We start from the raw sequence: 144,179 nt of genomic DNA on the forward strand, positions 1-144,179 counted from the left end.
GGTTGTTGAAGATTATTGATATAACTGAAGAAGGATGATAACTATCTTTATAACATTATTTTGTCATTGATGTCAAGAGATTGATTATCTGATTCAGTATGATGTTGCCATATCTTGAGAAGATTGATTAGAAGAGAATTAAGATGTCGGTAAAAGACACAAAAAGAATATGATGAATAAGGGGAGAAATAAGTTATTCAATGGGAAACTATTACCGAGTTAGACAATGATGAGATCATTATGTTTAGATTGTTTTGATATTCTACATATGTTGTTGATTGTAAGGTTAATATTATACCATGTCACCGAGCAAAGAACCTAGTCGGTAAACCCTAAGGAACCTAGTCGGTAAACCCTAAGGTTATCGATATCGGTTAATGAAGGTGAAATGTCTACCGATTAAAGTTTAGTAGTTACCGAGTTGCAACCGAGTTATGATAGTGCGCATTGGATGGATAAAAGCATTATTTAATGAAGGACAATGATTAGTTGGAGATGTATAAATGATTGGTATGCCATGCATGAAGTTTGTTAAGGATCTATGGAAAAGGAAAATCGACAGGAAGATCTACAACACAGATTGAACTGCAATAACCTTGTGCAAGTTCCAAGAAAGGAATGCAAGTCCTGAGGTAAGGTAAAACATTTTCAGATCGAAAGGATACATTGAACCTAGTCAAGTTTGAAGATCCGATGGCTAAGATTGATCATGGGAAATGTGATCAAGGAGATTCAGCGGTTAGCAATTGTTTATAAATAAGGAATTGTTGATAAACAATGTATGTGGGCAAGTGTATGCACAGGGATGCTACATAGTGATTACCGAGCACAGATGCTTGAAGACCTATTTGAATAATAGAGTAGAAAGCCCAGCAGAGGGACAGATAAGTCCTATGACTAGATTGTTTTGAGCAAATAAGAATCTGCTTTAGCATTTTAGATGTGAAGTTGCAGATAGATTTTTATTATTGTTATTTTGTAAGTGACATAAAATCTCTTAACCGAGTGGACTTAACAGTCTTATATGTAAACCCTCTAGCAAGGTAACATTCTAGTTGAGTGTTTGAAATCCTTTAACAAGGTCACTTCTAACAAAGTGATGATCCTAGCAAATGTGAGGGAAATCCCTTAACCGGGTTACATCTAGCAATGTGTTTGTAATCTTTAACGGGATTTGCTTTTAACCTAGCATACTCTAGAAGAGTATATTTCTTAGTGGGTCTGAAATCCCACAGTGGTTTTTCCCTATTTGGGTTTCCATGTTAAATCTAGTGTTATGAGTGTTATGATGATTATATGCTTATGAGTTTGCATGTTTAGAAGTTTTGGTTATATTGTTGAAGTATAAATTACCGAGGTTGAATCTGTTGTTTTTATGGAAGATTAAGTTTGTATGATTCACCCCCCCCATCTCATCTTGTTAGCTATTGGCATCTGTACTTACATTAAGTATCAGAACTATCAATTGGTATCAAAGCTTTGGACTCCGGAAGAATAAGTTTAAAGGTACTTGAGGCAAAGATCCGAAGATGTATAAAAGGGATGCACCGAAGCTGAACAAGTCAAGTTTCTCCACATGGCAGAAAAGGATGAAGCTACATTTATCAGGAATTAGAGAATATGCAACATATTATCTGGAGAATGATTATATTGCACCAAGCACCAACCCTATGACCTTGGAAGAGATAAAGGCAAAGCAAGAACATATTCAAGCTATGATTGAAATAACATCAGCACTAACTGACTCAGAGTTTAATGATCTAGAAGGTTGTAATGATGCAAAAGCAATGTGGACTAAGCTCATATCTATGTATGGAGGTGATGAACATGTTCAAACAACAAAAGTAGATTGTCTAAGAGGACAACTTGAATCCATGAGGATGAATGAAGGTGAGAACATAACCCAATACAGTACAAGACTAAAAGAGATTGTCAATCAAATTAAAGGAGCAGGTGGAACTATTGAAAAAAAGGATATAACAAGTAAGTCGTTGAGAACCCTTCTACCAGCCTATGCTATTTGAGTATCTGCAATCAATGAATTGAGGTCTGTACCTAATATGCCAGTTTCTTTAGATGCTACTATTGGTAAGCTACATGCATTTGAGTTAAGTAATTTTGATAACAGTGGGTCTTCAGTAAATAAACTTGAATCTGCATTCAGTTGTTTTCATATTAATGAATTTGATGATTACAATGATAGAATGAGTAAGTACTCTGAAGGGAATCACAGTGGAGCAAGTGAAAGATTTCGTAAGAACATGGAAGAAGTGCACAAACTGTATGAGGAAATCAAGAAACAAGAAGAGTTTGAAGCATTATTAGCCAGAAGATTACCGAGAGGAAAAGGTAAGTATAAAGGGAAGCTACCTTTAAAATGTTTCAATTGTGATAAGATAGGACATATGGCTTCTAACTGCCCTAACAAAGAATCTAGTGAAAAGAGAGAATACCGAGATAAAAGGCAGAAAGACAACCAATACAGAGGACACCGAGACTTCAGGAGGAGAGATAGAAAGACATGTCTAGTAGCTGATGAGGAATCCAACGATGACAAATCTAATGAAACTAATACTGAAGAAGTTGTTTATGTGGCTATTAAGGATGGATCTGATGAAGAAAGGTACAAAGAAAAAGCTCTAATATCTCACATAAATAATAATGATTCTTGGATCATAGATAGTGGATGGTCACATCATGTGACAGGTGATAAACACAAGTTTGTTAAATTAGAAGACTATGATGGAGGCTATGTAAGATTTGGTAATGATGCACCATGTCCGGTGAAAGGTAAAGGATCTATAACACTTCTTGACAATGCTAAATGTGATGATGTATACTGGGTTGAAGGATTGAAATACAATTTGTTGAGTGTAGCACAACTAAACAATACAGGATACCGAATAGAATTTCAGAAAGGAATTGTCAAAGTTTATGACAAGCATGGAAAGTTAGCTGCTACCGGGACACAAACAAAAGGTAATACATTTCATCTTGACTCAACTCGGAACAAGTGTCTTTATGCAAAGATAGATGATACCTGGTTATGGCATAAAAGGTTTTGTCATGTAAATTTTGATAATCTGATCACAATAAGTAAGAAGCACCGAGTAAGAGGTCTACCGAGTCTTGAAAAACCTAAGAATGCTATGTGTCGAGGATGCTAGATGGGTAAGATGACAAGATCAAGCTTTACAAGTAAGTCCTACACTTCTAAAGGAATTTTAGATCTAGTACACACTGATCTTTGTGGTCTTATGAAAGTTCAAAGTTATTATGGTGATAAATATTTCATATTATTTGTGGATGATTACTCAAGGATGATGTCAATCATGTTTTTAAAAGAAAAATCAAAAGCTTTTCAAATGTTTAAATGGTACAAGGCAAGAGTTGAAAATGAAACAGGAAGACAACTGAAATGCCTTAGATCTGATAGAGGAGGAGATTTCACTTCTGATGAATTTAACATATACTGCAATGATCATGGTATAAAGAGGCAAGTGTTTGCACCGAGAACACCTCAGCAAAATGGGATAGCCGAGAGAAGAAATAGATCAATTGTGGATTGTGCTAGAACCCCGATGATAGAAAAGAGGGTACCTCAAACATTTTGGAGAGAAGCAATCAACACTGTAGTTTACACCCTAAACCGAGTTCAATTGAAGAAAGGAACTATGAAGACACCTTATGAGATCTGGTATGACAAGAAACCTAATGTAAGTTATTTTAAAATCTTTGGAAGTAGATGCTATGTTCACAAAGATGACAAAAATGGAAAGTTTGATCAGAAAAGTGAAGAAGGAACATTTCTTAGTTATTCTTCTTGAAGTAAAGCATTTAAATGTTTGATCAAATCATCTAACAAAATAGTAGAAAGTGCAAATGTGAAAATTGATGAATTTGCATAAAGAAATGATGAAGAAAATTCCAAAGAACCAGAAGATTATGAAGAATTTGTTTATGTTCAATCGAGAAGTCCTACCGAGAATGCTGCTGAAGAAAATGAAGATAATGTCCAGTTACCGAGTGATGAAGAAGATCACACAAAACCTACCGAGCCTATATTAGCCAAATATGTCACAAGACATCATGCATCAAGTCAAATTATAGGAGATAAGGATGATCCAGTGATGACAAGGAACAAACTGAGACAAAACACATGTCTAATATCTGAATTTAAACCAAGAATAGTGAAAGAGGCATTTAACAGTGAAGATTGGGTAAATGCCATGATAGAAGAGATTGATCAAATCAAGAAGAATGACACATGGACACTGATCCCAAGACCTAAGGACAAAAATGTAATCGGTACTAAGTGGATTTTCAGAAACAAGCTAAATGAGAAAGGTGAAGTCATTCGCAACAAAAGCAAGATTAGTTTGCAAAGGTTATGCTCAAGAAGAAGGAATAGATTATGGTGAGACTTTTGCACATGTGGCTAGACTTGAGGGAGTAAGAACATTGTTGGCATATGCTGCTTTCAAAAATTTCAAGGTATATCAAATGGATGTTAAATATGCATTTTTGAATGGTATACTAGAAGAAGAAGTTTACATTGAACAACCTGAAGGATTTGTTGAAGACAAGAGTAAAGATCAGGTATGCAAACTGAACAAAGCTTTATATGGTCTAAAACAAGCACCTAGAGCATGGTATGAAAGACTGCACTCTTACTTAATCAAGATTGGTTTTATAAGGACAAGTGAAAACAACAACATGTGCATGAAGAAAGATGAGGACAATGGAATACTGATCTTAGCCATATTTGTTGATGACATTATATTTTGTGGAAATGATTCTCTATGCAAGAATTTTGGTAATGAAATGTGCAAAGAATTTTAGATGTCACTAATTGGTGAGATAAATATTTTATAGGTTTACTGATATTGCAAATGAAAGATGAGATTTTCATTACTGAATCCAAATACATAAAGGAAATCTTGAAGAAATTTGGAATGGAGGATTCTAAACCAGTAAGTACTCCTATGACCACTAACTGTAAATTATCAAAGAATGATGAATATGCATCTGTTGATGAGACACTTTACCGATCTATGATTGGAAAATTGCAATATGTTGTGCATAGTAGACCGGATATAGCGCATGCAATAGGTATTGTAGCAAGATTCTCTGTAGATCCCAAGGAAACACATATGACAACAATCAAGAGAATTTTCAGATACCTGAGAGGCACTGAAGATTATGGCTTAATATATGAAAAGAGGATAATTTTGATTTAAAAGTTTATACTGATGCTGATTGGGCAAGCAACATTGATGACAGGAAAAGCACAAGTGGTGGAGCTTTCTTTTTAGGAGAAAGACTAGTGAGTTGGCTTAGCAAGAAACAAGGATGTATCTCATAGTCAACAACATAAGCTGAATATGTTGCTGTAGCATTGAATTGTACCAATATAGCATGGATCAAACAACTGTTGGAAGGTATAAATGAGAAAGTTACCGAGCTAGTAACTATATTCTGTGATAATACTAGTGCCATTAACATTTCAAAGAATCCAGTAATGCACTCTAAGACAAAGCATATATCTATAAAGTATCATTATCTTAGAGAAGAAGTTAAAGATAAGAAAGTTGTGTTGGAATATATCAGTTCAAAGGAGAAATTAGCAGATATCTTCACAAAGCCATTGACAAGGGACACTTTCGAGTATCTCAGAAGCAAGTTAGGGGTCCTACCCCTATCTTCTACTCACTGACCGAGTTCAGTGAAAGCATCAATTCAATGTATCTACAGAATATCATGTGTGGATTGATGCTGATTTACACACTTTAGGAGGTCACCTAAAGTTGTGCAAGAAAAAGTGAATAGAGTTAAGTTACTCTGACCGAGACTGAGATGTTACACAGCAAGGCAAATCACTTCACAAAGGAAGAAATCATGATTTAGTTCTTTTACTTTTTAGCATTGTTGTCAAAGGGGGAGAAGACTAAATGGTTGACTGCATGGTAAAGCCCTGAATGATGGAAATAACATAAGACTAATGACAGGGGGAGTGGATTGAAAAATGGAGAAGACTAAATGCAAGTCAACAACTCAGAAGCCTAATGAAAAAGGGAGAAGACTTCAGAAGATTTTAACAGCTCAAGGATAACAGGAGAAGTCTAACAGTAATCTGAATCCGAATCAATTTGAATATCTTGTTGGTATTACCATTTAATTGTTGGTTTTGCCATCAATGCCAAAGGGGGAGATTGTTGACATTACAATAAGAAAGATTGTTGGCATTTCAATATCAGGAGATTGTTGATATTCAGTAAGGATATTGAGAAGGTTGTTGAAGATTATTGAAATAACTAAAGAAGGACGATAACTATCTTTATAACATTATTTTGTCATTGATGTCAAGAGATTGATTATCTGATTCAATATGATGTTGCCATATTTTGAGAAGATTGATTAGAAGAGAATTAAGATGTTGGTAAGAGACACAGAAAGAACGTAATGAATAAGGGGAGAAATAAGTTATTCAATGGGCAACTATTATTGAGTTAGACAATGACGAGATCATGATGTTTAGATTGTTTTGATATTCTACATATGTTGTTGATTGTAAGGTTAATACTATACTATGTCACCGAGCAAAGAACCTAGTCGGTAAACCCTAAGGAACCTAGTTAGTAAACCCTAAGGTTATCGATATCGGTTAATGAAGGCGAAATGTCTACCGAGTAAAGTTTAGTATTTACCGAGTTGCAACCGAGTTATGATAGAGTGCATTGGATGGATAAAAGCATTATTTAATGAAGGACAATGATTAGCTGGAGATGTATAAAAGATTGGTATGTCGTGCATGAAGTTTGTTAAGGATCTATAGCAAAGGAAAATCGACAGGAAGATCTACAGCGCAGATTGAACTGCAATAACCTTGTGCAAGTTCCAAGAAAGGAATGCAAGTCCCGAGGTAAGGTAAAATGTTTTCAGATCGAAAGGATACATTGAACCTAGTCAAGTTTGAAGATCCGATGGCTAAGATTGATCATGGGAAATGTGATCAAGGAGATTCAGCGGTTAGCAATTGTTTATAAATAAGGAATTGTTGATAAACAATGTATGTGGGCAAGTGTATGCACAGGGATGCTACATAATGATTACCGAGCACAGATGCTTGAAGACCTATTTGAATAATAGAGTAGAAAGCCCAGCAGAGGGACAGATAAGTCCTATGACTAGATTGTTTTGAGCAAATAAGAATCTGCTTTAGCATTTTAGATGTGAAGTTGCAGATAGATTTTTAATACTGTTATTTTGTAAGTGACATAAAATCTCTTAACCGGGTGGACTTAACAGTCTTATATATAAACCCTCTAGCAAGGTAACATTCTAGTTGAGTGTTTGAAATCCTTTAACAAGGTCACTTCTAACAAAGTGAAGATCCTAGCAAATATGAGGGAAATCCCTTAACCAGGTCACATCTACCAATGTGTTTGTAATCTTTAATAGGATTTGCTTTTAACCGAGCATACTCTAGAAGAGTATATTTCTTAGTGGGTTTGAAATCCCACAACGGTTTTTCCCTATTTGGGTTTCCATGTTAAATCTGGTGTTATGAGTGTTATGATGATTATATGCTTATGAGTTTGCATGTTTAGCAGTTTTGGTTATATTGTTGAAGTATAAGTTACCGAGGTTGAATCTGTTATTTTTATGAAAGATTAAGTTTGTATGATTCACCCCCCCTCTCATCTTGTTAGCTATTGGCATCTGTACTTACATTAAGTATCAGAACTATCACAAAATTCACAAAGGATGAACATGACAGTCCGATATCCAACCAAACATGATTACAATCATCACAAGAACAATCATTTCATAATATATACAAGAAGGCATATTTGAAGCCAAAAAGAACAATCATCATGGAGCTATAGTGTCGTTAGACTTTACAACATATGGATAAAAGAAGATTTTCTAGAAGGAGTCATTGGTAAACAAGAGACAATCTTCAAGTAATAGAGCAGAGATACCAGTGAATGACATTACATTCCAAAAAACATAGTTATGACAGTGAAGTATAGTTTATCAAGGAAATCCACCATAGCGACAAAAGACACCTTAGTAATAGTCATCAACAACTATCAAGGAGGGTAATGATTTCTTGTGATGGTCAATCACAACTATCATGATGGTACTACAATTTCAAGACCACTGTCAAAACACAAAGAGATTAGTGCAAGATGAAGCTAAGAATTCAGATGAATAAGTCACTAGCCATAGAAATGATTCAAGTAGTAGGGACAATCATGACTAAATAGGAGTAAGATCTGGTGTTTTAGTAAGTCTCTTTTGAGAACCCTTTAGGGTTAATTGCAACCAATAGAAGGAAATTGAATAGGTCCTCTAAGAACAATCACATGAAGGTTGCGGTCCTCAAAAGGGAAGAGAAAGATGCTTTTCTCATCAAAACCTTTAAGTCAGAAGGCATACATGTCTTTTTGACAGTCCTACTGTGCATCAATAACAGTCTTCATGAAGAGATTCAAACACAAAGGACAATATAGAAAACATCAGATAATAGTAGTCATTGTGATTTCAAAAGTAATGGCAGCCAATATCTTCCAAAATCATAAGAACCAATTGGAGGTCGTGAGGAGTAATAAAATAGTTAAAGGCATGATAACATATAATATTCATTTTGCAGTCATAAATCTATCCAAATACTTTGTTTTCAAAGTCCAAAAACAATCATAACAACTCAAAAGACAGTTGTCCAGTCACAGAAGAAGCAAGGAGTTATGAAGGTGACCTTACCATGAATCTTCCAGTAAAATCTTCAACAAATCTCTGTAAATAATCAATGGTGGCTCGATCTTTAAACCCTAACCTTACTCACGACGACACTTGCTAGACAGAAGATGCAAATGAAATAAAGAGTAAAATGTTTTCATCTATGCACTTTTGTTTTAGGGTTTCCCAACCCTAAGAACTCAATAGAAGTAGAAGGCTTTTTTCCTTTATTTCATAAAAGCTTTTTCCATATTTTATGTCGTGGCCCTTAAAGTACTTTTTTTGTGTGTTTTATAAACACTTAAAAGGAAAAAGGGTCACTTAAGTTTTGTTAGGTTTTTTTTTAAAATCCTCTTGTTTGTGCAAACTTGTAAAACTTTATCAAAGATGATCATATAGATCATTTTTATAAATGTTATTCTTCAATGCAAGAGGAGATACGTCGAGTCCTTGAAGACTAAGTCAAATTAGAGACTTAGTTATCTTTGGAGTTAATGCATACATCATGGAGTCGTGTCAACACACGTGGGAGTGAATTTAGGTGATTTGGCTACCTAATTGTGACTTTAACCTCAGTCAGAGAGTCCTAAGGGTTTATCTTTCAGTTAAGGGGTATTTTGAAACTCTTAACTCCTTGATTCTTCCAGTTCTACCCCTATTTTTTAGGGATTTTCAGTTGTATTCGCCCAAGGACTTTACATTAATTTTGACTTCTCTTTTTTGTAGTTTGAGAGGAGTTCACTTTCAACTAGGTCTTGATTTTGAGGAGAGGCTTAGAGTTGTGACAACACATCATTGTTGGAGCCAAAATTTGAATTTGAATTTTGGGAAGCTTTTGTATAAGTGACTGTTGGCCACTCATTTTTTCTCTAGTTTTGGAGTTTGTACTCGTGTAGCAGTAGTTATTCATGCTCATTTAATTTATTTCTTATGAGTTTTCCAGATTTGTAATGTAGATACCTCCTATTGATCAATAAAGAAGTTCATTTCCTTCTCATATCTGTGTTGTTCAAGCATCGTGTATGAGTTCTTAGAGTGAATTTTTGTGATTTTTATAGAATCCTTCTTTTCATCTTATTTCCCCAGTCTTGTGATCATATGTAACATGTTATAGTGTAGGTCAGTGAATGTGTTATTATATTTAATGTTTGAAGCTGTGAAATACCATTGTTTTCCTCCTGCAAACATATAAAAGTTTAGACCTTTCATATGAATCATTTTTGCAAGCATGCATATTTGAGTTATGAGAATACAAGGCTTCATTATCTGAGTATTTTGTGAGGTTTGTAAGCATTTACAAGTCATTTTTAGTCATTGGTGGATCACCTTTTTTGCAGTAGTTTCATTTTATGCATATCCTTCTTCCCTTTTCTTTAGAAATTCAATTTAGTTTTAGGTGATCAAATAGGATGCCGACCTATAATCCAAAGGTCTTCTCTCGTAATAGGATACCCACAGCCTGAGAGTAGTCCAATGTGTCACGAGATTGCAGGAAATTCAAGCTTGCATCGGGTACAAATCCCCCTAACAACACTTCTTAGTTTGCATGTTAATGGTGTTGGCAGTTATTGCTCCTACTATAGAGTTCCAGAGTCTATTCATCATATCTTTTTTGAGTGCATGTTTGCTGAAGAAATATGGAATATCTTTGGAGTCAATATTGGCAATAATATGGGTATCTTAGATGTAGTAATTGGTCATATCCAAGGCTTAAGGAAATTTGCTAACTTTTTTTGGTCTATTCTTTCTAGTAAAGTATTATAACTTATTTGGAAATATGTTATGGTGACTTGTTTAATGATAGACACAAGAAATTTACTAAGTCTCTAAGGAGACTCATCTTTTATGATGTCAATGTGTAGGTGACCGTGGCCATGAGGATTGCATGCAGGAAATTTGAAAGACTATTGCAAGATGGTGTTGTGATGATGTTCACTACAAAGATCTCTCATGGATTTACATGGGGTAGATCCTCCAGTGAAAGGTCTCCCTTAGAAATTGGTTTGGAAAAATTTATTAGAGGGATCAATAAGGAGAATGACAGAGGCCTACAAAATTAGTAGCAGAATGTACCATAACAGAAAGGGTCATTTAAACTTATTTGGACCCCATTTTGTGGGGAAAAGTCTTGAGATGGTCTAATGGAGAGCAGGGGTGGACAACATGGGTGAGCAATATGGGAGACTTTAGCTCCCTAACAACATATGTTATTTTTTATTAAAGCACTCTTATATTGTAATTATATTTGATTAACACATGACAATAACTAAACAGTGCATGTTTTTTGTATTGTAATTTGACTACTTGTATTGGTGGTTGTTGTTAATTTTTTGGGGGGGTTGATAATATTTTTTGGCTACTTGATGTAGAGCAAAAAAGGGGTATTCATGAAGGTCATATCTTTTGTATTGCAAATCCTTTATATTTAATAGAAAAAAATATTAATGGTAAATAGAAGATGACCAATTAGCCATTAATGTGATGGTTAATTAATGATAATTAGGAAGAGTATTTTTAGTGTCTACAATTCCCATAAGTTGTCTAAGGGTTTGGTGAATGTTGTGGTTGTTGTGGATATGGTATCATGTCTTCAAAGTCATAATAGTCAAAGTTTGGTGGATGTTTTGCCCCACTTTGGATTAGTTGCAACAAGAAATTGTCTTTGTCTATGTATGTCCCTCCATAAAATCTATATTTTATGATTTTTTTGGAAAACTCTTATAACCTTGGTGAATATTCAAGTTGCGCACTATAAGAGTTTTATACATGTTTGAGACTTTAAGAGATACGGGTTGATATGTGATTTCATCTATGCTAGACATTCTCATCGTGTAATTGTTTGAATCCATTAAATTCTTGGTTTGGTACCTTGTAAGTCACATGTAAAGGTGAACCTACTTAGGTTTGTTTTAATGGGTGAGATATAGGTTACAAAGGTTGGTTTTTGGAGGCTTAAAATTGTGATGTTGGAATGATGGATGTTTGTGTCTAAGATATGACATTTTTAATGAGGGATATTTGTGTCTAAGGGATGACATTTTTTTTTCTCAAGTTTTTGAGTTTTGTGCTTAAGATGATAAAGGATGGTGTGGACTTAGATAATTAGAAGTGATGGTTTTGGAATTTTGGACTGAGTTGATTTTTTGGATTTTTTTTTGTTATGGAAGACCAAGGAGATGATGATGGACTAAAATAAAAATCACTTCTAGTAAATCGAGATCCTTTGTGATTAAGGATGATACAAGATTTTATCCTTTCTTACTTAGGATAAGCAAGTTCCTAAGCAATCTATAATTTAGGATTTGCCAAAGTCCTAAACTAATTTAAATACAAGTTTGACAAGGGCTTACTTAAGACACTACTTGAGATAGAAAAGTTCTCAAACAATATGCAAGCTAGAGATGGAGGATTAAAAGATCAATATTTGACTTTTAAAAAAGTTTGGTTTTTGTTTTTGGATAGTGGTTTTGATATTTTTTTACTATGGTTGAAGATGGAGGTGTAAGTTGAGTGATCAAATATGGATAGCAATTTTTAGAATTATTATGAGTCCTAAATCTAAAATATAAGTAAGATGGTTATGTTTATGATTGGAAAGATTATGGAGGTTTCAAAATTTTGAAGTTTGTCTATGAAGGTTTGTGAATGTCTAACCTAAGTCCAAATCCAATAAGGATGGTGAAAAAACAAAGAAATGGATATGAGGATGTCCAAAAGGATGTATGGTTATTGAAAGTGATTAAGTTGAAGAAATGTGATTATTTTGGATGTTTTAATGGATTTCCAAGGTCTATTTAAGGTCATCTATGCCAAATTTTGGTCAATGAGGTAAATAATGTGTTAATTTGAGGAGTTTGATTGTTTATTTTTTGTGCAAGAGTATAAGCACCAAAACAAACTATGAAATGATTGACAGGTATAGGTTATAGCTGAAAAAATGATTGCATTGATAGATGCAAGAATATATTTATAGAGTGAAATCATTACTAGATAGAAGTACTAGAGAATAGAGTGCAAGCACCAAAGTAATAAATGCATTTATTGATAAGGAAAAAGTGCTAAACTTATAAGTTTGATTGTCTTCGTGATTGAGAAAGAAATTTTGGCATAAAATACAAAAAAGCTATAGATTAATTTTTTAGGGTTGAAGATTGAATGACTTTTACTGGTTTGTCACATGGAAACATGCCAAACACATGAGCATATTCCACAAATTATTAAAGTGGGTCTATTGACCAATGATGAACCATAGTAGAAATTATTCTACTAATACTATCTACTTGTGAATTGATATTAGGGTTAGTCATGTATACACCCTATTCCTTACTAAAGGTGGCCAAATGCTTTACCTTGGTTGATCTATCTCACCACATGGAAGAAAAAATGTGTAACTTCAGGAGATGATACACACCCCTTGCACCACACTAGAAAATGGCTAAAGGTCTTAGAAATTTATTCATAAGGCTCTCTAGTGGAAATATGTAAACACTAGCTTGTCTACAACCATGGGCCAAGAGAAATTCACTCAAACTAGTTTTTCACCTTGTGTCTTGAATCATCAGGCATCCCATAGATTTTCTAAACATGGTGTGACTAGACAAGGTTAAAAATTTCATTCTTTCCCCTTTATATGCCCTATCAAAAAGTGTGGTTAAGGTTGTCCCTTGTGGTAATGAAATCCTTGAGCTAGTCTCCTAATGGGGAAGGAAATATTATTTATTTTTTAACACCCAATATCACATGAAGTGCTAGGGGAGAGCATACACACAAATAACACTCCTTGAGATATAATATTCAATAGAAAAAAAGAGAATTTGAATATTTTGATTCCCAAGATTGTACTAGGTGCAAGTGGAAAGTATATGCTAATACAAACTCTAAAGACATTTGAAGCGAAAAATGGTTAATTACCCTTTAATTACTTTAGTAATTTAGTGGAAAAATTAAAACTTTGACATTTAGAGATATCATTAATAGTCTTCGATAGGTAATAATAACTACACCACTCAGTTAGGGAACATGTTAGATAGAGGGTTAACCGAAGAAATAATTTTCAAAAATCACAAAACAAAAATAACAAAGGTATTGAAACACAAAGCACACTTGCAGAAAATCACACAAGTGCCAAAGCATAAAAAAAAGTGTTGAAAAGATTTTATTCTTACATCCAAAATGTAAGCATGAAACTAGAGCACAAGAATCAATGTTCATAAAAATAAAAAAAGCATTAAATATATTTTTACAAAATAGATAAAACACATAAAAAAAATGGTTAGAATCGAGTACAAAGATAGAAAATATAAATAGAATGAAAAAAATGCAAAAAAAAATGATGAAAATAATAAAGGAAGCAAAAGTGCAAATTATTGGAGTAAACACACTAAAAAGTACAAGTGTGGTTTCACAAGCATGAGTGCCAATTGAAGTTGGGTAGTAGGACCTAGAAAAAAATTTAATTTTGCTACAAAATAGAGTTAACAAAACCAGACAATGAAATAGGTAAAATAAACATAGTAAAGAATCATAGGGTTAGAAACCTACCGAAAACTAGTTAAAAGGATAAAAAACCATAGAACGAAGAAGTACCATTGGATCTAGGTTGGAAGGGTTGAAGTATGGCAAATACATCAAACCTAGAGTTAAAGCATCAAATGCAAAAGTGTTATTGAATAGGCCGTAAGCATTGTTCCTAAAGTGTAAGCATTGTTACATGGGGTATAAGTAACTTCCAGAGGCCTAAAATTCAAAATAACAAAAGCTCAAAGCCAATTGGTAGAAAATACCTGGACATGGGTTTACCAATGTGCCAAAATGAAGGTAAGAAAATGGTTAAATACAAGAACACAAAGATAAAGAAATTAAAACTTATTCCTATTATCACTCTTACTCAAGTCTAGTCGAGCTTTAAGTAAAATCACCCAATTCTACTTTATATGCTCTTCAATACCTATGGTTGATGGTGATGCTTGTGGAAATTTGGATTTCTCTAGCATAAAACCAATATAATTTTGGCAAAAAAATATTTTTTAATGGTGAATTCAACATCGTAAGTTTAGCTCAATGTATTGGTTGATGAATGAAGGGGAAGGGTCCAATTATAATTTTTTGATGGCAAGAACTGAAGGTTAAGATGGATTGTCGAATGAGGTCTAGAATTGAAGGAGAAGATGGAGTATTAGCCTTATTACAAGTGTCACAAGGTTGATGCTTGAGAATGTGACACATGGCATGGAGAAAAGGGCTAGGTATTCTTGCACATGTGTGAGCACATGTTAGGAAGAACATGAGGTTGACAAGTGGAGAGATTTTGATAAATAGAAGATGAGAGACTTCGAATATGACATGTGGATGGAAGAGAAAAGTGTAGGGTGACTACACATGTGTGGGAGGATCTCACACATGTGTGAGTATCGAAGAGGGTTAGGGACACTTATCACGTGATGGAAAGTTTGAGAATTTGGAAAAAAAAATAATTGAAGAAAATATTAATGGTGATTAAGGGAGATCAATTAATTAATCAAGTTTAAAATAATTAATGAGTTGGGCCTAGATAGTTACTAAAATTAAACTAATGAACCTTTAGAGGAAGGAGAAATATAAACTTAATTAACTACATAGATGGATAATAATTATTTGAATAATAAATTATTTAATTAATTATAGGAAATAGGAGATAGTAAATTTATTAGAAACAATATTTTAAATATTTACTAAATTAATTATGTAGTAAGAGATCGATTTTGGGGTTTATAGAAGTATTACAAAAATACATTAACACCCCTTCACATAATTCTAATTCTCTCTACTAGGGCTAGTCATAAACCTACTCAATACTCCCATTACTTAGTCAATATCTGGCTTAGTGCGAATCATTCCATACCTTAAACTTCCCACAACACTATCAAATGACATGTTGGCAAATTCCACAAAATCATCCTCAGTTTTGGAACATATATCAGAATTAAGCTTAGTTCCAATAGGAAAAGAAATTCTAACTAGCTTATAGTCCCACATATTAAACCTACACAAAGTAGTATCAACATGCATACTTTGAGATAAACAAAGATTTTTGTTACCTTAGTCCCTCTTAATTAGCATTCACAATATGTACCTTTCTATCCCTATATATTTAATCTCAAATGCGCCTAAAAGTTGATATTTTAACTCCCTAGTCATACCCTCGTTACTAAAAAACACATCATTCACATACAAGACAATATGGAGGAATACTTTACAAAGTTAGTCTTCATGGCTTCCAACTAGAAGTAGTTGGTGTAGGTGTTGGGAATGGTGAGGTATATTGTGTCTTCACAATATAGCTTTTATTGAGATTAATCACCTAAACATCGAATTCGTCAACATGCATAAATTTTTTAGAGGCTAGAGTAGCTTTTAGGTCTAGGAATGGGATGATTTCATTCTTTGGGGCTAGGATGCCTTCCATAAAATGAAGCACTTTGAGAAGGAGTTAGACAATATGAAGATGATGATGTTGGGTATGGATAATGAGAAGAATAAAACAAATGAAAAACTTTCTTCCCTAGAGAAATAATTAAAAGTTATAAATGGATATTTGGAGAAAATTGTTTAGGTGAGTCAATGTACCTTGAGGAATAGTGCTACAAGGATCAAGATTTTAGCTAAGAATTTGAAAGATCTCCAAGAGGGTTAGATCAAGCAGGATATGGATGTTACAATTAGACCTAGCATGAAGACAAGGGAGATCAAGAAGAATTCATTTGAAGTAGAAAATGGCTCTCTTCGAGTTCATGAAGCTCTAGTGGCACTTTTAGAAGCGACTAATACCTTAAACCACCATATTGATAACTCTATTGCTAAGTCTAATCACATTCCAAAGCACATTAGATTACAAATTTTATCATCAAAATTACTTTGTACTTTTTATATTGTTATAAGATGTTTCAGTGATTCATTTTGTTTATATGTTTTTTTTATTGATTCAAGTTTGAATATTCTTTATTTAATAATGACTAACAAAATATTTTTATTTATTTATTTTCTCAAATATGTTTTCTAATGATTTTTAAAAAATATTTTGATAAATAGATAACTCAATTTAATAAAAAATTAACCTAGAATGAGAGAAACGAAACTTATTTAATCTAATTGCTTGAACAAATTAAACTAATTTTATGTAAACCAATTAAATATATATTTTAGATTAATTGAACTAAACTAGATTAGAACTTTTTAAATCCAATGAAATAAAGCTTTCTTTCTTTTTTTCAATTTTGAAAAACAAGTCAACTACAACTTTAAATTCAATAGTCTAAAATAAACAACTAACATATTGATCACATGTAATTAATTTCAAATTATTTTTTAACTAATGATTGAAATTGATCAATTATTTGAATTAGTTATTGGAAATGACCGATTAAATGTAGTTGGACCTTAACTTTCTATAAATACATGAAATTTTGATAGACTTTTTAGAGATTATAGGAATATTATATTTTTAAACAATACAAATTTTCAATTCTTAATCTTTTTCATCAATAGAAAATAAATATTTTTATTTACACGAATTAAGTTTCTTTAGATCTTCAAAACACAAATAAGAAGATTTTTTTTTCTAACTTAAAGTTTTCTATTGAAATTCGCTTATAAATGAATCTAATTTTCATTCATGTAGATTTCTCTTGGAGTCTAAATATTTCTACAAATTGTTTGAATTTAATTTCTTTAGAAGCTTTTACTTTATGATATATATAAAATTGAAACAAATAGAAGATCTAAACAATAACAAGCTACTAATGAGCACACAAAATTATTACTTCTATTCTAACTTTTATATACTATCAATTTTAAGATTAATAAATGAATTCATACTAAAAAAATTATTTTCCTAGTGATGTCGAGAGATATCTACAATGACATCAAAATGTTCGTAAACAAAAATCCATTTTTGAAACAATTTGACATGCAAATGACAAGTAAATAAATGAAATATGCCATGTTTCAGCTTTTTTGCATGTAGGACTTTAATGGATTTGTATTCTTGATGTTTAGTATTGTAGAAGAACATTTATTTTACACATGATTCTCTTCTATTATAATATATCTTTAGCATATTCTACATATATTTTTTAAATATAGGTATACTATTTTACCAAAACAAATAAAGCTAAATCGAAATAAAAAAAATAAATTTTGCCTCTAGACATAATAAATGAATTCATACTAAAAAAAATATTTTCCTAGTTATGTCGAGAGGCATTTACAATGACATCAAAATGTTCATAAATAAAAATTCATTTTTGAAACAATTTGACATGCAAAAGACAGGTAAATGCATGAAATATGCCATGTTTCAACTTTTGTGGAGGTGTTATTTTATTACTCCAAATAAAATAGAACCCTCGCCACTTGTCTCCAGCTAGATTCATAGTTTTTTGCATGTAGGACTTTAATGGATTTGTATTCTTGATGTTTAGTATTTTAGAAGAACATTTATTTTACACATGATTCTCTTGTATTACAAGATATCTTTGGCATATTTTACATATATTTTTTAAATATAGGTATACTAGTTTATCAAAACAAATAAAGCTAAATCGAAATAAAAATAATAAGTTCTAGTCGACATTAGAAATCTAGTTCTCTTTTTAGTTTGCTCCTCCTTTTATGACCATTTAATAGTGGGTCCATCTAGGGCAAGGGTATGCTTTAGAAAAAAAGAATATTGAAGTCGAGACAAAGATAATACCAGTTTGATAAGAGTTGGTTTGAAAATTTCATCTTGATGTTTTCACATATTTAAAAAACCGGACCTTTCAAATGACATAGTTGGATGCTTTGTCAGCAAACCATAACTAAGATGATGGACACAAAAATAAATTTTAAATAATGAGTTTTTTAATTTCAGTGAAAGTTGTTGCTTTTAAAAATAAGGAAGTCGTTATCATGAATCTAGGTTCAATGTGTAACCAAATAAGGAATTTGTAACTAAAAGAAAAAAACAAGTTTTAGGACCAAAATAAAATTGAATAGTTAAAAAAAACTAATTACGAGAGGAAACATTTGAGAGGTTCTAAATTGTCAACAAGTAGATATCATTTTTTCTAATCTTGTTGACTCATTATTAGATTTCCGTTGAACTTGACATGTTCATTCTTGAATGCTTACAATTTTAGGTCTTCTCTAATGAAGACTACTTCTACATTTGCATTAGTAATAAACCAACAATTTTAGGTCTTCTCTAATGAAGACTACTTCTACATTTGCATAAGTAATAAACCAACCAATTTGTAAACTATTAAATATTAGTCTAATAATACCTTAAAAATTAAAAATTGTGACAAATTGATGCCCAACACCTTCAATATTATTTTTCCATCTTTAAAACAAAGATAAATATCATATTTAATTATTTTAATCCACTTTAATACCATTATTAATTAATATATATTAATCTTAGACATGTGAGTTAGTTGTTTATGGACTTGCTTCAAATTATCAAATTATTTGATTTATATATTTTTATGTGGCTTACTTTCCCTTACAAAGGTAAAAGTCTAGGTATTTGAGGTATAAATTATAAATTAGATGATTGTGTTTATCTACTAGAGGTAATATTGGACCGCTTTAGGAAATGCTAATTTGAATATTTTGACCCACGTTAGATTCTGCATTTACATTTTTTTTTACAGTTTAAGACAATTTCAGATGTGTTTGCCAAGCCGAAAAAAATCTGATCCACACTGCATCTTATTTTCCATGTGTTTTAGGAGTTCTTCAAGTACATATTTTTTGGTAACACATTTCTTTGATAACGTTCAATTTGCTTTATTTTCATGCTGTGGGTTTGAATGAATTTTGTCATGGGTAGCTTTAATTTTTTAATGCTGCCGTTGTTGATTGCTCTTGTCATTAGCCATGTTCAGGCGGAGGCCGAGTCTGCTCAAATCGAGTTGTCAATTGCAGTTGTTAAAACTGATTTAGAGCGTTTGAGGTCAAGGGTCTCTCAACTTGGTATATTTCGCTGCCTCTTTTTATTTTTTCTATTGGTTTGTTAAATCTCTGGCGAGGATATACACCATATTTAGGGCAGTCGAGGGTTAAGATTTTAGAAACCGAATGAAAAATAGATCGCATTGTACTTAAATATAAAAAAATAAAGAACTAAAATGAGCGGTTCAGATCAAATAAAATTATATATGGAAATATATTGATAAATAATGATGCAGGAGGAGATTTAAATGAATAGATTGTTGCTTTGAATTCTAAAAGTAGCAGAGGGAGTCTAATTACTGAGGCGTTTTGTCCTTTTGGGCTCATCCATATTCAAAATTTGTGACAACACCTCGTAACATATTTGCAAGGTTGTGTGTTTTCTTGTGGTAAGAGGAATTTGAATCCTACCCATGTAAGTGTTGTCCTGTTAATATTACACTAAATCCTTTGGTTTGTCATTTCTCAACAATCATATTGAAAAGCAAAAAATTAGATTTTGTGGAATGTTGTAATTTCGCCGAAATGAAACATAATGTCCCACTGGAGGAGCTTTTGCATAGCTAGCTTTTTCTTTGATTTTTATGTTATGACTGTTAAATTTTTTCTCTGATCAACTCATGTAGAATTCCACCTACTAAAGTCTTGAACACATCGGAGTTTATTGTTCAAATTATCAATTTTTTTCAGTTATTTTTATTTCCAATTATCCTGTCCTTGCAGGGTTCCAAAGGCAATCGACCTGTTAGGTGCCACTGTCGTCTACCATAATACATTTAATGCTTTCAGCATTCAACCCCTGACTATTGTCTTTACACGCAGGATCCTTGTAATTGTGCTTCTCTAGAAACTTGCAAATAAATGGAGTGTTGAACTCAACATATGCTGGTACGAAAATTATTGAAACTGGTCAACAAGCTTATATTCATGAACCGTTTGATGGAAAGTTTAATGGGGTTGAGAACTTGTTATTCACGAGGGTCTTGGCCAGCCGAGTGGGTGCATTTATAGTTATATGAGTGAATTGAATTTTGAATGTTCCTAGGAAGGAGAAAATAAAACAAAATTGAGAGTGCAACGTTGACACAGTTTATGGGGCAATTTTTACTTCACAAGAGGAGTGTCAGTATTCTGTGTTACTGTTATGCATATTCCCAGGTCTGTTTTTGAGTTTTCATTCATTTTGATTCTTCTGTGTTTGTTTGACGTTATGGTTGGTGTTTTGCATTGGCATATCAAACTTGGCTAGCTCAGTAAGTGCATCTATAGTCATCTGAATAAATTGAATATTGATTGTTCTTGGGAAGGAGAAAATATAACAAGGTTGAGATTGCAATGGAGTTAAAAAAGAGTTGGTGCGGTTTTACGTATAATTTATATTATCAAAAGAGGAACTGTTGGTATTCTATGTCACTATTATGTCTATTTCCTGGTCCATTTTTGGCCTTCAATCATGGTAATTGTTGAGTCTTTGTTTGATGTTCTGGTTGGTTATTTGCATTAGTATATCAATCAAATGAAGTTTTCTCTTACTCTTGATTCATTTGTATGGCAGAACTGATCCTAAAGGATAAAACCAATGATTTAAACATCAAAAGAAACTTGGTTACTCAAAGAGAGAAAGAAATTGAAGAACAGTCACAGACTGTAATTTCAGTACAAAATCTGATAGAGGTTTTGCAGGTGAGATTGAAAATCTAAATTTTGCCAGTTAAGGATCAGATTTAGGGTGCATAAAACTTTGTCTTAAGTTTTGTTGACATCACATCATATTAGTGATTCTTGGTTGATATGCAGTTTCTTTGGTACCTTAAAGTTCAATATTTCGTACCTGAAGTTTTGAGCTGTAATATTTTGCTATTTTTCTTGATCCACCTTGCATTTATGTAGGAACGACACCATTTATTCATGTCATTTTGTGACAAAACTCTGACAACTGTTTGTGCCTTTCTAACTTCATAGTATTGGGAATGGTTTCTTGTTTCACAAATATTGTAGAAATTTTGAGCTATTTAATTTTGATTACTTTGGGAAAATCCATACAAAGAACCAAGATGCTTATTTCATGCATCTTACATACACTAAGTGTAACACCTACTACTATGCATTCAATATTTTTACTTGTCAGTTTGCTATAGCCTATAGCAAGTCATATTTTTACTACTTACAGTCTTTCATGTCACAAGCCAATTGCGTGGATGATCACACTTTGAAAATTGGCATCCCTTAGCATCTTTTTAATAATTTTGTAGAAGTGATCTTTTGTAACCTTCTGATCAGAAATATGAAGAAAAGAAAATCAAATTATTAGCTGGATGCAAATCACAATATTCACCTTTATGAATCTCTGAATCTATGTTGAACTTCCATTCTAATGCAATACCTTATAATTGGAAAGAGTCATATATTCTAACAATCAGTTGTTCGGTTCTGTTTTCAAGAATTTCTTATGGCTGTCAATCTCTATTGTGAGATAAGTGGTTGAATTTGATGGAGACGAAGCGACAAATTCAAATATGTCACTCACAAATGGGACTAACATATAAAAGAAATTCCTCAAAAATAATTAATTAGAATTGGCTCCGTCACATTCAGGGTTACCAATTGCAATGTATGACGTAGCTATTTAATGGATGATAACATCTTGGTGATTTTAATCCCATGATGTAATGTCCCCCCTTTTGGGGTTTACTTAATTTGGTCCCAAGGCAACAATTCCAACTTAAAATGAGAATTGTAATCTATTAATAAATATTAAATATATTTCTATCAAAACTAAAGATATTTTATTAAAATATTTAACTTAAAATCCTAAGACTAGTTCGTAAGATAGAACTTATCTTGATAGATTTCCCTGATTTGACAATGGTTTTATGCTGATAATCTTCTTCAATCCTTTAATGAAGAGGGTTGATTGTTGTTACCGATTTGACTATAGAAGTCTGCAACAATGGTGGTGCTATTCCTGATGCAAATCCTTTTAACTTGCAACCTCTTATGCCACTGGCAAATAATGCTCAAGAGAACCGATCTGCTAAGATTACCAGTAGAAGACCAAAACCACAATCGATGCTTCCATGGAATGAATTTGTTCCTTATCAAATATCTCGTGAGATTGAATGGATGCAACCCTTGCTTGGGAAAGGACACATCCTTGTCTTAATCGCAGCTTGCAAGATAATATTTATTATTGTCTTTTAGAACAAATCACACCCCTTACTTCAAATCCGATCATGCTGTTAATTTTAAGCAATCAGATGTAAATCTTAAATAATCAGGTTATAACATAACAGTAACAGCAATAAAAACACAAAGCAAGACACACCAATACCTTGGGAAAACCTCCCTCTTGGAGGTGAAAAACCTAGCCACAAAGTACAATGTGTATTATCTCAAATGTAGGAAATTACAAGGCAAGTGTGCTTATCTCAGATTGATGTTCAACCGGCAAGATAGCAGATCTGAATTCCTCTTTATATGATAATGGAGATTGCAGCCCTTATCATCAGCATCAAATTCGCTCAATGCAAGTCTTCATTAGCTTCGCAAGATCTTGATAGCATCACCTAACAGCCAGCCTTCACACAATGGATGAGGAGCAAGTTCGCACAAGAGAGAGAGAGAGATCGCCAAATGTTGGAGAGCAGATTACATGTGTTGACAGCCTTAAGAATGATTTGCCTTGTATGTGAATTGATTCATTATGCTGTGCAAATGACTTGCTTATATACTTGACTTGTGGTGTCAAGTCTCGAGTCGGCCTGCCTTGTTAATTTAATAATAATATTATGTAGATCATCCAAATAGGTCGACCTATTAAGACGTTATTGCTTGATTGCCTTTACCACACGCTACGTGAGTTTGGGCCCAGCCCAATTACATAATCGCTCAAAATACATATTGGGCCTACCCTATCTACAAGTTACATTCAATATAGGACCACAAGTTACATCACCCAATTAGGGTTAGACCAAATTACCAGTTACATTTATAAGGCTTGTCCTATCCACACGTTACATTATATATAGGTCTTGCCCAAGCAAGACATAATTACAAGTTACATGTATTTGGGCCCAGCCCTAAGTTCGATTTACATAATAGATAATACATGTGTATTTTAATTTGTCATTGACAACATTAAAATACAATAGATAGGTATCCGAGCTAGCTACTATTTCAATACTCCCCCTAAGCTAGGGAGGATATCTGCCACTTGTCATGATCCATTCATGACTTTCATCTTGCATTGCCACAAGAATGAATGTATAAGCTTCATAGAGTATACTTGCAATAAAACACATAAATATCATGAACTCATTTCATGATTTCCATCTTGCATTGCCCACAGAGGATGGATCCACCTTGCATTGCCTGCAGAGGGTGGAAGAGGTCTTACACTTCAGCCTTCTCCCAGAGAAAAATAAAATGTCACCTTGCATTGCCCGTAGCGGGTGGAAGAGGTTTTACACCTCAGCCTTCTACCAAAGAAGAATACAATGTCACCTTGCATTGCTCGCAGAAGGTGACCCCACCTTGCATTGCCCGCAGAGGGTGGGAGATGCAAACTAAATTGCATCACTAAGATTGAGACTCCCTCTCAATCAATACTGTGTTCTCCACAATTCCAAGCTTCTCTTTGAAGTACTCAAACTTCACTCGAGCTAGAGGCTTAGTGAGAACATCTGAAACCTGTTCAACAGTGCTCATATATTTCAGCTGGATGGCACCTCTTTGTGCCATATCACAAACATAGTGATAATGAGTTTCCACGTGTTTTGACCTGCCATGAAACATAGGATTATCAGACATTTAATACAACTCTCATTATCATAATAAATAACAGTGGATTCCCAATGTTGTCCAAACAACCCAGCAAGAAGCTTGTGAAGCCAAACTGCTTCTCTAGTTGCCACACTTGAAGCAATGTATTCAGCTTTTGGAGTACTCAATGCAACTGAGGACTGTTTCCTATTGGCCTGAGAGATCATAGTGGAACCCAAGCTGAAACAGATTCCTGAAGTGCTTTTCCTGTAAGTAACACTTCCGGTCCAATCAAAATCAGAGTAGCCTTCCAAATTGATTAGTGAGTTGATTGGATACTTCAGTCCATAGCCAACTGTTCCATGCAAGTATCTTAGGATGTGCTTGGTTGCCACCAGGTGAACATGCTTTGGCTGGTTCATGAATTGGCTAAGTGCACTCACTACATAGCACAGGATCCAATCAACTACTTGTACTTTGAAGGATCTGCAAAATTAGAGTTAGCTGCAGAAATACTCAACTTCTTCAAGTTAGTTTCCATAGGAGTAGACATAAGTTTACAATCCATCATACCAAATCTTTTCAATATATCAATAGTATATTTTCCTTGACTTACAATAATTTCATTAGGTCTTTGCCACACTTCTAACCCTAGAAAGTAATGCATTAGACCTAGATTCTTCATTTCAAATTCAATAGCTAATTCTTTCTTACACCCAATGATGAGACTATCTTCACCAATTTGAAATAAATCATCCACATATAAAACCAGAATTAACATTTCACCATTAAATACTTTAAAGTAAATGTTAGGATCAACATCATTCTTATAAAACCCTAAACTGAGTAAGTACTTATCAATTCTTTCATACCAATCCCTAGGAGTTTGCTTGAGACCGTAGAGAGCTTTCTTCAGTTTGCACACATGAGTTTATCTATTATGAATCTCATAACCTTCAGGTTGTTCAATATAGACAACATTAAGAAAACAGTCTTTATATCTAACTTCCAGCCTGCAGCATTAGCTATAATGGTTCTAATATTAGTATATCTAGTAGCAAGAGCAAATGTTTCCTTCTAACTACATCTAGCTTCATATTTTCAAAAACTTCCATATGGAACTCTCTTTTGATTCTTAATATAAAATTGTGGTAATCAAGTCTCATGAAGATTGCATAAACTAAGAATCAATCAAGGAAGGCAACTATAAATCAAAGATGAGAAATGTCAATCTTTTCCCTACTTCACTTTTATGAAATGGACCTATAGTACAATCATTATGATCAAGGCATACCATCAAGTGAAGAAACCAAGCTCCCTCTTAAGCTTGAAGGCATGGTAATTCAAGAAACTCTTGAAGAGAAAATATCCCAATAGAATGAATTAACATGTAAAGTAACTTATCTAGACTTCCACCATTGACAACATATGCCAAGACTGCTGAAAAGGATATTGCCAGTCTATGAACAACTTCAACCATATTGTAAAGCTACACAACATTCTAAAATTGTTTTCCATAGTTGAATAACAGAGAGTTAGTTTATTTAGAAAACTAAGGCAAACGCATGACTTCAAAAAACATTTTACAAAATCCATAAGTAAGGTATATAAGCCTAATTGTCTTTCCAGCCAATGCGTAAAATCAGATATGAGTATCGACCGCTCAAAAGGATAAACATTGTAGTTGAGCACAAGCGTATGATCGAAAGCCAACTTCAATAAGTTAGATACCTCTTTCATCTTAGGTTTCATCATCAAGCGTATGATTGAAAGCCAACTTCAATAAGTTAGATACCTCATTCATCTTAGGTTTCATCATCAAGAGAATACTTACTTCAAAGAATGTAATAGGCAATATGCTTAAATCGAAGAGATAGTGTCGCAATGAATATTATGTAAGGATGATGAAAGCCATGACAGAAAATGCATTAGAGCTAAAGGCAATCCTCTACACAAGAGGAGCAGAGCAATATTATAATCAAAACATAACAAAGAACATGAGAGCCTATTATGAAGAGCTGAAGAGAACCAAGTGTTACACAGTCATAGCCCTACATGACAACCTTATCCAAACATAAAACAGAACAAAAAATGAAGTCCTTACAATGTTAAGAGATTTGATGCAAATCGAGAGACACACCATAAGAGTATATAATTCTAGAGCAACAAGACTATTGAGCATTTCAAGACTTAGATAGAATACAGTGCATCAGAACTATGCAACAAGTATCATAAGGGTTCAGATCATAATATGAAGATAGTAAGGTCAACATTGGGCATAGATACTAAGCAGGATGTCTATCACACCAATGACTGAGGTTCCATGTTTCTGAATCTCCTATAATTTTATTCATCTTCCTATTTGTACTTGCTGTTATATCCATCACAATACTCCTAGATTTATATCTGAATACACATACTGAAGTCTTAAGTGCCAAGGATGTATTTAGATCAATGCATCAATTCGGATCACCACATCAAATAGGTTGAGAGCTAAACATACTTAAAATAGAGAGTAGGGCATAACTATCTTCAATAGTTCAAACTGGATTAGAACAAATTCTTAACACAAGAACAAGGCTTGAACTAGTGTGATTGTTCCAAACCTTAGGAAGAAAGTTAGGCAATACTAAGATCTGAAAAACAAGTGCACAAACTGACATATGAAAGCACCCTCAGATGAAGTAGTTAACAAGAGAGAGAACCTTGTGCACTAGATAAGACACTAATAACAATAAGGTAATCAGATGCAAATCTCCAACTAGGTGGGCCCTATAATTGAGAATAGAGGAATGAGAGCACCTGAAATCTTATTCTTGTTATCGTTCCATCGATGCCTTTAATTTGTCAAGCAGACATTGCTGTTGAACTTTTTGATTCACGATAGACTTCTTGAATTGCTTTAGCTCATCCAAATCCGAAGGCTCAGTCAGATCCTTATCTTTCACAAATTGTAACGGACCTTCCATGGTGTAAAATTTAGTGCACCTTCAAGTTTGTCCTCGACTTTGAGACCTATAACCATCTTGCAAAACTAACAACAAACTGAAAGTGAAGGACAACTAATAATCTGATTATTTAGAATGAACCTAAAGCTTTGATACCATGTTAATTTTAAGCAATCAGATGTTAATCTTAAATAATCAGGTTATGACATAACAGTAACAGCAATAAAAACACAAAACAAGACACACCAATACCCTGGGAAAACCTCTCTCGTGGAGGTGAAAAACCTAGCCACAAAGTACAATGTGTATTATCTCAAATGTAGGAAATTACAAGGCAAGTGTGCTTATCTCAGATTGATGTTCAACCAACAAGATAGCAGATCTGAATTCCCCTTTATATGATAATGGAGATTGCAGCCCTTATCATCAACATCAAATTCGCTCAATGCAAGTCTTCATTAGCTTTGCAAGATCTTGATAGCATCACCTAACAGCTAGCCTTCACACAATGGATGAGGAGCAAGTTCACACAAGAGAGAGAGAGAGAGATCGCCAAATGTTCGAGAGTAGATTACATGTGTTGACAGCCTTAAGAATGATTTGCCTTGTATGTGAATTGATTCATTATGCTGTGCAAATGACTTGCTTATATACTTGACTTGTGGTGTCAAGTCTCAAGTCGGCCTGCCTTGTTAATTTAATAATAATATTATGTAGATCATCCAAATAGGTCTTGACCTATTAAGACGTTATTGCTTGATTGCCTTTACCACACGCTACATGAGTTTGGGCCTAGCCCAATTACATAATCGCTCAAAATACATATTGGGCCTACCCTATCTACAAGTTACATTCAATATAGGACCACAAGTTACATCGCCCAATTAGGGTCAGACCAAATTACCAGTTACATTTATAAGGCTTGTCCTATCCACAAGTTACATTATATATAGGTCTTGCCCATGTAAAGTTATATCCAATTGCAATAAAAGAACTTATTATATATGTGAGAATATTATATGATTATATTGTCTAATATTCTTATTGTTTCGTTTGCAGGCTGAAGGAGAGAGATCATTTATGTTTTCTATGTCTTCTCCAAATGATTCATGTCGGGCTTTATATGTTTAGAGGATCGGTCAATAGATGTCTTGACCGGTCATGTCATTTAGACATGAATGATCAAGGCACCTATTGATCGGTGCCTTTTCATATTGCACATCCCGATCTATGTTACGTTTGGTAACTAACATTAATACTTAAACACTCGGTTGAAGCGGTGTTTAGTTATGATGCTTTGTTAATGGCCCGAAAATGTTTATGAACTAAACTCGATAACAATAGCATTACATATGCTATCGGGTTAATACCCCGATAGCATATTAATGCCGATCCATAAATGAATCGACATTAATATGCTATCGGGTTACTAGCCCGATAGCATTAGATCGACGCTTAACTATGTTAAGCAAGTCGTCGATCTAATCCATCTTTATCCAATGTCAATATCACAATCATGATCAATGTTATATCGGATAAACATATTCAGTTCGGAAAACATAAATCAGATAATCTAATGCATAGATGAATAACCAAAACAAAACAACGGAGAATAACAGGTTAGGAGAGTCTTATCTTGCAGAAGCTACTAATGCATTAACACTCCCTCTTAGCTTTGGAAGATAGATAAAGTAACTTGCATCACATTTCTTTTTCGTAATGTCAGTCTCCAAGAGCATATATCATCTATACATCTGATATGAAGTACCATCAGAACATAAGATACAAATATAAAACATTACTCTAAGTATGTGACATAGAGTATCACCTAACCATGTGTTATAAAAGATTTATTATTTCATTATGACAAGATATCACCTGAACACGTGATATCAGTATTGCCTAAACACGCAATACTAAGGATAAACATATGAGGATGGTTAAATTCTCATCTTATCCAGGTTGTGATATGTGCACAAACATTTTATACAAAGTTTTATCACAACACCATCATGGCACATCCATGACATACGAGAGATCCAACATGATAACTGGTTAGAGAATCATAAGATCGTCACCTTATGATGTCTGCATACAAGTGTTCATAATCTGAGAGATCGTCACCTCTTATATATGAACATAGGGGGTGAAACCTAGAATGTCCCAACATGACAAAAGAAGTTTACACATTAAACATCTTATTTACAAAGCAGATTACCTTTCTATCATACCTAAACCTTTTCTGAAGTGATCAACCTTCACTCTGGAAAGTGGTTTGGTCAGAATATCTGCAGTCTGATCTCCTGTGCTAACATATTCCAATTTGATCACATTTTTTGTCTACCATGTCTCACACATAATGATATGGAATCTCAATATGCTTGGATCTGTCATGAAATGCTGGATTTATAGAAAGCTTTATGCAGCTCTATTTATCACAATGGATGACAGTGGGTTTCATGGGTTCACCAAATAGTCCCATAAGCAACTTCCTAAGCCATACTGCCTCTCGAGCAGCCATGGAAGCTGCAATGTACTCGGCCTCGGTGGAACTCTGAGCTACAGAAGACTGTTTTCTGCTGATCCAAGATATCATGGCTGATCCTAAACTGAAGCAACACCCTGAAGTGCTTTTCCTGTCAGTCACACTCCCAGCCCAATCTGAGTCTGTAAATCCGTGTAGGTCTAGATCGACTTTCTCATATTTGAGACCAAGGTTTAGAGTACCTTGTAAGTATCTCATAATGTGTTTCACTGCAATCAAGTGAATTTCCTTAGGCTCACACATAAATTGACTTAAGGCATTGACAGCATAACAAATATCTGGCCTTGTATTCACCAGATACATCAGGGACCCAATCATCTGTCTGTAGAGTGTAGGATCAATGGATTGTAACTCTGCTGCTGCTTCCTTAAGTTTATGTAAATTTGTTTCCATGGGAGAGGTCATAGGTCTGCAGTTATGCATTCCGAATCTCTTCAAAATGTCCAAGGGATACTTTCCTTGGTTTAGTATAATGTTTTCAAAATTTTGCCATATTTCCAAACCTAGGAAGTAATGGAGGAGTCCCAAGTCCTTCATATCAAATTCTTTAGATAAATCTTTCTTACATTGATATATGAGGTGATTTTCTCCTGTGATTAGTAAGTCATCAACATATAGAATCAATATTAACATATCACCTTTATTTTGTTTGTAGTAGAGATTTGGATCTGCATCATTTTTAGAGAAGCCTAGTTTAGAGAGATAGGTGTCTATTCTTTCATACCAGGCCCTGGGAGCTTGTTTAAGCCCATAGAGAGCTTTCTTGAGTCTGCACACATGAGACTCTGCACCCTGAATTTCAAATCCTTCAGGTTGCTCTAGGTAGACTTCTTCTGAGATCTCACCATTAAGAAATGCTGTCTTAACATCCATCTGGTGCACCTTCCACCCTTTTGTTGCTGCAATGGCTAGTACTATTCTTACTGAGGTATATCTGGCTACAGGTGCAAAGGTTTCTTCATAATCTATTCCTTCCCTTTGAGAGAACCCTCTAGCTACAAATCTGGCTTTGTGCTTTTCAATATTGCCATCTACAACATGTTTGATTTTAAAAAGCCATTTAGATGAAACAACAGATTTCTTAGTAGGCCTAGGAACGATCTCCCAAACATCATTCTTCATAATGGACTGATACTCTTCAGACATGGCATCCTTCCATACTTGATGTTTAAGTGCATCTGATACATTGTTTGGTTCAGCTTTAGAGAGACCATTCATAAGAGCAACATAGCTAGTGAATTTATTAGGTCTTTTGCTTTCCCTTAAGGTTCCTGAAGGAGCAACAAACTTTTGAGCTTCGGCTATAGTCTTGGTGGCCCATAGAGGTCTTTTCTTGAGGTTTTCTCTAGGTGGGTTTGGAGTTTCACTTATGGTTTGCTCAAGATTCTCCCTCTGAAGCTCAGGAGTAGGGTCTTCTTCTATGTTAGGAGTGGGGATATAGATTTCAGGCTCTATTGTACTTAGGGCTCTTTTGAAGGCTAAGTCTTCTTCAAAGATTACACCCCTACTAAGTTCAATATTTCTCTGACCATGTATATATATTCTATAGGCTTTGGATGTTTTACTATATCCTACAAGTATTCCCCTTTTTCCAGAAGGTTCTAGTTTTAGTCTTTTCTCTTTAGGTACATGTATATAGACAGGACACCCAAATATCCTAAGGTGGCTGATATCTGGCTTTAGTTTGGTAAATACTTCCTCAGGAGTTTTATCTTCAAGATGTGAGTGAGGACATCTGTTTTGTATATACACAATAGTGTTAGTTGCTTCTACCCAAAGATTGATATTTAGATTCTGATGAAGAATCATGGCTTTGGCAGCTTCTACAATTGTCCTATTTTTCCTCTCAGCTACCCCATTTTGTTGAGGATTATAAGGTATCGTTAGCTCCCTCTTAATCCCCGAGTTTTTACAAAAATCTCTAAATAATTTTGATGTGTATTCCCCCCCATTATCAATCCTTAGGATTTTAATTTTATTTCCTGAGTAGTTCTCTGTCAGTGATTTAAACTCTTTAAACCTACTAAGGATCTCTTTTGATTCTTTACACTTCAGAAAGTAGATCCAAGTTTTCCTAGAGTAGTCATCAACAAATATTACATAATACAAACATCCTCCTAGAGAGGGAACGGACATGGGTCCACATACATCAGAATGAACTAACTCTAAAACTTTGCTTGTTTTCCTAGTACTATTATGGAAGGCACCCTTGATATTTTTACCTAGGGCACATCCCTTGCATGCCTCTGAATGATATTGCTGCAACTTAGGTAAACCTGTGACAAGATTTCCCATAGATGACAAAGCTCTATAATTCAGGTGGCCTAGTCTTCTATGCCAGACATCATTTGCATTTGTTGCTTCATGAATTAGGGCTAGGTTGGGCTTTGTGCACAACTCATACAAATAGCCTTGTCTTTGACCAATGACTTTAGCTTTCTTGATGGAAGAATTTCTTGGCGAAGCCAACACCTTGTTCTCCATGAAGGTTACTCTGTATCCGTTATCTTCTAGGGTTGATATGGAGGCTAGATTTCTCTTGATGCTAGGAACATATAGTACTCCTTCGAGTTGCAATGATATGCCTGTCTTCAGTTTGATGGTGCAGGAACCAATTCCTCTAACTGGATGTGAGGAATCATCTCCGATGGTTACTTCCTCTTCATTATCCTCTGTCATGGAGTCTAGCACTTCTCTAAACCCTGTAATGTGTCTGGATGAACCACTGTCGATCACCCAGGAGTTAGACTTATTTGATGCATGGCTTGTAAGTGCTGAGTAGAGGACATAGTTCTGGGAGTCATCTTCTCTTTTAGATTTTCCTGCTTTGGCAAATGTGGCTTGTTTGGCTTTCTCTGGACATTTTGCAACAAAGTGCCCGAACTTATCGCACCTATAGCATTGAGTATGTGATAGGTCTCTCTTTGAAGTGTTCTTGCCTTGATGACCCTTCCTCTTCCTAAATTGCTTCTTCTTGGTTGTCTTATTTGTGTTAGTATTTAGGACTTGAAGGTCTTCATCTATGTTCTTTTGTTTTATTCCCATCTTGTTCAATCTTGATTCTTCTTGGAGACAATCGTCCCTTAATCTTTTACACTTAGGATACTTGGACCTTGCACTGATGCCTTGGACGAATGTACTCCATCCACTAGGCAACCCATCTAGAGCAATGAGTGTTAACTCTTTGCTTTGGATCTCGTAATTCAGAGTTGCTAGTTCATCTCTTAGAATTGATATCTGCATAAAGTAGGCGTTGATTGTCTCCCCCTTGTTCATGGTGATATGATTTATTTCTCGTTTTAATGGCAGAGTTCGACTTGCGTTTGATATCTCAAATGTGCTTTCAAGTGCTTTGAACATTTTATAGGCTGTTTGATGTTTTCTTATGATGGGCATTATGTTGTTTCTCACCCCATCAACTATTATTTTGATGGCCTTTTCATTTCCTTCAATCCATGCGGTTTTGTCAGGTTCATTTTTAGGTTGATCATTTTTAGTTTGAACAAATGAATCCACTTTGTTCTCCTTTAAGATCATTTGGATTTTGAACTTCCAGGCTGAAAAATCATCGCCACCTCCGAGTTTGTCTTCAAATCTGATAGCGCTAGCCATTGGAGAAATGTGATGTAGTATATAACCTTGTTCTTAAATTATTCACAAAATTGAATAGCCTCAAGTTCGATCAACTTGGCTCTGATACCATGTAAAGTTATATTCAATCACAATAAAAGAACTTATTATATATGTGAGAATATTGTATGATTATATTGTCTAATATTCTTATTGTTTCGTTTGCAGGCTGAAGGAGAGAGATCATTTATGTTTTCTATGTCTTCTCCAAATGATTCATGTCGGGCTTTATATGTTTAGAGGACTGGTCAATAGATGTCTTGACCGGTCATGTCATTTAGACATGACTGATCAAGGCACCTATTGATCGGTGCCTTTTCATATTGCAAATCCCGATCTATGTTACATTTGGTAACTATCATCAATACTTAAACACTCGGTTGAAGCAGTGTTTAGTTATGATGCTTTGTTAATGGCCCGAAAATGTTTATGAACTAAACTCGATAACAATAGCATTACATATGCTATCGGGTTAATACCCCGATAGCATATTAATGCCGATCCATAAATGAATCGACATTAATATGCTATCGGGTTACTAGCCTGATAGCATTAGATTGACACTTAACTATGTTAAGCAAGTCGTCGATCTAATCCATCTTTATCCAATGTCAATATCACAATCATGATCAATGTTATAATCTGATAAACATATTCAGTTCGGAAAACAGAAATCAGATAATCTAATAGCAAAGATGAATAACCAAAACAGAACAATGGAGAATGACAGGTTAGGAGAGTCTTATCTTGCAGATGCTACTAATGCATTAACAGCCCAAGCAAGACATAATTACAAGTTACATGTATTTGGGCCCAGCCCTAAGTTCGATTTACATAACAGATAATACATGTGTATTTTAATTTGTCATTGACAACATTAAAATACAATAGATAGGTATCCGAGCTAGCTACTATTTCAACACATACCTCTTCATAAATGAATCTCTTTTTTGTTAATGTTTGTGCCTTTCTATGATTGCTGTTTGTATTATTGTTTTGCCTAATGAATCGTGGCATTGAAGATAATGAGTCTCTGCCACTTTTTAATGAATCACAATTTGATGGTTGAATCACTTACTCGCACCATTTCCCTAATGAATCATTCCTTAGAATCTGACTTAATCATTCATGCCAAGGCACCTTCATATCGCTCGATCTTTCACATCTGTAATCTGATCATATTTTGTGATCAAGTCGCTGCTTTAGCATATGTATAGACTTTACAATATCAGCATTGTTCTTTAGCCTTAATCACTTGACTTGATAAGAAGTCAAAAGTGTTATCAAGAAAGTCTTTTCTAAACTTCTAAGCCCTTCGTGCCTTCATATTAAGCGCCTTGTTGTAATGTCTCCTTTGTTAAATTTGCTGCTTCATATGTACGTTCACTTTCATGTTGTGAATTGCTTCTCTTACTTGCTGACCAAAGTGTATCCCTTTTACTGTAGTATACTTCGATGCCTTCCTTTAATGTATCAACTCCTCCTTATACTTTAAACTAAGTTACCGGTACGTCTAGGTTTCCCCCCAAATCCGGACACGATTCGTCTTGGATTCGGGTTCGGATATGATTCGTCTAGGTTGACTTTCACGGAAGGAAAATGGGTTATTTAAACCCTAAAACAAAAACAGAAGACGTGCACGAGCAGACAAAAAACGCATTTCGGATTTGTCTTCGGCAACGCTTGTCTTCGTTTGTCTTCGGCTCATGACAACGGCTCACAGCTCACGACAACGGCTCACCGCTCACGGCTCATGGCTCACGAGAACGCTCAGGCAACAGCTCACGGCAATGCTCAGGCGACGGCAGTAGTTTCTTCATTTGTCCGAGTTGAACAAAAATGTTTTAGACAATGTAGTTTGTGCGAATGAATAACCATGACGGAATCCATGGATGCTGTCGCAAACCTTCATCGTTAATAATGGAATATATAAAATAGATTTTTAAAAAGTATTATACATTATCTTAATATATTGTCCCGTAACCTATATATTAGTAGTTATATAATTAGATTACAAATTTAAAATAATATAAATTTTATAAGATATATTTAATATTAATTTATAATTAATATGTTTAATTTTTAATAATGAAATATATAAAATAGTTTATTTTAAAATTATTATACATTATATTAGTATATTGTTCGTAAAACTATATCTTAATAGTTATATAATAAAATTATAAGTTTAAAATAATATTAAATTTATAAAGTATATATTTAATATATGTAATTTTTAATATATATAAATATTTTTTTAATTTAGAATTAATATATTTAAATTTTAATATACATATTTATGATTTTTATATGTTTTTTATACTAACGTACCCAAAACGTACCCAGCTCCCTCAAATTTTTTTGCCGTACCTGCGTACCGTACCCATGTACCCGATTCCGATTCGGTAATTTTGACTTTAAATGGTGGAAGGGTTGCTTTCTAAAGACGCATCTTATATCCTTCCACCATCATGTCTCCTCATGATATGTAATCACACTTTTCACTAATTAATGTATATTTATATGAAGTGCTGCTAATATGAATTCTAACTATTGTCTTGCTTGAACACTTCATTACTTAGGATCACTATTCGATAAATAATCAAGATTAATAGGTCACTGATTATAAGCATTACTAATCTGTTGATTAGAAATGTTAATTTAATATAACTTCTGAAGCAAATCGCTGAGGCTGAGAATTTAATATCTCCACTTCCCTTGATCGCATTTTTCTTAGCAATCACTGTCTTGCTTTCACGGTTATTAACTAATGAATTGTTTATGGTCTAGTGTTGACTTTCTTATATTATTTTTTACCTTCATGGTTTGATGCATACTACCAAGAACAAGGATGTTACTGTCTATAACTTAATAACAGTTCTGATCTGATCTGATCCATCGTCCTTGCCTTGGATGCTTTTGATTCCTTTCCTTTATATCTCACCATGTGAGGGAGAGGTCACACCTCTTCATCATGTATGCCCTTTGGCAAGAGAACACCCTTTTACCATTAGCACCCCCTCAAAGAGTACAACTCTTCGTTATTTCTGCCCTTTGAAAGGGACAACCTTTCACAATCAGATCTGCACTTCTTATTTAAATCAGATCTGCACTTCTGATTCCCTAATTATCCCCCTTCAAATGAGTTCTCTTTTCCCTTTTATACCTCATATTTGGGGGAGTCACAACTTATCATTTCATGCTTTTTGATCATTCATTAACTCTAATCAAATTTTAATTATATTTAATTATACTTTTATATTTTAATTTAATTTTAGTTTTAATTCTTTTGTATTTTAATTTTATTATTATTTATTACTAAATTATATTTCAAATTGGGGACATTACACATGATTAATCTGAATTATCTAAAGGATTTGGGAACTTAAATATTCGGTCCTTGTTCTATATTCAATCAAGAAAGAAATTTGGGTTTATGTATGTCCTTGGGAAGGAAACCATTTTTGGTATTTAAATTCTTCGTAGTTTTAAACTGGTTAAGCCATATAAATATATTTGCATTTTTTTTTGTCTGCTGACAAATAAATGATTACCAAAATAAAAATCATATAGATCTCAAAATACATGACATATAAGTTTACTCCTTTTATTTGATTCTTGTTGATTTTTATGTTGTGTCTTTTTTCTTTTGAGAAAGAAGAGTTTTTAACCTTTATTTCTGCTTCTTGTAGGAAAAGGAATCAGGAAACACAGTTACACTACTAGCAAAGGCTTATGCTCGAATTAGAGAATTGGAGACACAGGTTAGAATATCCTTGTTATTTTTTTGAATTCTAAAGAAAAATTTTCAGCTATCATAAATTGATGTTATACATGATTTCTATAATGCAAATTGAATTAGTCAGTTTAATTGTAGAAAAATATGTCAAAATATATTTGATCTCAGACAAAAGCAATATTTCTTATGTCATACATGACGTTATACATGATTTCTATAATGCAAATTGAATTAGTCAGTTTAAATGTAGAAAAATATGTCAAAATATATTTGATCTCAGACAAAAGCAATATTAAATTGATTTCTATAATGTTATACATGATTTCTATAATGCAAATTGAATTAGTGAGTTTAATTGTAGAAAAATATGTCAAAATATATTTGATCTCAGACAAAAGCAATATTTCTTATGTCATACATGATGTTATACATGATTTCTATAATGCAAATTGAATTAGTCAGTTTAAATGTAGAAAAATATGTCAAAATATATTTGATCTCAGACAAAAGCAATATTAAATTGATTTCTATAATGTTATACATGATTTCTATAATGCAAATTGAATTAGTTAGTTTAATTGTAGAAAAATATGTCAAAATATATTTGATCTCAGACAAAAGCAATATTTCTTATGAATTTATCAGGTGGAAGGACTCAAGGAATCTATAAGAAAGCAAAAGCAAGAACAAATTTACTTAAAGTTGCAAGCAGATAAAGCTGAAAAGAAAGCAAAAGACCAAGCATCCAAAAATGAAAAGGTTAGAATTTGATTCAATGTTTGATGCTTTGGAGGCAACATGCAATTTAGTATTTTGTAATGTCCCCTACTAGGAGGATGCCAATTCCTGTAACTTAATAATAGTTGTGATCTGTTCTGATCGATGATCATGTCACTGGATGCTTTTGACTCCTTTGCTTTATATCTCTCAATGTGAGGGAGAGGTCACACCTCTTCATCATGGATGCCCTTTGGCAATAGACACACCCTTTCACCATCAGCACCCTTTGGAAGAGTGCAACTCTTCATTACTTCTACACTTTGAAAGGGACACGAACTTTCACAATCAGATCTGCACTTCCTATTTAAATCAGATTTGCACTTCTGATTCCCAAATTATCCCCTTCTCAAAATGAGGTTCTCTTCTCCCTTTTATATCCCATGTTTGAGGGAGTCACAACTTTTCCTTCCATGTATTTTGACCATTCATTAAACTTAATTAAAATTTAATTATATTATTTTATATTTTAATTTAAATATTATTTTTATTCTTTTCTATTTTAATATTATTATTATTTATTATTAAATTCTATTCCAAAGTGGGGACATTAGAGTCTGCCCCACTCAAGATTGCTTGTCCTCAAGCAATAATCATGGAATGTTCAAAATGATTCCCAATATGAAATGGCTTTCGAAACACTCATAAATAAACATGCTGCTACTTTTTTTGCAAAAACCCTAGTTCTTGCCCTAAATCACCATTTTATGTAAAACTACAAATGGAACAAGATGCATACCTGATTGAGATCCTGCAATAAGTTAGGAAATCATTGAAATGTATATAAACCATAATATAAATCTTCTAAAAAGGATATTAAACATAAATTCTCTATACCTAGGATCAAGAACATTAACTTAACCGTAGTTATATCAAATTCCTTGTCAGAACTCAACCATAAGAGAGTGGGAGTAAGGAGGAACGATAAGGTGTCCAAAATATCCTCTATCCTAGGCCCAAGAGCGGAGTAAAAGCCAGAGTCCTCTTGGCCTCATGGGACCTCCGGTCAAACTACCATGAGGTGGTCTACCTAGTGAGGTATCCTATCACCGTTCTTCTTCATCACTTCCATCCTTATCCTTTTCTCGTGATTGAAATTCCCTCAATAATCAACCATGATGGAGTTTGGAAAGATACAATAGGGTGTCCCGAATGTCCTTCCCCTCTAAGTCCAAGAGCGGTGGACTCCTTCCCCTCTAAGGGATATAATTAAAATTTAATTAAGTTAATGAATTGTTAAATATGGATCTAAAATTATCAAAGATGCCATGAACTTACACGAGGGTTGATTATGATATTAGCTTCATCAAAACATTGCTAACTCAATTTTTCAAGGAACTGTAGAATCACATGGTTATCTTGCCTCAAATTAAAGAAATGCTTGAGATTGATTTCAACATTCTTGCAACTGCAGGTATTCTGGATTGATCAGATCAGGCCATGATAATGGAATTGTATAAAATAATAAAATTGAGTATGAATCTACTTGAAGAAGGAACAATTGTGGACATTACATTGAATGTGGACAATTTAATCAATAAGATAATAGGAAATTTTTATAATGATGATCGAACGTTCTGTTCCATTGATGTTCTAAAAGGTCATATGATAAAATAGATGAATCAAGACTAAATCAACTGGTAGCTTTGACAAAGCATTGCTAGATGAATTAATTATGAACAATTTTTTTTAAAGATTTGGAGAAGCAAATAGAGAAGAAAATTATCTAGGCTAATCAAATTGCCAACACATATACTACCCATCACTTTTATTTCAATAACATAGAGAGAGTTAACTTGATTAATGAGACTTCTACGCTCTTAATCCTAGAGTATATATAGGGTTGTGAGTAGTTAGCTTGTGACTAGCTTAACTCCTAATTAAGTCATGTTATCATTATTATATTGCTATTTAGTTATTTAGGTCATCCTAGTGCCTATATAGTCATAGCTAAGTCGGCTTGGGTGATATCTTAGCCATAATTAGGGTATATATAGGAAGTAGCGAGTCTTATTTCATCATCAGATTGCGAATTGTGTTCTTATTGGATATATTTAGAGGTTTGTCCCTTTGAAGTGGCTTGTTATTCTTATTAGCTATTATAAAGTATTTGCAGCACATTTCATATTATCTCCTCCATTTGTGCTTGTTATTTTCATAACAAGTTAATAGAGCATGATCTTAGCATTGTGAAGGCAAGTCATTTTCATCAATTTTGGTGGTCATTCTGGAAATTACATATCTTTCAAATTTGGGCGATCTTGTTTTTCTGATTTTGGAATATATTTTAAGAACATATTGAAGCATCTTCAGTCCAAATTTTAGAGGAATTGGAGCAGAATTGGGCGATTTATTGCAAAATTATGGTTTCTACCCAGATTTTTTGTGAAGCTTATATCTCCCAGGTCGAATTTCATGCTAATTTTTAAAGGATTTTTCAAGAATTTATTGAAGAGTATACACTTACTGCAAGAATTTCAGAGAAATTGGAGTAGAAACAGGCAGTTTATTGCAAAATTAGGGTTTTCAGCAAATCCACTCTCAAGGTTGCAAATCTGCTCATTGCCTGGAGATTTTTCTAGATAAGTGTTATTTTGACCCTACTAAGTTATGGTCAAAATTTCAGATAATTTAGATTTCATTTATATGATGTATTACAAAATCATTCCACCATGACAAGATCTTCAACTAGAGGCAAAAAAAACACCATCACATTTGGGAAATCTATAGACAAGGATGCTGTAGAAATTGAGGATTTTAACCCTAATGAGGAAGGAGTGAATTTCATCAATGAAGAAGGAGATGGTTGAAGGAGTTTCATCAATGAAGAAGGAGATGAATGAAGGAATTTCATTGGTGAGGATGGAGATGAAGAATGAAAAAATTGAATTTTCAAGAAAGTTGGAAAGGATTTTTGAAGGGATGAAGTGTAAGGGAAAAGATTCACCCAAGAAGGTGGGAGATAATGCTTTTATTGGACATGAATTTTGGGGGACTGATTCATATTTCAAGAATTCTTAGCAACTTTTGTGGCAATTCATTCCCAAGTTGGATATGTGAAAGTTTGATGGCATGAATCCAACCGATTGACTTTGCCAAATGGACCAATTATTTGAACTTCATCATGTACCAAGTGAACAAAAGGTTGCTATGGCATCCTTATACTTGGAACCAAACCAATTTGTTTGGTATTGTTGGTTATGTGATGAGAAGAGAAAGATGGGTTGTGTGGTCACATGGTCAATTTTCCAAGAAGAACTTGCTACCCATTATGGGGATAATTTTATGGATAGCTACTTTTGCCAACTCACTAGATTAAAGCAAACAAGTATGGTCTAGGACTATGCTCACCAATTTTGAGCCCTTAGTCTAAGAGTAGAGAATGTTACAAAAGAAAATTTGATGGAATTATTTCTAGGAGGTTTAAAGGACCACATCAAATATGAGGTATGCTTGTTCCAACCACATTCTATGTCACATGCAATGTTTATTGCAAGACAAATTGAGAAGTTTTTGGCCTTTGTAAACATGAAAGATAAGAGCTCTCCTACATAGTCATTGCTTCAACCCACTAGGCTGACTCTGCAACAAATTGAGGAGAAGAGAGCAAAAGTGTTATATTTCAATTGTGATGGAAAATAGAGTTGAGGACATAAATGTACTAAAAAGAAATTGTTTTATATTGAGGGTCTGAGTGAGGAAGAAGAGGAGGAACCACTATTAGATGGTGATGGGGATTCAGATGAGGAATTGCATAGTTCACAACCCATCATTTTTTGTCATGTGCTCTCAAGTTTTAGTACCCCACAAACACTCAAGATAGTGGGTTTCTTAAAGATGCAAAGAGAAACATTGTTGATTTATTCAGGTAGTATTGATGATATCATCAACAAAAATTTGGCCACTCATCTAAACTGTTTTATACATCCAGCTTCAAAGTTTCAAGTCTTGATTGTAGATGGTGGTACTGTTAGTTGTTTGGGAAAATGCCATAGCATTAAATTATTCATTGGAGATCATCATTTTGATTGCCCAATCTATGCTATGTCCATGGGTGCAACATATATTGTTTTGGGAGTACAATGGTTTACTACCTTGGGAACAATTGAGATGAACTTTTAGGAACTATTCATAAGATTTGAATAAGAAGGAAGGACAGTGGAGCTAAGAGGGTTGTACGCAAAGTCTCCACAAACAGTAAGTTCTCATCAAATGCAAAAGTTGCTTAAAAAAGGAGCTGATGGATTTGTGCCCAATTGTTTCATTAGAAGCCTATCAATCAAATGCTCTTACTCATCCAGATTGACAAGTGATTATAGATAGGATCATGCCATACAAATAGTGCTAGGAAGCCGACCACCCGATATCAGGCCTTATAGGTATCCATATATACCAAAAATTGAGATTTAAGAGATCATTCAAGAGATGTTTTAAGTAGGAAGTATCAAGCATAGCTAAAGTGCTTACTCCTCGCCAGTGGTAATGGTGTGTGAGAAGGATGAAACATGGCACATGTGCCCAAACTATAGAGTGCTTGACATGTACACAATTAAATTCAAGTTTCCTATTCCTATCGTTGATGATTTATTAGATGAATTGAATGGACCTAATTTTTTGACAAAGTTAGATCTTAGATTAGGTTATCACTGTTGAAAATGGATAGCTAAGTTCGGATTATATTTTAATGATGCCTAGTGGCAATTAAAATATTAATCATATTGTAATAAGGTTAAGCGATTACATGTCTAATAGGGCTAGGCCCAAAATGAAACGTGGTATAACTTGCAATTTATGTAGGCCCCAAATTGGGCGTCAAAAAGTGCAAACTTCAAATATGTAAAATGGCGGCAATTTTGTTAAAGCCGACTTGGGGAAAACTTGAACATGAATTTTGTACATAAACAAGATTCATTTCACACTTCAAACATAATTTATCTTCATCAAGCAAACATACCATAAACTGTTAGCCTTATGTGAATTTAGTCAGTGAACTTGGAAGGATAGAAAGCGATCTAAGTCTTCATACTGCTGCAAGTCTATCTGATCATTGAGCGAATCCATTGGGCAGCTTGCTGGGCAAAGTGGTGTCCTATACTTCAGTGATCTCCTTCTCCAAGTGATGTCGATATTCTGCTCTCTCTAAAGATATACTACACCTGTATATACTTGGTTTGAATCTGCCCTAGATTGGCACTACAATCAGATAAGTAATCTGATATATACTGTTCTTGTAATCTGCTTATAAATAAAGGATCTGATCTGAATCTTTGGTGCTGGGTTTTTCCTCCAAGAGGGAGGTTTTCCCAGGGTATTTGTGTCTTGTGTCTTGTGCTTTATTGTTATTACTGCTTATTCTCAGTCTGATTATAATTTAATTAATTAAATTAACATCTGATTGCTTACATTTATCAATCACCAAATTTGAATTAAGGAAGAAGATATTCCCAAGGCAGCACGCAGGATATACGAGGGTCATTATGAATTTTTGATGATGCCTTTTGGTCTTACTAACGCACCATCTACTTTTTAAAGTTTGATGAACTCCATCTTCAAGACATTTTTGAGGGAGTTATTAACAGTGTTCTTTGATGATATATTAATTAATTGCAAGTCATGGGAGGAACAGTTACGTCATGTTGGTATAGCGCTACAAGTTGTCCAAGATCACTAACTCTATGCTAAGCCTTTCAAGTGTTCTTTTCGTCTCAAAGAGGTGGAGTACTTGGGTCATATAGTTTCACATGGAGGAGTAAAAGTGGATCCTAACAAACTTTGAGCTATTGTGGAATGACTTGTTCCCAAAAGTATTAAGAAATTGAGGGCTTTCTTGGGGCTGACTGGATACCATAGAATATTTGTGAAGAACTATGATCGTATAGAAACACCACTCACAACTCTATTGAAGAAGGATTCTTTTCAACGAAATGAGTTAGCTAATGCAACATTTTATAGATTGAACAAGGTTATGTGCACTACTCCAATTCTTGTTACTCTAGACTTCCCCAAGGATTTTATTGTAGAATGTGATGCTTCAGGGAATGGTATTGGAGTAGTTCTCATGTAGAGCCATCAATTAGAGTTTAAGAATCAACTCAAACCTATTTTTGAGAAGGAATGCTAGCTATTCTTCATGCAATAAAACAATGGAGGCCATATCCAATGGGAAGACACTTCAAAGTAAAGACAAACCATCATAGCCTAAAATATTGTTTGGAATAGAGATAATCTTCTGAAGAGCAACAAAAATCGGCCACTAAGATGTTGGTGTATGACTTTGAAATTGTATACAAACAAGGAAAGGAAAATAGCTTGGTAGATGCATTATCTAGGAAGGATAAAGATGATGAAGCTTTATTGTGTGCCATTTCAATATTACAAGCAAAATTGGGTAGTAGAAGCTAAAGTAGAGTGGAAAAATGATGTTGCTAGAAATAATCTCATTCAACAATTACAAAGGGATCCGTGTAGTTCAAATAAGTTTTGTTAGAAGGGAGATGCTTTGTGGTGTAAAGAGCGATTATACCTTTGCAGGAATTCCACTTTGAGACAAAAGATTCTCATAGAACTTCATGAGTCTCCAATAGGTGGTCATTCAAGATTTTTGAAGACATATCGTTGAGTCAAGTAAGATTTCTAAGAAGGACCAAAAGTGGATGTTAAAAAAATTGTGGCTAAATGTTTGGTTTGTCAAAGAAATGAAGGAGAGTCAGTTAAGACACTGGGTCTCTTGCAGCCCTTAGTTATTTCTAGCCAATGTTGGAAGAGGTCTCCATGGACTTCATCACAGGTCTTCCAAGATCTAAAGGTAAGAATGTCATCATGGCAGTGGTGGTTTGCTTCACTAAATATGCCCATTTCATTGCATTATCACATCCTTTTACATTGAGTATGGTGGCAAAAGCATTTTTGGAGAATATTCAAAAGCTACATGCTACACCAAAGGTTATTGTTAGTGACCATGAACCTATCTTTACTAGTAACTTTTGGACAGATTTATTTTCATGTTTGGAGCTTAGTTGGCTCATAGTTCTTCATACCATTCTCTATTTGATGGGAAAACAGTGGTTGATAACAAGTGTTTGGAAGGGTATCTATGTTGTTTCACTTCAGATAAGCAGTTTCAACGTGTAGATTGGCTACCACTAGCAAAATGGTGCAAAATGTATTCTTTTATGACACTATATGGATATCACCCTCCTTCCATTACATCATCATTGAGGTTGTTGATGTGTTTTTAATGCACTTCGAACACAAAATAAAATACTAAGTATTCTATCCTCTCTTGAACAAGGAAACCTTATATGCTAAACAATGTGATCAAATAAGATAACCTCAAGGTTTCTTTAGTCAGGTTTTGATAATGCACATGGATAGACTCAGTTGAAATGATGTGATATGCTAGTATCACAAAGGACTTCTATGAATCACAACTAAAACTTGCAAACTAACTTCTTTCAAATTGAAACAAAGATCGAAAGGGAAAGGGTTTAGAGAAACTATGCTAATCTTAAGGACAATGATGATGATGGGTGATGCTTTGATAGTCAAACTCCTTTAAACCAAATGGTGATGCTTTGATGTTGTGACCTATTCACACATCACCCCATTCCAAATGGGAACCCCCTACATTTTTGTCCATTTGGTCTTTTGGTTGTGCATTTTTGGGTAGTCTAACAGCAATTTCCTCAATCTCCTCAGGTCCCCAAGTGTTTTGGTAAATTTTGGCTAAGTCTAGAAGCAAGTATTGTCTATTTTAGGGTTTCCATCCTACAAACATAGAAAAGAAGTCAGTAACCTTGGGCATAGTGAAAATTTGGCTAAGTAATCTTAAAATTGTTGATTTTAGGCAATCAGATGTTAATCTAGTTACTTGAATTATAATCAGACTAAAAATAAGCAGAAATAATAATAAAAGCACACAACACAAGACAAAAGTACCCTGGGAAAACCTCCCTCTTGGAGGAAAAACCCAGCATCAAAGATTCAGATCACTTCCTTATTTATAAGCAGATTACATAAATCAGATTACTTATCTGATTGAGTGCCAATCTAGGGCAGACTGAACCTAGAATATGCAGCTGTAGTATGTCTTCAGATAGAGCAGAATGTCGACACCACTTGAAGAGGGAGATCACTGAAGTATAGCGCACCACCTTGCCCAGCAAGTTGTCCAATGGATTTGCTCTCTAAAATGCCAGATTCGCTGCCTGTTCTTGCATAAGGCTGATTGCACTTAATAAGGATTTGGTTGTGTAGAATGAATCTTGTCTATATACAAGATTCATGCTCAAGTTTTCCCAAGTCGGCTTTTGCCAAATTCCCTTTATTTTACATATTTAACTTGCACTTTTGGCGCCCAAATTTGGGGCCTACATAACTTGCAAGTTGAGCCACGTTTCCTTTTAGGGCCTGTTGGTGTCTGTTTTATCATCTACCAAACATTAGGATAGGATACCCGAAGGTATTCTATCCTCTCCTGAAAAATCACTACTGATTCCAAGGTCTATATGTGCGAACAAGCGACTTTAGTGGAATAGCTTCTTGGGTAGCGTATGCTGAAATTTCAAGGGGGACTTACGTTTGACAAGTATCTTGAACTGTTGGACTTAGATGGATTGAGCAATTTAGGTTCTTCTTTTTCTTTATGGGAATTTTCTGGGATTTAGACTTTCAAAAGAAAGGGAAAAAGAGATAGGGTTTAGGAAGGCTAATCTAATCCTACAAATTCTGGAGATGGCATCAATTGGGTGTTCTCGAGAAACCAAACCTTGCTTCGCCACACTAGGGACAACTACACAAGGCCGGTGCAATCTTCAATGGGTTGTGCTTATGATCGAGATGTTGGGATGCATAGGGGATGGGCTCAAACTAACTTTGCACGGTAGAATGGAAATCATCCATTTTACCAAAAGTATGAGCTACACCATTGATTGACACTTATCAAATCCTTCATTCAAATTAACAACAATGAAAGAAAATCTAAACTAATTCTAACTAAGTGTTGAGGCAATTGAAACCATGCAAATCATTCAAATAATAGAGATTACAAAGCAATGCACATGCAATATATTATCTGGAAATGACCTTAAGCAACAATACATCAAAAACCTCACACTCTCCAAATGAGAGGAGGTAGCCTTATATAGTTTTCAAGAATAAATGAACGGCCGAGATCAAACAGTGATCAAGGGCCCAGATTGAAAGCTATAAACCCTAATTAGGGTTTCCCAAAACTAACTACCCTCGACCAATTACATTTGGGACACTTGTCCTTCTTGCTAAATATGAACCATCAATGAAAATAGAAGGTTGTTGCATTGTGAAGTGTGCCCTTCTAGAAGCTTCTGGATAAGTCATGTTCATCAAACCTGGAGATGCTCACTTGGATTGATCTGATTGGTTGGAAAATGACGAGGCGCCACCTCAACGTGTTGGATGTCTTCCTTGAATTCTCCAATTTGTGTCAAGAAATTGTCTAAGTATCGAAATTTGATTCCTTCTTGTCACCATTTGATTCTGCTTGGGAGCTTGTCTTTTTAATTCCTTCAGGAGATGAAATCCTTCAAGAAGTTGGAAGTTTATCTAACTTTTCCATATTTTCACCAAGTCTGAGAATTTTTCTCATACTTAGCCAAATTTTGGCCCTCTCTATACTCGGACGAACCTTGCTCGTGGTCCGGTCTTCAATTCTGAATTTGGCTTGAAACTCCATTTGTGTTTTCTGTGACGATCCTGCCTTCAGCTGCCAATTTATGTTGCGTGGGAGGAGGGTAAAAGCTTTGGATAACCCCTTGCAAATATGAAATGATAGGATCAAGTTGTTCAGACATTTGATGTGATCATGCCCTCCATCTCAATACCTTGACATTTGGAGAAGAATTTCTCCATGCCTTCTCATCATAATTGAGGAAATTGGAATTTTCTCTGTGAAACATTTCCCATAGCCAAATTTTGGCTATCTTCATGCCCGGATGAACCTTGCCTGTGAACTTATCCTCAATCTTTTGTTTGGCTTGAAACTCCAACTGCGATCTCTATGATGATCCTGCTTCTATTTCCTCTTGCGACTTGTAAAACCAAAGGAAAATAAGTTAGAAATCTATCTAGGATTAAAGAAAATCGAGGCTGCGAACGGCTAAGTGTTTGGAAAATTTCACTTCATTTTCATACTTAGCCATGAGAATGGGATTTTCACATGTAAATTCTCCAACCTTCAAGACAACTGTGATCACAATCCAACACCAAGTGTTATAACTCCAAAAATTTCTTATACTTAGCCAAAAAATGATTTTCCTCCCTTTTAGAAATTCGAACAAATTTACTAAAAATCATTTCTCAAACTCTGGAAATACTCAGAAAATACATAAATCTGCATCATGAATTTAATTTCACCTTCAAAAATACTCAAAAATTCAGGAGAGATTCAATAATTTGTCCTTATACTGGTTGTCTTTCTCCAAAAATCTGTGAAACTTTTGTCAAAAAAGTTTATCCATCGTCCAGCAATATCCAAAACTTTCTCCAGATGAACTCCAAACTGAAAGTATTTTACTATGCTCTCCTTAATATTTTTGAACTTCTTGGTGTAGAAATGAAGTTTACAACGAAGTATTTGTAAATAAAGTTAAATCCTCAATCAGAAACCCTTAAAATCTTCCAAATCATGTTTCCAATTTTAACTTCATTCTTTTGGAAAGTGTTGTCATGTTTCCAAATTCAAAGAAAATATCTTCCAAAAGTTTTCAATTTGGCTATAAGTTCTAAATATTTATTAATCTTCCAATATTCTCTTTAAAAAAAACTTTCCATTTTGGATTTAAGTTCAAAATCCTTATCAATCTTCCAATATTCTCCTTTTGAAAACTTTCTATTTTGAATTTAAGTTCGAAATCTTGAAGGATTTTCATGACATCACTTTGTATTTTTGTTGATTCTGTTTGACTTTTATGTGTAGGCGGACTTTTGGAGGCTTACCTTCATCTTCCTCAAACTTGGGCGGACTTTCCTTACCTCTCCAAGGCATGGCGGAGTTTGAGAAGGCTCTTCAACATCATACTTAGCATCTACTTCCTTGGGCGGAGTTTTGAAGGGTCCCTTCAACAATGAGGGCGGACTTTGAGCAAAGCTCAATCAAGGCAAATTTTTAGCTAAGGCATAGGGCGGACTTTGGAACACACCCCCTAGGCGGACTTCTAAGACATCTCCAACATGGGCGGACTTCTGGACCTTTGCATCATTTTGCTGTAGGGCGGAGTTTTGATGGGTCTCCAACATAGGGCGGACTTTGGACTTCACCCCTTGGGCACCCCACACACATGGCGGACTTTAGAGTGTTGGCCATCATGGCCTCTTCCAAAACATGGCGGACTTTGGAGGGTTGGCCACCAACATGGTAGGATAGGGTGGAGTTTCAAGGGCATTCACTCTGCAGCACCTTGGGCGGAGTTTTGGATGACCAGCACCATGGGCGGAGTTTTGGTGAGTCCCCTTAGGCATGGCGGACTTTGGTGGCACCTCCTACATGGCTCTCTAACCTTTGGCGGACTTTAGACTTGGCTCCATCAAGGCGAAATTTTGGCTAAGGCATGGGGCGGACTTTAGACATTGCTCCTTCATGGCCTCCCAAGGCATGGCGGACTTTGGACAAGGCTCCTTCATGGTCTCCCAAGGCATGGCGGACTTTGGACAAGGCTCCTTCATGGCGAATTTTTTTGGCTAAGGCATGGGGTAGACTTTGAAGGCCTCTCCTCATGGCTCTCTTTACCCTTGGCGGACTTTGGAGGTCTCTCCTACATGGCCTTGAAGACCTTGGGCAGACTTTAGCCTTTGCTCCTTCATGGCCTCCATCAAGGTGTAAATTTAACTAAGGCATGGGGCGGACTTTGAAGGTCCCTCCTCATGTCTCTCCTAAGGCATGGCGGACTTTGAAGTTAGCTCCCACACGACCTCTCTTCTTGGGTGGACTTTGGACAAGGCTTCTCCATCACTTGGCATGCTTGGGCGGACTTTAAAGAGTGCTCCCACATTGGGTGGACTTTGAGGCGCTCTCCACATGCTTGGGCAGACTTTGAAGAGTGCTCCCACATGCTTGGGCGGACTTTGAGGCGCTCTCCACATGCTTGGGCGGACTTTGAAGAGTGCTCCCAGATGACCTCCCAACCCATGGCAGACTTTGAAGGTCTCTCAAGAGGGCGGACTATATATGAAATATAACATTTAAGTATAAGTGGTATTTACTTTAAGTTATATTTCATATATATTGTCAGGATGTTTGAGAGTGGTTTCGGGCCTCTAGGACTAATAATGCAAAATCTAGTTTTTGGAGGATTCTCCAATTTTCCAGACTTAGTCAAATTTCAGGATCAGGATGACATTCCAAACTTAGCCAAATTTCTTAGAAAAAATTCAAAATTTCACAGCTTAATCAAATTTAACCGGATTAACTTGAAATTTGAAATCCATGCCTAGGTGGATCATCTGAGGCATCACACCCCCTAAGATCTAGGGATTTGGCTTTTTAGGTCAAAACTTGGAATTTTTGAGTTCCGGTCTGTTGTGACGTTTTCACACATCGCCCCATTGCAAATGGGGACCCTTGCTTTTTTGCTTTTTAGGGTTTGTCTTTTTAGGTTTTTTAGGGTTTTGTCAGTTAGCCTTTGCATTTTGAGTGTCGCCGAGGGGATCACATGGATAGCAGGTCTGGCTTGAGTGATGTCTTGATCCTGAAATGTGGCTAAGTCTGGAATGTCCTGAAATTTGGCTAAGTCTGGAATGTCCTGATCCTGAAATTTGGCTAAGTCTGGAATGTCCTGATCCTGAATTTGACTGTCTGGAAACTGAAAAAACCTCCAAAAACTAGATTTTGCAATATAACTCCTGGAGGTCTGAAACCACTCTCAAACATCCTGAAAGTATATATGGAATATAACTTAAAGTATAAGAAAGAAGAAAGATAGATAGAAGGAAATAGAAGGAAATGTCACTTATACTTAAATGTTATATTCAATAAAAATTATCCTGATAGAGAGTTCAAAAAGTCAAATTTCGCTCTTGTCCTTCACTGAGGATCCAGAGCAAAAAGCGCTCCTGTCCCTCTCCAAGGGTCCAAGGCGAATCGCTCATGTCCCTCACCAAGGGTCCAGAGCGAAAAAGATTAGTGGAGTCATTCCTAACCTTGTTTGGACAAATTGAGACATCAAAGGCATGAAGGAGGACGTAAACAACCCATTGAAGATAGTTTTGAAAGTTAACAAGGCATAAATGAGCTCATAAAGGCCAGGGCGCTCCTGTCCCTCTCCAAGGGACCAGAGCGATTTTCCCTCAAGACAAGTTTTTGGCAAAAGGAAGGCAAGTTTCGCGTTTGAGGTGGGTGAAGGAAGACGCAATCGATCCGTTGAAGATAATTTTCGAAGCTAGCAAAACACAAGTGAGCTTATAAATGCAAAATCGCTCCTGTCCCTCTCCCAGGGACCAGGGCAAAAAACACATTAGCTAACCTCCTTCTCTAGTTTCGGACGAATCCAAGTCAAGACACAAGGTCGAAATGATATTTAAAAGGTTTCATGAAGGTATGAAGTAACAAAGACCACCAAGTTGATGAAAAAGGGTGAGATCGCTCCTATCCCTCACCAAGGGACCTGAGCGAAATTTTCAAAATACTTAATTACCTAGCATTGTGAAATACTATTTCTTGCTTCCAGGACTCAAGATGAAGGGGGGAATGATATTCTACGTCTAGAAAGTGATTCAAGGTTGATACGATTAAGAATTTGTGCAATAAACTAAAAGGCGCTCCTGTCCTTTAGTCAAGGACCAAGGCGATATTCATTGAAACAATCATTTCCTTCCAAGACCACACCAAGGCAAGGTTGTGCAAAGTCAGAAATGCCTTTAAGAAGATGGTGAACAAAGAAATTACCCCAAGAATCAATAATCTTAGGCTCAAATACAACAATCGCTCCTGTCCTTCACTGGAGGACCAGGGCGAAAATCCTTAGAAGAGCTCGTTTTGTCTTGAGAGGGCGAATTGAACATGCATAGGACGAACAATAATGACCATTGCCTACCTCACAACTTGCATTGGCAATTGGAAAAGACAAAAACAAAGGGCAAAAGGCAAAATCGCTCCTGTCCCTCACCAAGGGACCAGGGCGAAAATGGTTCTAAGGAGCATTCGTTCCAAAAATTGAATAGATCAAACTCAAGATTTCAAGTAAAATGCCATTTTGGACGTCCAGGATGAAGTGTTGAACGTGAAAAACAAGAATTGCAAGGCTAAAGTGTAAGGGCGCTCCTGTCCCTCTCCCAAGGACCAGAGCGATGTTGTTGATGTCCCTTATTTCTCCCATGCTTAGGCGCCAATATTTTTCAAATTGCATTAAAATGCCAAATTCGCTAAAAACTTGAAATATTTAATTAAGTTGGCATTTAATAAGAACGCATGGGCATTTAATAATTAATTTAAGCCTTTAAAAAATCAAAATTTTAATTATAAAGGCATTTAAAATTAATTATTATTAATTTAAAAATAAAATTGGGGCGCTTGGGGTATTATTTAATGTTTTTATAAAGTCGGCCTCTTCTTTTATTAAATTTTTGTTTATTTTTGGCCTATTTTGTCAAGTCGGCCTATGGAAAATAAAGAGGTAAGCACCTATATAGTGGAGATGTGTTGAGCGATTCTAATCCATCATTCATCCACTCACACAAGTGCGATTTGGAGAAGAACAACAAGGTGCGAAATCTGGTCTAAGGAGGAGCGAATTTGGTTGAAGTCTAAAGAAGGAGCGAATTTTTCTCAAGGTGTTGAAGGCTAAAGGTGGTGGAGTTCTTTTCCAAGCTAAAGGAGGTGCATTTTATCCAAGGGAGAACTTTGATCTACATTTCGCCTAGCCAAAATTCATCTATTTTTACATCATTTCTTAGAGTTAATTCTCAAGAGGAGGTATGGCAAAATCATCTTGACACCCTTATTCAAGGTTTGATTTTTTTAGACATTTTTTGGAAAAATCTAAGTATTACATGGTTAATTAGGAAATGATAACTCAAGATTTATCATGAAGTTTCCTAATTAAAATCTTGAATCTTCCTTTTAAGTTCAAATTTTAGACTTCAAGATATATTACTAATTGTAAAATGTTGTGTAGGTATCAAGATGGCGACTCCCAAGCTCGAAGGATCTACAAGTCGGAAGGTTCTCCTCAAGGAAAATCAAGCCACATCAAGGACAGTCTCCTCAACGACGATCAAGCAAGGACAAGGGCGACCTCCTCCGATCTAGCATCGACAAGGATGGCTTTCTTCGATCAAACATCAACAAGGGCGACCTCTTCCAATCCAGCGTTCCAAGGCGAGGTACATCATCATCATGCAAATCAAGGACACAAGAAGTCAAAGCAAAGGGTTCGTTGAAGAAGCAGATAGTTCCAGAAGAATTAATTAAAGCTAGCTTCTCAACAACATTAAGTTGAATATCTACCAAGTTACAAGTGTCAGATGAGGTGGCATCCCAGTCATCACATCCCAGTCGGATTGGTCCACCTCAGCAATGTCCAAATTCAATGTACCTAACTCATAGAAGGTAGCACAAACTTCTATGTACCTACCCCGGCTATTCATTGGTGGAATTTTCCAGAGAGGACATGTGTCCAAGCAATACAATTTTATCATTGGTCAAGCATTAAATGTTATGTAATGGTTGTAACAAACCCTAATTAGGGTTTTCATTGTTGAATCTTGGCCATTGATCTCGAATTGATCTAAGCCATCCAATTGTATTGAGGGCACTATATAAGCCCTGGCATTTCATTTTGTAAAGGCAATAGTTAGAAATAAGATAGAAATAGTTGGAAGGAGTTAGTGAATAGAGAGTAGTTAGAAGGTGATTAGAATAGCAATTAGAGTAGAGTAGAGAGAGAAGGCAAAGATTGTTGCCAAGATGTTGTTGTAAAAGACTTGTAACTTCATTGAAGAAATGGTGAAATTTATGGGTTGATTCGACAATTTGCATGGTCTCTATACTTCTCATATTTGATTTCATGTTATTAGATGAGTGGAAGAAATGTGCTTGATTGATGGTGAAATTCGTATATCCATACTACTAGCAGTTTGTTGATTGCAGACTTGCCTTGCGTAGTCAACTGGAATTATTCAGCTTAAGCTTAACTTCAATTATCGCTTCTTCATTGATATGCATCAGCGTGATGGTGTCTATGCCTGCAGTGATGATTTGAACATCATAAAGCTTTCCTTCGAAGATCGCACTAGCCTTGTGGAGATGGTCCTGCGATGTCCAAACAAGACCTAGTTAGAATTTCATCAAAGATCATTCATTGCTCCTACATTCTTAGTATTAGAATTAGATCCTCTCCTCGCCCTCGTCTTTTTTCCTTTTTTCAAATCAAAGCTAGTAAGAGCCTGTGTTCCAGCAATATTCAAAGCAGATCAGACGTTCAATCATCAAATGTAAGTCCCCTTGTGATTCCAGCAAATCACATCATACCACAGAGAGCTTATCCACACGTAGAGACCCTACATACAAGAACCTTGAAGTTTCTTCGATTGATCCTTTTCGCGATATCTTCAGCATTCGGAAACTTTACTCAAGAGAGGATAAGGTACCCTTGGGTATTTTATTCTGTGTTTGATAGTGTACAAAATACACGTCAACACGGTCGAAGCTGGTCAGTGGTATCAGTGCAAACCCTAGGTTCCCATTCCGAAAAAGCAAAAAGCCTAAAATCTAGGGATTTAGCTTTTTAGGTCAAAACTTGGAATTTTTGAGTCCCGGTTGAAGCTGGTCAATGGTGCAAGTGTAAACCCTAGGTTTGCATCCCGAAAAAGCAAAAAGCCTAAAATCTAGGGATTTAGCTTTTTAGGTCAAAACTTGGAATTTTTGAGTCCCGGTCGAAGCTGGTCAGTGGTGCAAGTGCAAACCCTAGGTTCCCATTCTGAAAAAGCAAAAAGCAGACATCCCTAAAAAATAGGGAAAACTTTCTAAAAATAGCCATATCGGGGATTGGGCTAAAAATGCCAAAAACGAAACTTCCTAAAAAATAGGAAAAAGCAAAAAAGCAAATTTTCTAAAAATAGAAATCTGTCCAAATTCGTCCAAATAAATTGCGATCTTCGTCCTTTGGCCTCTCTAAGCACTCTGGTGGTGTTCGCATTTCGGAATCACATAACTTGCAAAAACTAACTTTCAATCGTCAGGGCCTGAAATGCTCTGAATTGGACAAGGCTTGGTGAAACTGCAGCAAAAGGTCATAGGACACTAACAAAACCCTAGAAAGCAGGAAAAGAGAGGGTCCCCATTTGCAATGGGGCGATGTGTGAAAAAGGTCACAAGAGGGCCCAACCCTATTAGACATGAACCACACATTACATTTGGGCCCAACCCTATTAGACATAAACCACGCGTTACATTTGGGCCCAGCCCTATTAGACATAAATTACTTTAACCTTATTACAATAAGATAATATTTTAATTGCCACACGACATCATTAAAATATGATCCGAACTAGCTAATCATTTCAACAAAAATTATGGGTTCTTTTTCTCTAATTGTTAAAAATAAGGTGAAGCATTGATTGTAGAAAGATCCTAAGCATCCAGTTCTAAATCCGGAAAAGCAAATGAATAAGCAGGTGATCAAATTCTGACTAAATTTGGAAATACTCCTTGAAAAGACTAAGCATGACTATCTATTCTTGGGCACAAATCCCATGGTAGAGAGGAATTTTCAAAAAATCCAAAAATCCTTCTTTGTGAAATATCCTCTTAATTTTTTCCAAATTTAAAACACAAGGATTTGCACCATTTAACTTTAGCATAAGAAAATCCAGCAAACTCAACCACTTGTTCAACGGGAGTATCAGATAATAACTTGGAAAAATATACTGGAAAATGAAAGGGAATACAATGTGGCGGTGTAACCAGCCACTTCCACTTCTTAGCGGGCAATACAAAAACTAAACTTGACCACTTAGTCAACGGGAGTGCTAATAACAATTGCTGGAAAGCAATGAAATAAGAAATTGGCGGTAAATCAACCACTTCCACTTATTCAGTGGGTAACAAGGTTAGCTTCGAAATCTAAAAATTAAGGAATGTTGTTTAGTACTACTAAAATAGAAAATTACAGTAAAGCTAACAATGAAGCATCATGAGAAAACACCGCTACAATGATTCGGGAAGTTAGAGAATCAATCCCAAACTCAATGCTGATAAATTATGATGAAAAACAGGAGTTTAGAATAGTGATACCCAATTTGATATGCAACAACTGCAAGCTGATCTTTTCAACCAGCAACCCGGGAAAGCTTCAAATGATCATAACTCCCTCTAGGAGATGTCACTAATCCCAATGTAGCCCAGGCAAGATGGTATGGCCAGCTAAAAGGTACGACCAGCAGCAAAAATCAATGTCATAAAAATTCATGAAACCTTGGGCATAAGAGCGCCTAGATCTTTGGGAAAGAATGAGCTAGTACCCACAAAAATCTGACCAAACCTGCAGATGATGAGAGTATAAACTCGAATCAGCAACTAGGGTTTTTCACATTGCAGAAAGCAAACAAACACCACTCGCACACCAGCTAGAAAACATCAGACCCACACAAAACTGAATGACTGAGAGCAAACTTCTTCGCTGAATTCCATGGCAACCTTTGGATGAAGTTACACCACAAATAGCTAGGAGTTATCTTTCAAACTCGAAACTGGAAGAAGCTAGGAGGCACTCAACCCTGAAGCAAGAGTATTTGAAAAATTTCAGCAGCACTTTGTTGTCAAAATAATAGCATACCAAAAGAGAAGGAAGGACCTTGTATTTATAGGCTCAAAATTCAACAATTTGAATTTCCTTTTTCCCTCCATGTTGGACGCCCTTTTTCATGTGCACAAATAACTTAATAAAATTCATTAAGAATTCCCAACTTGGGTGCCCACATGAGAACATCTTTTAACTCCAAACACCTCCCAAATATTCCCTCATTAATCGCCTATCACCCTAGATGAAAATAGATGCACTTGGGAGATTCTGAGTCCTCATTCTGAAGTATAACCTTATCACCATGAAAAATGCAAAGTAGCACAATTAGAAAGACTGAAATGTCTCTCTCTCAGCTACAAATTTGTCTTCGAAAGAAGACTTCACAAATTAGGCACTGATGTAGATTCCGCCACGAACCCAATTCAAGATGAAGAACTAGGGTTTCGTCCAGCCCTTCTATCAATCTGCTGAAGGTTTGCATCCTCAGAGATCCAACTAATGCAAAGCATCAGTCAATTCATCAACTCCAAAATCCCCAAATATCCAATGATCATGCAATGAGACTCAACCTCTATTTATCCTTTTTCCTCCATATGTCTCGTCAACTTCTAGAGGATTCTAGAAATAATATTATTTTATTTTAGTGACTTTATAATTTAATATTTTATTTTAGTCACTATTTAATTAAATTAATTAAATATAAAGTCACTTTTTAATTTTTAATTTATTTAATGACTTTATAAGAAATTAAATTTAATTAATTTCTCCTTATTTCTCCACTTAGCCAAAGGCTAAAATTTCATAAGTGGCTTAGAAAAATGGGGACATTACATTGAACTTGTAGCAAATTTTGGAGAAATAATAATTTCATATCAGTTTCTTATGTTTTGTGTGAAATTATTTTTGGATCTTTTCTTATAGTGAGTGTAACAGCAATAATAATTTTTCTTATGTCAGATGTTCTTGCTATTCTCTGAAATATTTTTATTAAATTCCCATATTTGTTGTGACTTTATTCATCTTCTTATTATAAAGCATTTTCAGGTGTGCTGACTTGTCAAATTCTGCTGTTCTACTTAATCTGCACGGCTCACTATTTTCAAAACCTTATTTCTGCACATTTGTCGAACTCTGCATCCTGTTTGGCAAATTAATGTGCTGCACATCATTGTAATACTTTATTTCCATGCTATTCCTGAAAAAGCTCAAAAACACATTTATGAAGTGTATTGTTGTCTCTACTGCTCAATTTTTTTGGGTTTTCAATAAAGGCAGTCTCACCATATTGAGGAGGGTTTTTTACCCCAATAACTGTTGGGATTTGACAGAGTGAATCTATTTACCGACGATTAGCATGTACACTCATGGATTTTTATTTATTTTGTTGAATTACTGATAATTTCATGACATCAAATATTTCCAGTCCATAATGATAGCTTGCAGATTTTTTGATTAAATTGTGTGACCAATTTTTTTTCATCGACATTTTGGATCACACTGCATTCTCCATTGTCATGATCAGCAAGAGAAGAGAATAGATAGTTCTAGCAGAGCAGCTGGCTACATAGATGGAGGGGTGACTCAAGAGCCAAGGTAATTAATTGGTAAAGTCAACTTAATTTTGAGATTCAAAAAAGAGAAGTGGAATTGAGAATAGGGGAGGACATGAATTTCAATATATTTTTTTTTGATGGAGGTCCAGACTTGTGAGCATGACAGCCCAGCAAGGGCACGAAGCCCGCAAGCCACCAGCCCAGCGAGGGCCTTCATGAAGTATTTTTTGCCACCTGATATGGAGGCACGAGCCTATAAGCTGAAACCTCTTCGGCTAATAGCCAAGGACTGAGGGGTATCCAGAATTTCTATATTTCAAAAAAACTAAATTAATTTTCTAGTTGTCCTCCCCTATTTGCAATTTCTTCTTTTTTGATTCTCAAAATCTAGTTGACCCTACCATTTAATTACCTTGGTTCTTGAGTCACCTCCTCTCCTCTCATATGTTTAGATAGCTGGTCTTCTATTCACCTATCTTTTCTCTTCTATTGCTTATCATCTTGATGACGGTCATATAGTGTGATCTGAAACATTGATGCTGCAAGCAACCTATTTTATGACATTTTATTAGTTCTAGTTTTTTAAAGATTGAAATTCATGTCAATCTTATTAGTATATTAAAAAAACTGGGTTGGAATATCTATGTGAACTATGATTGTTAACTCATGCTCATGCTCATGACAGTTCTCTTGATTATATTGTGTCCCCTCAAATGCTTTTAAGAAGTCATTCATTCATTTAGAGGTTCTTCATGGAGTTGGGTTTATCTTAGCTTTTATAGCATTAATTAATTTTAAAAAATACATTTTCTTTGGAGTATTTCATTCTTGTATGCTGAACAACAAATTTGGCTGCTAACATCAGCAAATTTGTTGTTTTTAAACCTTTGTACAGATTGAATACTTCGTTTCTGAACAATGGGTTAGCATTCAACAAACAGAACAGGCTCTTCGGATAGCTGAGGTGCGTAAGGCTATGTTAACAGTGAATTCTAACATATAAGAAATTCCAAAACATGCTTCTTTTGCATGTTAACCAATTTTAAAAATTGGTTTTCTTTCTGATGTGTCCATGTGTTGTTATTTGACCTGTAGGCAATCATGTTAAAGGCCCAAGCAGAAGTTGCAGACAAGGCAGATGGTTTGAGCAAGGTATTTACAATTGCATTTCATCAATTGTAAACTTGTTGCTCACCAATGTAATTTCATATGTTCCATTGATTATGAATAGCGGTAGAATGCCAATGTAGTTTCTGGATCTTGCAGTATGTATTTGGAATTTTGGAGTCTGGATGCTCATAGATGAAGTTGAGGTGAAACATCTGTAACAAGGCATGACACCCTGATGCTCTGTAAAAGATAAAAGCACTTGAACCCGTGTTGGTGTTTCTTTTTCTTCTACTCATGCTGTATGAAAATCCATTATGTTCTTGTCCACATTGCCTGCAACATAGATCTAAATCATGCAGTTTTGTGAAGTCTTAAGATTTGAACTTCATTAAATTACACAAGTTACAAAAGACCTTTGAAACCATCCAAACATCAACCAAATGACACTGGGTAGAATGCCACCAGGCAGGGAAAGCTTTCACAGAACTTCTGCAAATAAATATTAATAGCATGTCTGATTGATGATAGAAATCCTTACATCTGTTAAGGATATCCCTGCCCCTTGAGCTTGTTGCCTTCTTAGCATACTTATCTATTTCATTTTGCTTGAGATTAACTCTTGTTGCCTACAGAACCCTATATATGTTTTCCTTCTACTTTTGTGCTAATTGTTATTTATATAAGAGACACAAATGCAATCCCTCTTGACTTAGTTTAGGTTTCTATCTTCTTCCATTCCCATTGATCGATGTTGATTATTTAATATAGTGGAGTGGCAGTGCTAATTGCAACAGACTTAGAATTGATAATAAGTTTTAGATCATTGCAACACCCTTGCAAACTACTGTTTGCACATATTACCAACAATATGCATCCTTTATCTGGTTATTTGTATAAAGGGTGCTACCCATAAAATGAACACCTACTTCAGATTCGCCAACCAATATTCATTGTGAACTAGTTTAACATTTTGGAGCCATATTTTGTGATGTCCCCGATCTAGGGAGTGGCCTTTGGGGCCAACAGTGTTTTATAGCACCTGAATTCTTTGTTTTTGCATTTTTGTTTCTTAATAAATTGGGAATTTTAGACAAATAACATTGTCTAAATTCCCTATGTCGGCATGGGCAAACCTATTGGAGTTAGTAAATTTAATAACTTTATTTGTTTTAGTTTTTGAACCGACCTGAGGACGGTGGTTGTCTAACACGACACGGGGGCTATACATAGAGGCACACACCTCTCTTTTGGACATGCTTGGTTTCTGAATTAGAAGTGCAGTGCACTGTGTGGGTTGTGGTACGTAATCAGTGAGGTGGGATGATACCCCTATTGTCTATATTCTCAATTCTAAGCAAATTGCAAGTCTATCTCCTAACAAGCACCTTCTTCTACTCATTTTGACATGGGTGCTGTTGTACAGGATCGCGTGGGTGGGTAGCAGTCGTGAACAGTGAAGGGATGAGTGTGTGTGATCCAATTGAAATTACAGTAAGTTGGAGCTTAGGCGTGTTAAGGTCTGATCTGCCCTCACCTTTATCTTTGATAGGGCTTGAGCTTCCATTGAAACAAATTGTGTGGTGTGATAACCAGACTTGGATCGTGATCTATGGCAGTAGAGGTTGCTGCATCCTAAATCATACGTTAGCAACCAGCCTGTTATAGTTTATGTCTTTGATGTGTGGGGTGAAAACGTTATAGTTTGATAACATCTCAGGAACGTATTTTCTGTAAGTCATCTAAATTAATTAATACAGAGATAGACCTCTTTGATTATTGAATGTATGGCTGACAATTGTTTGGAACTATTGAATGCAATATTAAAAGTAATCTGAAGGTTAATCTTTGCATTGTTTATGAAAAGTGTCAATATAATTTTTCTTCATCCCTGGTGTTATTGAGTTTTCAGTTCTGATTTCTTAACCGTTCACAAGTAGGGTTATTTCAGTGGTATTGGAGCTTTTGAAATGTGTTGAGTGAGGCAATTAAGAACAACATGACTTATATGTTGGCATGTTTGTCATTGATGTCAAAGGCTTGTTGAGTGTGCTAAGTTGCTTTTTGTGAATTTTGGTTGAGCTCCCTGTGTGCCTAGTTGGTTGAGCTCTGTGTGTGCTTGGTTGAGCAGCTTGAGCTACTTGGTTACCTACTTGAGCTATCTGTGTGCTTGCTGGCTCTGTTTGTGTGTGAGCTTACTTGTTAGTTTCAGCTAGTTGGTTGGTTGCTTGTCATTTTGTCAGCTGTTGCATCAGCTCATGTGCCATGTCATCCTTTGAATAGTCAAACAAGTTGTTAATATTTTTCAATCGAAGTTTGCCTAAAGTCTTTGAGAGTTTTGAAGAGGTTGACTTTTTGTCTACATTCGATTGTAAGCTACAGCTGGCACTTAGATTCTTTTCAACCATGTTTGTATGGATAAGTTATTTTTATCTGACGTGTATCGAATTTTCCAGAAGGGGGAAATCGTATGTCGGGGCATTTAAAGACTGACGGCTATAGGCTTTGTGCACACTAATCCTCTATATTCTTTTTTTGGCAGTATATATATATTTTTTGAATCGTTTTTAAACAGGTTTTTGAAAAACAATATCATGGGTAATAAATTTCAGCAGGGGTCATGTTTCTGAATACGATATGTGGAAGAGGTTATGGCTTGAGTTTGTGCTTATTGAAAGCAGTTTTAAACTATTTGTTTTTTCTTGAGTGTGTTCTAGCAAAAGTGCTGAAGCAATACGTATTTGTTTTGTGTTGCCATAATTGGTTTTCGGGAGTCAAAACTGTTTTTAAAATGGATTGTGGTGCTAATCTATGGGTGGAGTGTTTGGTCAAGTAAAACGGTTGGAGGTTATGATTTTTATAGTGCTGAAAAACGGGCACGTTTTACTTTAACGGCATGACATAGTCAGAGCTTTTAATATATGCAGGTTGGATGGAAGATTTAAAAAAATTGTGGAGTTCATGGTGTGTTGGCAGACGTTTTTTTAGAGTTCGTGACTTCTGGGTGCTATCATGGGAATTTTGTGTGATTTTTTTGATGATCATGGTGCGTTTTCTTCTCTGTGTCGTGTTCAAATTTTGAAAGGGGCTGTTGTAAGTTTTGAGGTGCTAAATCTTTTTAAAAAAACAAGCATTTTGGTGTGGCACAACAGTGACGTTTTTTTTGGGAGGTGTCGGCTTCTATTCTTGTGATCTAGTTTAATTGTTTGGTCCAATGTTCTGAGCATATATGGTGACAGCTAAGTTGAGAGAGGCAGTCGATGTTTTTAAAAAGCAAGATGGCTTTAAAGGCATTAATGACTTTGTTGATTTAGGGTGTATGTTTTGGCATCTCAAAAGCACGACTATCATTTTGCTAACTGGACTCTCTGATCTAGAAATGATTATCAGGAGCAGCTTACGTTTTTTTTTTTGGTATGGGGATCAGATGTGAAGGAAGAATGAGAGTGAGCTTTGTTGGAGATTTTGAATTGAGTGTTTATTTTCCTTTTTGTGGTTGGGATTTGGATGCGCAGCCTCTACTTCACGACAAAGAAGTTTTTCTTTTTTTTTTGGTGATTAGAGCAGCCACACTACGAACCTGTTAAGGAGTGTATCTTGGATTTCAAGTTATGAAAGTCTTTTTGGTGAATACTGGGAACAAAATTTGTGTGGGGAGTTTGGAGTATTGATTTTGGAGAATCTATACATTCACAAATCTGAGGATTGTGTTTTCTTATTGTTAAGAAATGTGTAAAATCTGAAAGAGGTTAGAGTTTGTGAGTTATATAAGCAAAGCATGAAAATTACCAACCAAGATTTGTATGATGTTGAAGTAGAATTTTTAGAGTTTGTTTTGTAGTTGACCGGAGTTGGAGCTTAAGGTAGACGAAGTTGGTGCTTCAGAGAGAGTTGGTGCTCTCCATTGTAATTCGGGTTGGTGCCTATTGATATCAATAGATAATTTTTGATGCCGTGGTTTTTCAGCGGAAAGGGTTTTCCACGAGAAATACTTGTGCTTATGCTTTGCTGATTGTCTTCGTTAAGTTTCTTTTGGTTCCATTCTACATTTTGGTTTCATTTTGCAATTTGTTTTTAAAAAGTTTTTGAAATACTAATTCACCCGCCCCCCAGCCAGTATTTCTTGTGTGCTTCTCAATTGGTATCAGAGTGGGTGCCTTCTATTAAAGCTTAAAAGCTTGAGGGTTGATCCTGTTTGCACACTGTTGATGTGTATTTTGTACATGACCAAACACAAAATAAAATACCCAGAGGTATCTTATCCTCTCTTGAGTAAAGCTCTCGAATGCTGAAGATATCGCAGAAGGATCAATTGGAGAAGCTTCAAGGTTCCTGTTATGTAGGATCTCTACTCGTGGATAAGCTCTTTGTGGTATGATGTGATTTTGCTGGAATCACAAGGGGACTTACACTCGATGACCTGAACGTCTGATTTGCTGGAATCACAAGATTTCATTGGCCTAGATTTTGGAAAAAAAGGAAAAGGATGAGGGCGAGGAAAGGATCTAATTCTGACACTAAGAATGTAGGAGCAATGAATAACCTTTGGTGAAATTCTAACTAAGTCTTTTTTGACATCCCAGGACCATCTCCACAAGGTTAGTGCGATCTTCGGAGGAAAGCTTTATGATGTTTAGATCATCGCTACAGGCATAGACACCATAGGTTGATGCATATCAGTGAAGAAGCGACAATTGAAGTTAAGCTTAAGCTGAATGATTCCAGTTGACTACACAAGGCAAGTTTGCAATCAACAAACTACTAGTAGTATGGATATACAAATTTCACCATCAATCAAACACATTTCTTCCACTCATCTAATAACATGAAATCAAATCTGAGAAGTATAAAGACCATGCAAATTGTTGAATCGACCCATAGATTTCACCATTTCTTCAATGAAGTTTTACAAGTCTTTTACAACAACATCTTGGCAACAATCTTTGCCTTCTCTTGCTATTCTATTCTAATTGCTATTCTATCAACTGACTATTCACTATTTCTAACTATTCACCTACTATCAACTATTGCCTAACTATTAGCCTTTACAAATGAGGAGCCAGGGCTTATATAGCGCCCGGAATATAATTCAATGGCTCAGATCAATTTGAGATCAATGGCCAAGATTTTACAATGAAACCCTAATTAGGGTTTGTTACAACCAACTTAATTTTGACCAATGAAATAATTGCATTATTTGGACACATGTCTTCTCTGGAATATTCGACCAATGGATAGCCGGGGTAGGTACATCGAAGTTAATGCCATCTCTTGATAAATCAGGTACATTGAATTTGGACATGCTGAGGTGGACCAATCCGAATGGAGGAGTGATGACTGGGATGCCACCTTGTCAAACACTTGGTTGATGCCAATTTGGTGATGCCTTCCTTCAAATGCTGGACTGGAAGATAGATGGAGAAGGTCGTCCTTAATGATGCTGGACTAGAGGAGATCGTCCTTGTCCTGACTTGATCTTCTTTGATGAGGGTCTGCCAAGTAGTTGATCCTTCGGCTTTGGGGGTCGTCATTTGATGCCTACACAAAAGATTAAAGTTAGTCTTTTAGTATAATATCTTATAGCATAGGATCTAAGACCTTTCAAGGGAACATATTAGACATTAATTTGAAAATGACAAAATAAATTCAAGAATTCTAAAATTTCAAATTAATTATGAATAGAAATTAGATTTTTCAAGACTTAGACTTTAAAAGATTGCTATGAAATCAAAACAAGTCTTGAATAAGAACTTCAAAAAGGATTCTTCATACCTTCTCCTTTGAAAGCCTAACTATGAACCTTGAAAAATGAGGAAAGAAGATCAGATTTTGCTGGATAAGGATTGCATTGTGGTCTTCCTTTGGATGAATTACGCCTCAATTAGCCTTCAAAAAGCTTCGCCTTCCACTAGCTTCTCAAAATCTGGAAATTCGCCTTCAAACACCTTCCAAAATCTGGAAATTATCCTCCAACTTGCTCAATTTCGCACCTCCAAATATGCTCTTCAAGTTCGCATGAGAGATAATGAAAGAATGATTTGAATATGCTACAATACACCTCCCTTATATAGGGCGCTCACCTTGATTTCCCTCAAGGCTGACTTGGCAAATAGGGAATAAAATAAAATAAAACTCCTCTCAAAAGATGGCCGACTTGTTTGTAAAGGCACAATAATGATTTTTGAGCGCTTAAGCATAATTTTTTAATTTTTAAATTAATTCCAAAGCTCAAAGGTGGATTTTTTCAATTATTTCAAGGCCTAGAAATTAATTAATTAAATTGCAAATGCCTTAATTCATGTGAACTTGATTTAGACTACCCAAATGTCTTGAATTTGGCTAATTTAGTGAAAATTGAGGAATATCAAGGTTTGATCAAGGCTTAATGAAGGCTCTTTGCTTCTTAGGCATTGAAATATCCAAAGTGATGAAGGCCTAAATTATTTCAAGACTTGTTTGATTTCTCATCTAGGCTAGTTTGCTTCATGAATCAAAATCTTCACAACCTAGGTTTGCCATCACAATTTTGCATTTTGCCTTCAACTTAGCCTAAACAAGGTGAATAATAGGTGTTTTCAAGAATTTCGCCCTGGACCCTTTGGAAGGGTCAGGAGCGATTTTTTCTTATTAGGTCAAAATTCACCTTAGTTTGATCGTCGACCTCCTCCAAGGCAATCTCCAGGGTTCATTTATCTCCATTACTGGGTTAGCTCATCAAAACTTTGAAGGAAATATTGCATTTTTGGGAATTTCGCTCTGGACCCTTTGGAAGGGTCAGGAGCGAAATTCCCTCCTGAGCTCAAAATTCTCATTTTGTGAAGGTCTAAATTTCTTCAAGGCATTCCAAATGGCATCTTTTACTGTAGCCCAGGCCTAGTTTCACTTGAATTTTGGAGGAAAAGGTGACTTTGATGTTTTTCGCCCTGGACCCTTTGGAAGGGTCAGGAGCGATTTTCCTTGCTTAGGCTTACTTCTCCATCATTTTGTCTTCAATCCACCTCCCAAGGCTAGGCAATGGTCTTCTTCATTCACTCAATCCAAGCTTGGTTTGGTCTTGCAAGGCAAAATAGGGGATTTTGAGATTTTCGCCCTGGACCCTTTGGAAGGGTCAGGAGCGAAAATCCTTCTCTGACTTGGAATCATCATTTTTTGGAACCAACATCCACTCAAAGGTGGTCTCAAGGGCAATTTCCAGCTTGGTTTAGCCTTGTCTTAGCACAAACTTGAAAGGAATGCACTGGTTTTGGATTTTTCGCTCTGGACCCTTTGGAAGGGTCAGGAGCGATTTTTAGGTTTTAGGGCAATTCCTTCATCCTTTCATCTTCAAATCATTCCCAAGGCATGGAATGTCACGCCTCACTCCCATCCAAGTCATGAATAGCAAAATCTTGTTTTAAATTTGCAAGAAAAAGGGAGAATTTGGAAATTTCGCTCTGGACCCTTTGGAAGGGTCAGGAGCGAATTTCCCTCCTGGCTTCAAAATTTTCATTCTTAGCAATCCAATTCCACTTCGAGGCAATTCAAAAGTCCTCTCAAACCCATGTCTAAGCTTGGTCTAGTCCAATCTTTGGAAGAAAAGATAGGTTTTAGGATTTTGCGCCTTGGACCCTTTGGAAGGGTCAGGAGCGAAAATCTCTCTTAGGCTCAATTCCTTCATCCTTTCAACCTCAATCATCTTCAAAAGGCAAAAACACCCTTCCTCACACCCATTCAAGCCATAAAAACCAAAAAATTGTTTTGACCTTGCAAAGAAAATAGGAGTTTTTAGGAATTTCGTTCTGGACCCTTTGGAAGGGTCAGGAGCGAAATTCTCAATCTTGACCAAAAGCCTTCATTTTTCACCTTGAAACCTCTTTGCCAAGTGGGATTTCATCTTTCATTGTGCTAGGAATAGAATTTCATGTCCAAGAAAGGCTAAAAAATGTGTTTATAAGGAATTTTGCTTTGGACCCTTTGGACGGGTCAGGAGCGAAATTGCCTTTCTTGGCTAGAATCCTTCATTTTCATGACTTCTAAACATGCCTAAGGGTTTGAATATGCTCATTCTTCCTTTCATGATGCCTTAGACCCCTCAATTTGACCAAACAAGGCAAGAAATATCCCTTAGAGATTTTCGCTCTGAACCCTTTGGAAGGGTCGGGAGCGAAAATTAGGTTTTAAGCAAAATCCCTCATTCTTCAAAGTTGAAACTTCTTTAGGAGGCAAAAACAAGCTATTCTTCTTCCATTCATGTCAAAAACTTGACCTTCTTGATTGCAAAATAAGAGCCTTTTGGGAATTTCACCCTGGACCCTTTGGAAAGGTCAGGAGTGAAAATCCTTTCTTGGCCAAAATCTTGTTCTTCAAAATCAATCAAACGCCCTCTCAAGGCAAAACATACCCATTCATCTCCCATCAAGCCAACACCTAGCCAAAATAAGGAGGAAAACAAGAGTTATAAAGATTTTCGCTCTGGACCCTTTGGAAGGGTCAGGAGCGAAATTCCTAATCTTGGCTAAGATCCTGACTTCATTTTCACATTTCTTCATTCAAACAAGCGTTTTTTACCTTCATTTAAGCCTAGGAATGCGTTAGTTCTAGGTTATGGTCAAAGTAGAATGCCCTATGGAGAATTTCGCTCTGGACCCTTCGGAAGGGTCAGGAGCGAAATTCGTTTTGGACCCTTTGGAAGGGTCAGGAGTGAAATTTGACTTTTTGAACTCTCCGTCAGGATCATTTTATGGAATATAACATTTAAGTATAAGTGACATTTCTTATACTTTAAGTTATATTCCATATATACTTTCAGGATGTTTGAGAGTGGTTTCGGACCTCCAGGAGTTATATTGCAAAATCTAGTTTTTGGAGGATTCTTCAGTTTTCCAGACTTAGTCAAATTTCAGGATTAGGACATTCCAGACTTAGCCAAATTTCAGGGCTTTTGAAGATCAAGATGACATTCCAGACTTTATCACTCACCAGCTTGACCTAGCTCGGACCTCCAAGAATGATACTCGCTCACCAAGCAAGACACAATTAACAACAAGAGCAAAACCAGGCCCTAAGGAAGACTTTCAAGGAAACCCTAATTTTGGGACCCTGCGGACTCACCCTGGCTCAAGCAGAGCTTGCCATTCAATAATCCCCTCGACAACACTCATCCTCCAAAGGCTAACAGACAAAACCCTAAAAGACCTAGAAAGCAAACCCTAGAAAGCAAAAAAGCAGGGGTCCCCATTTGCAATGGGGCGATGTGTGAATACGTCACAACACACACTAAGGTGAATGGTTCGACAACGAATAAAGCTCCTCTTTTTGATGGCTTTAACTACGCCTTTTGGTGCATCAAAATGCGAGCATACTTGATTTCTCTTGGATTTGATGTCTGGAACATCGTGGTGTCAGGCTATACACCTCTAAGGCTAAGGCTATGAATGCTATACTCTTTGGATTGTCAGAATTTGAATTTGTTAAAGTCATGCATTGTGATTCTGCTCAAGCCATGTGGGATAAACTGAAGAATGCCTATGAAGGAGATGAAAAGGTGAAGAAAGCGAAGGTTCAGACTCATAGGATGCAATTTGAAAGTCTGAAAATGAAAGATGAGAATGTTGCAGCCTATTTTCTAAGAGTAGATGAAGTAGTGAATTCTCTTAAAGGTCTTGGTGAGAAGGTTGATGATAGTTTGGTTATTCAAAAACTCTTAAGGTATTTACCTTTAAGATTTGATGCACAGATCTCAGCCATAGAGGAGATGGTTGACCTTGATAAATTGTCTATTGACAAGCTCCATGCTATATTGACTGTATATGAGATGAGGACAAACACAAAATCTTCAAAAAGGGAGACCGCTTTCAAAGCTTCAAAGAAAGGCGAACAAAAGCAACAAGCTTCTAGTGGCAGTTCGGTTGATGATTTAGGTTTAGAAGAAGCTCTGTTCATGAAAAAGGTTGAAGAAAGATTTCAACAAACAAAAGAAGATGTCTCTTAAATGTTTTAACTGTGGAAAGGCTGGACATTTTGCAGCCAAATGTTCGTGTGAGAACAATGAAGACAACAGTTGTGAAAATAAGCCAAAGTTTAACAAAAAGAAGTTACGAGGAAAGGAGAAGAAGACATGGAAATCCAAAAAGAGTCTATATTCGAAGGAGGAAAGTGATTCATCTGAAGGGAGTGATGAAGAATCTTAGAATGATGAGATTTTGTTTATGGCTCTAGAAGAAACTCATGCTGAAAATCAAGAAGATGAAGATGTTTTTGATGAAGAAGATGGAGTAGTGGATCTTGAACAAGAATTGTTAGGTGCTCTGAGTGAGATTACAAGTCTTAAGAAAAATCTAAATTTGAAGTTGCTGCTTAAAGAAGAAAGTGAAGAAAAAATCAGAAAATCACAAGCTCTTGTTGATGCTCACAAGCTCATAGATGACCTGAAAATTCAGATTGAAAAAGCTAAGAAGATTCTAGAAGATTTGAAAAATTAGATTAAGTTGAAGGAAGAAAGCTGTGATAGATTGGAGGCTGAAATTGTTTGTCTCAAGAAGCTAGATAAATCCTCAACATTGTTGAACCAAGAAGAGATAAGTCAAAAAATTTCACTATCCTTGGATGATCTTCTAGCCTCTCAAAAACAGTCTTCAGTTAAATGTGGAGTTGGCCTTGAAGAAGGTCAAAGTTTTAAGTCTTCAAAAGAAGAACAACAGACTCTTAATGGTGATAGCTCAAAGTTTTCTTCAAGAAAGATCAGAAATAAAGGTTTCAAGTAGCTTTTCAGTACTAGACAAACACTCTTAACCAGGGTCAATTCTTCTTCTTTCATGGTTATTGTTATGCTTCTAATTACTTTGGACACAAGGCAAAGAATTGTAGAATGTCCTTTAGAAATGATTTCAGATTTGTGAATCAAAACTCCTTTGCCCCTTTGAGGAGTTATAATTTTGTTTGTTACAAATGTAATAACATTGGACACAGTGCAAGGTTTTGTAAGAATGGAAGTGCAGATTTCTCAAAGAAAGATGTTAAGGACAATGCTAAGGAAACCAAAGTGTGGAGGAAGAAAGAGAAAGATTTTGAAACAAAGTCTCTGATTGTGCAAACAACTATTCTTGCACAAAATGAGAGAGATATTTGGTATGTAGATAGTGGTTGCTCCAGACACACGATTGGAGATGAGAGTAAGTTCTTGACTCTCAAGAAATCCAATGGTGGCAAGGTAAGGTTTGGTGGAAATTCATTTGCAAGGGTGGCTGGAAAAGGTTCTCTTATGTTGAATGATGGAAACACTAAAGTTGAGAATGTGCTGTTTGTAGAAGGCTTAAAACACAATTTGCTCAGTGTTAGTTGTGTGATCAAGGACATAGTTTAACTTTCAGTTCTATTTGTGGCAAAATTAGTAAAGATGTTGTTTATATTGCTGATGCAAGTAGAGCAGCAAACAATTTATATATTCTTGATGGTGTTAAGAGTGAAACTTGTTTGAGTTTACTTGATGAATCTTGGTTGTGGTATAGAAGATTTGGTCATATAATTTTTGATAATCTTATTCAAATCAGCAAGAAGGGAGTTGCTAGAGTCTTGCCCAAAGTCACTAAACCATCTGACACTATGTGCAAGGATTGTCAATTGGGCAAACAAACTCGTAGGAATTTCAAATCAAAGGAGTACTCAAGCACGATGCCTTTAGAATTGATACACATTGATTTGTGTGAAACTACAAGAACAACAAGTATGCAAGGTGAAATATTTTATGCTTTTATTTGATGGCTACTCATGTATGACTTGGGTGGCTTTTTTGAAGGAAAAATCAGAAGCATTAGAGAAGTTCAAAGCTTTTAAAGCTTTGGTTGAAAATGAGAAGGATCGGAAAAATAAGTGCTTACGATCAGACAATGGAGGGAAGTTTACCTCAAATGATTTTGTAAGCTTTTGTAAAAAGTTTGGTATCAAAAGATAACATTCAGCTGCTAGGATACCTCAACAAAATGGGGTGGGTGAGAGGAAGAACAAATTTGTTCAAGAGATGGCAAGAAGCATGATGAATGAATCCAAGGTAAGTGATTGTTTTTGGAAGGAGGTAGTTCATGCAGCTGTCTACATTCTGAATAGAGGTTTGATTCAAGTTAAGCACAAGTAGTCACCATATGAATTGTGGAATGGTAAGACAGTATTTGTTAAGCATTTTAAAATCTTTGGCAGCCCTCGTTGTATTAAGAGAGATGAGGATAACTTAGGAAAATTTGATCCTAGAGAAGATGAGGGCATTTTTCTAGGATATTCTTCAAAAAACAAAGCCTACAGGTGTATTAACAGAAAACTGCATAAGATAGTTGAGAGCACTAATGTGAAAATTCATGAGATTGCTAACTCTTATGAGAAATTGCAAAGTTGTGATGATGATTTATAGAATGGAGAGGCTGAAAATTCTGATCAGTCAACTTCTATAGGTGTGCAAGTTGGGACAGCAAGTAACAATGCTGGAAATATCCCTCAAAACAATTAAAATGAAGGTGTTGGTACACATTTTGAAGGTGGAACAACAGACAATCAGTTTAGTACTGCAGATGCATCAATTGGTCCTACATCTTCACTTGATGGAAATCAGAGTTCCGTGACTCGTGGCGAGTCACGCGAGTCAGCGGGTCGGATGACCCCTGCCGGGTCACGGTGACCTTGACTCGGGCTCAGACGGGTTAGGGGGCGTGACTCGGCCGACGTCAATTAAAAAAGTGCAGTAAAAAAAACAAAAAAAACAACATTTTTTAATGATTTTTTTGCCATTTCCCTTTCTTATAATCCTAAAAGGGATTGGATAGGGCATAGGAGGCCATTAGATCTATATATGCTAGAGTTGAGGATAAGTATAGGCCCATTTGGGACATCATAGAGAGAAGATGGCATAGCCAGCTTCATAGGCCCATCCATGCAGCAGCTTATTACCTCAATCCATCATTTCGTTTCCTTGCTGATTTCAAAGCGGATGAGGAGGTTCTTAGCAGGCTATATTCAGTAGTACAACAAATGGGCATTGATACCACAACTACACTGCTCGAGATGGATGCATTTAATAATGTAGTAGGGGCAATCTTTGCCAGCCAATTGTGCAAAGAGGGTCGGACAAAATTGCAGCCAGGTAGAAAATTCTAAAGTTTATGACATGCATTTTAATTTTTCATTTTATAATCTACCTTTAAAGTTGGAAATGAGACTAATGTTTTTTTCTTTTCCTTATCTTAGATAGATGGTGGCAAATGTTTGGGCCTTCAACCCCAAACCTTCAAAAAATTGCCATCTACATATTGAACCAGCCATGCAGCGCTTCTGGATGTGAGCGCAACTGGAGCATGTTCGAGCACATCCACTCGAAGAGGCGAAATAGATTGTTTGTGGAGAGGTTGAATGATCTAGTCTTTCTTCATTACAACCTTCGTCTCAGGACCAGACAGATTTTGGACGCTGACTTCTCTCCGATCACTCTAGAGGAAGTCGACCCTGAGTCCGATTGGCTCACTGAGTCCACCGATTCAGTCTTCATTGATGAGGACCTTGAGTGGGTTGACTAGGCAGACAGAGAGGCTGAGGCTGTGGCTATGGCAGAGGAGGAGGATAGAGCACGATCAGGCACAACACCTATGGCTACTCAGACTGGCACATCACAGGCAGAGACTATGGCTACTCAGTCATCCAGGACCTACCTTAGACGCCTTTCTAGGAGGCAGATAGATGAGGCTGAGCCAGAGCTTGAGCCATAGACTTGTTTTTGTCTACACTTTACAGTTACATATATGTTTGGGAACATTTGAAGTCATGCATTTTATATACATTGAACAACATTTATAACTCTATATATCTATGTTTTCTAATTCCTTCAGCTACAATTTACATTTCTACGCATGTGATGGATGTATGTTTATGTATGTGATCAAATTAGCTTCTATTTGATGATGTTATAGTTTCTTTAAGCTTAATTCAATTATGGGTGTATGAAACAAGTTTTAAATCGTTAAAAATCTCTAAATTTCAAGGGTTTTCTTATTTTGTCGAGTCGTTGCCGAGTCATTGCCGAGTCCGAGCGGAGTCACGAGCCGAGTTAGCCTTGCCGAGTCAGAGCCGAGTTAGAGTCTGGGAACTTTGATGGAAATAGATCTACAATCAGAACTTCTCTTAAGACTTCATCAAGATTTGTTGAAAATAACTATCCTATCAATCAAATCTTACAAGAGGATAGACCTAGAGCAACAAGGAGAAAAGTAAACTATTATGAAGATAATATTTTTTTGCTGTTCGTGATTGAACCTAAAACATTTGAAGAGGTAGTTGCAGATAAATCTTGGGTTAGCAACTATGAAAGAAGAGTTAGATCAGATCCAAAAGAGTGAAACTTGGGAACTTGTCCCAAGGCCAAAGGATAAGAATGTAATTGGCACAAAGTGGGTCTTCCGGAACAAGTTGAATAAAGATGGCCAAGTAGTGAGAAACAAGGCAAGGTTAATGTGTAAGGGATATGCCTAGGTTGAAGGTATAGATTTCGATGAAACCTTTGCACCTGTTGCTTGTTTAGAGGCAATTAGAATGTTCTTAGCCTTTGCTTCCTTTAAAGGTTTTAAAAGTTTTTCAAATGGATGTTAAATCTGCCTTTTTGAATGAAAATTTGAATGAAGTTTATGTAGAACAGCCTGATGGATTTGTTTTATCAGCAAATAAAGATTATGTATGCAAGTTGAAGAAGGCTCTTTATGGCCTCAAACAAGCACCGTGTTCTTGGTATGATAGGATGGATTGTTATTTGCAACAACAAGGATTCAAAAAAGGCATAGCGGATAGCAACTTGTATGTTAAAGAGGAAGGTAAACATATGTTGATCGTAGTTGTTTATGTTGATGATCTAATCTTTGGTAGTGACTCTGAATAGATGTATAAAGTTTTTGCTACCAACATGAAGATGGAGTTTGAAATGTCAATGTTGGGAGAGCTATCTTTTTTCATTGGCTACAAATTCACCAATCTAAGAAAGGTCTATGATAGGAAGTTTATTGTATGTTGCAACCACTAGACTTGATATAATGCAGGCTGTAGGATATGTTGCTAGATTCTAGGCTGCCCCTAAGGAAACACATGTTCATGCAGTTAAAAGAATTTTTAAATACCTCAAAGGTACTATGGAGTATGGGCTTTGGTATCCTAGCTGAAATGATTTCACACCTACAACATATATAGATGCAGATTGGGGTGGTTCAATTGATGATAGGACGAGCACAAGTGGAGGTGCTTTGTTCTTTGGGAAGTGTTTAGTTTCATGGTATGGTAAAAAGCAAGCATCTGTTTCTCTTTCAACAGCTGAAGCAAAATATATTGCAGCAGTGTCCTGCTGTACACGGGTTCTTTGGATGAAGCAAACATTGAAGGACATTAAGGTAGATTTCAGTCATCCCATTTCTATCTTTTGTGATAATACGAGTGCCATTAGCATTTCAAAAAATCATGTTTTGCAATCTAGAACCAAGCATATTTCTATCAAGTATCACTTTTTGCGTTAATAAGTTAGTAATCAACAAGTTAAATTGGAATATGTTTCTACTAAAGATAAGATTTGTAATGTCCCCTTCTTAGCACGTGCACTTGTGTCGAGGTTGGCCTATATTTGACCCTCGTAGGCTAGGGAGTTGTTTAGGGGGTCGACATGGCGGTGATTGGTGACTTCACATCTCTTTATTATTTGATATTTTGATGTTATAAGGAGATAACACGTATCAGGAGACGTGTGAATTTTAATTAATAAATTAAAGGTACATTAAAATAACATGTTTAATTAAATAATATAAAGTGTACCTACCCTTATCTTCTAGAAGGTGATTGTGACGTGTTATGTAATGAATAAATAGAAGAGGGGAAACACATGTTGGGCATCAGTTGTTCAGATTATCTCTTGTTGAGTTGTGAAGACACAAGTTGTCTGCAAAAGATCTTGGGGAACGATACCTCCCTATTGGTCAACATAACTGAGGAGGTGAAAGATCCTCCAAAGGGTTGCTAAGAGAGCGGGAAGCATTCAGTTATCCATCTTGAGCTTAAGGAGACTTTTCATAGCAGATCGTGGTAATTACTTCAGACTTGCAGATTTTTGAGAGATCGCCTTGTATTGGAGAATGCATTTTTTGTGCCATATTAGACAGCGATTTTCCTGAAGTGTTGAGGCGATATTAATCATCATTGGTTGGAGGCAAATCAAAGATATTGGGGGCTGTCATCAAACCAGTTGCAGAACTTGGTCCCCACGATTTTATTCACGCTATCTCCCATGTGCATCGATTTTCACAAGTAAAGACTCCAAAATGCATTAGAGGCTGAGGCGATAATGTTGAGGTAATTTATTGAAAGTTGGAGGTTCATTTCATTTATTTTGAGGAGCCGAACTTCTCCAGGTCCGTCCCATTCATACTCCATCAAAATTCATCATATGATGCCTTTGTTGTTCAAGTTCGCCTAGGATGATAGGCGCTGTCATACAGTTTGGAGATCGGCACTTGGAAGGATGAATTTTTGGGTTGTTCGAAACAGATTGCATTTGTGTTCTCAGACTTCAGACTTGCAGCAGTAATGGCGGCCTTGTATAAGGGACGACTTGGCACTTGGGAGGCTTAATGACAGTCATATACTGCACACTACATCACCACAGATTTCCAGGTTCTCCATTGTCCTATTTCCATTGCATTTTCAGTTGGTGGTAATAGTTTATGACAGTTATATGTCTTCAGACAAATCTGAAAAGTGTCCATGTCTACCTAGTCCATTGGTGAATGCTTTTCATGTAATTCGGCTAGTAAAAGTAGCCTTTGATTTATGAATGAAAGATCAATAAAGCTGCCCCTCTTATTTGATGAATGCCAAATGTTTGTCAAATTGTCGCTTGGCTGTAAGCGCATATGTAGCATTGTATTGCATTGGCTGAGGGTCTAGAGTGTCATTTAAGCTTTTAGATGATAATCTATGCATTGTAGTGTTGATTCCCAAGCATTGGAAGCCATCTATAGTCATTTTAATAAGGACATATCAGACTGATATAATAGACCAGCAAGCTGGAAGGTTGCATATGAAGTGTTCGACAATATTCCTTGGGTTAGAATACATCATTTTTCACTCCTAGTTGACCAAGGGATATTACAAGATTGCATATGTGTTTACTAAGCCCCTACCAAGAGATGCTTTTGAACAACTGAGACAAAAGTTAGGAGTGGTTTCACTTCATCATTGAAGAGTTGCATTGCTCAGGGGAAGTATCTATTGCATTATTTTATGCCCCTTTGTAGTGGTTGCAGGTTTCGTTACAGTTTTGTATTAGCTTTTGGTTAATTGGAGCTTTGTATCAGTCATTGATGTCAAAGGGGGAGCAGGATCTTAGGCGGAGAAGTTTTGTTTTCTTGGTTTCAGGAGGTTGCAAAAGGATATGGTGTTGCCATCAATGACTAAGTGAGAGTTTGTTGGCATATTTGTCATTGATGTCAAAGGCTTGTTGAGTTTGCTAAGTTGCTGTTTTTGAAGTTTGCTTGAGCTACCTGTGTTCCTGGTTGGTTAAGCTCTGTGTGTGCCAAGTTGAGTAGCTTGAGTTGCTTGGTTACCTACTTGAGCTATCTGTGTGCTTGCTGGAGCTATTTGTGTGTGAGTTTATTTGTCAGTTTCGGCTAGTTGGTTGCTTGCTTGTCTTTTTGTCAGCTGCTGCATCAGCTCATGTGCCATGTCATCCTTTGAATAGTCAAACAAGTTGTTAATATTTTTCAATCGAAGTTTTCCTAAAGTCTTTGAGAGTTTTGAAGAGGTTGACTTTTCTTCTACGTTCGATTGTAAGCTACAGTTGGCACTTAGATTCTTTTCAACCATGAACTTTTATACAGTTGATATCGTGTGTGTATGGATGAGTTATTTTTATCTGATATGCACCAAATTTTCCGAAAGGGTGGAATCGTATGTCAAGGCATTTAAAGACTGATGACTACAGGCCTTGTGCACACTGATGCTTTATATTCTTTTTCTTGCAGTATATATATTTTTTTGAATCGTTTTCTTCCTAGTTTTTGAAAAATAGTATCGTGGGTAATAAATTTCAGCAGAGGTCTTGTTTCTGAATACGATATGTGGAAGAGGTTATGGCTTCAGTTTGTGCTTATTGAAAGCAGTTTTAAAATATTTGTTTTTTAAGTGTGTTTAGCACAAGTGTTGAAGTGATACGTATTTTTTTTATGTGTTGCTGTAATTGGTTTTCGGGAGTCATAGAATTGTTTTTAAAAAGGATTGTGGTGCTAATCTGTGGGTGAAGTGTTTGGTAAAGTAAAATAGTTGTAGGTTATGATTTTTATAGTGCTGAAAAATGGGCATGTTTTACTTTGACGTCATGACAGAGTCGGAGCTTTTAATATATATGCAGGTTGGATGGAAGATTTAAAAAAATCGTGGACTTCATGGTGTGTTGGCAGATGTTTTTTAAAGAGTTCGTGACTTCTGGGTGCTATCGTGGGAATTTTGTGTGATGTTTTTGATGATCATGGTGTGTTTTCTTCTTGTGCCATGTTCAAATTTTGAAAGGAGCTGCTGTATGTTTTGAGGTGTTGAATCTTTTAAAAAAAACAAGCGTTTTGGTGTGGCACAATAGTTACATTTTTTTGGGAGGTGTTGGCTTCTATTCTTGTGATCTTCTTTTATTGTTTGGTCCAATGTTCCGAGCATATACGGTAGCAGCTAAGTCGAGAGAGGCAGTCAATGTTTTTAAAAAGCAAGATGGCTTTAAAGGCAGTAACGACTTTGTTGATTTAGGGTGTATGTTTCGACATCTCAAAAGCATGACTATCGTTTTGCTGACTGGACTGTCTGATCCAAAAATGATTATTGGGAGCAGCTTATGTTTTTTTTTTGGGGGTATGGGGACCAGATGTGAAGGAAGAATGAGAGTGAGCTTTGTTGGAGGTTTTGAATTGTGTATTTTCCTTTTTGAGATCGGTTGGGATTTGAATACACCTCTGCTTTAGGACGGAGAAGTATTTTTTATTTTTGGTGATTAGAGCCACTTTGCAAACTTGTTAAGGAGTGTATCTTGGATTTCAAGTTATGAAGTTTTTTTTGGTGAATACTGGGAACAAAATTTGTGTGGGGAGTTTGGAGTTTTGATTGTGGAGAATCTATACATTCACAAATCTGAGGATTGAGTTTTCTTATTGTTAAGAAATGTATAAAATCTGAAAGAGGTTAGAGTTGTGAGTTATATAAACAAAGCATGAAAATTACCAGCCAAGATTTTTATGATGTTGAAGTAGAATTTTTTAGAGTTTGTTTTGTAGTTGACTAGAGTTGGAGCTTTAGGCAAAAGAAGTTGGTGCTTCACAGAGAGTTGGTGCTGTCCATTGTAATTCGGGTTGGTGCCCATTGATATCAATAGATAATTTTTGATGGCATGGTTTTTCACTCAAAAAGGTTTTCCACGAGAAATACTTGTGTTTATGCTTTGTTGATTGTTTTCTTTAACTTTTATTGGGTTCCATTTTGCAATTTTTTAAAAAAGGTTTTTGAAATATTGATTGATGCGCCCCGCCCCCCTCGCCCCCCCATCAGTGTTTGCTGTGTGCTTCTCACTATATGGAGTATTGTGAACTGAAATCGAAAGGTAGACAAAGGAAGAGAGGGTATGAGAAAGAAAAGACAACTGACATTGATTGGGAAAGATCACAATTCCTAATTTTGATGGGACAATTAATAAATCAACAAGATCGTGGTTACAAAAGCTTGATACTTTTATTTCTTTAAATCCCATGACGAAGGAAGAGGCCATCAAGTTTGCCACCCTACACTTGGAAGGAGTAGCCCGTGAGTGGTGGTACCATGGATTAGTAACTCAAGTGATTCTATTTGCACCATTGAAGAATTTAGTCAAAGACTAATTGAGAGGTTTGATGGGACAAACCCAAAGATCCATTTCAAAAACTTAGCACAATTGAAACAAGATGGGAATATAGAGGATTATGTTGCTGGATTCCAAAGACTGGCAGTTATGATGCCAAACGTGACAGATGGGAGGCTTGTGGTGCTTTTTTGGAGGGACTAGCTAAGCCTTTCAGAGGATTATTCAAAGCTTTAAACCCTGCAATGTTCCCTGAAGCCATCACTACAGCTCTTAATTTGGAGGACTTAGTTGTAAGGGACAACTTCAGTAGTAGGAGGACAGCACCACCTAAGCAGGTTCAAAACGCCTTTCCAAAAGAGTATAACAACCTCTTAAGTACCAACAGCAAACCCTGGACAGATGGATGTAAGCAAAAGGGAGTTAAGGAGGAGAAAACTGTGCTTTACATACAAAGAGCCATGGTAGCTAGGTCATCAATGCCTTGGTAAGGAGTAAGTGCACTATATAGAGGTAATGTTTTATGAAAATACAGGAAATGAGGCTGCTGGTTCTGAGAATGAAACAAATAAAGTTGAAGGGCCAGTACGAGGCACCCTTGTAGCTCTCATAGGTAAACCATGTTATAATGCTTTCTGCCTTAAGGGAGTCTTTAAAGGACAAAATATAATCATCCTCTTTAACAATGGAGCCACTTACAATTATGTTAATGAGAAAATGGTTAGAAGACTTGGCCTTAATACAGTCCCAATTGAAGGGTTTGAGGTGAAGGGAGCTAGTGGAACAGTACTTTCTTGTACCTAGAAAGTACCCCAAATAAAGTAGGCAAATGGAGAATATAAATGGAAGGAGAATTTTTATGTGATTGACATGAAAATGGAAGTAGTTTTGGGATATCAATTGTTGTATGCAATTGACAAATATGAAACCAACCACTGAACCATGGAGATCTTTTTTCAACATAATGGGAAAAAGAGAGTGTTGCGTGGGCTATCCGGCAAAGGAACAATGGAAATATCAGCAAAAATGATGGGGCGAGTTTTTCGTAATGGAAAACTAGTATGGGCAGCAAAATGCTTAATTACCAATACAAGTATTGTTAGAAAAGAGGGTGTTACCAATGTGCAGATTCAATCTATCTGTTAAGGACGTAGCCTCATTCGGATTGAAGCAAGCAATATATTATGATACATATATATACATATATATATATATATGTGGTTGAATAGAAACACACACACACACACACACACACACAGAGACACAGATATATACATATCTATATATTTAATGAAAGTAACATTAACATATTATCATTGTATCCGATGACTTTCAAATAACATTAACATATTATCATTGTATCCGATGACTTTCAAATCATATTCGGTATTATTACTACCGAACTGTAATTAAGCATGATAGTATCGAGCACCGTAAGTAAATTCGGTGCATAACTCATAATGGTTGACAACGTATAGTGAAGCGCTATGGCTACGTAGGGTCATGACCCTACGTGGCATGATGCCACGTAGGGGTCATACCTCTATGTAGACATAACCCTTCACCGATATACATATGATATCGATGCTTGCAGAAAACGATAATCAATAACAGTGGCAATTACGTTTACATCAAGCAGTCGATAATAAATCAGTTATTCTTTGACAGAATCAAATATATATATCAGATATACATTGAAAGAAAAGACTATTGTTTTCTCTATCTCTGATCTATATTCCTTAACATGCTATCAAAGCCAAGTTGGTAGAGAAATAAATAAAAGATAGTGACATTTTTAATTAAAATTCAGACTTGCATTCAGAATCAAAGGAAGAACAATCATGGTGAACAGTGTTAGAGTGGAGGATAGACTCGAAGGCGCATCCAACTTTGTCTCATGGAAAATTCGAATTATAGCAATTCTTCAAGAACTTGAACTGGATGCATACATAGAAGAAGACACAAAGATGCCCAAAGACGAACCAGAGAAAGCAACTTGGAAAAGACACAACAACAAGGCTAAGAAAATAATAATTGATGCTGTTAAAGATCACATTCTTCCAACCATATCAAAACTAACTACAACTTATGATATGTTCAAGACCATCCAAAATACATATGAATAAATAATGCAAGCAGATTGCTCACTTTAAAACAACAATTAATGCATATCAACATGAACAAAGGAGAAACAATCACATCCTATTTCATGAGGATTTCAGAGTTGAAAGACCAATTGTCAACTATTGGAAATAATGTAGATGATATGGAGCTATCTCTAATAGCACTTAAGGGATTACCATCTAGTTGGGAATCCTTTATTCAAAGCATTAGTGCTTGACTGACACTACCAAAATTCGATCAACTCAAGAATGATTGCACTCAAGAAGAATCTCGACTAATTACAAGAGGGATGGGTCCAAACAAAGAGGGAGAAATTCAAGCACTACATGCTAACACAAGCAACAAAGGGAAGAAAAAGAAGTTCAAACGGAAGAGAGGAAATAATCACAAAAACAGAGACTTCTCCAAGATTCAATGCTACAGGTGTGATAAATTTGGACACACTCATAGGTTCTGCCCAGAAAGAAAGAAAGCCCAAGCAACCATAGCTGAAGTCAAGGAAGTAGAGAATCCTGTATTCTTCTTAGCCTTTTCAAGCGAACTAAATTCAAACAAACATATGTGGATAATCCATAGCGGAGCATCGCGACACATAACCGGATTTAGAGATCAATTCGAAACCTTTGAAGGGCACTCAACTGAAGAAGTTACAATTGGAGACAATTCTACCTATCCAGTGAAAGGAATTGGAACCTGCTCAATTCAATTAAGAACAGGAGTTACATTACAATTGAAAGATGTTTTTTTTTGTACCGGGTATCAAAAGGAATTTGGTCTCTATTTCAGGACTAGCTGATCAAGGATATCGTGTCACCTTCCATGAAGATAAAGTTCTACTCTGGCCTAAAAATTCCAACATAAAGAATGCTATTCCTAGAGCATCTAGAGATGGTAGTTTATATAAACTATGTAATGCTAAAAAACAAGCACTAAATCTTGAAGTCTCAAATTCTAATGAAATTTGGCATAGAAGATTAGGACATCTTTGATTTAGTGCCCTACCTTCTATAGGAAAGATCACCACAGGATTACCCAATCTAAAATCTGATCATGTTGGAACTTGTAAAGGATGTGCTCTAGGGAAGAACTCAAAAGGGTCCTTTCCTTCAAGTGAACACAAATCAAAAGTTGTACTAGAACTTGTCCACACTGATTTGTGTGGTCCAATGTCATTACCATCAATGGCGATCTTCTCCATTGCTGCCATTGAGGCTTATTGCCTCCTTTTTTCCAAGATTTCTGATTTTTGGTGAAGTCCGCCATTTTTGGTAAAATCACTATTTTGTGGAAGATGGCGATTTTTGGTGTTTGGTGAACTTTGGCGATTTTTTTTCACCATTATTGCTTGCTGTTCCAGATTTCAGTTGCAGACTGTTGCAGATTGGAGGTGCATTGAAGACATTTTTCAGATTTCCAAGGATGACGCCATAGCTGGAAATCACGATTTTTGATTTGGTAAGTGTTTGTGCCATTATTTTGGTGAATTCCCTTCACACTTGGTGGCTGCTATCATTCCCTACTTGCTGATGTGTTGCAGATCTGAGTTTATCCTCCATTGTTGCAGCTGTTTCAACCTCCATAGCTGGCTGAAAATCAATTTTCAGACTTATATCTTGTTCCCAGCTATTTTGTGCCTTAAGCAATTTTATCCGAAGGGCTGATTGGAGGCATTCTCAATCAATTTTTCAGAGTTATCTTCCGTTGTTGCAGGTCTGAAACTCCATTGTAGGGGGCTGTCCTCAGGAAACAAATGTTTCCAGCCACCTACCTACCTTGCAATTTCACTTGGGAAGCATTCTTGCTTAATTCCGGAGTTTATTTCCGAGTATTTTATCATTCCTAAGGGTGCTGGTAAGTCTGAAAACTTCATTTTCAGATTTATCTTCAGACTAAGTTTTCATTTCCAGCCCTACATACATGCTCAAATTTTCTTATGTTTGCCTTGGGACGTTGATTCTCATCAAATTTGTGCATATCTTGGTGATTGCAACATGTTTTAAAAGTTTAATTTTTAGGTTGTCTTCAGATTTTGTTGACCTCCATTGTTGACTGCGGAAGGTGTCCTCAGACATACTTTGTGTGAAAACACAACCTTTCACACCTTTCCTTAGTCACCGTTGATCCGGTATACTCCTTTGCACTTTAGTTTGCACAATTTCTAAGTATAAGGAGGTATTAATGAATTTCACGAGGGTTTTCATACCCTAACGTTGTCACATTTTGAATCTAATTGTTAAGATCTACCAAGAGCGTGGACTATTTTCCTGACTTTATGCTCTAATTAGCTTAAAATATTTAGGAAGTCAGGAATTCTATTAAGAATATTATTTATTTTCCTAAGTTCTAACTTCAAGCTTCGTACAGGGGTGATGTCGAAGTCCGGATTTAAAGAGAGAAAAGAACTACAAAAGATACTGGAGATTGGATTCTATCCAGAGCCTAAAATTTCATCCAAATGGAACGAGATTATGTATACAAACATGCATTTCTTGAACCTGAACCAGATGCGACAACAGATGTTCAGAGTCGGAAATCAGATTCCTTCCCCAGCGTATGTAAACATTATGAAGAGTGATATTTTTCATGCCGTTGGATTTACACAGTCCATACAATGCAGTGAGCTCATCCTGGAGTGTGCGTGATGTTATGATCCTCTCACGCAAATGATGAAAACTCCTAAGGGCGTTGTTATTGCCTACCTTGCTGAGAATGCTATTGCTGAGGTGATTGGAATTCCACGCAGAACATATATGAAGGATGCGACCAAGGATGAATATAAAGAGCGATACATGAAGAAGATGGATGCGTGTAAGAGTTTAGTAAACAAAGAGTGGATGATTGATCCTAGGCTTAATCATTCGAAGGCTCCCAAGACACTCATGTGCACAAACTTCAAAGAGGAGTATAGTGACTTAGTATTCCTGCTCAATAGAGTGATGGGGATGCCGCAAGGTGCAATATTTGATGGGTGGATGTTCTATTTCATCCAAGATTGTCTTAGAGGAACATTGGTAAATTGTTCTAAAATTATAAGTGACAATTTGGACTTTCAGCTGAGGAATGTAGAGCGGTCCAAGACATTCGCCCTGACTTCCTACTTGGTATACCTGCTTGCACGGTTCGTTTCATACAAAGGATTGACATGCAAAGGTGAAGTCGGGAATGGGCAAGGGCAATTCAGGAGTCATGAGTGCTATACCCAGCTGAAGATGTATAGAATTGAAGATTATAAGAGAGTGAATGATGTATTCACAATGTCCATCACGCGGATGCTGCAAGGCGGAATCCACAAAAGATTGTCCAAGGAGGCAACAGAGCCAATAGAGAAATATGGATCGTGGTATATTCAGTTTACCACTTTCACATACCTTAGGATTCATGGGTTTCAATCCGAACCCTACAGGCTTCCTAGGTGTCCGACTGACATAATGATCTTGTTGGAAGTGGTGAGACAGCTTCTAGAGTTTGATGCCATTTAGAGAGAGAAGCATAGGACAAGCATGACATTCCCTATTTCGGTTGGGAAGACATCAGAGGTTTGCCAATCTGCCTTAGCCACCAACATTGCGAGTGAGGAGCTTGCATTCTATCGATTTGCAACCTTCAGGAAAAGAGAAAGATTTGATCCAGACAAGGAAGTTGGAAGGATCAGGGGAGAGAAGTTCATCCACAAAGTAGACATAGAAGATTATTGGGCCGACCTAATGGACAAGCAAGCAATGAAAAGACGAATGTCAGTGGATTTCATGAGGAAGTGTGGAATTTTCCTCATTCCTGATCAAGTGTTAGATGACAGGGATCATACACATCCACAGTATGAGAATGAAATGAAGAAGGCAATCTTATTCCCTAATTGGTCACAATTAGAAGAGATTGATATGAACGTATTGATGAGAGAGGTCTTGAGTTTCTCCCGTGCATGGGTAGATATTCATATGAATAAGTTAGTTGATATGGGTGTTCCCTTCACTTAGGAAAAGATGAAGCCAAAAGAGTTTCCTTCCGAAGATGATCAGAGGACTATCGGTGATGTCAGGATTCATGCAGATGAAGAGAGTCAAGCTCCCAAGAGAAGGAAGAAAATGCCAGGTGGAGTCAAGGCTAGAGGGAAGAAGATTGAGGAGGTGAAGAAGAAGAAACAAAAGACTATCATTCCCACACCTATCATTCCTTCACCACCTCTTAGTGTCTCATCAATTAAGGTGATTGAAATAACAAAATAGAATAAGGAAACCCAACAGTGTTCCAACACAATGATACTACCAGATAATATTCAGGAGTTACATGCCACAACGACATCTGCACCACCGAATGAGAATGATGGTCAGCCGGGATCCCCTACTGTCCTTTTGGAAGTTAGTTTGGGAAATGAGATATACGATTTGACCAGGAATAATCCTGATGATGATGACGATGTTATCTCGACATTGAGAGGGCTTGATCGAGATATGTGTCTTGATGATGGTATGGAAATGGCTGCTATTCCTGATTGGCTGATGAGAAGTATGGAGAAAAGTAAGAAAATGATAGAGGTACAACCTATTGATAACATTGATGACTACCTAGCTAGGAGTGCTAAGGAGAAAGAACCCAAGGGAGCTGAGATTTTGTCGCACATAGCTAGAGATGAGACAGGAATGCGGGTTGTGCAGGATGCTGTTCCTATTGTAGGCGTGATAGCGGACATTGCTACTCCTATGGATTTCCAGATCACTTCAGTTGCTCTTGGCCGTACACCAAGAAAACAAGAGTTTCGGGAGGTTAGTGATAACCATAAGGCGATCGATGCAAGGTTAGACAGAGAAATTGCAGAGAAGAAGTACAGAGAAGAGAATATTAGACTTAGAGAGTATATTGCGGGGATAAGGCGTGAGAATCCTACCTTTATTTCCCCTATTGCAGTCGACCATGGAATACATTCACACTGTGAGGCAGTGAGAGATACACTCTTGGAGGTGGAAAGTGGATTGAGAGTGCAAGGAAACAGGCAGATGATTTCCTTACTCAGTTTGTCCAGGCATATGATAGGACAACATGGCTTGTGTTCAGAATCTAGTATTTGGAGGGAGTTTGGGAAGAATTCCGGTCCATTCAGGAGAAGACTATTCCACGCCTCAAGGCTTTGAAGAGGATTCCTAATTCCACCTTGGTCAGCAAGAACATTGTGCACAGTGGAGACAGATGCGATTTCCATGGCTGGTATTGTTCATTAGCCGTGAAAAAGATCAACTTATGAGAACGCCTAGTCGAGTTGTATGGAGATGGAGGGATTGATTCAAGACATTCAGATGGAGATCCTTGCCTCAATTGAAGAATTATTGGTTGTTGATGTTAGTGATGCTAGGGGTTTACACTTAAACCGAATTAAGAGACAAGACGAAATTTATCTATTTTTGCCAGTTGGACTCTTTGAAGAAGAGTCAGATAGATGACTTGGTCTCTTTGTTGATTCATGTTCATAGTTCGCAAAAGCTTATGCCAGATTGGGAGAACACTTTGGACGCTTGCTTGGATTCGTTGGACGTGATTGAATTGCAACAAGATACCTTGCTTAGCATTTCCATGGAGGAGTTAGATTTTGTATTGGCTAGATTCTTGGAGTATGCTAGGAGAGAGAGAGAGATACAGGGAGGAATCTTCTAGAAGATTCCCTATTTGATGACTAGGTATCTTTTTATTGGGCCATATGTTGGTGGCACGATTTTGATGTAAACCCTAATTAGGGCAATTCTAGGGTTTTGTTGGCATGATCTTGGCCTTTGATCTTGTATCAATCCTGACCATCCATTTTGTAAGAGACTCTATATATACCTCCTTGTCTCTCATTTGTAGGAGAGAGTTTTTGTAGAATTGTTGTTATATGCTGTAGCTATTTGAATCATAATCATTGTTCAATTGTTGGTGATTTTGCTCTTCAAATGTTGTCTTTGCATTCATGGTTCTCAATTCCTCCAAGTTAGATTAGAATTTATTTTCATGTATGTTAGATTGAGTGAAAGATTTGTTGAATATATTTGTGTGGAATCCTTACTCCATACCACTAGCCTCTTGCCGCTGGTAAGTGCCCCTTGTGTGGTCGACTAAAAATTTGAGTAAGCTTAACTTCAACTATTACGCGTCCCTTGACAAGCATCAACTTGGATGGTGTCAATGTTTGATGGTAATGGTCTGAAAATCTTTAAGTATACCTTAGACGATTGCACTAAGCTTGTGTCAATACCTATTTGTGAGACCTTGCCTAGTTTGATTCCACTAGATCTGTTCATCATTTCCTACATTCATAGGCTTAGAATAGATTTCCTAACCCTATTCCTTTTGCCCCTTTTTTAGTAAGAATTAAATCCGGAGCTTCATTGTTAAATCCTAAGTTGTTAGTACACCTATTCCGCATTTTCATGATCGAAAGAGATAATTCTAACATTTGCGTAAGTCCCCAAGTGAATACAACAATTCACATCGACCATTGAGTTACCCACTCGTCAAGACTTGACATGTAGAAACCTTGGAATCATTTTAGTTGATCTTATCCTTAGCATTTGAGGTGATTTTGTTCAAGAGAGGGTAAATAACCTTGGTATTTTATTCTGAAATGTTATGTGCATAAAACACACATCAACAGATCCTTACGATCAAATATCTCTATTAATTTGTCAGTGAACTCCGCATAGGTGGTGATGTGATTGAGATCCAACGTGACTAGTCCATGATACCACTATTCATGAGGAGCACCCTCTAAATGTAATGTGGCGAACCTAATAGCGCCCTCCTTAGGCATCGGTCTAAGTGACAAATAATTATCTAATTTCTGCACCCAGGCTCTTGCTGTACTTTTGTCACTACCATCAAAGTATGGCATAGTAATCTTCCCAAGGGTGTGCTGGTAGTCAGTTCGTGGAGTGTGGTAATCATTCCTTCCTCCGTTTCTCCTGTTCCTCTGGTTCATGAATTGATTGAAAGATCACATTTCTCTCAGGTTAGGAGGCAAGGTAGTGTAGTCCAAGTATGCTTGACAGGCTTCATCTGCATAAGGTACGGTGGTAGCACCTTGTGGTTGTTCTTCTCGTGGAGTGAAGGTAGGAAAGAGTGGTCTTGTGACTGACCCTCCAGTATATGCATCACACTGATTGATAGTCCTGTCTCTTGATCTGTCTCTTGACCTGTCTCTTCCATCCACTTCATTGTGACTACCACTTCCACTGTCTTCCCTTGAGTTATTTGTTCGATTTTGCTCAGGTTGCTGATGTATTTGATTCATTTTGCCAAGCAATTGAGACATCATGTCAATCATGGTGTCAAACTTTCGCTCCATCCTTTCATCTTTGTCTTCCTCTGCCATGTTAGGAGCAACTTTGTCTTTTTCCTTCTCCCTTAGTGCCTCAAAAAAAGTGCCAGCTTCAGGTACCTGTGGAATGTTGAATTGCTGCCTTTGTTGTTCCCTGTTGTAGTACCTTATTTCTCTCTCACTCAACAATCACAGGATGGTAGTATCTTAGCTCTGATACCACTGAAATATCCCCTGTCCGAATGATGATTGAGAACAAGGAATATTTGCTGCTAGGACTGCGTGTTATGCTGTTCTGAAACTACATGTTATGCAACTTTGGTTTTGCGTGTTATGCTGATAATGTTTTCAGATTTGCAGTGAAGACTAACACACATAAATATCTCTAAACAAACAACTTATAGATGATCCTCAAAGCCGATATTGATCAAAACAACTGACTCCTATGATTATATTCCAAACTCAACATCAAATCAAGTGATAAAAGCAAATGGACATTTTATCAAACACTTGTCTTATGTCCTCAGAAAGATAATGTATTGAGATGCAAACCCAAAGTCCTCCTTTTATTTCATATGACTGATAAACAAACATTACATTGACAGCCTTAAGAACATGATATAGGCAGCTAAAGTAGAATTATATGGACTGTCAACAATGTACAAAATTCAGACTTCTGAGGACTGCAACTACACTCAGGCATACATACTGGAAATTACAAGGAAAGCTTATTGGTAAATGAACCTGGTAATGTTGCCTTGAAGAAGAAAGCAATATCCACAATCCAAGACCCTTTAGTGTGCCAAATCGAACCTCCCCTAAGGCTGTCCCTGCTGCTGTAATGAGTGGACTGAGATCACAAAATATGGTGGCCGAAATCACCTCAAGATTCCACTAAAATGATCGCCTTGGGTTCTGGGATGGATCGTTCTTCTTGATGGGCAGTTTTGAAGACCAATGCACAAGCTAAGAACCAAAATTGATGGACAATGGCATTATGGTTAGATTCTGAATTTAATTGATAAACAGTCGATCCTCCATCAATTTCCTTTCCAATTGTCATAAAAAGAGTTGCCCAACTCTCTTGTTAAAATCGCTAACCTCCAAATGGACCTTCAATGCTTCAATGATGCACAATGAGCAAAATCGGGGGTTAGAGGGTATGCAGTTCGATATACTTCAGACCTGATCATGATCAGCCACAAGCACTATTCCTCCAATAATTCCCTCGAACATGAAATCGGCTTCCTCTCCTTTAGCAATTCGATTAGCTATGAGTGTCTAATCGGCCAATCTGAAAATCTTCAATGCATTCACCATGGCACATAGCAAAACCACGATATGCACAAATAGGAAGACTGAAAATGTCTCCCTCTCTATCGCAATCCCTCGGAAGGTCTTTCACTTCCGTAGTTATGCCAATCACCGGGAGTTTCCATTGCCTAATGATTCTCTGCAGACAACCTTCCGGCTCCACAAGTCAACTTACAAGAAGAGATACTCAACAACTGATGATAAACAATGAGTTACTTCCTTCATTTATTTCTTTTTCATCCAATCATATCATTTCTTCTAGAAGATCTCCTCATAAGGGTAGGTACACTTTATTATTATTTATTACACATTAAATTAATTGCACTTAATAAAATAATATTATAGTAAAGTCAAAGTGCACATGCCTCATAATACGTGTTATCTCCTTATTTCACCTTTAAACCCATGAAACATGAAATGTGAAGCCATAAGCTACTGCAACTCGACCCCCTAATCGATCCTCTTGGCCTACGAGGGTCGGATGATAGGCCAATCCCGTGAAAAACTGACTAATGAGAAGAGGACATTACAGTAGCCATTTCCTATCGTCTCCGAAAATGACTCGAAAAATTGGGAACCCTCAATTTCGCCCCCCTTATAACCTGCCGTACCCGACCCAAAATCTTGGGGTAACATAGTTTGAATACTATGTTGGCCCTAGTTACACAACAGATTCTTCCCCAGTTTCATCCTCTATTCGAGCTGCCACATCTCATCTTCCATCTAGATCTTGAGTATCGTTGCTAAAGATACCAGTCCGTCTTTATAGTTGGAATAGATGTAGGCAGGGAGTAAGATGTTTGTTTATAATGACAAACAATAGCAAATACAATATACAGGGCTTTGAGTTTAAGTACCTAAATATTTCTGTTTCCAATGTACAAATGGTTTGTAGTTCTTATTTATGGTTGGCAGTTGTTATGGGATGTATATGCAGTTGGTGCCAACTGACATACCTGTTCTGGACCAGTCGTATATAATCATCTTTTGGGCATCTATTGCATGGCACAACTTCTGGAGATAGCTTTAATCATGGATACTTCTACCGAAAATAATAATATTTCCATGTATCTTGTCGTATTTATGATATTCTTTTGCTGATATTAATGGTTTCATGATGCATTTCAGTGCTTTATACATGTTACATATCATTTTGTGTTTAGTGTATCTGCTTTTTGATGCTGCACTATATGGAAAGCAATTGCTGGATTGTTAAAGAATGTTGTGAAAGAACCGCTTCTTGTCAATAACAGAACAAGAAATTTGTTCTAGTCCAACATTTTGGGTGGGAATAAAAAAATTACTGCCACTGGAAACATTAATTTGTTATTTCATGAACTGTTGTTATGTAGTTTTCCCAAGATTTCATGGCAAAAAAATTACATGAAGAAAAGTTTGTATATCAATATTTAACTGTTTGGAGTTGCTTTTCTTACAAATCACATTTGAACATTGAAAATGATTTTTTTTGTTGGATGTTCCAGGCTTCTGCATTATATTTATTTCCTCTATTTGGAATGTTTACACTCTTTTCGTTCATCTTTGGGTAAGTCCATATATACCTAAAACTTGTCTCTCTAGTATCAAATTCAAACAAGTTTATCCAATATGCACCTTTCAATGATATGATTGTGCAGAATGAGTAAAACATTTGCCAAGTCTGCTGGAAGTAGTTCCACTCTGAAGACAAGAAGAAAATCGGATCGTAGACATGCCAAGAAGTGGAGTTGAGTGGAAAATGTGACAATTTTTGTGTAGTGCTAAAGGCAATTGGCTAAACATTTGGTGAGCAACGTAAGCTAGCTAAAGATATTTGAAGAGCAAATGCTCGTCTGTTTCATTTATGTTTGATGTATATAAATCTTGCCATAGTAGTTTGATAATTTAGACAATTTTTTTCTTCTTTTAATTATGACATGTTCGTTTGCGTACATTAAGCACTTAAGGATCTATTTGCTTGAAATATATAAAATCTTTTGTGCGGAGGCTATGCGAATGTTATTACTTATAATTTGAGCCTCAAGTTTTTTCAAGTAACAGGCTTAAAAACAAACTTGTGTTGTGTTTGCAGTGTACTAATGAAGATAACTGGATCTTAAAATGTAATTCAGCTGTTTTCTTAAAAACAAGATAGTACATATAAGACTCCAAAACATCGACAAAGTAGAGAACGTTTATGATCAAATTCTTATAGAATATGGGAAGCAAAATTTGCACTTAAAGTGGTCAACATAAAAATCAGGTGCAAAAGAGGACAAATTAAGACAAAGTTTGCATGAGAAAAGGGCACAATGTTTGTGCATGGTAGCGGTATATTTTTCTTATGGATAATTTCCATTGCATGCATCATGCGTTGTTGTGGAAAACTCAAACAGATATATCTCTCAAGCTTTCAAGATGAAGTTACAAAAACCTTTGTGCTGACTTAGGACAAGAAATAGAGCTGTCCACTCCTCTTGGTATTCTTGAATGTGTAGATCCCTGTGTATTATTATTTACTAAAAAATTGGAGGACATGATGTATAAATACTACAAACAAACGAGCTGTTTTTAAACAGTTCATTTTATATAATTAAATTTATTTTATTTTATTTTTTAATTTTTTTTTTCTGTTAGTTATTTGTTACATCTCTCATTCATGAACTTTTTCACATTTGCTTAAATTGTATAACTAGAGATATGATGTTAATTGAAGTTATTGAAAACATATGTTTGATAGATTCATGGAATAAATGATATTAATTCTAACAATTAATGCTTTGTCATATGGATATCTTGTATGGTAAAATGATTATGTTTAACTACCTTTTTATGTCTTAAGAGCTTTTATCATCCTTAGGGAAGGTAGGGAGACTATCATTTGTGAGAGGGGTCTAGACTTGGGAAGAGGTCAAAGTTGCCATCGTTGCTCGATCTTTTAGATAAGCAACCTTTTAAGGTTTGATTAGTAACCCTAGAGCTATTACAGTCAAGTTAGTACTATGTCATTATGTTGTCAAATCCCTATCAACCAGCTGGTCTAGTCAAGGTTGTCTTCTTTATGTTAATCATCTTATTTATAAAATCTAATTAAACATTTTGAACTGGACATGATTTTAATGATATTTTAGTAATGAACTTAGGTTTATGAGTAACTTAATTCTCAACCTATATGCCTATCATCACAATCTCTCTTTCACACACACACACACACGCACACACACACACACACACAGATATATATGCACTTGCATATAAACAAGACAATGCACATATATACATATGCACTTGTGTATAAACAAGACCATGCATGTATATATAGTGCAATGGTGGGGAAATTAGGGTTTCATCAGTTAAGATAATAAAACCACTAATCTCACCGAATCAATCATACCTTAAAAAGGGGGAGTAAATTCAATAGATCTAGCCATAATTCAATTAGGGAAAAGGGTCGAGATCTTAATTAAATTTACTTATAGGTTTTTGCCCCTTTTTAGAGTTGAAATTGGATTTCTATTGTAAAGTTTAGGGTAAAACAATAGAGGGTTGAAGTAGAACAATAATATTAGTGTTCAAGATGTCAGATAGAGCCATAAACAAAGATTTGAGGAGAAGAATTGGATTTGAACTTGTTGCTGAGAATTCGGGTTGAATTTTCAGGACTAGATCGCCCTAGTCTTGTAACTTTTGGACGAGCAAGTGGGATCTTTTCGGATTAGGGAGATGCACAGGATCCACTATCGGAAGATTGGGCAAAGTTCTTAGGACTAGGATGGTAGTTTGTCCCAGTCCTCCGCTTTTCTCTCTTGTAAAAGTTGAACTTGTTCGTCACTGTCTACTTTGTTGGAATATTTGATCGTAGCTCCTGAATCAATTTCATGCATACTAAAAGAGAGAGAGAAAGGGTTTGTGAATATAAATTAACCTTGAATTAAATTGGAGTAGGAAATGTAAATATTGAAGTAAATGTTGCAAGATATACCTTAGGTTTGCAATGGTTGATAGTAATATTGATGATGCAATGCTCTTTAGATGTGATCACAAATGTTGAATGCAATAACATGGCAAACAAATGAACATCAATGACCTAATCAAACACACAAGCTTGCATGGAGATTGATGTGACATTGCTCCATGATGCTTAAAAGATATGATAGGATGAAATGTTGCCTTGAATGCTTGAGAATGCTTGGTGTTGAATGTGCGAATGATGGACCTTCAACGGTCAAATGGAGTCACGAGGACCAAAATCTAAAGGGGAGGGTAAATGTTCACCTACATTTGAAATGAGCTTTGTTTAAGGAAGACTAGGGTGGTATGGCACCCTTGTCTAGATAGGGGTGCCACAATGCCCTTCTGCTCCAAAAACAGGACAAAGAAACCATCAAATAAAGGGGGATAACCCCATGGTGCAACCATGGTTCAGTGGGTCCTCAAAGAGATCAGACCACATTATGCAACAAGAGTAACACAACAGAAGCAACAACAAAATATAGGGTAAATGCAAAATCAGATATTTGCATAATCATATATTCATTGTAGATCATCCGGTTACATGCGGGCTAACATGCCCTGTTACAGACTACATGCTAGATTACAATCCATATGGACCTCAAGAGATATCCAAATTACAAGCTATGAATCTAGATCATCATACTACTTCCTCATACTCCAATTTGCCTCCTAAGGATCACATACAACAATATATACATCATCCAAAACACATCCAAGTTGGCCACAAAAGATCACATTCTCCAAAACAGGAAAATGAAACTTGTAAAATAGGTAGGCCCCAAAACACAAAGATCTCCTTCGCCAAGAACACAAAAGAAGTGCAGACTATCAAGGAAGGTCGACCGAGGACTCAAGAACATTGAGCAAGGCGCCAAATAGATCCTTAAGCCAAGAAAACGCTCCGCATGAGAAGAAATCACCAACTAGCCATTAAGCTCAAAAAATGCTCTGGGAACCAAGAACAACCAATCCAGAAGCAATAACTTACTAAAAAAGAATCCAAATGAATTGGAAATCTGGAATGATAAACAAAAGCAAGCCTGGAAACTAAAAATTTGATCCGCAACAGAAAAGAACCAGCGACTGGAATGCAAAAACTGCAACACTGAACTGAATAAGAACAAAACTAAAAGGAAATATTTTTAGTTGATGCAAGATTGCTCATGGATCAAGGATGCTCCTGCATCAGACACCCCAGGTAGAAAGAGATGTTCCATGAGAGGCAACTCATGAACATCGAAAAGGATTTGGGATAGAGATCCCATGTTCATTTCTAATCCAAACACCTTCTTTATCTGCAAACCTCTTCCTTACCTCCTGCAGAACCTCAACTAGATTCCCTAACTCCCGATTCTCTTTATTTCTCTTTCCTTGCTTCAGACCTACACACAGTCTCTGACTAATGCTCTCTTTCTTTTGCAACTCTGATTTATTTCTACCACAAAACTTCATCCGATCTGCCACCATAACCTTATTGCCATTAGGTTCCTTCTTATTATCAGACTTGTCTATCGGACCCTTCTGCAAATCCATGCCACCATTCGATGTACCCTCTGCAACCTGTTTCTCAACACTGCAACTCTTCTCAAGACTCAAATTCCTCACTTCCTTCTCTTTCTCCCTCAAAGAAGCCAATGTGAATTTCTGCCCATCCTTCTCAATAGTGATTAGGTTTCTTCTACAATCATAGATAACTCCTCTATCAAACGGCCAAGGTCTTCCCAACAAAAAATGACAAGCACTCATAGACAAAACATCACATAAGACCTCATCCCTAAAAGGTCCAATATTGAAATTCACCAAACACTGGTATTTCACTTCTATCTTCTGATCATCTTGCAACCAACTTACCTTGTAAGGACATGGGTGCTTAAGCCTCTTCAATCCAACCTTCTCTACCATCTCCTCAGATACCAAATTATCAGTACTTCCACTATCAACAATAACCTTACAACACTTACCTCTTGATTTACACACAGTTCGAAAAATATTCTTCCTTTGAGTATGTCTGGTATCTTTATTGTTATGCTCCATCAAGACTCTTCTAAACATAAGGGATTCTCCTTGCTCTAGTTCCAACACATTCTCGCCGGTAACTCTAACTTCCCGATCCTCATTTGCCACAATTTCTTGCCATCCCTTGCTTGCACTCAAAAGATCTATGTCCGGTTTCTCCACACTAAACATTTGCCCAAAAATTCTCTGCTGCTACTGCCACTCCCTTTTCTCCCTGTCTTCTAATCAGGTTCTTTACTCCACTTAGGTTTTGATTCTTCAACATTTTTCTTCTCTATATTGTCGCTCATCTGCCCTTTATATCTCTCCTTTCCTCTAGGGTTATTCAGTTGTCTCCTTTTCACTTTCTCCTCAGCCTTCAAAGCATATTGGTAAGCCTCCTCAACTGTGGAAATCTTCAACATACTCATCTCATCCCGAATGTTAAATGCAAGTCAATTTATGTACCTAGCCACCTTCTCCCTATCCATCTCCCTATGTCCAGATCTGATCATTACCTTGTAGAATTCATCGGTATATTTTTTCACACGTGTTTCTCTGCTTCAAGTTCCACAACTTCTTAAACAACTCCAGTTTATAGTCTCCCAGAATGAATTTAGCCTTCAATCTTGCAACCATATGTCTCCATCGGGTGATCTTCATTTAACCATTCTCCACTCTATCTCTTTACAACTCTTTCCACCATAAAACATCGTGCCTTTCAACTTAGTCTGTGCCAACCAGACTCTCTGCGGGTCCTTAATATCCTCAAACTTGAAGTAGTCCTCCAACTCTCCAATCCAATCAATCAGATCTTTCGAATTCAGTGTCTTGGAAAAATTCGAAACCTCCACTTTATGAACTTTACTCACTTGTGCCACCGCGTGAAGAAATCTTTCTTCACTTTCATCTTTCAGTCCTTCAGCCTCTTCGACCTCAAGCTCTTCTCCTTCCTCTTCATACTCATCCTTAGATTCCGGATTCCTCCGCAAGCCAATCAATGCATTTCGTATCTCATTCTTCATCTCATTTTAGAAATCCTCCATCATCTTCTCTACCCTCTAGGGGTTCATCCTTCTTGGCTACATCTCCTCCTTTGCTGCGGTGCAACTGCCTCAACTCGACGATTTGATTACTAGGTTTTGTTTTCCTCTCTTTGGTGATCTATCAAACACTTGCAACTTGCCTCAACTCGACGATCTGTTCACCCAAAGGAATGTCGCAAGGTTCACAACAAGCTTTGATACCACTTGGTGCAACCATGGTCCGGTGGATCCTCAAAGAGAATATACCAGATAATGCAACAAGAGTAACACAACAAAAGCAACAACAAAACATAGAGGAAATGCAAAATCAGATATCCGCATCATCATATATTCATTATAGATCATCCAGTAATCATCTGGTTACATGCGGGCTAACATAACCTGTTACAGACTACATGCCAGATTACAATCCATTCGGACCTCAAGAGATATCTAAATTACAAGCTATGAATCGAGATCATCATACTACTTTCTCATGCTCCAATCTCCCTCATAAGGATCACATATAACAAGATATACACCATCCGAAACACATCCGGGTCGGCCACAAAATATTAGATTCTCCAAAACAGGAAAATGAAATGTGTAAAATAGGTCGGCCGCAAAACGCAAATGAAGTGGGGACCACCAAGGAAGGTCGACCAAGAACTCAAAAACATTGAGCAAGGTGCCAAATAGATCCACAAGCCAAGAAATCACCAACTAGCTGTTAAGCTCAAAAACTGCTTCGGGAACCAAGAACAACCAATTCGGAAGTAATAACTCAATAGAAAAGAATCCAAATGAATTGGAAATCTGGAATGATGAACAAAAGCAAGCTTAAAAATCGAAAATCTGATCCGCAACGGAAAAGAACCAGCTACTGGAACACATTGAAAGAACACAAAAAATGCAACACTGAATTGAACAAGAACGAAACTAAAAGGAAATATTTTTGGTTGATGTAAGATTTCTCATGGACCGGGGATGCTCTTGCATCACCCTGAGATGGGGCCCACTCAGTAGTATTGGCAGGTGACATAAAATTTGGAGTAAAGGGGGGCAAATGGGCCTAGGGGAAATGAAGATAGGTCATGCTAAAGTAGGAGCCCAAACATGAGGTGTGAATTATACTTGGTTACAATTTACGATGCTACAATTAGTTCCCACGCTAATGAGAGTATGAGCCTATGCAAAAACTTGTAGTAAAGTAGAAAGATGAGGAAGAGAGAGAGGAGCAACTAGGAGCGATATCAAACTGAGATAAGACATCACCAGGCCCCCAATCTTAGGATCTTAATTCAGGCAATCACATGTAAGGACACACAAAACAAGACAAACACAAAAAAGTCACACAAAAACAAAGAGAAAAGACATAAAACAGAAGGGGTTAGTACTAAAAGTAAAAAGCTCCGAGTCAACTAGTTAAAGAGACCTTGATAGTCAAAATGTCTCAACCAATAATCTCATTCTTGGAATATTATTACAAGAACACAAGTGGTCACATGAAAAGAGGAGGAGCATGCATTAAGTGATGAACCATGATCCAACAAGTAGCAAAGCTATGAGCTCATGGGAAGGAGAAAGAAGAGAACATGGATGCCATAGGCTAGCAAGATGTGTTATGCTAGGTGATCCATGAGAAGATAAGAAAGAGAGATTGGAATCCACAGGCTAGCAAGCTATGTTATGCTAGGTGTTCCACGTGAACATGAATACTCATAGAACAACAAGCTATGTTATGTTGTGTGATTCATGTACAAAAGCAGAGTCAAAATAGTCTAGCAAGTTGTGTTTTGCTAGTTGCACTCATCTTGAAAATTCCATGCAAGGAGGGTTGAATAGTCTAGCAAGTTATATTATGTTAGTCAACCTACCTTAAAGAAGTTGAAAAAGGAAGAGCCGAAAGGTCTAGCGAGCTAGGTTATATTGGTCAAATCACCCTGTTGCATATGTCGCCGTCTGGTTTTAGGAGTTAAACATCTCATCTAAGACATTAGGTTTGGTTATTTGGGTGCAACAACCTATATAAGACTTGTAATTGAAAAACAAATGTCTGGTTTTGGGAACATCTTGTCTAAGAGTTAGGTTTGGTTTTGAGCATGCACACATTTAGTTTCCAAAATGAAGCATCTCGTCTAAGAGTTAGGTGTGGTTTCGAGTATGCAACAACCCGTATAAGACATGCAATATCAAGAATATGGTACAAAGAGGGCGTGATGTATGTGCACCCTTTAAGTTGTCAACATAGCAATATGTTGATGTCTTAAGGATCCTAGAAACAAGGACAGACACCTTCATCACTAAGGCAATATCCTTTAGGCAACAATGTACATAAACCTAGCCAAAGAGACGCGACTCTTTATAAGAAAGGAAAAGATAGTTGTAAAAGAGATATCTTGCAACAAGTGTAAAAGTAATCTGTTGGATGAGAAGGAAGAGATCTTTGTTCAAAGACATCTACCTCCAAGAGGAGATTTTAAACAAAATTAACATCATTGACCAAAAGAAAGGAAGGAGAACAAGAATTTGTACCTTCCCCTTATTGCTAGGTAAAGGGATTCTTGATGAAAAATAACACAATTTTGACCCAAAGTGAGGGGTTCGTTTATAATAAACATACATTGTCAAGTGAAGAAGAGGTTGTACTCAAGTATATACACTTCTTGCATAAGGCAGAATCTTTGAGCAAACAAACAACTTCACACAAGGAATAACATCGTATCATAGATAAACACCACTCATCATAGGAAAAATGGATCTTTAGAAAGGATGGGAGATAAAAGATAGATTCAATGCCCCCAAGCATCGTGACAGGGAAGGATTACACTCCTTCTAATGAGAGATTAAACATAAGAGATGTACCACTTCAAGCAAAGAATAGGTCCTAAGCAAGGAACACACATGTACTCACATGAAGGAAAATTCAATGTGAGAAAAGACATGAAGTTATGAAAAATACAACTCAAAGGAAGAGACAATCTTCAAAGAGGAGAGAGAGTATTAAATATATTATCCTTGTCCCCTCAAGCAAGGAGACAAGGAAGAATTATGTTGCTTTCCATGTATAATTGGAATTGAAGATGCATCACCACACATGACAAAGAGACCCCAATAAAGTTAAACTACTAATGTTATAGGATAAGGAGCAACATAATAAGGTGAATGGAGTTCTAAGCACCACCTCTTCACCAAGAAATACTGCAAGATCATTTGTAAGAGCTATGCAAGATTGATCATATTGGTCTCAAACAAATTCTGTAAAAGTTTTACAATTTCCAAGAGTGAGAATAACAATGATGAAAAAGACAATACTCATCACCTTCTTTATTCTTATTTTAAAATTTTATGAAAAGAAATATCACATGCCTATCATACTTCAATCTCCAAAAGATTCTTGTAGCTAACTTTTCTTGATGGTCAATATGGCTAGGTCTTGCTTTTTGAGATATAGGACAAGGTGTGCTAGTGGAAGAATAATTGTTTTCTTGAGGCAAAAGAATTGGTAAAGGAGGGGGATTACTTGATATAGAAGCATGTTTTGATGGGCGATAGTTTCTATGCCTTGCAAAATACTCTTTACACATTTGAACCTTACGAGCATCCTCCATAGATGTTTGAAAATTAGGATGTCCCAAACCTTCTTTAGTAAATTGTGTGGGAGGGTCTACAGGGATCTTAATTCCTTGTTCATGTTTTCCAAGTCCTTGTCCTCTATAGCCTTGTTTTGAAATCATATCATATCCAACTTAATAGGATGTTCTCAATTGTGAAGGAGAAGGGCTTTCATTATGAATTTCTTCAAATTTTGTAGTGTAAGGACACATAGAAGGGTCAAAGGGATAATTAGATGAAGAAGGGATATCCTTTGTGGGGAAATTCTCTTTCCTATCATCATTATTCATGTCCTCTTTGGTTGGTTAGGAAGAAGGGTCCCTATCGTGTAAGGCTTCATTTAATGTTATGTCAAGAGAAAGATCATGAATAAAATGCATAACACCATCTTGTCTACCAATATGTTGATGATTAAGATATGCCCTTGGAGAATAAGGAGGATCTAGAGAGATTGATACACCAACATTTTGACCTTGTCCCCATTGTACTAGAGTATGTGTATGATAAGAAGATAGTGTCATGTTACTCTTCAATGGTTTCTCTCTATTGGAGAAATCATCGATAGTAGCATTGATTCTTTCTTCATTCTCACGAGATACCCTAGGAGAGGTAAAAGTGTTAGCCTTTTCAATGTCATCTCTAGGATTCCCATTATGTACAAAATATTTTATGTGATCTACATATCCAATGCATTTTCTTAAAAATATCATCATAAAACAACATACAATATGGATAAAAGCTTTTAAAGATGATTTGCAAGTAAAAAATATCTTTAAAATTCTAATGATACCATATGCAAGAGTATTACTATGAATGAAAAGAAGTAATGTGAAAGAAACCATTATCCAACACATGATTTTAATAAATGTAAATAAGAAGCAATGTAATCACATGTGAAATAACAAACCAATTGGATTTAGTGAATTCCATTATGGAACACCCCAAATTAGATTCAAAAATCAGAAGATAGAAGTATAAGATATGTCGGGTTCACCAAAATGTAATGGTGGAGAAATTAGGGTTTAATCAATTAAGATAATAAAACCACTAATCTCACCAAATCAACTGGACATTAAAAAAAGGGAGTAAATTCAATAGATCTAGCTACAATTCAATTACGGAAAAGAGCTAAGATATCAATTAAATTTAGATCTAGCCACAATTCAATTACGAAAAAAGGCTAAGATATCAATTAAATTTACCTATAGGCTGTCTCCCCTTTTTAGAGTTGAAATTGGATTTGTATTGTAAAGTTTACGATAAAACTATAGAGAGTTGGAGTAGAATAGTGATAATAGAGTGTTCTAGATGTCAGATAGAGCCACAGACAAAGATCTAAGAAGAAAAATAGGATCAAAACTTGTTGAAAATTTGGGTTGAATTATCGAGACTAGGGTGGTAGGTTGCCTTGGTCCTGTAACTTCTGGATGGGCAAGTGGGATCTTTTCTAGATTAGGGAGATGCACAAGATCCACTATCAGAAGATCAGACAAAATTCTCAAGACCAAGATGGTAGATCACTTTGGTCCACTTTTCGCTCCTATAAAAGTTGAACTTGTTCGTCATCGTCCACTCTATCAGAATCTTCGATCGCATCTCTTGAATCAATTTCCTACGGACAAAGAGAGAGAGAAAAAGGGGTTGTGGATAGGGGTTTGTATTGGGTCAAACCCCGGTTTAGGAATTAACCTTGAATTGAATTGAAGTAGGAAATGTAAATCCTGAAGTAAATGCTAAAAGATATACCTTAGATGTACAATGGTTGATATGAAGATTGATGATGCAATACTCCTTCGATGTGATCACGAATGTTGAATGCAATAACATGACAAACTCATGAACATGCATGATCTAATCAAACATACAAGCTTGCATGAAGATTGATGTGACTTTTCTCCATGATTCTTGAAAGATATGGTGGGATGAAATGTCACATTCAATGCTTGGGAATGCTTGATATCGAATGCGCGAATGATGGGGCATTAAGTGGATAAAGTGTGGATGCGAAAATGAATTGACAAGATGCCCTTATATAGGTTTCCCTAGGTAAATTACTGATTAGGCTGACCTCTAATGGTCAAATGGAGCCATGGGGACCAAAATCCATCGGGTCTCGCGAAAATGTCTGCCCACATTTGAAACGGACCCTATTTAAGTGGGACAAGGGCGGTATGGTGCCCTGGTTCGGAAAAGGGCACCATAACGATCTTGTCCTCCAAAACAAGAAACCATCAAATAAAGGGGGATAACTTCGAAATGGGGTCCACTCAACAATATTAGCAAGTGACATAAGATTTAGAGTAAAAGGGGCCAAAACAGACCTATGGAAAATGAAGATAGGACACACTAAAGTAGGAGCACAAACATGAGGTGTAATTTGTACCTAGTTACAATTTATTATGATATATATATTGTGGAGGCGGAAAAAGCAAGACCGGGTGACTAGGACCTAATCCCACTTTAGCCAACAGATTGGGAATACGAAAGAGCCCAGGGAGATAGTTCACTTTGACTACTTCTTATGAGAAAGAGAGAGATAATGATTATCTCTTAGGGTTTCTATTCCTCGTGTTGAATGTGATGAGAAAAATTAGGGTTTGATTGATCAACTAGACTAGGAGATGAACAATGAAGTATATATGAACTGAAATTGAACAAACTTGCATCTATGAAACTAAGATATTGAGAGCAGAGAAGGGGGAGGAATTTGGATGTGTACCTGATGCTGAAACATGCGCCAAACTGACTAGGACCAAGGTGCCATGACATTGTCCTCGAGAACCTGATAGAAAGCTGCAACTGAGGGGATGCAATTCTGATGTTCTGAGCTTTCACCCTACCAAATTTCACCTGAAACTAGGTGGACCAGGGCGTAGGACGAGGGCACTCAGAGAGGACCATGAGACCCAGAAAGAACCAGGGTGCCCAGAGAGGACTAGGGCACTCAAGGAGGACCAGGTCGCAGTACCAGAGCACCTAGAGAGGACCGAGGTGCTCAGGGAGGACCAAGTCGTAGGACCAAGGTGCCACACCCATGTCCTGGTGATTTCTGCTAAAATTTGATCTTCTGGACTGTGTCGGTGTGCTCTACTAGACCTGAAATTTATAGTGACTATCAGATTCTGTACTTGTGCCTACAATTGAAAATAGGGTTTTGGGTGGCTATATAGGGTTTTGCCTCAGTCAAACCCCTGTGTTGGTGATTTCCACCTCCACAAATAACTAATTTGTATAGTAAAATAGAGGTGAACTCACAAAGCTGGTTCCCATTTTTTTGTACACCCTGATTTTTGTTGAAATCATACATTTTTTTTAAAATACAATGATTTAAGCTTTAAGAGGTCCCATTTTAAGTAATTAATTGAAGAGAGTTAAATCAAAGGCTCTTAGATCAAAATTTCTTGGATAGAACCTCTCTACTTCTAAATCATACTTGCAATGGAGTCTCCTTGCATCTATCAAATGCTGATAAAAAACCAATTTTACATTAGCTTTTGGGGGGTCGAATTAATTCATTTTTAAAAAAAAAGTATTCAGTCCTTGTTATAAGATTTCCAAATAGTATAACAATTAATATATTTTTATTTTATTTCTTATGATTGTAGGTTTTTTACCAAACATGAACTTCTTTGTTCAATGCATTGGGAAAAATAGTAAACTAATTCAAAACAATTCTAAAAAATATCTACGCACTAGGTATTGATGTTTTCTTTCTAACAAAAAAAGAAAATTGAATTTTGATATATATAGAACAAGTTATGTATTCAAACGTACACCTATATCTAAATTATAATTAGTCGAACTTCAAAACTTAATAAAATGAAAAATATTTAACATATCACTATCAAACCAACTGCATGCCCTGGGTATTGATGTTACAAACCAAAATTGAAAAAAATTAAGTTTTTATCATTTATAGAAAAACTTTTTTGCGTTTCGGGATACACATCACTCTTAAAAAATGTTGTTTGCTGTAAAAAAACTACTTTTTGAGGGAGATGGAAAAATCAATAAAATTTTATTCAAACAAATTTGAAAAAAAATAAAATTAGAATCTACAAACAAGATGTTAAAAATCACTAGTTTATATCATCTTCAAATTCTTAACAGTTTAAAAGTTATAGGTCTCGAAAAGTGAAGGTTTTTTTCAAAATATTCATATAAGTGTCAAAGTTGGTCAAAAAGTGGGAATCAGTATTGTGAGTTCACCCATAGTGTGTGCAAAAATCTTGTTTGTGTGCAAGACCCTAAAATGAAAGCAAACAATCTAGAGCAACCCTAAAGAGTAAACCCTAATTGCTTATAATTGACAAAGTAAATGCTCTAAATCAATGATGCAAAGTGATCTAAGACATGATTGTAAATATGCGAATTGATGTAATGAAGCTCATGCAAATATATTAAAATAACTTGAAACCATACCCAACCCCTAAGGGAGGGGTACAAGTCAATCATTAGTAGGTGATCTCCTATTATTCTTCAATGTCTTCAAGGCTCCTAATTGATGATGAATTTTTGATGAAATGTTGTTGAATGTTGTTGAAGACTCCACATAGGATTCTCTTTCACTACATAGAAGACTCCTTGTGCTCCAAAAACCTGCTCTTAAATTCTTAGATCGATAGATAGATAGATCCTAGTTGCCTTCAAATGAAGAAAGGGAGCTCTTATGTATGAAACCCTAGATCTTAATTTCGATTTAATTTTGTCTTTAGGCTGACCTAGGATTTGAATTTCTCGCCAATCTTTTGGGGTTAAGCATTTTAATATCATAGAATTATGCTCTTGAAATTTCGGGAAAAAAGACGAGGACCATGCCCACTTTGCACATGGTCTGACCAACTTTTCACTAAATTTTCAGGGTTGTTAGATATGATGATATTAGAGCGAATCCCAAAGTTATAGCTGATTTTGAGGTATTTTGATATGCGAAATTGGGCCTTAAAGGTCGAAATAGGACATAATTAGGGTTTATGATTTAATGATTTATTGGAGGAATAAAATAAAAAGGGGCACACTTAGGGTAAAGGGACCAATTTTATGATGTGGGGAGTGATGAAATATGACTTTAGATTTAATTAAATGCTTAGAGGGAAATTACAATGCAAGATGCAAACACACTAAGGCAGGTGCTAAATTAAGTGCAGAATTGTACCACCCTAACAAGGGTGTACAATTTACGACACTACATTTAGCCCCCACTTTAGCGGTCATATGACACTACGTGCATATGCAAGCTAAATTAAGGAAAAGTAACCATTCATGAAAAATGATATATTCACAAGTTGTCAGACGAAGCCCCCAACGGTATATGCAGTACAGGGTTAGGAACTACACCCTACAAAACCATATGTTAGATAAAATAAAAAAATCACCTAAATCCTTACTAAGGAAGGTGATGAAAATTCGAGGGTAGCTATATATGCCCCCCTATTTCGACTTGCTAATTTTAGTGAGTTGAAACAGGGTATTATGTTTACCACATCGAATTGTGAGAGAAGATTGATGACAAATGATCACAAAATGATTCGATACAAGATCAATAACTAATGGAGAATAATTTGGTAAGAAAGAGAACTAAACCTCAATTCCAACACAACAAAGAGTGTGAGGATTTGAGAGCTCTCTAACACAAGATGAAATATTTAAATGGAAACAAATGCCATAGGTATAATCCAAAAATGCAACTCCATAAAGGAAATTGGAAAAGAATGGAGGGGTTAAAATGACATCAAAGAGAGATTATTTATAGCAACACTCTTCTAAAAGAAGGCAAGAGATCTTCATCAGGGACATGCACATTCACAAAATATAAGGGTTTATTATAAAATATATTACTCAATGAAGAAAAGAAATTGATGAATGATCAAAGACTTCCAACACCAAGGAGGAGGTCCCAATTAAGGATATGTACTTAAGATCCTCATTAGGGATGCTTGTTCCAATATGAGAGAAGTAATTCAAATATGAATACACATCTACAATCAATAAGAAATCCTTATAGAAGACACTACTTCACAAAGGGGAAATTTTAATCTTAAGATGAGAGATATTTGAAATCACTCTTGCCCCCCATGTATAGGGAGATGAGATGAGATAGAAATAGGCTATCATGTTGCTTCCAAAAGTATGATTTCATGTGAAATTGTACCATCATGAATGCAAATGAGCCCCCAATGAGTGAGCTACCAATGTCACATAATGATGAGCAACATAATAGCCATCAATGTTATTTAAGGACATGATAGATTGAATGAGGTATTTGAATATGACATGTTAAATGCTCTACTATAAGTGAGATTGAAAACATGTATAAGATGGTGAATGTTAAAAAGTATTTAGCAAGAGAGAAGTTTATAGGAGAAGAATAGGTCACCAAGTCATACTTTTCTTGCACAGAAGAAATGTAAAGACGTATTTTATTCTATATTCAATTATAAATCAAAATACTTTATTCTTAAATAAACTCATAATTCTTCTAATAAGTCCATTTCAAACACTTTTACATTCTAAGCTCTTAAAGATGTTTCCAATACTATCATAATAATCACAAAATTTCTATAAAGAGATAAAGATTCTTTATTCAAATAAGGAAATGTTGTAGTATCTTATTCATATCTACATACAATATTTAGGCCTTTCTAATGCCTTAAGTTTAAATAACAAAACATAAAGAAAAGGAAGAGATGCGTCCTTTGATCTGCAATCGAAGCTATCTTCAATATATTCTTTATAATGAAGACGAGAACAAGATTCATGTGCTTTTTCTGCCCAACCTTGAAGTTTACACTTCCTTAGAATTCTTGGTCAATCAAGAATACTCGATCCTGCACAAATTGCTTAGCAAAAGAATTCAATAGACAAGATGGAATCTGGTGCGTGCCTAAAATGATACATGCATTTTTAATTTTCTAATTCAATAAATAAATAATCAAGTTCATTCAAGGATATGGTAGAGTGGATTAAAAAAAATCCATCTATTTCAATGATCAATTGGTTACTCGACCAAGTATAATGCCATGCATAGCAAATACTATAGTTTGGAAAAATCAAACTCTCTCTCTATAATCCATATTCGGAACCTGTCCTGGAAGGTAACTTTCCAAAAACACAAGCCTATCTAGCTTTTTCCAAATAGATCTAGAATAAATATTATATAGAAGACAATCTTTCATTTGTTTGTTAATTCTAGCTTCCTATTTCTCACATGATAAAAATACAATGTTAAAGAAGACAATCTTTCGTTGAATAGAACTATAAGAAACAATCTTTCATCTACAACCAATTACATCTAATAAGAAAACAATCTTTCATGGACAAAAAAACATATATATCCGAAAAGCGAATAATCTTTCACTTCTATCTTTTCGAGTAAATCAAAGTCAAGAATTAAAACAAGAAGGTGTATCAAATTTATGTATTTTAACATATAATCAAATAGAAATAATTACACATTCTTTTAACTAACTTATTTAATGCAATCCTAACATGTGTTTCCTACGAATTTCGTACTTAACTATCTAAGTTCAATAATTCCTTCTATGAATATTAAATAAGATGATATCTCATGATACATATACCTATATGGCTATTTAAATGAAACTTTCAAACAAAACCATCATGACTTCTATTGCATGAATCTAAATCTAAGTTTAGCTATTTTCTTCAATATCAAACTAAGCAAGAAAATCTCAATATATTTCCATCCTTAATTTCTAAATATATAATAAACAATTGCTCGAATAAGAGCCTACCTCTGTAATTCGATATCAAATCTGTGATGATCAACACAACTCTTCTTTCAAAACTGACTGCGACACTCTGTGATTTCCAAAGCTTATCATCTTCTAAGTTATCCGTTTCCTTTCTTGCAGTGTTCTAATGTCACTAATCTCTATTTAATGATCTCTCTTCTCTATATTTTTCCAACTGTCTACTTCCCAAAACCCACAGTTGATATATATATCTGATCGACTCTATGGGTATTCCTATTTTTTTGCCAAATTCCTTGGATGGTGGACTCTAATCTCCATTTTAAACTTGACACCTCTATTAGTTATGATATCGTATTAGTCCCAAAAGGATTATAACTACGAAGAAATGCTTGCATATCATTCCATGAACTGCACATACTGTATTTTTGCTAAAGAATCCTGCAACTAATCACCCATGTTACTGTTGATCACACCACGTCTAACAGTTCTGCTAAACCTACAGTTCATGATCAACACAAACACTAAGTGTTTGTTGGTTTGCATAATTGATAATAATCTCGATTCCCTCTTAACTTGCTGTTCACTATTAGTCGCCAAAAATAGAGTCTTAAAATTATCGACTTCCTCTGCTTCAAACAAGGTTACGTATGCTTGATACACGGTATACATCACATGTAGTCTGAGTTTGAGTTCAATACAAATACTTAAGTGCTTGTTCTGCGACAAGGTCAATGTTAATATCGCTTAACCTTTGCAAACAGTTTCTAAGTCTCTTGTCTATATATATATAATGATTACATATGTGAAAGTATGAACATAAAGATTATGTATATGAAATACATACGTCATGATTATGTATGTGTATATATATACATAATATGCATGATTATATATATATATATATATATATATATATATATATATATATATATATATACATAATTTCAAAAAGTAATGAAATTAAATTTCATGATAATACGATATATATATATATATATATGATCGAATTTATATTCAACTCATACGCGCGCGCGCACACACACACACAATTATTGTAACACAAGAGTGAACATAAGTAGGATAGATCATCAATTACACGTATCTACATCCAAAGATTGTGAAATTCTACAATCAATATACATAGTTAATTTTGTTCTAACAACAAATCTTTCTTAAAATAAAGTATCTCATTTGCAAGTACTCACGCAACTCGAATTTTTAAATAAATCACAAGATCAAATCATACAATCATCATACATAAATTTATAAGCTCTAATAGTGGTGTGTGAGATTCCATCTATTCTAGCAAAGTCCATGAGCTAAGACAACTAACCATGTTCTCGCCTTCATTCGCGTTCACCTGTTCCTGTAATCATTTGCACTCAATAGATCATTAGCGACGACGATCCCAATTTATAATAAAAATAGCACTAACCATTCAATTGCATTTACATAAGTAAAGTAATGTAAATCATTTCATTGAATTTGAATTTCTATCTATATATTTTATTTTTCATCTCATTTCACTAAAATAAATTTTTTATTTCCATTTCAATTTCATTGCACAAACAAAAAGAAAACATTATTTTCCTAATAAAATAATTATTGATAAATATGATTCGTGACAAGAAATCTTAGGAGAGGGATAAGTGTAATTCATTAGAGCCTTATTCCTAGAAGAAGGGATTTTAGAATGAGTGAAAAACAAAGTCTCATAAGTGGGATTATAAATCTCTCGAGGAGATTCATAAAGAGATTTGTTCATCACCAAGATTTCCTTATGAGGGGGATGAGTGTTGAAAGAAGTAGAAGATGATTTAATTAAGGTGAGGTCATCATCACTACTAAATATAGTATTCACATTGAGAGATGGTATTTTATATGCTTTGGTGGGCTTAGAAGGATTATATCGAAGTCCAAATGAAGCTTCATGTGTGTTATGTTCCAAAGGAACTTTAATTCCTTGTTCATTTGCACCACAATCATCACCATTATATCCATTCTTAACTAAAATGTGAAAACCAGGACCATAAAGGGATGCCAAATTAGAAAGAGATGGTGATGCCTCATAGGTCTCAGTGCTATATGAATTAGAGGAAGGATTTGAAGAATTATTTGAATTAAAAGAAGCCACAAAGTGGTTACTTAGTTGTTTAGACAAAGTTCCCTGATATCATTTGATAGCACTCCTTCGAGAGAAAAGATATCTTCAGGAGGAGATTCTGATTGAGTAGAAGAATCAAGAGTACCAAAAGGAACAAGATCATTAAAGGGAATATATGTATTTGAATAAGTAGGAAGATTAGAAGAAGAATGGGAAGTAGTTGAACAAGAAGATCCAAATTTTAATTATTCTTGAGGATTGTCAGCTAACAAGGTATATGTCTTATTGTTATAAATGAACTTGACTTGCCTATGAAAAGTTGAGGGGACAACTTGCATGCTATGAATCCAAGGTCTCCCTAAAATAAGGTTATATGTCAAATTACCAAGCATAACATGAATAGGTGTAGATATAGTAACATAACCTACCTTAATAGGCAAGGTTATGATACCTAAAGCTTGTTTAGCAAAATTATCAAAGCCTCAAATAGTAAGAGAAGCAGGTTCGATGAGAGAATGATCCACATTAATCTTATCCAATAAGTCCACACCACAAACATTAAGGCCAGACCCATTGTCCACAAGGGTTCGTCTTATAGAACTATTATTGATAATAATGTTGGAATCCAGGAACACTAAAAGCGGGGGGGGGGGGGTGAATCAATGTTCTGCTGGTATAAACAATTTTAACCTTATTAAAGCATGCATACACCAACCGATATACCGGTACATTAAGAATTGAAAGAAGTAAAGCAACCAATAAGCCAATCACATAAATGAACACCATAACACATAGAATTATACATAGAAAACCTCAAAGAGGAAAAACAATGGTGGGGTTTGTGACCCACAATATCAATTCACTGGCTATATGAAGAGATATTACAAAATAGAGGGGCCTGCACTTGCAGGAAGGCTTACAGTCTAGAGCACACTGCTCAATCAAAACAAGAGCCTCACTGACTACATACAAATCCAAACTTCAGTTCGAAAAAATGAGTGAACTGCTAAGATAGAATCTTCTATGCCATAATACAATTCCGGTTAAGCTCTGTCTGTTCCGGTCTGAAACCCAAAACCCTTTACCGGAATAACCCTTTACAAAATATCCTCACATACATAATCTCTCTGATATATTTCACATCTCCTTCCTAATACATATTCACATGATATCGCATTCACATCTCCATTACCATGTCCACTATCAAAATGATCTAATCCAACTGACCTATATACCCTATACAACTTATCATGCCTTATGTCGGCTTACAAAGATAACTACAATATTAATATACATGTCGGCTAGATAACATAAATACATGAATATCAAAAATAATTGCCGATGCCAGATCCAAAAGATGTCGGTCTCCAATACCTAAACCATGTCGTCCTGCATTGCCGATAACCAAAGAAATCCTTTCATCCTATCGGTGATGGTGCCGGTGAAGTGTCTTCCGGTGGAGTGTCTTCCGGTACACAACTAACAAAAAATATGAAGCCGAAACAAGATACCATGTTGCCATCAATGAAAACATAGTGAAACCAACCAATTGAGTGTCAACTGCCAACAATCTCCCCCTTTGGCATTGCTGGCAACACTCATGTGAAAAATGGTCATGGTGTCATCTGTCGGTTTCATCCTGCCTTCTCCCCCTGAGCTGAATATTCTTGAATACAAAATACTCCATAGTTCCATAGTTTTCCATTTATATACTCCCCCTATTGTATACAACTCCCTTTTTATTTTTCACATCTATATCAGTCCCCCTTTGACATCAATGCCATACAAAATTCCAAAAAAAAATGCCAAAGATCCAAAACTGTATAATGAGTATCCCAAAAATATCTTTCCGGAGCTTAACAAATTTCAAAATTTCCAGATAGACCTTCTCCAATAACTCAAGATAAGTATCCCAACCGGATTTGAAAGTTCCAGAAATAGATACAAGTCCATTTAGTATATGAGAAAATGAATCTTTCTCACTTAACTCTTCCGGTGTGGGATTTCCAACCATATCCATACATTCCTTCTTATGTACACTGAGTGAATCCAACTGGGGACTCACCAAGCCTCTAAGAATTTTGTCTCTTCTTATGATTTTTTCTTTTTCTTTCTCAAGAATAGAAATTTGGGCTTCCAAAACCAAAATTTGACCATCAATGGATGTAATCAATGAATTCAATCCATCAAAAGAATTAGTTATGCTTGCAATTTTCTCCTGAAATTCCTTAATCTTGTTATCCACATTAACTGTAAGAACATCTGTGTTACAATATACTCTGTATATATTTGTACACTGTTTCAAAGAATTATCTACCAGTTTCAACTTTTCATCAATCTTCTTTCTCTCAGACTCAATTACTTGATCAAATGTAGCTCTTTTAGCCCGCGTGAACCTCTCTAGTGCTTGCCAGTTTGAAATCTATTGCAAGGATTAAAAATCCTTTGAAATATGCTCTATAATTGTCTTAAGCTTGTCGGATGGGCTCACTTCGCTATCATCTTGCACTTCGGGACTAGTCTATGCAAAACAATGATAGATTGATCAATAATGACTTTATCGATAGATCCCTCTTTCATCAATTTCTGTGTAGCCATCATCATGAGTTCAGTAGGACTCATATCAGTTATGTTTTTCTTTACAACCTATGAGGTGTCAATTGACAACAATGATGGACCTACTACCGGTTCCCTGCCGGATTCCTCTTTCTTCTCTTTTGATGTTTTATCCTTTATAGCTTTCTCACTTGCACCGGTGGCTTCGCCAGTTGGTACAGTCTCTGTAACTGCCGGAACTGTGACCTTATCTTGTACATTTGTATTTGGAGGACTGTTGTCCTCAACATTAGTATCCTGTATATTATCAATCTTTTCACTCTCTGTTTTTGCTGGTATCTCAACATTTGCCTGTACATTTGTATCTACCGGGGGCTCAATTTCCACTATCTTAATGTTTTTCAAAATTGAGGGTGAAGTACCCATAATAACCTTTCCTTTTCCTTCAATCGGGATGTTTGCAGTGTTCATTTTTGATTCCGGTGAAGTTAAGAAACCTTAGTTCTCTTCAAAGAACTTAACCCATGCCTTGTAGGTCTTTTTTATTAAATCATTTACCCTTCCTAGTATAAGACGGGTTATTCTATGTTTGCTGTTAAAGATTTTTCTATCTGCCACCTCAAGTGTCCTTTCCATTTCCTCTGGAGTAATAGAAACACAAACAAACAACAACTCTTAAATTTTTATTGCATTGCTGACAGTCTCCTAGTATCTAGCATATCATATAATATTGTCGGTATTTGGTCTTCAATTTCTATCAAGGCTTTCTTATAAATATCCAAATATAATAAAACTGCTTCCTCTACCTCTCTTTGTTCATCATTATCTAAACGATCATAGTAAAACTATACTTTCTTTAACATGCCATCCTTAGTTATTTCATCTACTAACTTTGCACAAGTTTTTGGTGGAATGATAGCTACATTACCAAATAGAATAGTCATATCAATGTCATTCTTCTTCTTTCTTTTTGCAGTACCAGATGGAGCTAAAGGTGTTACTTTTGGTGCTTGCTTATGTGCCGGTAACTTGAATGTAACTTTCCTAACTAGTTGTTTCTTAGCTTCTACCTTGGTTTCCTTTGTTTTCTTCCTCCCTTTTGAATGCCAAGGGTGTGTCATCCTCAGATGTAGACTCTGATGTGATACACTCAATGAACACTTCTGGTTCTTTTTTCTTCTTGTCTTTCTTCGGGACAACATCAATTAATGCTTTGATGCCCTGTGAAACCTTTTCTACAAACTTGCTTGCCTTACCTTCCTACTTCTCTCTTTTCTCCCAGTTGAGCTCTGTTTCAACCTCTTGTGTCTTCTGTTTAGCAGTACCACATGGATTCTTAGCTACATCAACAAGAGCATCAATCAACATTTTTACATAAGAATCAAGGATATGTGCATCAACTTCATATCCCATTTCCTCAATCCAGATCTTCCGGGGCTTGATTGCTTCCATAAGTGTTTCAAATTTCTTTACCATGAAGCATATATCAGTTGAGTATTTCTCAACAATATGATTAGGAACCCTTTCCCTAGATTTCATAGCCTTTTGGAATCCTTTAAAATATCCCCATACTTTATCATCCCCGTGACTGCCCAATGTAGCAATTGATTGTTTCAATTGTCTCCCTACTGGGATATCAAATTCCCATTGTCTCTTTTCAAAACTGAGAGTGTCATTCATGAAAAATGGCATTAAGCAAACAATTAAGTTTCCATACCGGAAAGTCCCTTTCTTTTCACCTTTAATCTTTCTTAGGTTTATTAACAATTCATCTAACATCCAACCACATAGTTCCAATTTCTCATTTTCTCTCATCATCTTGTAAGCTAGGAAAAGACAGGAGCTGAAACAAAATTTTGTCGGTTCGACTGATTTACCTTATAACCGATGATCATGCTACCGAATCTGATGTCTGTGTCGGTAATAGTGCTTATTATCATAGATCATTTGTTCGATGTTGCACCCGTAATCTTGTTGACATAATCATTAGAAACCTTCTTATTTGGATGTTGCCCAACCTGTGGTAAACTGGTGATTACCCTGATGGCTTCCTTTGTAATCTTGTAAGGTCTATCCAACTAGATAAACTCTCCATGTACTCTGCTCAAAAGATACCTAACTATTTCATCTTCGAATTATAGAATGTCCAAAATGCCGATAAACCCCAAGTCTTCAATGTGCTTGTATGCAGGTTTGATCTTTCTAGAATCTCCCATAAGCTCACTCATGTACATTCTCTTTATGTCAAATGTCCTGAAATCCTCAATGTAACAGTGTATATATGCCCTAACATCTTCGACATACACAACTCCCTTCGGAACATGAGAAAATTCTCCAACCAAATCTTCCAGGGTAGTCACATGTAGATACCACTTGGAAATTGGCTTGGGTCAGTCCTTGACCTCTATAACGGTCGAATTTGCAACAAAGATGGGAAAAAATGATGATCCTGATTCCATGATTAAAGAAAAATACTTGTTAATTGCTTCTGGTAAAAAAAACCTTAACAAACTCTACCAGTCGCCGGTGAAGTTGCTCAAGAAGATATTTGATCACATTGAATATCCTTTAATCGATCTGAATTGCTCTTAATCACACTGAATTGCTCTGAATGCAAGATGATAAAAAATTAAGTGAATTCGACCTTTTATCCTCCAAGAAAAACCCTAATCCGTCATTGATATAAATGACTTTTGGTGAAAGATACCGGATCTTGAACAAAACATATCCATGCTGGATAAGCATCTCCAATGTCTGAAATATCTTCCAGAACCTCTTCTTGGGGCATATACAACATCTTCATGAATTTTGCCTACCCCTAAGGCATCTGCCTTAGTTACTGGATGAGCTACCTACCAGTGCAGGAGTAACCTGCTCTGCCAGATAAGTAACCGATGCATTCCCATTTGCAGATTGATCTTCAGTCTTCCTGACCCATCTCTTGGTACGATCTTGCCAAATTTCACTAACCTTTTCTTTCCCTTTCTCATTTGATCCTCCATTTCCAACCGGTGGATTTCTACTTCTACTGAATTTAGCAATATGTCCAACCTCATTACATGCATAAGATGTAACGTTGTTATTTTGAATTGGTTTTCTAAAATCGGTATAATTGCTTGACCTGCACTGATTAGCCATATGTCCAAATTTTCCACATGCATAGCTGGTGCAGGAGCACCAACTTTAAAAACTTGATTATCCTACCTTGTTATGACTCCTAAGGGGTCTTGGAATTTTTATTTCATGCTAGGAGTCATTAGTCTTGTTTTTGATCCTTTTGTGAGGCCTAGTCCCAGGTTTGGCAATTTATGAGCCACTCCGTCAAATTTGGTCAAAGGGTCATAAAACTTGAGTTTTGAGTTATTTTCTTGTTTTTGGAAATAAATTGGTCCTTCATGACCATTGGTAGGATTTAGAAAGTTAGTTTGCACTTTTAAGTGCTTTTGAGCAAAAATTGTCAAAAAGTGTCAATGTTGTCATCACAACACTTGACAACTTTTTGTTTGTAAGAAAATATCCTTCCCCGTTGAATAATTAGTTAAAAAATTGGATTTAACCAATGGGGGAGGCCTTCATAAGCCCTTTCAGGTGGGTGATGAAGGAGTTGACATAAATTTTCATTTGGCAATCAATAAAGAAACCTTGTTTTCCTGCAAATAGTCACGTTTTTTTCTCTTGTATGGATTTTTTTCGGACTACTGGGAGGTTATAACTTATGGATTCAGATTTGGGGGCCTCTTAACTTTCTTTTTATTTTTATTTGAGGTCTCTAAGTGCTCTGGTTTGAAATTTATTGCATTTTTACTGAAAATAGTTTTGGAACCCTCCTAAACCTGGGGTTTTGACCCATTTTTTTGCATTTCCTCTCATGGCCACTGTACCATTCTAAATCTTGGTGGAATGAGAGGTTTGTATATGTATTCAATGATTATGGAAGAAATTTTCAAGTTGGCAGGTGTCTTTGGCCTTTGCTTTGATATTTAGGTTGGCATCCTCATGTGATAACCTATTTTTCAAAATGCAAAATTGGTGGTAAAACAAAATAGGGGTTGAACCAATGCACAAAATCATAGATTTGGTCAATTGGGGTGTGGGAAAAACTTTTTCAATTGCTGAAACTTTCTGATCAATCACATTTCATACACTTCCTTCACAAACCCACCTACTAAAGCCTAATTAGGCCTACTTGCATTTGTGAAGGGCAATAGGTCTCCTTTGTTTTATAGACCACCTCCTTTTGGATTTAGACCTTTCTCAATAAAGGGTATTTGTATATCCAATTTTTTTTGTTGGTCATTTGCAAGTTTGCAAAGTTTCTTTGATAAGTCCTCTTGAGTAGGGCTACAAGGGTTTTGGGGTTTTACAAAGGAACCTTGTTGGATTAATCAGTTTGTTGTGTCACCACACCTTGAGCATGTTTGTATGGGAATTTTCACCCACCTTGACCATTTGGTTTGATCCATTCTCACTATTTTGTCAAATTTCCAAGTTGAAGCCAAGTTTGGTGTCTAGCCGGTTTGAGTAGGCTTGAGCAATTTTCAACTTTTGATCCTAAGATCTTGTCAATGTTATACTTAGGGTCCAGAATGTTGTTTATGATTAATTTAAGAGTGTTTTTAAGGTGCAATTATGGTTGGTAGGGTGTTTTGGGTTTCCTTGGTGGCCTATTGCGACAATTTTGTCTTGAATTGTACTCACCTAGCCTAGCACTTGCATCAAGTGGTATCAGAGCTTAGGTTTTGAACCTAAGGAGTGAAAGATGTCAAAGAATAATGCAGATGGAGATAATAACAATGAAAGGCTCCCACACCACATGAAAAATGTGGAATTGGCAAAGAGGGTGCAATCCCTAATGAATGAAGTAAACAGTCTTAACCGAAAGCTTAATGAGAGGAGACAAGGAGAAGACCTTGGAGAGAGGGGTGAAGAAGAGGAAGAACCCTTGTGCCAGGATGATGCCAATGATGTACTTGCAGACCAAAGGTACCTTGTTAATTCCCTCAAGATAGTGGCAAGGAGAACCACTGATAGTAAGCTTGACTTGCCTACCTTCAATGGCAAGATGGACCCTAATGTGGTCACTGAATGGGTTGATGCCCTATATTGTTTCTTTGATTGTGAAGAGATCCTTGAAAGTCAGAGGATCAAGATAGCGAAGTCCAAGATGAAAGGTGGATCTTTGACATGGTGGAACTTTCTTCAAGGAGAAAGGGTGAAAGAGAACAAGAGTTTGATCACCTCTTGGAAAATCATGAAGGCTAAGATACATGAGGCCTCTATCCCTGCAGATTATGAAGTTCAACTTCATAAGAGGCAAAATCTCAAGCAAAAGGACATGGACATCAACACATACACCGAGGAGTTCCAAAAGTTGTGTTTGAAGTCCAAGACGTGGATAGGGAAAGTGAAAGGTTAGCCAGGTACTTGAATGTCTTGAAAATGAATATCTAAGATGAGTTGAATTTGTGTACCCCCACCACAGTACAATAGTGCTACCAATTGGCACTTAAAGTGGAAGAGAAGTTGAAGAGGAGGCAAGACCAAGGCAACAAGGGTAAAGACAACAATTTCAACAAGAAATCCAAAGGCAAGAGCAATTTTTGGAGTAAAGGGCAGTCAAGTAATGACAACAAATCTTGGGAGCAACCCCAAGGAAACAAAGAACAAGGTGACTATGGTGGTAGAGGAAACTCTAGAGGGAGAAGACCTTTTGGTAGAGGAAGAGGGAGATCAAATGAACCCCTCAAATGCTTCAATTGTAATTTGTTAGGACACCATGCTGGAAGGTGCCTTGAAAGAGGAAACAACAACAACAACCAAGGTGAAAGAAGAACTCAAGTGGTCCAAGAGGAGAGACATGAACTTGATGCTGAAGAAGGTACAGTTCTAATGATGAGGCAGGCCTTCCTACAAGTTCCCCACACCCAAGAACTCCCCCAAAGGAATAATCTCTTCAGGACAAGGATAAGGTGCCAAGGTAAAGTGTGTAACCTACTCATAGATTACGGTTCAACTGAAAATTTGGTTTCTAGAGAAATGGTAGATAAACTTGGACTAACTAAATCTGCTCATCCTTTTCCTTATCATGTTTTTTGGTTTACTAAGGGGCATCAAACACTTGTGACTAATCAAACCATGGTTGAGTTCTCTTTAGGTGATTTTAAGGACAAAGTTTTATGTGATATTGTAGAGATGGATGCTTGCCATCTTCTACCAGGGAGGCCATGGCAATATGACATGGATGCCACCTATAGTTGTAGGAAGAACACCTACACCATTGTAAAAGATGGAGTCACCTATACCATGAAACCATTACCTGACAATAAGGCAGAGAAAGAGCCCACAGTCATAGTAATTGGTTGTGAAACCCAAGGACAAAGATGAATCTGATCTTATAGCACCTATTCCCGATGTTGTGAAAGGTTTGCATGACAAGTATAAGGATGTCAACACAAGTAAGTTGCCCCCTACCCTCCCACCCTTGAGGGATGTTTTCCATCAAATTGATTTGATTCCTAGTTCATCATTGCCTAACAAGGAACCATACAAGATGACACCCAATCAGAATGCTGAGATCTCAAGAAAAGTTCATGAGATGTTGAACAAGGGACTCATTCAAAAGAGTCTTAACCCTTATGCCGTACTAGCAGTATTAGCACCCAAGAAAGATGGGAAATGGAGGTTATGCACTGATAGCAGGGCTATAAACAAGATCACTATAAGATATAGGTTCCCAATTCCAAGGATGGAGGACCTAATGGATCAACTTGGCAATGCTTTCTACTTCTTTTAAATTGATCTCAAATCTGGTTATCACCAAATAAGGATCATACTGGGAGATGAATGGAAGACTGCATTCAAGACAAGAGATGGTTTGTATGAATGACTTGTCATGCCTTTTGGTTTGAGCAATGCTCCAAGCACATTCATGAGGTTGATGAATGAAATATTTAAAGATTTCAATGGTAAGTTTGCGGTTATATATCTTGATGATATTCTGATTCTTAGCAGCACTTTAGAAGAGCATATTAACCATTTGGAGTAGGTTATAAGGAAGCTTCATGAGCACAAACTAATCATCAATCTAGAGAAGTGTATCTTCATGCAGAAGGAGCTCACATTTTTGGGCTTTGTCATCTCTCAAGGCACACTAAAGATGGATCCAAGCAAGGTAGAAGCCATTGTAAGTTGGTCTCAACCAAAGAATCCAGGTGATGTGAGAAGTTTTCATGGATTAGCCACCTTTTATAGGAAGTTTATTAGAAATTTTAGTCATATATGTGCTCCATTGTTGGAAGCAATTAAAGGTGGTAGAAAAACTAAGTTTGTATGGACTAATGCAGCCAATGAGGATTTTCAATATTTGAAGAACAGGGTGGCACAATATCCTATTCTAACCTTGCCTGATTTTGGCAAAGTGTTTATAGTTGAAACAGATGCTAGCAACTTGGCTATAGGGGTTATTCTAAGCCAAGAAAATAGACCTATTGCTTTCTTTTCAGAAAAGCTCAATGAGGCCAAGAAGAAGTATTCTACTTATGACCTTGAACTCTATGCAATGGTTCAAGCATTGAAAAAATGGAAACACTACCTTCTACCAAAGGAGTTTGTGGTTTTCACAGACAATCATGCTCTTAGCTACCTGAAATCACAAGAGAAACTAAATGTTAAACACAAAAAGGGTCAAGCCAAAAAAGTGACCGATGCATTAAGTAGAAGAGTGGGTTTGGTTCAAGAAATCCATCTTCAAAGCATTGGTATTGATGCCTTGAAGACTCTCTATGCAAGTGATTCAGATTTTAGTGAAGCTTTTGAGGTTTGCTCTAAACTTGTGGGTAAATATCACACTGATTTTTTAGATTTCCTCATTTAAGATGGTTTATTGTTTAAAGGATCTCAACTTTGTATTCCTAAATTCTCAATAAGGTCTAATATTATCAAGGAAAAACATTATGGTGGCATGAGTGGTCTTTTTGGTATTGATAAAACTCTAGATCTAGTGAAAAGGAGTTATTTTTGGCCTAAAATGGCAAATGATGTCAAAAAGTTTGTTCAAACTTGTACAATATGTCAGCAAGCAAAAGGTGTGTCAACCAATCAATGATTGTATCAGCCCTTACCAATACCTTCTAGGCCTTGGGAATCGATCTCAATGGATTTTGTCATGGGATTGCCTAGGAGTAAGCAAGGGTATGATAATGTTTTTGTCATTGTGGGCAGGTTTAGCAAGATGGCACATTTTGTACATTGTAAAAGCACAAATGATGCTTCAAATATTTCCCATCTCTTCTTCAAAGAAGTGGTCAGAATTCATTGGTTACCAAAAACAATTGTCTCAGATAGAGATGTGAAGTTTCAAGGCCATTTTTGGAGAACTTTGTTCAAGAAATTGGGCACAAATCTGACCTATAGTTCTGCATATCACCCACAAACTGATGGCCGATCAGAAGTGGTGAATAGGTCATTAGGTAATCTACTTAGATGCCTAACAAAGCAATACAATTAGAATTGGGAGATGGTACTCCTTCAAGCAGAGTTTGCATTCAATGACTCTCTAAACCGATCAACAGGGAATACTCCTTTTCAAACAGTGTTTGGCATGCATCCTTGGGGTCCCCTAGACTTGGTAGACCTACCATCTGATTTCAAAATCAATGCACAAGGAGAGGAACTTGCAGATTTGATAGCAAAAGTGTAGGAAGAGGTGAAACAAACCCTCCAAAATACTACTCAAAAGTACAAAGCCCAAGCTGATAAAAAGAGAAAGGAAGTACATTTCAGAATTGGAGACAAAGTTTGGGCATATCTCAGGAAGGAAAGATTGCCTAAGGGCAGATATTCCAAGCTGCATATGAAGAAAGTGGGGCCATGCACCATTTTGAACAAAATGGGTGACAACGCCTATGAGATTTCTCTTCCTCCTACATTGCAAATTTCTCCTATTTTCAATATTTGTGATCTGACCTCTTATGAAGGTGATGCAAGTATTGACATTGTTGCAGGTCCTTCTAAAGGTGCAGGTACTTCTAGTGATCAAATCTTTCATGACCAAGAAGACTATGTCACCAACCTTCCTCAAAGCAAGTCGGTTGAGTTGGAAAAGATCTTGGATTCTAAGATTCTAAAACAAAATAGGAAGAAGACATATTTATAGTACTTGGTAAATTAGAAAGGACTCCCCACCATTGATGCCACATGGATGATTGAAGAGCAGATCCAAAATCATGGATCTTCACTTGATAAACTTGACTCAAGTGGGAACTTGAGTTCAAAAACTCATGGGGAGTATGGTGCAGGAGAACCAACCTTAAAAACTTGATTATCCTAGATTTTTATGACTCCTAAGGGGTCTTGGAATTTTTATTTCATGCTAGGAGTCATTAGTCTTGTTTTTGATCCTTTTGTGAGGCCTAGTCCCAGGTTTGGCAATTTATGAGCCACTTGGTCAACTTTGGTCAAAAGGGTCATAAAACTTGAGTTTTGAGTTATTTTCTTGTTTTTGGCAATAAATTTGTCCTTCATGACCATTGGTAGGTTTTAGAAAGTTAGTTTGCACTTTTAAGTGCTTTTGAGCAAAAATTGTCAAAAAGTGTCAATGTTGTCATCACAACACTTGACAACTTTTTGTTTGTAAGATAATATCCTTCCCCATTGGATAATTAGTTAAAAAATTGGTTGGAACTGATGGGGGAGGCCTTCATAAGCCCTTTCGGGTGGGTGATGAAGGAGTTGATGTAAATTTTCATTTGACAATCAATAAAGAAACCTTGTTTTCCTACAAACAGTCACGTTTTTGCTCTTGTACGGATTTTTTTCGGACTAATGGGAGGTTATAAATTATGGATTTGGATTGAGGGGAATATTAAATTTCTTTTTATTTTGATTTCAGGTCTCTAAGTGCTCTCATTTGAAAGTTATTACATTTTTACTGAAAACAGTTTTGAAACCCTCCTAAACCTGGGGTTTTGACCCATTTTTTTGCATTTCCTCTCATAGCCATCGTACCATTCTAAATCTTGGTGGAATGAGAGGTTTGCATATGTATTAAATTATTCTAGAAGAAATTTGCAGGTTGGCAGGTGTCTTTGGCCTTTTCTTTGATTTTTAGGTTGGCATCCTCATGTGACAACCTAGTTTTCAAAATGTAAAATTGGTGATAAAACAAAATAGGGGTTGAACCAATGCACGAACTCTTGGATTTGGTCAATTGGGGCATGGAAAAAACTTTTTCAATCGGTGAAACTTTTTGATCAATCAAATTTCATAGACTTCCTTCACAAACCCACCTACTAAAGCCTAATTAGGCCTACTTGCATTTGTGAAGGGCAACAGGTTTCCTTTGTTTTCCAGACCACCTCCTTTTGGATTTAGAACTTTCTCAATAAAGGGTATTTGGATATCCAATTTTTTTGTTGGTCATTTGAAAGTTTGCAAAGTTTCTTTTATAAGTCCTCTTGAATAGGGCTACAAGGGTTTTGGGGTTTTATAAAGGAACCTTGTTGAATTGATTAGTTTGCTATGTCACCACACCTTGACCATGTTTGTATGGGAATTTTCACCCACCTTGACCATTTGGTTTGATTCCTTCTCATTGTTTTTTCAAATTTGCAACTTGAAGCCAAGTTTGATGTCTAGTCGGTTTGAGTAGGCTTGAGCAATTTTCAACTTTTGATCCTAAGATCTTGTCAATGTTATCCTTAGGGTCCAGAATGTTGTTTATGATTAATTGAAGAGTGTTTTAAAGGTGTAATTCTGGTTGGTAGGGTGTTTTGGGTTTCCTTGGTGGCCTATTGTGACAGTTTTGTCCTGAATTGCACTCACCTAGCCTAGCACTTGCATCAATAGCATTTAACATTCATTCTACAATCTTTTGTCTTATCACCATACTTATTGCATTTAGAACATTGATTGGGAGAAGAATCAGGGTTCTGATTTTCTTTGTTTCTACATTGTCTAGCCATGTCACCAAATTCATTGCAAACAAAACATCTACCATTATATTTATAAGCATTGAAATGCCTTACCGGTACCTTATGGTTTTGATCTTCATTAGCAGTACCAGAACTCTGTCCTTGCTCAAATCCAAGTCCACTAGAATCTCCATTCTTCCTTTGTTTCTTCAATAACAATTTTAACCTTATTAAAGCATGCATACACCAACCAGTATACAAGTACATAAAGAATTGAAAGAAGTAAAGCAACCAATAAACCAATCACATAAATGAACACCATAACACATAGAATTATACGTGGAAAACCTCAAAGAGGAAAAACCACGGTGGGATTTGTGACCCATAATATCAATTCACTAACCATATGAAGAGATATTACAAAATATAGGGGCCTGCACTTGCGGGAAGGCTTACAACCTAGAACACACTGCTCAATCACAAAAGGAGCCTCACTGATTACATACATATCCAAACTTCAATCCGAAAAAAAGAGTGAACAGCTAAGATAGCATCTTTTATGCCATAATGCAGTTTCGGTTAAGTTCTGTCTGTTCTGGTCTCAAAACGAAAACCCTTTACTGAAATAACCCTTTACAAAATATCCTCACATACACAATCTCTTTGATATATTTCACATCTCCTTCCTAATACATATTCACATGATATCACATTCACATCTCCATTACCATGTCCACTATCAAAATGATCTAATCCAATTGACTTATATACCCTATACAACTTATCATGCCTTATGTCGTCTTACAAAGATAATTATAATATCAATATACATGTCGGCTAGATAACATAAATATATGAATATCAAAAACAATTACCGATGCTGGATCCACAAGATGTCGACCTCCAATACCTAAACTATGTCGGCCCGCATTGCCGGTAACCAAAGAAATCCTTTCATCTTGCCGGTGCTAGTGTCGGTGAAGTGTCTTCCAGTGGAGTGTCTTCCGGTACACAAATAACCCAAAATATGAAGCCAGAACAAGATGCCATGTTGGCATCGATGACAACATATTGAAACCAACGAATTGAGTGTCAATTGCCAACAAATAACCACAATCATAAGAGGATCATATTGATGTTGGATTTCACGAGAACGTAACTCATCTTTTTTTGAATACAATTTGAGCTTTGGGTTTATTTGTAGGATCAATCAAAGAAGCCATGCTATTAGGTGTCATTGCAGGTGACATATAAGTTTTTCAAAGCATCTTGTAACATCCCATGATAAGCAGGTGGAGTTTGAACTGAATTCCAAATAGAAATCTTAGCAGTAGTAGCTTTAAGTTGTTCAATGAGATCATACTCCATACTAAGAGTCTCTGATATACTCTTTTAGGCACTAAAATGTTGTTAGAGATGGGAGGAGGTTCTTTAAGAGATTGAAAAATTGAAGCAAGGGAAGCTAACCCATTATTACATTTATGAAATGAATGCATCATGATAACAATTTTCCTCTTTCAAATGATAACATATGCAAAATAGAAGGAAATGTTAAATTTTAACCAATGCAAGCACTCTAAATGTTGATTTAGAAAACGAAATTTATGAGTGAAATGTGTTCTTAAATCAGATATGAAATTAATGATCCAAATTAAGCTATAAACAAGTTCAATTTTGAATTGAAAAATTAGGGTTTTAGCAAAATTGACGTCTAAATTTTTTGAAATTTGCAAGGAATTGAAACTTGTAAATGTTAATTTGAATTTGAAATAGAAAAAACACTCAGATCATATATTAGAATTAAATAAGACTGGATTCACCAAAATGTGGAGGCAAAAAAAATGAGACTGGTGACTAGGAGCTAATTTCACTTTAGCCAACACATTGGGAATATGAAAGAGCCTAGGGAGATAACTCACTTCGACTACTTCTTGTGAGAAAGAGAGAGCCAAGGATTATCTCTTAGGGTTTCTATTCCTCTTGTTGAATGCGATGAGAAAATATAGGGTTTGATTGATCAACTAGACTAGGAGATGAACAATGAAGCATATATGAATTGGAATTTAACAAACTTGCAGATCTGAAACTAAGATACTGAGAGCAAAGAAGGGGGAGGAATTTGGATGTGTACCCGATGCTAAAAATTGAGCCAAAATGACTAGGACCAAGGTGCCATGCCATTGTCCTTGAGAACTTGACAAAAAGATGCAACTGAGGGGATGCAATTTTGATGTTCCAAGCTTCCACCCTACCAAATTTCACCTGAAACTGGGTGGACCAGGGCACTCAGAGAGGACTAGGGTGTCTAGAGAGGACTAGGATGCTTAGGGAGGACCAGGTCATAGGACCAAGGTGCCACACCCCTGTCCCAGTGATTTCTACTCAAATTTGATCTTCAGGACTGTGTCTGTGTGGTCTACCGGACCTGAAATTTGCAGCGACGATCGGATCCTGTACCTGCACCTGCACTTGCAATTGAAAGTAGGGTTTTGGGTGGCTATATAGGGTTTTGCCTCAGTCAAACTCTTGTGTTGGTGATTTTCACCTCCACAAATAGCTGATTTGTATAGTAAAATAGTGTGTGCAGGAATCTTGTGTGTGTGCAAGACCCTAAAATGAAAGCAAACAATCTAGAGCAACCCTAAAGAGTAAACCCTAATTGCTTATAATTGACAAAGGAAATGCTCTAAATCAATGATGAAAAGTGATCTAAAGAATGAATGTTAATATATAAATTGATGTAATGAAGCTTGTGCAAAGACATGAAAATAACATGAAACCATACGCAACCCCTAAGGGAGGGGTACAAGTCAATCGTCAGTCGGTGATCTCCTATTATTCTTCAATATCTTCAAGGCTCCCAATTGATGATGAATTCTTGATGAAATGTTGTTGAAGACTCCACATAGGCTTCTCTTTCACTACATAGAAGACTCTTTGTGCTCTAAAAAACTTCTCTTAGATTCTTAGATCGATAGATAGATATATCCTAGTTGCCTTCAAATGAAGAAGTGGAGCTCTTATGTATGAAACCCTAGATCTTAATTTCTACTTATTTCGTCTTTAGGCTGACCTAGGATTTTAATTTCCCGCCAATCTCTTGGGGTTAAGCATTATAATATATCATAGAGTTTTGCTACCAAAATTTCATGAAAAAAGTTGAGGACCATGTGCACTTTGCACATGGTCCGACCAACTTTTCACCAAATTTTCTGGGTCATTAGATATGATGATATTAGAGTGAATCCCAAAGTTATAGCTGATTTTGAGGTGTTTTGATATACGAAATCAGACCTTAAATGTCAAAATAAGACATAATTAGGATTTATTATTTAATCATTTATTGGAGGAATAGAATAAAAAGGGGCACACTTAGGGTAAAGGAGCAAATTTTATGATGTGGAGAGTAATGAAATATGACTTTAGATTTAATTAAATTAATTAATTAAATGCTTAGAAAGAAATATATATATATATATATATATATATATATATATATATATATATATATATATATATATATATATATATATATGTATGTGCATGCTTTCAAATTTGAATGTTTGGAAACATTGGTAACGACTTTTATAGTTGACTCTCCATGCACCCAAGTATGTTATAGCCTATCATATTGAAGAGGTTGAACGTTACCTTGTTTGTAATTAGTGCTTACGGTGGTAGTAATTGATTCATAGTAATAAGAATGCATTGAGTGATAAAGCCTTGTAACGTAGCAGATCATAATGGCTTCTTGATTATTCAATTGAATAATTTTGGTTTGAAATCCAGCCTTTTAAAGTAGTCGTATAAGTAGAACATTATCATTCGATCATTATGATCATCATGATGTTGGAAGAGCGTTGTTGGTAAAATCACAGTGTAAAGCCGATCTCTGAGGATTGAATCCAGCTAGCTCATACTGGAACAATTAAGGTTCATAGTTGAGAAGGAATAATCAATATCATTAGACTCTGTCAAGTCAGATTTGCAGGCATATTTTGTATCATTCTAATTATTTCTATCAAGATTTTAAAAACACTTTGTTAGCATGTAGTGCATCGGTCTGTATTAACATTGTTTTCTTCAAATATTTATATCAGGGAACTGAATCATAGCTCGTCTAGCTAAGAGAGTAGCATATCAATTGATAATAAAATAAGAACAATACATGCACAAATAAACTGATCATTATGGAATCGTTTTGAAATTCATTAACTTTAATAGAGATAAGAAACGTAGTCTCTATTGCACCAAGGCACAAAATGTGTTGTATCAAATCTTGTCTATCTGTACAACCAAACATACTTGGTTTCAGAACCTTACGGGGTCGATCTGTGAAATGAAATAACAAAGCAACCTCTGTTTGCATTGATAAACCATTGCATTTGTTACTAAGAGGTCGTCAAGCCTAGAATCTAAGAACTTAATGAGTCCGAGTTAGCAGATAAGGCTAGAATGCCCATATTAAGAATGAAACAACCGATTACGGATTAGTAAGGAAAACATGATAATATAATGAATGTGTAAGAACAAATAGGAAAGGGAGACTCAAGCATGTATGTGCAAGGATGCACATACATGCACACATATGATGCGCCCATTTATTTGAAAGGACTCATGCATGTATGCATGTATGTGCGCAAAATGCACACACATGTACACATGCATTGTGCCTAGAAGCAACAATTGCTTGCATAATTAAAAATGTGGAAGGTTAATATGAATCATAATGAGGGTAGTAACTTTCGAGAAGTCCTTTGCATGTAATATTATTATATTGAAATTAAAACTGAAAGTTGACTTAAATACATCTAGTCGAGTCTAGAGAAGTTTTCTTTGAGTAGTTGACAAAATGCAATTAGCATGTCAAAGAGGTTATGTCCATTTAGTCAAGTCAATCAAAGCTTGACTAAAGATGAACAAGTTATGTAGGGTGATGAACATTGACAACATATTAAATGTGCTTGCAACTATATAATCGTCTTATCAAGAACTCTTTTCTTTAAAGCGTTCCATATATGAAATGGATGACCTACCTTTTCGAACCAATGGTTCAAATTTGAAGAGAAACATGCAAGATGATATAATGAATGTCAACCGTTTGGTTGCATTTAATTATATTATTTCATTGCTTATACATTTTTTTGCCTTTCTTTGTTCAAGAATATGCCAACTCATCATATTGTAAAAAGAGATAGTTCATGACTATCAAACTGGTGGGTCAGTGGGTTCAATTCCTTACTCACAATGCCCCATATATATAAATTAATTAACTCTTTTAATAATTATATTTAAATTATAATATAGTATAAATTATGAATTATATATAAAATATAATAGTACAATAATAATTATAAATTAGCTAATAAATTAAAAATTTATATTTAATATATAAAATATTATACATGTTAATAATAACATATATAGTTTGTTTACAATGGGTAATGATATTATATATCATACTGCATAAATAAATATTATAAATTAGTATATATATGTTCATTAGTTAATTAATTATTAAATATTTATTATATTATGTATATAAAATTATTACACAGTATATATTAACTTTCTTTATCTCTCTTCACCTCCATCTTTTCTGTTGATTTAGTCAAGGATGTTGGGTCCAAAATGGATTGTCCAGCCTTGCAACATAATTCAACACAAAATTGCACACAAAACTAAGACAGAGAATTTTATTGATCAAAACATAGTTCATGCATGCTTGCAAGCCTCTCATATGCGAAATACATAGGCCCACCAGTCCCACATGTTAGCACATAAACAACTGTAGGCTTATTGCAACAAAAATGTAGAAAAGGCTTTTGGATCCTAATTCTCTAACTCTTAACTCTCCAACTACCAAAGCTACTTTCCAATGATCATTGAAGGTGTTTAAAAACTAGCTCCAAGAACTAGGAGTGATCCATGTTAGATTTAGTTAGGTCCCAAGACCTATCTCTAATGAAACATGTAGGTGGGATCCAAAAGGTTGAAAATGACATAAAATTCGATGTGGATGGGTGTTGATCCATTCGAAGGTTGCCTTGCCTCATATTTGCCAGGTGTTATGTAGTGCAAGCTCTACAAGGTTCCACATACTACCTCCTTTAGGTCTATTCCTAGGATGCCTGATAGCATGAATTATTGTAAAGGGATCTTTTGGTTGATGAGTCCCTAGTTGTTGGTACCTTGGTATGTTGTAGTAACGTTGTCATGTTGCGTCCATTCCATTCTATAGACTTCAATGTTTTGGTATGCTCTTGCATTAGGCCCCTAAGGTTATTTGAGAAGTGAACTTCACACATTGCTAGCACTAAATATGATCCATATCACTCCAGTTTGGTCTCTGAGATCCATGTTGTGTCTTCTACTAGCTTGGCCTTCCACTTGGATAGGTATTCCTTATATTCCTTGTTTTGTGTGTTGCACTTAGTTCAACTATCTAGAATCTACTCTATTTACTTTAGTTGCAGTTGTGGTAGTTGGTCTTGAAGTGTTGCTCTTGTGTTGTCTTCATTAGTGTATGCTCCACGGAATTAGTAGAGGTCTGTGATTGGTGAGATGTTAGTGCCTTCCAATAACTTTAGCTGGAGCATTTCCAAAATCAAAATTTTAAAGGATCTTACAAGGCCCAAACTTCTTCATTTTCAACTTGTTATACATGCCTAGAAGAAACCTCTCCTTCTAGTGATGTACCATAACTTCATCTTCAACAAAACACTCCTTCTCCCAATGCTTGTTATCTGCCTGGTCATTGTACTTACTAGTCATGATCTCCACATGGTGCTTGACTTCCTTATGTGTGACTTCCATATGATTTGTAAATTTAGCTGCCTCCCCACTTTGCTTGTCTTTTGAGTTGATGTCTCTAAGTTTTTCCACCCCTTTAAGATGTATACCGGTAACAATATCAAATGGTGACTTTTTGGTACTCTAGTATATCAAATTGTTGTATGCAAATTCTACTCGTGGTATAATTAAAATCCAATTTTTAGCCTTGTCTCCTACCAAACACGTGAGTAGTTTTCCCAAGATTCTATATGCCACCTCTATTTGTCCATTAGTTTGGGGTTGGAATCTGGAGCTAAACTTTAGGGATGAGATGTCCTCTTGAATGAAGTAATCTAGCTACTTGTTTCTGTTAATCACTAGGGAATCTCTGGTTGCCTTCAAGGCCTCTACAAAATCAAGATTAGCTGCATACAATTGGTTCAACTTGTCAAATCCTACCATTGCCACCTTAATCTTCTGTAATGTCCCTTGCCAATTCTGATATAAATTTTTAGACTTCTTGACCCTTGAATAATTATGCCAAACACTTTGCATATGACTGATATAAAAACTTCAGATTTGGCTTGACATTATAAACATTTGTTTTAATAATAAGGGTGACTTGAAAACCATATAACAAGGATCTAGGGTGATAATGCAACTATAATTACTAATGTTTGATTTAATGGCATGGATTGGTATGCAAGAATAAATATGACAACATACTGTTATTAAGACAAACATTTGGCATACATCATAAGACAATGTCTAAATGGGAAGCAACTTTATAACTTCTTTATTTAGAATCAAATAGGCTGATTACATTCACTCAACAAGTGCCCAAACACTTAACAATCAAGTACTAATTTTCAGATTGTTTGAAGATATATGGCAACCAACAATACATGCAAACTACTGAAAAATACAATGAAATTGTGATGTCTAAGAACCTGGTATGAATTGCCTAAGCGAGGCAATGAAGAAGAAAGAAATATAATCTACCAAAGAGCCTCCAATCTGCAAGATCGAACCTCTTCCAATGTCACCCATGCTGGTGCAAATGGGAGGTTTGAGATGTCAATGTGGACTACAAAAAAATGCGCCAAATCACCTCTTAGCTGATCACCCTCAACCCTAGAGGAAAGAGCTTCACCAATCGATGTCTCTCAATGCCAAATCATGAGGATATAACCCAAATCAAGGGGTTCTCAATACATAGGTCCGATTCTGATTATACACATATATATGGCCAATTCTATCACCAAAATCTCTCAAATTATCACAAAGGAAATCGGCTTGCCCTCTAGATGAAATCGCTGTCCTCCAACATGCAATTCGATGCATCAATGATGATGAATGAACAAAATCATGGGAGGGGTATATTCTGCTTTAGATTGATTACTACCTACAAATTCACTCGATTCACCTCCAAAATACATCAAATATAATATCCCTTTCCCTTAGATGAGATTGCTATCTTCAAACACATGAGAGAATGCATTCACCATGACCAATGAGCAAAATCGTGGTAGATTGAAGGTCTGATGTAAATACCTCAAATTTGATATGAAAACTCAATTAGCTCAATGTGAAGAACTGAATGTTCTTCACTCTCAATGCAACCCTTCAGAGGATCTTTCACCTCTTCAGTTATGTGGATCAAAGGGAGGTATCATTCCCTAAGACCAAATCTGCGGACAACCCTTGGCTCAACAACTCAATTCAAGAAGATAACAAACAACTGATGATCAAACATCTATTCCTCTCTTCTATTTATTCTTTTCATAACTCATCATAAGATTCCTTCTAGAAGATTGGGGTAGGTTTACTTTATATTATTTTAATACACATGTTATTTTAAACACACTTTTAAAATATTATTTCATTCTTATTAAAGTGAACACGTGTCATGATACTTGTTATCCCCTTATATCACCAAAAGACCAAATATTAATGAGATGTGAAGCCACCAATATCCACCAAGTCGAACCCCTAATCAACTCCTTGGCCTACGAGGGTCAATTATAGGCCAACCTCGTGAATGTCCATGTGCTAAGGAGAAGGGGACATTATAGTCCGCCCTCCCTAAAATTGCTTGTCCTCAAGCAATCTCAATGTTGGATACTACAAAATCTCCTCGCTTTCCCAGGTAGCACCCTTAACCAACAAATCCTTCCATTTGATCAAATATTCCCTTATAACTCTCCTCCTCAACTGCTTCTCTCTAACATCCAAGATATCCTCAGGTACTAAAATCAACTTACCCTCATCATCCAAGGGTGGCACAATCGTGGAAGGAATCACATGATGTCCCAACGTGTTCTTGAGGTGTGAGACATGAAAAACATTATGCACTCTGCTGTCCGCTGGTAACTCAAAATCTTAAGCCACCTCTCTCACACACTTGATAATCCTATAGGGTCCATAATATCATGCTTAAGTTTCTCGACACCACTCTTCTTGAGAGTAGACTGTCTATATGTTTGTAGCATCAAATACACTACGTCGCCTACCTCCAATGTCTACTCTACTCTCTTTTGATTTGCGTACTGCTTCTGCTGATTTTTGTGCCTTCTGTATATTCTCTCAAAGAGCCCTCATAATATCATGATTATCTTGTAGCATGTATTTAGCACTAGGCACTCTACTATCACTGAACAACAGATCAATAAAGCTAGGTACCTCATACCCGTACAATGCCATAAATGGTGTCATCCGAATAGAAAGGTGGTAAGTGGTATTAGAGAAATACTCATAAAGATATATCCACTTGACCTAACCCTTTTGCTTCCCTGCAATGTAATTCCTGAGATATCCCTCCACCCACTTATTCACTATTTTTGTCTGTCCATCCGTTTGTGGGTGGTAGCTAGTGCTCGGAGTGAGATCGACCCTACAAAGTCTGAAGAGCTCTTTCCAAAAATGGCTCATAAAACTTCTATCTCTATTGTTCACTATACTTCGAGGTAAACCATGCAATCTGAATATCTCCTGAAAGAAAAGCTCTGCTACCTGTGTAGTTGAATGTGTAGTGGTGATCGGAAAGAAATGAGCATACTTAGTCAAACAATCAAACACTACATAAATACAGTCCTTACCCTGCACCTTTGGTAATCCTATGATGAAATCCATAGAAATGCATTGCCAGTTCCTATCACGAATCAAAACTGGCTGAAGTAATCCTGTAGGGTATGTGTGATCCTGTTTATTCCATTGGCAAACAAGACACTCTCTGACATATCTAAGAACATCTGATTTCAAACCCTTCCAAGTGAATCTCTCCTGCATCTGTTTGTATGTCTTGTAGTAGCCGAGATTGTTGGCATATGCACACTCCAATGAGACATTGTATGTGATTGAAGGTTTTGTCATTGATGGCAACCTTACAATCCTATGGAACTGGCAAAGGAATTATACCAGCATCAATAGATCACACTCTACACCGGCACTCAAGACACCGACACCGGCACAAAGAAAAGAAGTATACCGGTATAAAGGCCGACAGGATTTTTTTATATTATATTTTGTTTATTATTGTAAAAACTTTGTAAGCCGACTTGGCAAATTGCAAAATGACTCTTATAAATAAAAAAGATCATTGTAGACATTTGTAATATGTGAGGAAGCAAAAAGAAAAAATATCAGGCAGACCTATTATGCAAAATATAGGCTAAAGGTTTATGTAAGATGCTATTGTAAAGCAGTACAAGATATTGGATTTGTATAATCCTCATTGTAAGTCAGTGAGACTTCCCATTGAGCAGTGAGCTCTAGGCAGTTGGCCTTCCTGCATGTGCAGGCCCCTATTGTAAGTAATATTCTCTTATTGGCCAGTGAGTGAATATTGTGGGTCACAAATCCCACCGAGGTTTTTTCCACACCGGGTTTCCTCGTTAAAACCTTGTGTTATGGTGTGCTTTTCATGTGGATTTTCTTAATTCTGTTTATTGCATTATTTCTTGCATACCGGTACACTATTATAATATGTTCTGCATGTTTTAATTCAAGAAATTCTACTCACCGGTTAGATACTGATTCACCCCCCCTCTCAGTATCTGTGGGTTTCCTAACAATTGGTATCAGAGCTTGGTCCTCTATTTTCAGAAGCCTAACAGCTTGAGGAAGATCTTGACACCGGTAAAGATGGAGAATCTGATGAAGCAACTTGAAGGAGCTCTTTTAGACTATGATGCAGAGAAATTGAAAAATATAAAACTAGAAGATGATTTAAGGGCAACTCAGGATATCATTCAGGCACTTCAAGAAAATCTTACTGTTGCAAGAAATAAGAGAAGATAACTTTGTGAAAAATTCCAAAATGAGAATGATGAAAAGGAATCACTTAATGATATGATAAGCAAGTTGAAACAAGAGAACATGACAACAAAGAATGAGATGCAGGATATGACTATGAGATTTTGCAAAGAGATTGAGGATAGGAAGAAGAATGAAGAAGAATTGACCAGAAGACTAAGTGATGCAACAAATGAGAACACAAGACTTAGCTATGAAAATGACATGTTGAAGACAGATCTGATGCATACTCAAAATGACTCAAATGAACTAATGAGACAAAAAGAAGTCTTAGAAAGAGAACTAGAAACGGCAAATCAACATAAAGAAAAATTCAAGAAAAGCTCAAAGGAACTTGGCACCTTGCTGAAGAATCAAAAACCTAAAGGTGACACTTCTGGAATTGGCTTTGAAGTTGGTGAAAGCTCCGATATTGCAAATACTCAGGATCATAGCAAACCAGTAAGACAACCTAATGCTTATAAATTCAATGGAAAATGCTTTAACTATAATAAGTATGGTCATAGAGAAAATGAATGTAGATCTACAAATTATCAGAATATCAACACACCCACCGGTCAATGTTCTAAATGCAACAAAGTTGGTCACAACTCTGAAAATTACAAAATGAATATGAGATGTTATGTTTGTGGAAGATTTGGACATTTATCTAATCCATGCAGAACACAAACTGACATAGGCTATGGGAAAGCTATTCAGAAGAATAATGTAACTTGTTATGCATGTAACAAGATTGGGCATATTGCAAAATTCTGTAGAAGTAAAGGAACACCGGTAGACAAAAAAAGTTCTAGTTTGAAAGGTAAAGAAAAAGTTGAAGAGGTTAAGCAAGAATTCTCAAAACAATGGATTATAAAAGCTAATCTAAATATTGGGAATACTCCTCCACCGGTTGAACAAATCAATGCTTCACTGGAAGGACATAGTGATGCTTCATCAGGAGGACAGAGTGATGCTTCACCATCAGGACAGAGTAGTGCTCCACCGGAAGGAAGCTCTTCATCTAATTGAAGAAAGTTTCATCGAGGGTTTGGCAATCTAATGACACGTGCTATTATTCCCTCGGTTAGAGATAAGAAGTTGAAAATTACTTTTTATGGACAGACAATGTTAAGAGAATACTTAACCGACATGCATTTAATGTGGTAGATGGCAAAAAGACACTATAAAATTGAGGTTTTGGCTCCATTCCATTTCACTGAGATTTCAAACCTACGAAGAGCGTGAAGATTCCGAGCTAAGGCATTTCAAGCAAGAGGCAAGAACACTCCAAGCAATCATCCATCCTAAAGGTAGTAAAAGGTACTTAATCATGGCATCCACCTCTGCAATTGAATATATAGAAAACCCTACTATTGTCGAAGTAATAAAAAGACCTAGGCCCATATTTCAGTTAGTTCCCAAGGTAGCAAAGAAAGATGATACCTTAGGTGCTTTTTCTCAAATTCCCAAGGGAGTTGTTTATGCTGAAGACCCCAGAATGTACATCCACTGCAACATTGAGGAACTAGGAGATGAAGAGATTAAAACCATGTTTAAAACTATGATATGTGATAAAACAGGCAATGTAAAAGATGAACACAAGATCATTGAAACCCTAGGATTTACAGAGATCCTTAGCATTCCTGAATTCCCCAAGGATGTGATTAGGATAGTCTTAACCAGGGTACATGGTGAATTTTTTTGGTTAGATGCAGTCCACAAAATCACTAAGGAAGCTGTGAAAGCTGTCACAAGGTTATCGACCACCGGTAAAAGGCCAGATAAAACCAAGAAGGTATCCAATGACCTAGTTACAAACCTAACTAGTGCAACATTCGACAAAAGGTCCCTAAGAGTTAATGATGTAACAACCATTAATGTGAGATTTATCAGCATGATATTAGGGTATAAAGCTACTCATGCAAATAGACTCAATTCAGTTTCAAGTTTATGCATTAAGAGTGCTTATGATATGGTCACAGATAATGCAAAGATTGATATATGTGAGTGGTTAAAGGATGAGTTAATTGACAACCTTGGAAAGATTAAGAAGGACAAGAAAGGAACTTTTAGGTTTGGAAATCTGTTAGTATGTCTGATGCTACATATAACCAAACAGGTTCCCGGTATAGGCTACAAAGAACTTGGATATGATATACCGGTAGGTAAACAGTTAACAGAACTATTCAATAACATGGGAGAAAACAAGGAAAACAATATTCATGACTTCTTTCAAGCATTAAAGGCCAAAATGAAGAAAAGAATCAGGTTATCACAAAAGATTGTCGACAAATACAAAGATGAAATATGCTTTGTAATCAAGAAGGATGAAATTTGGATGGAAGCAGTCATCCCTAGGACAGTTTGGGTAACCGAGATGGGCTATGAAACAGATGATCATATAATTGAAAACATATGCTAAAGCACTTCTAGAAGCCCCCAGATAACCTAAGGAAGAAATATTTGGTAGTGCAGAAACTATTGAAAGCCAAATACAATCAAAGAAAAGAGTGAAAAAGGTTGAGGCAGTTGTAAGGAAAGGTTCCAAACAAGCAAAGGCCATCAAAGAAGATGTGTTGAAGAAAACCGGTATAATAGAGGATGAGTTAGCAGCTCCACAACCTGAAACTCACCTATCACCGGTAGGTACTTCTTCGAGGAGTGACATGCCTGCAACTTTCAAAAGAGTTGTAAGGAAAAGAGATCTCTCACCGACAACCACACCCTTACCTAGGAGGACAAGACAAAAACAACAAGCAGTGAGATCTCCGGTAAGAAAGGCTACACCAAAGAAGAAAAAACTGACACCCAAAAAGAAGAAGAGGACAAACAAAGACTTGGCCCCTCTTGATATACTGCTGAATGAAATTACAGAGGAAGGTAAATTGAAAAATATAGAGAAAATATATGGCACTTTAACAACTAATGAAAAAGAACAAGTTGAAAATAGTGTTATATTGCATATGGATATGTATAAGAAGTTTTTGATGGAAGTAGTAAATGAAATTCCAGATGAACTATTTAATAGACTGGAAGCAAGAAGACAAGCAGTAATAGAACTGGACAAGAAAATAAAGATTGAAAAGCTACTTGCTGTTTATCCGGTAAATTCACCCCAAGAAATTGATGACCTAATTGCTCAAGCCAACCGGTTAGTATTTTCTACTGCACACCGACACATTGCTTTAATGGTTGGAAGAGTTAATGGGATATATTCCTAGTTGAAAAAGAAAAACAAGAAGAATACAGGAACCCCAAACCCATAAAAGTTTATCAGAAAGATAGAGACAAGGGTAAAGGTAAAGTTGGTGGACCACCTAGTATCAAGGTTAGAGACAACTTACCCCCACCTCCTTTGATTACTCCACCGGTAAAAACAACAGCTATAGAAGATCAACCGACAGCTGAGAGTATGGATGAAGAGGATGGTAATCCTAATCTTGAAGTCTTATATACTGTGGATGTTGATACTCAAAAGATCAACATAGTGGTAGACAAAGATACAACTGATAAGACTGACATGGCTAGTGAGCCTCCGGTAGCTGAGCAAACTGAAAACACATAGGAGAAATCAACAAAAGAAAAAGAGCAAAAGGTAGAGACTCAGACTGAGACAATGCAACAAACAGAGCAAAAGGCTCTGGAACAGGAACAACAACAACAACAACAGGAACATAAGGAAACAGTGCCACCGACAACTGGAGAAATACAAAAACCATTGCTTAAAGAAATGTAGACACAAACAGACCTACCAAAGGTCAATACAAGATTGGTTACTTCCATTGACGGTACTCAGAGTGTTGGTTCATCATCAGGCTACAAATCAACTAATGTGACTGAGGTACTATTATATTCAATCAAAAAGATAACAGACTGCAACTCACAAGCTTACAAGGCGATTGATGATACCATACCAATTTTGAAGGTAATTGCTTCTAACTGTAATATAGACAATAAAGATTCTTTAGGACAACTTGATACACTATGTAAATATATCACAGAAAACATTGAGAAAATAAAGGAAGAGTCATTGAAGGATAAAGTAGAAATTGAAAAACAGAAATTCTTTGATGAGCAAATAAAGAAGTGTAACAAAGATTTTGACACACTTCTACCGGAATTGTGTAACTTATTGAAAGAATACAAAACTCTATACAAAGACACCTGTAAGACAAAATTTTTGACTGTAGATATAGACAAAAAGATGAGCAAGGTACAAGATGAGATCAATAAACTTGCAGATAATTTTGTTAACTCACCTGATACACTATCAGTTTTTGAGGAGAAGATAAAAAATTTTGAAGAAGATTTACTTAAATTGGAAAGAGAGAGAGAAAGAATAGTGAATAAGGCAAAACATTTGAGATTAAAACTAAGTTCAAGATTGGACTATCTAGCATCATTGCTGAAGGAAGTATCTGAAGCACTAATACAGGGACAGAAAACATCGGCAGAGCATTTGCAGCATCTCACCGGTACAGTGAAGAGAACAGAGACAACAATAAAGGATAACAAGAAATTTATGGACAGTATAAACTTGATTTTGGGAGATCTTTTTCAAATTGTAACCACCCAGTTACAAGGTTGAAACTACAAACTCTACTAACATCCTGACAACCTTTGTCATTGATGCCAAAGGGGGAGTAGTGGGATGAGAAAATTCAATATCACAAGAATCATATGCTCAGGGGGAGCACACACATTTTTGGTAACATTTTTGGACTTCACATTTTTGGATACTTTTTTGAAATTTCTCATGAGTGTTGCCATCAATGCCAAAGGGGGAGATTGTTGGCATATGCACACTCCAATGAGACATTGTATGTGATTGAAGGTTTTGTCATTGACGACAACCTTACAATCCTATGGCACTGGCAAAGGCATTATACCGGCATCAACAAATCACACTCTACACTGGCACTTAGGAAACTGGCACCGACACAAAGAAAAGAAGTATACTGGCACAGAGGCCGACAGGATTTTGTTATATTATATTTTGTTTATTATTGTAAAAAATTTGTAAGCCGGCTTGGCAAATTGTAAAATGACTCTTATATATAAAAGAGATCATTGTAGACATTTGTAATATGTGAGGAAGCAAAAAGAAAAAATATCAGGTAGACCTATTATGCGAAATATAGGCTAAAGGTTTATGTAAGAAGCAGAGCAACAACCGGTACTGGATCAGACATTATAGATGCTATTGTAAAGCAGTACAAGATATTGGATTTGTATAATCTTCATTGTAATTCAGTGAGACTTCCCATTGAGCAGTGAGCTCTAGGCAGTTGGCCTTCTTGCATGTGCAGGCCCCTATTGTAAGTAATATTCTCTTATTGGCCAGTGAGTGAATATTGTGGATCACAAATCCCATCGAGGTTTTTCCCACACTGGGTTTCCTCATTAAAACCTTGTGTTATGGTGTTCTTTTCATGTGGATGTTCTTAATTCTATTTATTGCATTATTTCTTGCATACCGGTACACCATTATAATATGTTCTGCATGTTTTAATTCAAGAAATTCTACTCACTGGTTAGATACTGATTCACCCCCCCTCTCAGTATCTGTGGGATTCCTAATAGAGACGACCTGCCATAGATGTATCATGAACGGTTCTCATCACCATGTTCTTTACATCCAATCCTAGGGTCAAAAAATATCCTCCCCTTATAAATGATTAGATCATTCATAATGGAGTACTTCTCATCATGAACCAACCCCTCAACAATGAAACTTGAAGCCTAAGAATCCTTGGTATATTCTGCCACAATAAGATGCCTCCAATCCTCTGAAATCTGTGCCATGTAACTCAAGTGTGGATGACGAGATAGTGCATCAACAACTACATTCTACGTACCTTTGACAAATGAAATATCAAAGTCATATGATTGTAGCTTACTTACCCATTTATGCTACCTATCATTAAGATCCCGCCGCCCAAGGAAATGTCTCAAGCTATTATGGTCTGTTTTCAGAATGAATTTGTTGCCTACCAAATATTGCCTGAACTTGGCCAAAGCATGCATGATAGAAAACGTTTCCTTATTTTATATGTTATAACTCCTCTCAGGACCTCTCAACTTTCTGCTCTCAAATGCGATGTCCCCTCACCTGAAGCATCACACTAACTCAAAGGATTTGCTCAAATCAGGCAAAGCAAATACCAAGCAGGTGGTCATGATTCGTTTGAACATCTCAAAGCATTCTTGCGCTCCAGGTGTCTAAACAAAAGCTCCCTTCTTAGTCAAATCAGTGAGTGGAGATTCATGTCGTGAGTATCCATTAACAAACCTGCAATAAAAACCACATAAGCTAAAAAACATCTAAGTTGTGTAAGATTCACAGGTGTAGACCATTCTACAATTGCCTTGATGTTGTCAGGGGTCCATATGCACACCTTTTGCATTGATTATGTGACCTAAATAAAGTAACTCTGTCATACCAAAGTCACACTTGGATTCTTTGGCATATAGAGACTCCTTGCCAAGAATACCTAAAACTGTATCAAGATATGCAATGTGTTCCTCCCATGTTGTGTTGTACACGAGAATATAATCAAAGAAGACTAGCACAAATTTCCGCAAATGTGAATGAAACACCTTGTTCATCATGGATTGAAATGTGGTAGGTGCATTGGTGAGCCCAAATGGCATAACCACAAACTCAAAATGTCCACAATGACAATAAAATGTTGTCTTCTCAATATCTTGCTCCCTAACTTGAATCTGGTGGTATCCTGACCTTAAGTCAATCTTAGAAAAATATTGTGCACCATTTAGCTCATCAATCAACTCATCAATTCTAGGGATTGGATACCTATTCTTGATGGTCTTTTTGTTTAAGAACCCGTAGTTAATGCACATCCACAACGTACCATCCTTCTTCTTGACCAAGACTACAGATGAAGCAAAAGGTGACTTACTAGATCGGTTATGTCCCATGACTATCAGCTCCTTGATGGTTTTTAAAATTTCATCCTTGAGCCGCTTGGGATGTTTGTAGGGAGTGACTATCATGGGCTTAAAACTCTCTTCCAATTCAATAATGTGTTCTATCTCCCTATGTGGAGGTCTACCAGGTGGAATCTCATTGAAGACCTTATCATGCTTGATCCTCAACTCCTGGATGTCAAGTGGAATCTCGCTGAAGATCTTATCATGCTTGATCCTCAACTCTTGGATGTTAGGTGGATATATAGGTTTATGCTCCTCCTCTTGTGTTGGCTTCAAAACACATCCTGCTGCCCACTCAACCATGTCATGACACAAGAGACACTCCATCCTCCTAAATGAAATAGTCCTGCAACTAGTGTCCCTGAGTGCCTTCAACATGTGTATTTCCATCTCTTTCAAATCTCATCTCCATATCACGTAGGTTGAGTGTGAATATTCCTATGTCATGCAGCCACGCCATTCTTAAACCCATATCAGTGTCTCCCATGTTCACCACATAAAAATCTGCCTTGAATTCAAAATTATTCAAGCACATAGGAACATCAGTCATCATCTTGTCACACTCAAGAGTGTAACCATCAACAACCTTCACTCATATTCCCTTAAAATCATCAGTGCGTATGCCACGTCTTTCCACTATCCTTTCATCAATAAAACTGTGAGTTGCAACCATATCAAGTAGAGTGATGATTTTCTGCCCAGTAAGTACACCTCTCATCCTGAAAGAACCCTCACGCTGAATGCTAGTGAGGCAAGCCTCTTTAAGTTTCACCTCAGGCTCAACTTCCCCTTCTTGTTCCGACTTTTCTAATTCTGAATCTTCATCATCTGATTGCTTGTCAAAATCTAATCCTTCATAGAGAGCCCACATAGCCTTGCTTGCTTTCCCCTTAGGCCTTGAATGACAGTCATGATTAGCATCATAAGGCCCCTTACAATAGAAACATCATTTCTTCTTTCTTAAGTCATTGAGTGTCTCATGATCAAGTGGGAAAGTAGTCTTACCCTTTGCCTTATCATCCTTCTTTTGAAACTTCTTGTTATCATAGTAGGAAGATGACCCTTTTGATGTAAACTTTCTGACTGATGGTGCTGCAAAATTCCATCCCATGTGCCTTTTTTATAGCTTCTTGTAGAGAGGGAGGATCAAAGGCTTTCAACCAACCCTTAAGTGGTTCCATTAGCCCTTCAATAAATAGCACTACAAACCTCCTTTCGCTGATACTAGGAATCATGATTGATAGTTGTTGGAAATCAACAACATACGATTCAAGGGAGCCATGTTGCTCAAAGATTGGATTATGATATTGAATTCGTGGTCATTAACTGAATATCTTCTTTGGGCAACATTTAACTTCTCTCTAAAATATATGATTGGCCTCCCTTTCTAGCTTAGGACTGCTCCTCTTAAACTTCCATTGGCATTACAATCCCCCTAAAAGATTTTGTTGAAATCTAGTAAGGCTAGTATTGATGGTCCATCACTTTTTTCTTCTACAACTCAAAGCTTTTTTGTGCTTTAGATGTCTAGGTAAAGTCCTTCCAATCTCTTCTCATTGTCTCTGTCATTGGTGGTCATATGGTGCTAAATTTTTTGATGAGCCTCTAATAAAAAAATGATAGACCATGGAAAGTTGTAACCTCCCCAATGTCTATTGGTGTTGGCCATTCCACAATTGCTCTCACCTTCTTTGAATCCATCTTCAATCCTTCTATAGAGATATAGAAACCCCAAATAAATGAGCTCTATTTCCATGAAACTACACTTCTTGATGTTGATCAACTTCTCTTCCCTCAGCCATTGGAACACTTTTTTGATGTGTTGTTCTCTTTTCTTGCTGAAAATTAGGATATCATCTAGGTAAACAATGTGGAACTTACCTTGGAACTCCTTCAACACTTCATTCATCATCTGCATTAATGTTCTTGGTGCATTAGTGAGTCCAAAGGGAATGACTAGCCACTCAGATAGTGCTTCATTGGTCTTGAATGTAGTCTTCCACTCATCACCTTCCCTGATTCTATCTTGGTGAATATTGGTGAAGTATCTTGCACCACTAAACAATCCATAATGCCATCCATTCTGGGCAAAGGAAATTGGTATTTGATTGCGAT

At 36.2% G+C, this 144,179-nt stretch overlaps 1 protein-coding gene across 14 annotated transcripts; it reads left to right on the forward strand.

Annotated features, from left to right (window-relative positions):
• The first annotated feature begins 19,343 nt into the window (after positions 1-19,343).
• On the forward strand, positions 19,344-92,666 carry LOC131033927 (uncharacterized). Of its 14 annotated transcripts, none has more exons than XM_057965238.2 (12): positions 19,344-19,521; positions 19,643-19,740; positions 20,443-20,607; positions 20,765-20,877; positions 21,027-21,175; positions 21,275-21,402; positions 37,296-37,367; positions 37,988-38,101; positions 59,341-59,409; positions 59,541-59,597; positions 91,612-91,673; positions 91,765-92,117. In XM_057965238.2, exons 4-12 carry the CDS (start codon positions 20,864-20,866, stop codon positions 91,856-91,858), a joined length of 759 nt encoding a protein of 252 aa, XP_057821221.1. In that variant the 5' UTR covers positions 19,344-19,521; positions 19,643-19,740; positions 20,443-20,607; positions 20,765-20,863; the 3' UTR covers positions 91,859-92,117. The 14 variants fall into 14 exon arrangements, 8 of the variants coding, with proteins under 8 accessions (XP_057821221.1, XP_057821220.1, XP_057821223.1 ...); XM_057965237.2 differs by having other exon boundaries at positions 20,542-20,607; XM_057965240.2 differs by having other exon boundaries at positions 19,653-19,740; positions 20,542-20,607.
• Positions 92,667-144,179: the final 51,513 nt, after the last annotated feature.

The sequence above is a fragment of the Cryptomeria japonica genome, chromosome 7 (genome assembly GCF_030272615.1).
Source record: "Cryptomeria japonica chromosome 7, Sugi_1.0, whole genome shotgun sequence".
In the NCBI taxonomy this organism is placed as follows: domain Eukaryota; kingdom Viridiplantae; phylum Streptophyta; class Pinopsida; order Cupressales; family Cupressaceae; genus Cryptomeria; species Cryptomeria japonica.

Coding starts and splice junctions, on each gene's coding strand:
- LOC131033927 (XM_057965235.2), top strand. CDS start 19,435: ATGTGTTTGCCAAGCCGAAAAAAATCTGATCCACACTGCATCTTATTT. Junction 19,741..21,274: donor GTCAAGGGTCTCTCAACTTG/GTATATTTCGCT, acceptor TTTGTATGGCAG/AACTGATCCTAAAGGATAAA. Junction 38,102..59,340: donor AAGCATCCAAAAATGAAAAG/GTTAGAATTTGA, acceptor ACCTTTGTACAG/ATTGAATACTTCGTTTCTGA.